The sequence below is a fragment of the Hydractinia symbiolongicarpus genome, chromosome 7 (genome assembly GCF_029227915.1).
Source record: "Hydractinia symbiolongicarpus strain clone_291-10 chromosome 7, HSymV2.1, whole genome shotgun sequence".
In the NCBI taxonomy this organism is placed as follows: domain Eukaryota; kingdom Metazoa; phylum Cnidaria; class Hydrozoa; order Anthoathecata; family Hydractiniidae; genus Hydractinia; species Hydractinia symbiolongicarpus.
In genome coordinates, this window is record NC_079881.1 from 8620172 (window position 1) to 8759258 (window position 139087).

Here is a 139087-nt window from a genome sequence, read left to right on the forward strand (position 1 = left end):
AGTGCAGTGTGGTGGTTGGTGGATCTTCCACCTTCTTTGGTGGTCTGTGTGATGAGTGGCTTTGGCTTTTGTCTCAGTTTATAACGTTTTATGTTTTTCACTATTTCCATTATTAACCAGCTACCATATGGCCATATGAGGACTTGTTTGAGTTCCTAGACAGTATAACAAAGTACTAAGATTAAAGGATTTTCTCTCTGATAAAATCCTTAGCTAGCTAATTATGTAGATAGCCTACTGTCAGACCTTAATTTCTACTTTGAGTTGAATAATATGATCCTTTCAGAAAACTGTTAACAAAAGTGGTATAAAGCACGAGGTTGGGTTGGACAACTCGGTTACACAAAGACCCTTGACTGCACTGTGTGTTTATGGGTGTATTGTCCAGTGATTTTCCATAGATTTAATTCAATTTAAAATTTTATATCTCTTCTGCACCGGTTGGATTATGTATGCCAGCTTGCTCTGTTTATTTTTTTGCACTTTAAAACGAACATAATCAAGGCAGGCTTATGTACAACATTTTTATATTGTTTTTCACTTCCAGAACGAAAATAATCGGGGAAGACCAGCTTTTCTGCAACACTTTTATGTTATTCCTCACTTATAGAACGAACACAATCAGGGCAGGCTGGCTTATGTTTTTATATTATTTCCCACTTCATAGATCGAGGCAGGCTGGCTTATGTGCAACACTTTTGCGTTATTCCTCACTTATAGAACAGACTTAATCGTGGCTGACCGGTTTTTATATCATTCGTCATCACTTCTGACAAGCAAATAGCCCTGGTGGTAAAGTTGTTTTTGTTCTCAAATGAAATTAAATTTCGTAAAAACTTTTTGGGATTCGCAAGTTTAATAACTTTTCACCAAAATTCCCGCAAAACAAATAATTTAGGTCATCCACAGAATTCAATTCCTGCGAAAAATAAAAATTAGCCAACCCATCCGCAAAATCTAGTTCCGTGAAATTTAGTTTCTTCAAAGTATATTATGTTGAAATGTACTCAGAAGAGGAGTTTATACTAAGAATTACGTTGAGACTATTTTTTCGCTATGCTTAGCTTCATTGGTGTTTTATCCTGGAGAGAAAAATTACGTTGAGGCTTTTTTTTTTGCCATGCCTAGTTTTCAATGGTGTTCTATCTTGCAGAGAAATATTATGTGGAGAATTTTTTTCTTTCACCATGCCTAGTTTTTAATGGTGTTCCATAACAGCCTACTTGGCCAGCCATTATATTAGCGTTCATAATCCGGTCACCACGGCATAAATAATCAGGGCAAAAAACATAATCTGGCCATGCCTACATAATCCGGATGTTCTGTTTATAAATAAACCGTTTTTGCAATCTGAGCAAAACAACCTTGGTAGATAATTCCAGGCTACAAAAAAAAAAAATGTTTAAACTATAGAATTACCTAAGTACTTCTAAACCCTTGTAGCAGCATTATATATTTGCCTATCCTATTTCCATTTTATAAAAAACATAGCAACATTTATTATATACTATATCTTAAAATGTTTTATCATTGTAAAAAACTTAAACACATGTTCGCCCACAGGAAAGTCAGAAATTTGATTGCAGCTGTTGTGATATTGACTAAAGTGGCTAAATCATATGACCAATCACATTTGCAGTACATCTGCCATTTTTAAAACAGGCTGTATGAAAACAAAATTGGTTGTTAAGAATTAGGAAATGGACTGATAAAAATATATCTATAAATAAAGAGCTTAGCTATGTCTTTGACTCTAACCAAGCTTGACTTTTCTTCTATAAAAAATATTTGGTCAACAGTTAGCATATAGACAGATTAATATGGAAAAATAGTTTATTTTAAATTTAAAGTCGCCAGCCAGCCCCAATAATGGCCCAAAACAAAAATCTATGTGCAAAGTAAGGGGTGTTTTTAATTCGAAATTTACCCTGAAACAGAAGGGCATGATACATTAAAAAAAGACACTTTCTGTAATAACTTAATTACCTATGAATTGTAATGTAGAATACCTCACAGTAGATTTTATTAGATCAGAACAGAAAATAAAAAAAGACAACAGTACAACAAGACAGTTGTTGCTCATCTGGGAACTCACTCCATGTACAGGACTGTAAATGTGCACACATCTGTGACTAGCATCAATTTGTTTTATGATTATTGTTTGTGGTTAAAACAATGGTAATCTTATTGTGGTGTATATTATTTCCAAAAATGAATGACACTACTATCTTGAACTTAAATTTTTATGAAATCCCTATAATCTAGAAAATAACTTTCTTTATAAGTTAAAACTCACAACACAGCTTTATTATATTACATTTCTTAAATTTCTCTTTTTCGGATTTTATCTAAAAATCAGGACAAATTGGATTTTCAGGGACATTTTTGTCATCTTTCCATATGAATCAACGTAACAATCACAAAATATTTTTAAAACATTTTATATAGCTGTTAGAAAGTTTAAACAGAATGTTAAATCCGTTTTAGAACTAAATTATCGTCAAATTTTAGGCAGATAGTGATTATATGGACAAATATTAAGCTTGCAATGACATCACAGAAAAAGTGCTGACATCACCAAAAATTTATTGTTGTCATTTTTTTCCTTAAATGACATATTAAACTTTAAAAAAGCCTCACAAAAGTTGTGAAAGGGAACACCCACCCCCTCCCTGGTTGTAATGTGTTTAAAAAAAACCAGACAGAATGGGGTTAAACATAATATCCAACTTCTGACACCCTTAAGTATAGTTGTTAAGACCTTAAGATTGTTTGTATTAAAACTAAGATAAAAATAAGACAACAATAACAGCTAGACATCTTCTTGCTCATCTAGGAACACACTTCATACAGGTCTGTAATTTATAGACATCCCTAATATTTTTATGCATGGGCCACCCATTATATGTAATAAAAAGTACGCAGTAGTCATTAAATGGAGGTTTCTTAGCTAAAATTCATCCTGAATTTCCCAATCATTTTAACAAGTAACCATATTTTGTGCACTCCTAAAAATGAGGCCTACTTATTTCATACAACTTCTAAAGGAGCGAGATTTTATTAATTCCTCAAATCACCTTTACTAAATTCCTATTTGGAATTTAACAGCCCCTATTTTAGATTTCTGGATGACATCCTGATGGTAACAACTTTGGGTGTATTTGTTTAGATATTACATTATTAAATTTAAAGCGGTGCCTTGTAGACATCTGAAGATGGAGGAAGCTATCTTACGTGGACAATTTCAGTTGCTACCAGCATGTAAAACAACGTTAAATGTTAGTCTGACAAGGAAGAACATTATGTTTCGACAAGAAGCAAACAACAAGCCACAAAAAAACTTTACATCTATCCTTATTGAAAATATCATTGGATCAAAGATGTTTGAGAATAAAATTGCGAATGATACTTCATCTTTTTTTCAAATCATAACACTGACTAAAAATAAAAAGGGCTTTCGACAGAAAGTAGTGTATACATTTCGTGTCAGTGAATCAGAAGATAAGCAGGAAAATAGAACTATTTGTGAAACCTGGGCACGGACTATAGCATGGCTGTTGTGGGATAAAGAAATAAATATGACTGAATTAGAAGGTAAGCATAATAAAATTTATAGTTTAGTACTGCTTAATTTATTTGCAAATCATGCTAAATCAAAGTCGTTCAATTTTTAAAGTAGCTCTTGAAGGAGACATCACAGTTTCTTCAATTTAAAGTCAAAAGTTAAAAAGAAAAAAACAATATTTCCTGTATAACTGATGTTTAAATACTGGTGTTTCAGTTGTTGTTGTTGTTGTTCTTGGCATCCACTTAAATTTGTGTTGTCAAATAACAATAGAGAATTCTTGTAAAGGTCATTTATCTATGCACACACGATGATATATTCCTAAAATACTCTTTCTGTCTTAATGTATAAAAAATGTTGTGAACAATACCAAACTTGTACTTCTTTGTTTCAGAGAAAGAAACTTTTCCTCCTCGAAAGAGGTTTTTTATTCTCATTAATCCAAAAAGTGGACCTGGAAAAAGCTTGCAACACTTCAAGAGAACCATTGAGCCACTTCTGATGCTAGCAAATGTTTCCTATAAAGCTGTTGTGACAGGTATGGATGATTGTTGTTTACTTCTAGGGTCCATAAATTGGATAAAACACTGAGTCGTCAAGCTTTTGCGAAATACTAAACAAACTAACTGAAATAAAGACAAAATTTAGCTTATATAAATTATTTAGAATTTCTCAAAAAATCCTAGGGACAAGCAAATGCTGGTGATGTATTTAGGTATATGTTGGGGATGTTGAATTAGTAGAATAAGATTACAAACAAAGAAGGTACAGCAATCACGTTGTTGCTATTAATAAATATTGATGGATTTTTTATCAGCATGTTACTTGTTTTTGCATTAAAGTTTACTGTTCTTCCACTTTTCATTTAAAGCCAAAATTTGGCCTACAAACCAATTTTTGATGTATCAAAAGTTATGCTTTCTAGTATTCTATGAGTAAATTAAATATCTTCAGAAATACCAATTCAATGTTTAGAATATGCTGGGCATTGTACAAAAGTTGCTATGGAATTGGATATTAATGCCTGGGATGGAGTTATTATTTGTTCTGGTGATGGTCTTACTTATGAGGTATATACAAACTTCTCCTTTATTTTTTTTGGCTGAGTGAAATAAATGCAAGGTCTGGCTAAACTTTTCAAAATTACTAAAACGAAGTAAAATAATCAGGTTTTTGAAGGTATATAGGATGGTGAAATGTTATACCTGAAATGGTTAACGCGTTTTTGTCAGGTTTTCTAGCTTGTCTAAACAAAATCACGATTGACACTAATAGTGATATCAATAGGAATGTTCACTTAAGAATAATAATAGAAATTAAAAAATAGCGTGCAAATTTCAAGCATTTTTAAACTATTGCTTTACTTTTTAGTATTTAAATGGTATATTGAAACGAGACGATTGGAATGAAGCAATTAAACTTCCTGTTGGGACTTTACCCACCGGATCTGGCAACGCATTATCTGCATCAATATTGTTTTCTGCAAAGTATGTTTGTCTCCCTACAAATCACAGAGAAAGAAAGAAAAATCCTTTTCCCTTTTCTACAAATACCAAATAATTTATTTAGTTATGCCCATGCTTATGATTAGACGTCAGGTAGCACCAACAATAATTTTTCCAGTAATAAAATACAGGAATCAAATATAAAAAAAAGGTGTCGCGACTTGAAGATTCATGCCATAAGTAACGAAATTGTGAGATAATTAATATGATGCTATAGCTGTTGGAAAAGTTCAATTTTTGCCCTAGTTTGAAGAAAAAATATACTGGAAGTGAGAATAGAATATTTTTTTTTACAAGAAAAAAACTTTTTATGTTTACTATGGCAACTTTTGTCAGATAGAAACCAGTTTTATTATTTTGACCAATTTTGGAACAGATGATAAAACAAAATTTTAATGCCATTCCTTTTTATTTAATAGAAACCAGTTTTATTTTTTTGACCAGTTTTGGAACAGATGATAAGTCAATATTTTAATGACATGCCTTTTTGTTTAATGCGCCAAATTTTAATAAAAACAAAGTATATTTAATTTTTAGACAAATTTTGGCCTAAAAATAGAATTCAGGTGACAAAAAACAAAATTTTATTGTCGTCTTCATATTCAGCATTTTTTTTTAAATTTACTTATGCCAAATTATTATGTTAAAAAAAGGCATTTGTATCTTTTGACCAATTTTGGCTTATAACATTATCAATGTGACGAAAAATCAATATTTCATTCCCTGGATTTAGAAATAAATAGCTTTGCTTTCCTTGTTCCCATTCACTAAAGTTTATGCGCTTATCAGTAAAAGTAATGTCTCTCCATTTTTAAATCAGCTTTAATTGATTTTTATTCTTCTTCCTTATGTCCTTATTATGAAATCTCTGTTGTTTTTTTAGAGAAGCTAATTCACTGGTCAACGCTTTATACGTTGTGTTGAAGGGTACTTCACATCCAATGGATTTGTTTGCTGTGACGAGTGAGACTGAAACATTTTACGGATTTCTTAGTGTAACATGGGGCTTCATGTCTGATGTTGATATAGAATCTGAAAAATACAGAGCCTTAGGTGGTTTTCGATTTACGCTCACATCTTTGCAGCGTATACTTGGCTTACGACATTATCGAGGAAGATTTTCGTATCTACCTGCGCCTTCTATTGCGGAAGAAGGAGACGTAATTGACATGATAGAAGGATGTGCTAAATTATGTTTAAATTCAGATATGAACACCTCAAACCAAGAACATCACACGGAAAATACAGCTGGCACGACATCTTCATCACAGCGACCGCCATTTCCGTCACTCGACGCGGAAATCCCGTCAAGTTGGGAAAGCATCGACGGCGACTTTGTCACTGTAGGTGTGTCTTCGCTCAGTCATTTAGGAGACAATATGTACAGTTCGCCATGTTCTTTCTTCGACGACGGGCTGTTAAACGTGCAATTCATACGTCGAGGTATAACTAAGAAGAGACTGTTAGATGTCTTTACAGCTTTTGAATACGGAAAGCATCTTCAATTTGATGCAGTGGAAGAATTGTTCGTGACAGAATTTCGCTTGGAGCCGTCAAAAGAGGTAACTGGCAATATGGCAGTTGACGGTGAAAAAGTGAAGTACGGTAATATCCACGGCAAAGTGCTACCATCTTTAGCGAACATTATTATGATGCCTAAAGTAACCACGTGAATTTGTTTGCCGTGTTTTAAAGCCATTGCTTAAAAGCTTCCAAACTGTTGATTCACCTTAAAAACTTAGAAGAACAACTTTTATGTCAATCCAAACAGACATAACGACCTGTTTCTAAGGGACAAATTAATCACGTAATTGATTGATGACTCTTTAGTGGCACCAATACTATTGAAGATATATAAAATAAAATGAGTATGAGAGTTAGGTCCCACTGATTGTTTGTTCCATATGTTATTTTTCTTATGTTCTTGTTATGAGTTTTTTTGAACGGTTAAGTGGCTGTTGTTTTCTTAGATCTTAAAAGATTTAATTGCATAGCCTAATGTCTTGAACTTCTCAATATTTTTATTTTTTTTAGCACAAATATTTCGGTGTTTGTCGATAAAAGTGGGGAAAATTTAAAAATTATATACTGTAATGCTTCGAATAAAATCTTCATTCACTTTAACACCCTACCCTCTTAGATAACGCCCTATCTCTCAGATAACGCCCTACCCTTTTGTATTGCTAAACATATGATATACCGGCTCGAACAGTTGTTTAAAAAAAATAGAGAAATAAAAAAATGACCAGCCTGGTTAAAATTTTATTATTCTTTATAAAAAAGGGTGTAAACATACTTCTCGATCTGGCAAAAAGAACCAGAGTTAAGCGCACCCATAAAAGAAGATGCAGTTGTTGCCATCATTTAGAATTTGTAAAGACCTAAGTTATATTGTTTTGTTTTTTATTATATAAATTGTGAAATATTTTTATGTTATTTTTTTTAACGTAGCGTTTAAATTTTCAGGATAATAAATATATAGTAATAATATAGTAATCTTAGCTATATATCTGAGTGAATACAAAATAAATAATATTGAAAAACGATGTATATTCTATATTGAAAGGTCAGTTTATATCTGAATAAAGAAGATACCCTAAAGGCTGGTTTTCATTAGAACCAGTATTATTATTATTATTATTATTATTATTATTATTATTATTATTATTATTATTATTATTATTATTATTATTATTCCGAATATTTATACAGGATATAGCCACTTCAGTGTTTGAAACACTGTTATCAATGTGGGTCCTGTGTTTGGAATGTATACGTTAAGTGTACACCGGCATTGCCTACCCAATTTCCCTCACATGGCATGGGTTGACCCGTAGCTGTGGTAAAGACACTTGCTAAACATGCCTGCGCTGTAGACCGAACCACAGACCTTGTGATTGCAAAGCGAACTCCATAACCACAAGGCCACGTGGAATAGTGTAGAGGTAAAACAAATTCTATTTCTATACCATTTGTGGTACAACATCTCTTGTTTGACTTTTGTTGTACAACACGAGTTTCCGTTAATTTGTTAACTATTAACGGCGACTATTGTAAAACTGATGTGCGACTGTTGTACAACTGTTATGCAACTCTTGTACAACTGTTGTGCGACTGTTGTACAACTGTTGTGCGGCTATTGTACAACTGTTGTGCGACTCTTGTACAACTGCTGTGCGACTATTGCAAAACTGTTGTGCGGCTATTGTACAACTGTTGTGCAACTCTTGTAACTGTTGTGCGACTGTACCCCTACTAACAATTCTAACGTCATGAAAAAAAAAGTCGGTAAAAAATTTAGTCGGTAAAAATTTTAGGGAAAAATTTAATCACCAAGGAAATTTTAGTCACTTTTCCCCGACCAATTTTTTTTAAATTAGTCATTTTTCCTGGACTAAATATTTTCAATATAATAAGAATAAATATAAATATGAAAATAAATATGAAACATAAAGAATAAAATGAGGTTACACATGTCAAAAATTCGATAAAAAAGATCGGGAAATAATTTTTTTGTTTGGGTGTAGAAAAGTCAGGGAATCCGTATTTTTTTATTCCCAAGTCTATCCAAATGAGCAGGCAAACATTTATGGCACGTTCTATGACCATACGATGATTCCTTCATTCATTTTCTTTAGCGCCCCTCCCCTTCTCAAGGAAATGCGTTTTCAGCGCTTCTCCAAATCTTAGCTAGACTCAAATAGTAAAAAAGACTTGGTGAATGAGGTCATTGCTTTACTGGACCAGGATCTTATTTAGCCTCGTTGTCTGGTTGATTCATCCAAAATGTTGGATAAGCCCAGCTCTGTAGTATCATATTGTGGATATTGCTTCTCCCAAGTTGGTATCTTATATTATTTTTATTTCCATCCACGTTTAAACTATTGCTAAGCAACAACAGAATTTTTTTTATCGAAGTAACTCCTTAGGGATGTGTATAATACAGTTAAAGTCACGTAAATTCTTTACTTAAAAAAAAATTGCGGCTCAAAATTAACCTCGGCCCATTACATTTTATCTTCTATTTCTTTTTAAATGGGACAAAGAAACTAAATAGTTTTGAGGACAAAGTTGACTTCAAATAACAAGATAATAACCTTTAGAATGTTACTTTTTTTCGTTCACTGACAAGATTTGGAAAAAATGTAGCTTCTTTTTTATGACACAGAGTTCCTTATTTCATTGAAAGAACGTTTGAGGATTTAATTATTTAAAATTAAAGGCAATATTTTGAATAAATACGCAATTTTCTGGCCAGATTATAAAAAGCATATAACCATAGTTATCTGATCTAAAAATACCATCAATAAAAAAGATCAATTATCGCTTGTGTCAAATTTAATTACCATACCTGAGATTCTTAAGTTTAGACCCCAGTGCAATATATGCATGTGCACTAAAGGTAAGATTGAGAAAGCGAGTTTCTTTTAAGTGTTACGCGCATGCGCAGATAATCTAGCATCGTGTGACAATATAAAAGAAATACACTGGGAATCAAAACATTTAACGTAATATAATTAATAGCTGCCTAATTATTACCTTGTATGATAATTCACAAAAAAATTAACTAAAAAAATTATAATTCGTAGATACAATGAAGTCCAGAGACTTAATTTTTTTCCACAATTATTACTATACAACTGTTAAATAATTGTAAAAAAGAAACAGAAAAAAAATACTTCAGTATTAAAAAGTAAGAATAGAAAAAAGTTAAAAATTATCAGTGGGATAAGATTTGATTGGTATTGTTTTGTCGCTAAATTATCCGTACTTAACATTTCGCAAAAGTCATCAGAAGTATTATCAAAACGATACACCGCTATTACTTTCATAACCTAACTAGCAGACAGCTATGATGAAGTTTTTTTGGTTATTGTATTCCTGTCTCACTGCAGCGTCAGCGATAGATGTTTGTATAAATGACAATCAACAGTTAAGAAAAGACATGTACACATTTTGTTGCTGTAGAAACATACGTCTTAACGTGACGACAATGAACGTCAGTGTCGAAAAAAGTTCAATCTTTGTACCAGTGTCTACGACAGATACTAAAGGGAAATTGTATAACAGTACAGACATGGTGTGTATCACTCCCAACATCTCAGCGGCTATAAATTGTACGACATCAGCTTGTTTTAATAACGTCACGTCGGAAATTATAACGACAAACAAAACGGCTGTCGACAGTGAAGAATGTCATTGTTCGAATAATTACGACACTTTGGAAGCACATCGGGTGAATGCCGGATACGGTTTTACATGTCCTCCAGCAAAATTTTATATTGGTGGGTTTTTTGATATGTTGAAATTTCAGGACCGTCAAAACATGATTGGTGCGCAAATGGCAGTGAAAGAAATCAATGCCAACCCGGCGTATTTTCCAGAATATGAGATGGTGTTGAGTAATGAGAATACAACCAAGCAAACTGTAAGTAGATCTCGTAAGGCCCGGTGACAAGGCTGTTTTCTCAGTAAAATCAACACTAATCACTAGGCTTCTTTTCTTGTCATCATCATGATTAAGAATGTGTTTGCATCGCCTCAGCTGCTTATCAAGAATTAGTAAAATAATCCGTGCCTGCTCCATTCTTGTTCAAAAATGTTAAGGAATCTTGAAGCTGCCATTTTAGCTTTGTCCTAAATCTCTTTTAAACATCTCAAATAAATGAATGAAATTCAGGTCTGTTTGAAGCTATGTTATGTTTTAAACAAAAAAAGTGATCTTACGACCTTCTTCAGCCAAGAAATCACCTTCGTCCCCAGGGTTTTTTAACCTGCATGCTAAGAAATCTAAAGCCTGGTTACCTTTTTTCCAGATTTTTGAATAAAAGTTTGATGGGAACGTCATTAAAACCATGAGTATTTCCCAAACAAATACAACTTTTTATTGGAAAATTTATTTTTTCAAAATGATGATCGTCAATTTTAGTATTGCGCTACTGCTGCAATAAAGTCCACTCACTCTCGCCTAATAAAGGTTTACAACGCTTTGTAACAATGACTGTTTCACTGGAACCAGACCTACAAGAATTACCTGATAGGTGCTATTTATAAATCTTTCGATTGCTTCTTTTATTGTTCGTGTACGTGTTTCTTTAGTGAAAATATAAACACTTTAAATTCAAATCTTATATACAACACGAGAGTTTAGTGTACGTGCCGAATTTCAGATTTGCTTGAAACAGATTTAGTTTAGTAAGGTTGTGTTTTTATTAGCGGGTCAAATGCCCTCAAAAAGAAGCCGTGTTTGTATCTTATTTTTTACACAAACTGCACTTAAAAAAGTAGTCCTATTACTTACCGTGTAAGAAATGTCTGCTTACTTCTCCTCCTGTCTTCCGTCATTTCTCTAATTTAACGCGGCCGATAAAATAATTGCTTATAAGGGTCGCGGTAATAATTATATAGAGAAAATAAATTCAGTAAATTTTAAAAAAAGCCCATTTTGCGTTAATTAGAGGACGCGTTAAATTATAGAGAAATGACCCCTGTGGAAAAAACCAAAAGAAGTACAGCAAACAAATTAAAGACCCTGGGGCATAGTGTCGTGCACCGTACGAATGGAAGCAATGATGGCGTCTAAGTAGCGACGGACATCTGCTTTACAGAGAAATTCACAGGGATTGGGTGTTTTTTTAAATTTATTTTGACCCCTTTTTTATTATTTTTCGTTTAGTGTCATACTGAGACTACCCAATGTTACTACAGTAACTGACAAAGTCACTAGTGATGCTGAAAAGAGTTTTTTGTATCTCGCTATTAAATCTGTCTTTTAAAATATGAGGCCTGGGTTTGTCTTGTGACATCATCATTATCATCATCATTCTCGGCTTAACGTCCGTTTTCCATGCAAGCATGGGTTGGATGGGGTATATTAATGACCCTCTTCTAATCTGATCAATTTTGAAACAATTTTCGTAAATATCTACAATTTTCCTTAGTGTTTTTGTTCTTGTAAAATGCCGTTACATTTTATCGAACGACTTCTTTAACGATTTCTTTAAGTTTCGTTTGTTATCTGTGTTAGATCTAAACTCAACTTCTTCTGTATCAAGTCTGTCCTTATAACTTCTGCCAAGTCTTTCTCGGTCTGCCTCTAGGCTTGCCCCAGGAACTATCAAGTCTCTACACTTTCTTACCCAATTATCACCCACTCCATTCTTTCCAAGTACCCCAGCCAATTCAATCTTCTTATCTGGATAACATCTTTAACAAACAAAAAGAGGTCGTCAAGCTTAGGTGATTTTGTCTGGTAAAATTAACCCACCCCTGCTTCGTGTGTGAAAATCAGTGTCTTATTCCCTCTCGCTTTCCCCATCGTACATTGAACAATCAAATTGGTTTAGTTTAAGTTTGTTCGAGCGAACATGTTGTTGTAGTTTGCTCGGCTAAACTTTAGAATATCCCCTTCAAATAGTAAATTAAATTTAATACAACCAACGACCAACTTTTGTAAAATCATTAACCAAAATAACGCTATATGCAACGTCTTCAACACTATCACGTTAGCGCCTACGCGTCTTTTAATTCGTTGCTTCGCGCAATGTCACGACATCGTATCCGACGTTAAAAATAACGACCGTTTATTAAAAAAGTCATTCTTGTAACAAACGGCTTCGCGTATCTATCGCCCATATCTTTTATAATGTATTCTTCAAAATCAATTATTAATTCACAACCTGAAGAAGTTTGGGCCGAATTAAACTCAAGATTTATTAATCATGACGTCAAGTATGAAAACGTTCTATCCGAACAATTGTTTACATACCTTAACAATAAAGCAACAGCTGCAGGTACAAACATTGGATATGTTCTTGCTTCCGTAATAACTACAGCTAATTACTTGACCTCTAAAAATCACGGTTCGATCGAAATAAGAAATGGTTATAGCATTAACCTTAACACATTTTTCTTGTTTGTTGGGCAGCCGTCTACAGGAAAGTCGCCCGCTATTAAGATGGCAGTTAATCAACCATTAAAGGCTATTCAAGAAGATACAGACATTATATCTAACACCACCACATCTGGCTTGACAAAGTGCCTCTGTACAAGAAAATGTACATACATTGTTAATGCCGAAATACAGGAGTACTTGTACAAAATATTGAAAAAAAACGATGAGAATTACACTGGGGATATGGAGATTCTATCGAAGATTTTTAGTGGAGAAAATGTGTCTATTCAATTCAGTACTGAAAATAACAGATATATACCTGAAAATTGCGCATTGTGCATATTAGGTAATTATTTTTTATTTATTCTTTTCTCTTTCCTCCTTATGCAACGCATACCGTAAATGACGGATTAAGCGCCCCGTGCTCAATACGCCCCCTGTCGAATAAGTGTCCCGGGGTTAGGGAAATATTTGTAAGTAAGCGCCCCGGAACCTTAATCCGTTATTTACGGTATACGCAGATGCGGTTAGTTGGTTCGTAATCTAACTTTTTAGCTCCTTCCAAAAAGTGAAGCAAAAATATACACCATAAAGGCTGATGAATATACGTTTAAACAAAATCAATTCTTGTGATTACAAAAAGGTTTTTAAAAATATGCACACGTATTAAATTCTTTATTTTTTAAGGTGCTACACAAATAAAAAGCATGGCTTTTATTTTGTCTTTAATGGATAAAGGTAATGGATTTTTGGACCGATTTTTAATTATAACGCCTCGTTCATACCGTCCGATGCCCAAGGAACAACAAATCGCCCAACAATCCTCAACAACAATCGATATTAAGGATATTTATGCCAACTATGTACACATAGATAATACAATATTCTATTTTGACGAAAATGCGTTAAAGTAAGAAGATTTTTAATAATTTTAAACTTTATACATGACATGATAAATAATCTCTTCTTCCTTTTCTTCAATTCTATTTCCCCCTCTTTATTTTTTTTTTTACCAATTTGTATAGATTGTACGACAACATGGAGACACAGTTTTTGACCGATCTAAACAACGATCTTTTGCACGGCAGACCAACCAGCAAGTCTAAAAAACCAGAGTTAATTCCAAAAGTTGCTGTCGCTCTACACACAGTGGAATACTTTTATAATGCCCTTTTTAATGAAGTTGAATTTACATGTCTACCAGAAGCTATTTCCTTGCAAACATTGGAACGTGCCATAATGTATGTTGAATCAATTGATGAACAGAAAGAATTATTTTACACAGTTAGTCTTTTAAATATTTTATAATTAAGTTACAGCAAATTTGCATTTATTATCTTTTCATAGACATTTATTCATCTCATTTATGACAATATTTTTCGTTTTAGTATATCACAGAATTGGTTAGTACCAGCAAAACACCATCAGTTAAACGTGCCCCAACTTCTGATGAATATAAAAAAGCTGTTTTAATGACACCGGGTGCCTTCGTCACATACAGATCTTTCAAACAAAGTACATCAAAAAGATTTCGCGGTTTACTATCCCAAGAATTTGTTAAGTTTATAGAAAACTTTGTTAACAAAGACATTGGTCGTTTGGTTAGTGTAAGAGCAGTTGGGTCGTCAAAATCATCAAAAGTATTTGTTAAAAAAGAATTTAGGGACTTGCCATCCGAAATAAAAAATTGGTTACAAGAAAGTGAATATGAAACAAAAAGGCTCGCCAAACATCCTGTTTGTATTACGGATCGGATTATCGAGTCTATTAATCTTGAAATTCATTAGCAAAAATTTTTCAAATAATCCTTTTTCTATATCCATAGAATAAGTCGTTCTTACTTATAAAAAAGTTTACAAATTTATCAACACCAAAATATATAGGTTAGCTATAACAAAGTTAATCGGGTTTAAAATTGTAAATTTTAATAAAACTTATTTTACTCGATTGACAAATTGTATACAGATATGCCGAGGCAAAAAATGCTCGAAAAATAACAACAGTTTCTTATAAAAAATTGCTTGTACATGAAAAAGTATAAACACTGTTCGGAAAGTTGCGTAACATTTGAGTTGTGTTCAGCATGTTTTTACTATTATTTGTATTGCTTAAATTTAATCACGTTTTCTTATTTTCTGTATGATTAATATGAGTAATTGTAAAAAAAGTTTCTGAAGACAAGTCATGTGTTTTTGATGAATCTTTTAACACTGCAAGAGTAGCTAAAATTATGCAATGTAGGGAATTCATTAACGTCCCGTTATCTGACATAAGCTTTTCTGTGTATCGCGAATGACAAATACTCTGCCTGAGAAATTACAGTAAGGGACCATAGTAAGTACATTTTCTATTATTTTATAATTATATTACAATTTAACGATTCATTATTCGTTTTTCAAATCTACAAATATTCTTTGATACAATAATTTCAATAACTTGCAAAGAAGTTGATTAATTTCTGATTAAATCATAGCATGGATTACCCACCGTTAAAAAGATTAAGAAGCCGGGGGACACAATGTGGTGTCAATAGTGTTAGTCATGACAAGTCTACGCAATTTGGACCTTCTCATAACAGTTATGATCGTTTTATCCGCTCATCCGATAAAACAGCATTTACAACACACAAATACTTAATCACAAACATCACGAATACCAAAGAGAATGCCTTATCGTGGTGTTTTGATAACAATTTGTTAATCAAACAAAGAAAATGCGATAAATGTAACAATGACATGATCTTGTCTAAGTGCAAAAGTTCAGATGGAATTAGATGGCGTTGCCAAAAGAATGGTCATTTTGTTGAAACGTCAATTCGCAAAGGTAGCTGGTTTGAAAAGTCTAATTTGACGATAGAAGAGGTGATTGAAATGACGTATTGGTGGACCACTGGTATCGATCAAAATCAAATAGCCAAACAAATGTGCATATCAAGTTCTACTGCTGTTGACTGGGATATGTTTTGCCGAGAAACGTGTGAAGTATTACTCTTCCAAAATTCATCAAAGATTGGCGGTAAAGGTGTACGAGTTCAAATTGACGAAAGTAAGTTTGGAAAGCGTAAATACCACAGGGGCCATCGTGTAGATGGACAGTGGGTTTTTGGTGGTATAGAAGAAGAATCGCGAAAGAACTTTCTTGTAGCGGTAGAAAAGAGAGACAGAGAGACGCTGATACCTATAATAAAAAATTGGATCCTGCCTGGTACAACTATAGTTTCAGATTTTTGGAAACCATATGATATTTTAAGTGAATTAGATTTTGAACATTTAAAAGTTAACCACTCAGTTGAATTTGTTAACTGTAACGGAGATCATACAAATAAAATTGAAGGACACTGGAGGCAAGTTAAATCAACATTACCATCATTTGGAGTAAAAAAATCCCACTTTTCATCTTACATGGCGGAATTTATGTGGAGATATGCTAACAAGGATCAAGATTTATTTTCGAAATTCATTTGCGACTTATCTTCTGTGTATTTGTCGGATGAAATTTTCGCATTTTCATAATTTATTTTCGGATTTTTTCAATGGATTCCTAATTTCAATTACAAGATAAAAAGTTTTTCAAAAATTTTGTTGCAATTTTAAAAAAAGCCTTTTTCTTCGTTCTTATTATTTAACTTTAAAGATTTCCATTTGAGTTTAGATACATTTCCACTCAAGAACAGACGGATAGAAGAATTGAAATTTTTCGTTCTGTACAAACTGATATTTGAAATCAATTCGACTGTCCTTGCAGATATATTTTAATCTTGAATTTGACAAGAACAAAAAATATTAACTATAAATTCTATGCGGGAATCCTTTTAAACAATTTATCACCAGGCTATTATTGTGTATTTAATTTGCAGTAAATATGAAATTTTAAAATTTTAAAATGTTTTATCCACCTACTAGGATTTATAGATTTATATAATTATCGTTGGTCGTTGGCCGTTGGCTCGTAACCATTTGTTGCTCGTAACCGTTTCGTTGGTAGTTGGTCGTTGGACCATAACAAATACTTTTTCCTAATTGTCATCGTTGGTCGTTGGTCGTTGGCCGTTGGATGATAACAAATACTTTTTCCTGATTGTCATCGTTGGTCGTTGGTCGTTGGCCGTTGGATGATAACAAATACTTTTTCCTGATTGTCATCGTTGGTCGTTGGTCGTTGGCCATTGGATGATAACAATTACTTTTTCTTGATTGTCATCGTTGGTCGTTGGTCGTTGGCCATTGGATGATAACAAATACTTTTTCTTGATTGTCGTCGTTGGTCGTTGAATGATAACAAATACTTAGATAAATAATTTTAAATAATATGATAGTTGGTCGTTGGTTATTTGCATTACTGTCTTCTGCTGTAAAGGGGAAATTCTAAAACCGCTCCGTTTGCTCTGGTTATCTACCAATATATAAGTGTTGATATTGGCAATTTGTGTTTCGTTCTTAAAAAACTAACTGAATAATGAGATCATCAGTTGATTTCTACCGTCATTGGAGTTTTTGGCCCCGTCCTAGCACGGACTAATCAATAACTCCTCGTGATAGTGGGCCATACCTTGGTTTAGGTATTCTCATCAGTTAGTAAAAACAGTTTTATTTTTTCAACTTACCGTTCTTATTGTCGTGCAACGGAAACAAATTTAAAGGATCGTTTTGATTCATGATCCGTATGTATATCGTGCGTGTGTATATCTTGCGTATGTATGTCTTGCTACGACAACTACTCCAGTGAAAAGAGGTCGATTATAAGACATGTGTAGCCGTATATAGTTAAAGGGCGGTTTAAACGGGCCGTTGTCGACTGTTGTTCGTGTTTTTCAAAAATGCGCAATGTGAGTATTATTTGTTGCCATAGCGATATGGGTTATAATCAATTTAAGAGACCGGTTAAAATTTTGTACTCAGGTCTCTTTTATAAGTTAAACACAATTTAGGATTTTAGTACGGCTAATTTCAGAGTTGGACTTGGGTAAAGGTGTCCATGCGCTACGTTTTGTTGAAGATTTGTGTAAACAGGCTGTTCTACAGTATAAATTTGTTTGATATTTTGAGGCACAATGTAGGTGCATATTGTTGCTATGGTAATATGAATTTTAGTTGGTTTGAAAAACTGTTTAGGTGTCAAGTGTCGTTTAGAAGTTGATTTAGGCACATAATTACTTGTCTCTATGTTGTTGGATGACCGTGGTAACAGACTGTTATTAAACGCCGTTCAATTCGACGAATTGTAAATATTTTTTCATATCACGAGTACAATGGGTTGCTATGGTGATGTGGATTTCTCTTCTTCTTGAGAGAGTTGGTATATTGTGCTCATGTCACGATGTTGTTGTATTTTGTGTTTGAGAATAAACGGTACCTTTGTTCGTTACACTTCTTCATTAAATGACGGAACAAGTTAGTTCCCAGTATCTTTTCATTGAAGGTATTGTGATGTTGTGTTTTATAACGGCGCATATCCAGTTTCCCTGTTATAACAGAGTGGGTAATGGGGGAAGAGAGTTGCTGTTATATAAAGAAAGTTACGCTTATAAAAAATCTATTTATAGGTGGAACTGGCTGGTCAGTCAGAGGGATGATTTCCTTTGTTTACATTTTGTGTAAATTTCTCTTTTTTCCTGTAGCTATATATAGCTATAGCATCATCTGCATGGCAGAAAAAATAGCGAATGTTGGTTAAAGCGTTATTTTCAGTCCATTACTTTAGTGAATTCAAATGAATTAAAAGGCATCGATTTACACTTAACAGCCTTTCTAATCCACGTCCTGCACAAGGCAAAATGCCGAGGGGGGAATGTCGAGGTGATTTGAAAAATACAAGCTCACATCGGCAAAATTTTGCTGAATAGAGTATTTATAGAATCCTTCAATTGCATTGATTCTATCGTAAATATATAGAAAGTATAGATATAGAAAGGCAATAGAAAATATTCCTTACATGTAGGAATTAATGAAGATCATAAAAAGGTTGCTGAGCATTTTGCTTATTTAACCTAAATAAAATTAGAGTAGTTTAAATGTGAACAAGCTGGTGTGGAAAAGGAAAGTTTGAATTTAAAAGGTAATTTGCTGATTTCAGACAAAAAGTTGAAAAAAAATGTCACTGTTTTTGTCAACATGAAATTAGATAGATAGATAGATATGTATATTTTACATGGTCAGCCTCATAAATATTAAGGGATATACCCTGTCAATTATTTCCAGGAAGGTCCATGGCTTAGATAAAGAGTCCTAGAGTATTTAATGCTCATTTTGAGCTACGCAGACCCAATTAGGGCCCGTAACAGACAACTCTTAGCAAAATCCAACGGCCCAATTTCCCTCACGTGGCTTGAGTTAACCCGGGGCTATAGTAACATCCAGCCCATGTTGAATTATGGTCAAGAGGAATTAAACCCCAGTCTCCCTCACAGAGTACGAGAGCTATATTACTCTACGGCATCACAAAGTGGATTGCTAAGGCGAATCATAAAAACAAAAATTCACATTTTTTGCTGACGTGAAATGCAGGCCTCGCCAGGAATGACGTGCGATCGCACGCGCACACGCCCACACGCCATGTTTAAATGTTCCTGTGCAATCTTTGCACGCCAAAAAAACACTAAATACCTCAGGCGTGCGCTAATCGCACACCAAAATAAATAATGTTCTGTTCAATGAAGGAGCACAGGAATAATATAAAGTGCCGATCGCGAGTAAAGCTACACATCTTTGAGAGTACGAGTACAAATAAATGTGAGTAAAATAATTCAGAGTGAGAGTACAATGCGAGTGCGAGTAAAATAAATAAGAGTAATCAATAATTAAACTACTCGCAAGTAAATCTTTAAAAAAATATATCATGTTACTCGCGAGTTATACTAAAGAAAAAAAAAGACATTAATTTTAATTCACTATTTTTTTTTTAATTTAGTTGCTCTTTTGAAATTAATAAATAAACTTTAAAGTTCAACTTTTCCGTCTTTTACTTCTTTAAATGCTTTCGCTACTTTCGTTATATGAAATCACTTCCAGCAGGTTATTTCGCAGAAATCACTTCCAGCATGTTCTTTCGCAAGCACAGAGTCAACATGATATCTAATTATAGTTATGGTGATCAATCGCCACATGCAGACTTTGCTTTCTGAATATTTTTCAACAATCATTGCTTTACAACTCAGACAACAATCTGTATAGTTAAAACATCGCCATAGAAACAGGACGTCACAAAGCTTGTTATTGTTTTGTTTAGGGGGGAATGTTTTAAGATCGAAGCAACAATAATAACATGAGGGATTTTTTTATAAAAAAACAGTTTATATTTAATGATATATTTTTTTGAAAAATATAAAAATAAAAAATATTTACAAAAAAGTTATTAACTGAAACAGTTTTATGACTGTAACTTGCATGTTTTATAATTTTTCTTCGTTCTGTTGCTACGTTGTATACTTTTTTTTTCAAAAATAATGAATAATGAACGCATCGCACATTTTAGTTTCGTCGCAACAAAATTACCTGCTTTTTTAAAACATGGCAAAATTAGTGTTGCTGTATGCGAGTTCTATGATTATTCGAAAAAAAAAATGGAACAAAAATGAGCACACGCCATCGCACGCCATTGAAAATTATGCCGTGCGAACAACGCACGCCTCAAAATTATTAAGAAGTATCATGACGTGCGAAGCTCGCACGCCGGCATTTTTCTTCCTGACGAGGCATGAAATGGGTAAGTACCGACACAAAAAAGTATAATAAAGATTTGAGTTGGCAGAAAATTGTCAATGTGAAAAAAAATTAATTAGAAAGGCTGCTCAATAATAGTTCAGAACTCAAACGATGAATGCTGTTAAAAGAAATCAACAGGAAAAGACCTCTCTTTAGTAAGGCGGACTTCACAAATTATGTGGTGTTAGAGTCACCTGACTGAGTTGAGCGAACTTGAATGACAAAAAACATTCTATATGCTTGTTGTATCTGCTCAGCCAGTATCCCCCATTATTATTGTACTTCGCTTTAAAATTGTGAGTGCCAAGGGTCCTGAGAACTAGTTTAAAATAGCATGCAAAAGCTGCAATAAACTAGGTGCACAAGATCTCATTATATAAATGTTGGTGTAATGGTGGGCATTTATGTCTGGATAGTTTGACACAATATTTTTCAAATTTTGAGTTTTCATTCACCAATCAACAGACCAATCCTATTTTAAAGGTTACCTCCCGTGAAAAATCAAGTTGAGCTCATATGAAAGAGCTTGAAAGGTTGTAACCTTTAAATGACTTTAACACCATGTATTTTTGATACCCGTCTAAGCTGTTTTGTATAATACCCCTTGTGGAACAACTTAATCTGTACCAACTTTCTTACCAAGAAAGTTATTTCCTGGTTTTTTTTTCCAAAAGAAAATAAAGTATTTGAGAAAGTCCTTACATTCACTTCTTAGGGGTCATCTACAAATTTCGTATGACATTTTATACGAGTATATACGAATTTAATTGCTTATAATTTGTATAAAAATCGTATACAATTCATATAGTGTTAATTAGTTATACGATTTTTTAAAATTCCTATACGAATTTTTACGATTTTCATACGAATTATTAAGATTTTCCAATACGAATTGTGATACGAATTTTTAAACGAATGGTCATACGAATTTAATTTTCAATATAATTTCTTCAAAGAAATCTAACTTTTCGCTATGCAACTAGCCTTTATATAAACATTAACAATTTCTAAACGCCGTTCTTATTACTTCAAATGATTAGAACTTACAAACAACCATCTTTAAATGCTGTTCGTGTGAATTTCGAAGGATTGGTACTTTAAACAAAATGATTTAAACTTGAAATGCGAAATTAAATAATTATCTCTCGCCGCTTTTCGTTCTTAAACTTTAAAAACATGATCTAACGAAGCATTTCTATCGCCATTCTTCGTTTTTAAATTTCTAAAACGTGATTTAAAAAAGTATTTCTATCGCTGCTTTTCGTTCTTAAACTTTTAAAACATGATCTAACGAAGCATTTCTATTGCCGCTATTCGTTTTTAAATTTTTAAAACGCGATCTAAAAAAGCATTTCTTTCGCCACTTTTCATTCTTAAATAAATCAAGAATCTTTTGTTTATTACGCACAAGTTAACGACTTAAACTCAAAAGATAATAAATAAAAAAAAAATAAACAAGAGAAAAAAAAACTCTTATACGAATTTAATAAAATCTCGAACAAATTTTTTTTGAAAAAACAAACATACACATCTAAATAAAAACTTACGAATTTTTGTTTTAATTTAAATCTGATACGAATTTAACTCATATGAATTTTTTTAAACTCATACGAATTTAATTTAAAACTCATACAAATTTTTTTAAAAAAACTCGTACGTATTTAATTTAGAACTCGTACGAATTTTATATGATTTTAGAAAACTTTCATACGAATTTAATTACTGTATGGCAAAAGAAAATTCGTATAGCATATACAAATTTTTTTAATACGAATTGCTACGAATTTTGTAGATGACCCCTTAAAATATTTAAAGGAATGGAACATAAAAAACTAATAGAAATTCAAAATTTTTACTTCTAACCTGATGGATTTTGCTATCGTGTATACCACTTACTGGGTGCAATTGTGACAAGAGCCGTGATTGCGGAATTCCAAGTTTAGCTGTTTTCCCTGACTGTCAAAAGGAGCTCAAAAATAAACAAGTAACATCATAGCGACATCAGGAATTTATATATCATGCTTTATCCCTAACTGACTTTAGTTTTTTTGCTGTGCTTAATCTTATTTTGGTAAATTTAAAGAGTTATTCTAAAATTGTGGAAATAATCATGAAATTTTTTAATAAGGGTGTTCCTGGAAATATCCTTGATTTACATCCTCCTGGTGCCCTCTTACACCTTATGAATCTGGGAAAAATACAGACCATTTCTATATCACAAACAAATATGGCTGGCTTTTTTGTTTTGAATACATTGTTGTCATATACGTTTAAAAGGTGTTAGTCAGACAAAAGAACCAGAGGAAATCCTAATTTACTGTTTGTATTTGGTACCACCAAACAAGGGATATAAAACCCTAAAAATCTATAGTTATACTGTATGTATTATCTGTTTTTGCTTACTCTATATGCTTATCACTTCAAGCAATATATAAGTTCTAACCTTTGTCTAGTTAGACTTGTAGTGCACTCCCGTCTGCACATGTCATATCTGCTATTTATAGTGATATAATATACTACCTGATCTTTTTCAGTGTTAGAGATATAAATAAAAATGTCATCAGATACAACTTTTGATGCAGATTTGAAGAAAGCTTTTCAAGAGCTTCAAGCTAAAGTTATAACAACAACACAACAAGTAAAATTAGCAGAAGCGCAGATGGCTCAACTGAGTAGGAACATAACTCATGCAAAGTTGACAGATCAGGAACTCTCTTCTTTGCCTGAAAATACAAGGACATACCAAGCTGTAGGACGCATGTTTTTGTTAGAACCCATTGATCAAGTACGTTCTGATTTAAAAAAGAAAATTGGAGATGGTGAAGCAAAAATAAAAACAATTGAACAAAATAAAGAGTACTTGCAAAAGAGTGTAAAAGATCATGAAAATAGCATCCGAGAAATGTTATCAGCAAGACGTTGAAAAACTTGAAATATATATTTCACAAGAATAAATCATATATGAAAAGTTGTAAATGCATGTTGTTTTCTTTTTTTACACTACCTAAGAATTTTGTATATTTCCAATTTTTATTTACAATTTTCAAGAAGCGCGCATCTGAAATAATGTCTGGCATACACAAAGAAATTAGCCACAAGAATAATTATGCCTTCTCCACCTATACTGCAAATTGGCCATTCATCGAGCAGGAGACCCAGCATAATTTTCCTTACCAGCATGAAATCAGAATAGTTAAGGTGGGAAAAATTACGTTTGGACTCAAACAATTTTTCTGCGGTCAGAATACTGACAGCGCTTTTTCATTGGTTAATTCTATTGTTCTTTGCTCACATAGTCAATCCTTTGTTAACAAATATATTTATTTCTAAGATGTGACCATGTCGACTTAATGCTTATTGGTTGATTGTAATTTGGGGTTTGCTATGAGGTTGATTTGGATTTCAGGGTTTTTCTCTGACATTTGTTTGCGTCTAAGCTTTTCTTTTGGAGAAATTAAATTAGATATCCTTGAAGAAAGCTTAGTTTACTAGGCTACCCTTCATCCCAAGCTTCATGTGCAACAAGATTTAAAAAAATTCTTTACTTTTCGATTTTCTTTTCTACATTTACTATACAAAATTTTAAAATTATTATTATTATCATTATTCTACTGTTTTCAAATTTTGTTGAAAATGAATGTTCAATGATCACTTTCACAGGCCTTCATCCATGGCTATTACCTTTAGGTAGGATTGTTCTTTTACTAAAAATGTTTCATAATATATGCTTTATGCATGCAAAAAATAACATTAACAACATCGACTGTAATAAATTTGCTTATTTGTAGTTATAAAATACTCCTTAAGGTGGAAGTGACCCTTTTTAGCTGTCCATACAACTGCATTATTTACTTAGTAACTCTTAGTAACTAATTAGTGATTTTATTATTAATTTGAAAAAAGAGTTACTGCTACTGTAAAAAACTTTGCAAGAGCCTTTTAAACAGAACTGTTTTAAGAAATTAAAATGTGTGCATAGCCCTATCTGCCAAATTATTTTTTACTTTTTTACCGAAGCTTGTGTTTCTCAGAGTTTCGAGTTTCTTATAATTTTTGTATATGTTACAGTGCATAGCTTCTTTCCTGGGTTTTGATGTAATCTTACAAAATGAAATGTATAATCCTTGGAAATTTATTCTTCTTAAAATATTTTTGTTTTCTGATTTTATAGAGTCTTCATCACTATGGAAGTTCAATGTTGCTTGATTATTTATATCATGCAAGACCTAGAAAAGTCATGTTTCTCGGTCCATCTGATAACGTTCTGGCGCGAACTATTGCAGCGATATCTGGTTTAAAACGCTTTAACGTCATGCAGGTACAGTTAATTATAAGCAAGATAAAAAATTTATGCCTTGGTCAATTACTATTCTTACACAGTTTACATTTTTTATATAGTATTTATGTAGTATTACACAAGAATTTGTTTTTATATAGCATTTTAAAATTATATGTGAGAAAATATTAGTACCAACAAATGAAAAACGGGATGGATGTTAGCCAGATTAAACAAAACATAATTCTTCTGGAAAAAAAACAAATAATCTGTTTGATACACATTTCTTGAGAAGAAGAGTCATTTATTGTTGCTCACATGCAAATGTTTTTAGTGAATCTGAGTCAGGATATATGCCGAAACAGCATGTAGTGCTAGATTGATATTTGATGTGAATACACTTGTCCTTCTTAGCAAGAATTATATATACCATTGTGGTATTTTTTTAAAGGGGGGGATGGATTTTTTGTTTTAGTTCTTGTGTGTAACATGGGCCTTAAAAACCTTTTTTAATTAATTCTCTGTCACTCTGGTTTTCTGGTTTTCTGTCACATGGTTTTGGTATAATAATAAAAAGGAAGTTCTTCAGGTTGATCCTTTCAGTAAATTAATTTTAAATATACAAAAAATTAACCATCAAAATGACTTATTCACCAATTTGACATTAGCGCCTAATTTTGAATTCAGTGTGCAGTTAAGGGTCAAGTACAAAGTTAGTGTACACAGGAATCTGTGTTGCTGGAAAGTGATTTTGATGTAACACTTTGGTTTATTTTGTGATTGCATACAGGATGGGACACAATGTGCTGTTGTTAAATGTTTTAATATTAAGAAACTTGACTAGTTGTTGAGTTCAGAATGTGATGTACATTTTTGGAAAAAAGAGTTCCCCACTATTTTAGTTGTATTGTTTTTCTAAACCTAAATTATACCAAGATCGAAGACAGACAACACTAACATAAGCTTTCTGATAAATACAAGTCAAATGTTTTAAGATAAGCCTTGTAAAACAGTAATTTACACAAATTTATTGAATTGTGTAATTGAGTGTAGATCAATAGCCAGCTTAAACTAAAATGCAGCACCTTTAGATTTCATCTGGGACTGATGACTCAGCTTTAATCACTGAAAGAAACATATATCCCAACTTCTTCCGATCAAATGAAGGTTTCTTCGATTTCAATAATGCAAGAGCTCAAGCTATTAAAGAGTTTAAGTGGACTGAGGTTGGACTGCTCTACAGCACGGAACCTTTTTATTGGCAGGTAAGGTACAACTTAAACATTTTTACAAATTTGAAGTTTTTTTGCACTTCAGCTTACCATTCCTCAAAAGATGTAAAACTTTCATCTTTATTATTTATTATTTAATTTTTATTTGCATGTACAATACTTTATTAAAAGCAGCCCTGAAAATTTTACAAACTTAAAATTCTTTATTTCCTCTTTAACTTTTGCAGAGAATTTTTCATTGATATATATTTATTTATTCTTTCCCAGGTTTATAAAGACAAATAATTAACTTATAGATTATCTTGTATTTGTTCCCTCATAATTACTGCTATCCAAAGTTGATGTAAACAATTTTAGGTTTCTGTAATTTATTTAATTAGTAACAATGACAAAGCATTTCTGTAAAATATGAGATTTTCAGGCCAAAAACAGGCCTTAACATTAAATGGAATGTTTTACTCTTTATTTAACTATTAAATTTATTTTGTTTTTTACTACATTATTTTTTTCAGAAAGGCATTCTCAAGCTAATAAACTTGAATAATGAAGAAACTCTACACAGAAAACCAAATTAACTTATTTTTTTATGTCGTGATAATTTGTTGGTATGCCAATGATTTTTCAAATTAAAAGTGATAAACATATAATCTAAATTAATCAAGTTATATTTCTTTTACCAATCTGTATTTTTAGAGATGCATGTTGTCATGTTTACATTGTAGTGCCTTTAAAATTCTTCAATATATAAGGTATCAAAAAAACCTTTGCACAGGCCACTTTTATCAAAAGCAACTTTCTTGTATCTTTTGAATATACAATCTAAAGTTGCATTGTTGTACTACCACCAGTATAATTAATACCCAATTTATTTTATAGTTAAATCAGATGTTAAAACGAAGACTAATTCTTCTTGGTGTTAGAATTATTGCAGAGGAGCCGTTTATGACAAGTGCAAAAGGTGCTGTCACTAGCTTAAAGGTAACTTCGCCATGTTTAAATGAATGTAAAACAGGATTTTGACCGTATTTCACTGGAAATGTTTACCAAGAAAGCTTCCTTAAAACAATTTAAAATTGTTTGTTGTTTGTACATTTTAGCGGCAGGGCGCCCATGTTATCATTGGTACATTTCCTGCGTGGTTTTCTTCAGACATTTTTTGCGAGGTATGTGCAGTTATTTTAATTTCAATTTATATATATGCAATGTCTTATACCAAGGGGTGCTGCACAAATCAGAATTATTGGTGCTAAAAAAATCAGTTTTTTATGGATTTTTAGGAATAGTGAAATTAAAAAAAGCTTACACAAAACAGTTAAAATTGGTAATAAACAATCAAAAACACAATAAAATATCTCCTTCCATGCTATTAGTTTCTATTAAATGCGTGGCATATATGCGGACACTTTCGAACTTATGTTATAATCTACCCACCATGTTTTTGTATTATTATGCTCGAAAGAATATAAAATATAACCTAGTCAGCTTAAAAAAAATTGAGTAAGTAAAGGATTGGGGTGCTGTTCATTTGTAGTTGTTTGTGGAAGTTATGATATTTTTCTATGGATGCTAAGAGAAGCAGATAAGGAGAGGGTTTGAACCCTGTCTTTAAAAAAACTCTAAGCTACATTAAAAAAACAATTTTTGCAACACCCCTTAGATGTTCTGAAAGTTTCAATATTTTCTAAATATTTTTATTTTATAGTAAAAATAATATGGTGCAGCTGAAATTCAAAAAAAATCTAAGGTTAAACCCTGATCTTTAGATCTATTGCCAGAAAATGTTTTCACCAAGGTATGTGTGGTTGATGCTGCATGGATTTGGAGTGTCTAGCACAAGTATATGCACAGCTCAACAAGTTGCTTGTGCTAGACGGGACTCATTTTTTTTTGGTTTGGAACATTTGTATTCGGCTACAACAATATCTGGAAAGGTAAGATTATTAATTTACCAAGCTTTGTTTAAGTTTAATGAAAGTACTACAATGGATATCACCGGCAAGTTTAAGGTATTTTCAGGGACTTTCTGTTTTACTTAGGTATTTTTGATGTGCTTTTTTATGTTGAAAACTATAAAGTCCATGGCAATGAGAAGCTTAATTAGCTCTTTAACCTTTATATAGACCTTCCTCGATTGTGTTATTTTAAAGTTAAGAATTGTAAACATTTTTTATTTTTTTGGAACATCAAATTTATTTTTGTGTAAATTTTATCGCTGGAGGTTAATGAAGTACTGTTTTGGTGATATTCAAGCCCTTTTAATTTGCATCCTTAGACATACATTACACCACATAGCATTTTGTTATTAATTTGTGATTACACACAAAAATGGTCACACATGCTAGACAATTGTTTAGCATGTGTCCTTTTATCCAACCAAGGGGCTTATTCCACATGTTAGTAAATATAAAAACAAGCTAAATCAAAAACAGCATTCACATAAACAATTTTAAGAGTGCGAACATATATTAAGAAGACTCCCTTCTATATGGTCAGGTTTATATTGCAAAATCGGACTAGTAAAGACTAGTTAAATAACCCTTGGAAAAATCCACTTAATTTAGGAAAAAGGGGTAGAGAAATAAAACTTTAATGATGTCAGGCTTATTCAAGGTTTTGCTGCCAAATTGTTAAAGAGATATTGGAGTTTAAGGTTTTTTGATGATGTCCTAAACCTGTTTGTTCCTGTTGGTTGACCCAGCTTGACGTCAATGCACTTTATTGAATTTAGGAGGTAATGTCAAAATAACTAATTTGTTGTTTAGCAATTAAAATAGTTTCTCATTATTTTTAAAGGAAAGAAAGCGTATTTCACCATTGTCCCTCACTAACACACTAAATTTATTAATTATTAATATAAGAGATCAGAACATAGACAAAAAGCCAGAAAGCAGTAAATTTCATTTTTATTTCAAACAACAAACTATAGCTTGTCCTGGTCCTGTACCACGATTTTTGAATTTTTTTTTTCTTAACATCACCAATTGTATAATTTTCTTAACAGGTGCTTGCATCATTTGAAACTGATTTTAAAACCTACACTAACAATGACACAGCGTACTTATCTTCTGCTGCTAACGTGTATGATTCAGTTTATATCATTGCTGATGCAATCCGACGTGCTTATCCTAAATTAAAGACATGGAAAAAAAACTTAGATCAACTGATGTATGGTGATGCTGTGGTGGCTAGTCTTTTGAAAAATATGCTGATGTCAACAAACTTTTTTGGATTGACAGGTCGAATTGTGTTTAACTTCAATGGAAATCGCCATTACCCTGTTGATATATTTCAGTACTCCGGCATTGACTATAATCTTGTTGGTCGATATGATAATTGGTATAATTGGCATTATTTTACATTGGCAAAAGTAGCATGGCTTGGTGGCAAACATTATCAACCAATGACAGTGGAAAATACTTGGAGATATGTGACGTATGGATTATATATAGCTATGTGTGTTTTAGCACTATTGGGTTTAATCTTCGCAGTTATCTTACTGGTGTACTTAATAGTTAAAAGAAAGACCAGTATAATCCGAAACTCTTTTTGGACATTCAATATTATCATCATTGTTGGCGCGATATTGTTGTATATATCAGTGTTCACATTTGGTTTCGACTCTAATTTGGAAACATCAGTTGACCTTAGTTTGATATGTATTTTACGAAAATATTTAGTTTGTTTGGGCTTAATACTGCTTGTTGCTCCATTGCTTGCCAAACTCATTTTTGCACATCATGTGTACATGAAAAGACAGGTCGTTTTTAATAAACGAGCCAAAATATTTATGTTTGTCTTTGTTTTGGTTTTGTTCCTAATAACATTGCTGATACTGATAATATGGCATGTGCTCAATCCATTGGAAAAACGTGTGAAAACAATAAATATGCAAGAAGATTTTGATTGCAGCGACGAAGTATGATTTTTATTAGATTTAATTACATTTATTAGTTAGTACAGACAAAGATTTCATATGAACTAATATTTTGGTTTTGTGTTGAGAACAATAGACATAGCATGCATTTTGGTAGGTGGAAAATTATAAACAACAGAATAGATTATTAAGGCAAATTTAGTCCAAAAATAAATATTTGTAAGACTGTTTTTTAAAAAAGAGAAGTAAAAAGATAATTCCATTGCTTTTTGGATCTTTTGTTTGTAAAAAATCCATTAATAGCCATTTTACGCCATATAGTCATGCTTTTTTACCAAAGCGAATGTGATGTAAAAGTGAGTGAACTTTTTTAAATATTGGTCTGGTCATCTATTCAGTTGTAAAAAGGGCACGTGAAGCTCTTAACAAAAAATATATCAACAGATTCGGAAGACACGAAGATAAGTAAGAAAACTTCTGGGTATAAATTTATAGATTTACTGACTTAAATATTAATGTTACTGCTCTAAGATTTTAAGTCCAAATTTACTTGAAACAGCTGCTTAATTTTTTTTTTTTTTAGAATATCCCATTTGATCCTTTTGTGCAAAAATGGCACTACTTGGAAATTTGTGATTGTGAAAACAACATTATATGGTTGCTGATCATCAGTATATTTTTCGTTTTGTTACTACTGGCTGCACTTTATTTTGCTTTGACCACACGCAAGTTATTTATTTACCCCATGAATGATACATGGAATTGTGGGATATGCATATACGTTATTCTTTGTTTTGGAATCTACTGTTTGCTTGTTGGCTTCCTGGCAGCTGATTATCCAGATCTATTTTTTGGTTTAATTGCAGCTGGGATTATAACTTGTGTTACTGCAGTACTTATAATATTGTTTTTGCATAAGGTAAGAATGTATAACCCTGTTTTAATACTTATATATTATAACCTTTGATTATTGTTTATTTTTTAACTTTGTAGGTCAATCCATTTACATCATAGATAAAAAACAACTCAAGCAGTATATCTTTAATGTTTGCAATTCATATGCTATTTTTGTTGTTGGTTCATTTATGAGCTAATTCTTATGCCAATTATTAAAAATGTTGTGTACATAGTCGAAAATGTTGGGACATTTAAACAAGTATTGCTGAGCAAAAACAAAAGAATTTATTTAAATTTCTACAAACACGTAAATCTTTGCACATTTGAATTTTCGGAATCATATGTAAGAATTTCGGCATAGCATTAATGTGATTTATATTGGTGTGATCCAAATTAGGCAAGATAATGTGTTTAATTTGTTTATAATAATATTTTGTACTAGGTTTTGAGTATATGTGGTTGTGTTGGAAGACCTAATTGCTGTACTAGATGTATTAATGTAATATGTTGTGGACGGTGCAGCTCGAACGACTCTAAATCTGAAGCAGAAGATATTGCAATGTACAATAGCTACTTCAAAACGCAATCCACGGGTACAGCAGTCAACGATTCAGGTCTCACTCTGATATCACCTGTTGCTGATCTGTCAGATATTTCTTTGAGTAGTTTTGATAACAACAACTCTGACAACAAGGTAATTACTATACTTTTTGGATTGTAATTTAAACTTTTTTAAAGATGGCTTTCAGTTGATTTTAAATGTTAGGTATAAGCTAATTTTTAAAGAAAATATGAAAGCATTTGTTTGATAGGTAAGAATTTCTTTTCATTAATAAGCGCAACTCTTCAAACTTCTAGATGTGGTTAATGTACTCACATAACAAAAAGGTTTATTGTGATTCCTTTAGAAAAAAAGATGTTGTGGAGGAAAACAAGGAGGCTGCTGTAAAGGTTGTTGTGGAAATTTATGCTTTGGTGCCCCAGAATCTCGAAAAGTTGGAAAGCCTGGAGATGAACAAAAGTTTGTGGTCCATGGAGATAAACATGTTCGGGTACTTATTTCCACAATATTTTGTAAATGCACTTGCTGTGAAGTGTTTAAAGACAAATTTTGACTTAATATAATTTGGATATTTAGTTTCAGTTGGTTCCAATTGTAAAGAAAAAATCCCAACCAGTGCAAACAATGGTAAGTGGTGGCTAACTATGGGTTTAAAATATTTCGAGTACATCTATTAACTTTGACGTTTAGATAGAATATTACCTTTCCTTGATCTGTAGGATAAAATTTCACGTTTTTTTAAGTTATTTTTGCAAAATAAACCAACAAGGTTTAAGTATTCGCTAGATAAGTTTTTACTTAAAAAATACAATTTTACCTATTAGAATTTTTTTGTTTAATCTTATTTTCAAACAAAAGGAAATAATAAACAATATAAAGCAAGCGTGCATATAACTTTCTGTAAAAAACTATTATATTCTTGTTTAGCCAGCTAAACCAGACATTGTAGTTAGCCAACATTTATCCAAGCCTAAAGACGGTGATTTTGATAAAGGCGATGGGCTGGTCAGTAAGAAACGCGATTGGACATTTGTGAAACAAGTACTGAAAAACAATGGTATGGAGTTTTGCATTATTTAGAGTTCTCCATGGAAAATTCCTTGTCAATTTGATTGGACATTAAAGGGAATATTTAAGACAGGTACTTTCCAGACAGGTACAATCATACTGTTCAAAGCTTCGGAATAGCAGTACTAGTAAATAAAAAGATTTTCTATTCTAAGGGATCATGCAATTTGAAGTTGTCAACGTTAACAGCGGATTTACTACTTAAGCACTTTAGAACTAAAAGCCTAATCTATGCATCTGCAAACCTTGCCCTTCTGAGGACTCCAAATTTTGAATATTTTACCATATTCTTGCTTGTCTGTCAAACTGGAATAACTTTTATAACTGAAGCAACATTATTCTACAAGTTCCTTCCTTTTTCATTTTTTACATGGTTCACGATAAAACTTTTTATGTTTTTTTTGATAAATACACTTATACTTTGCCTTTATATATATACATAAAGGCAAAGTATAAGTGTATTTATCTGAATAAACACAAGTTTTAATTTAACTATTTCTTTAGGCTACTTGCAAGTGGAAAGTCCGACTGCGTATGGATATGGACCAGACAAGAAAGCACCATTAAAGATATTCAACAAAAAACCAGATTGGTCTCATGTTGTTTCAACTTTGCAATCGAAGGGTATGTTTTAAGTAAAATAACTTCTGCTCATATTGTGTTTTATGGCTATAAGAAATCCATATTTTATCATAACTGAAGCAAAGTGATGTGATGTAACATTCCAGTGTGCTACTGAAGTTGTATACACATTAACATTTTTGCAGGTTTGATTTCATCACCACGAAAAAGTATAGTATATCTGAACCCAGATGCTTTACAGCAAGAACTTAAAGACACCAAAGCTAATGGTGCTACAGTGGAAGCAGCAAAAACTCTAGCACCAGACACCAAAGGTGGAAGAAGATCATCTACCAACAAAGCCAACAATTCAATCACACCCACCACTAACAAATCACCAAGATTATCAATAACAGGCAAGGATATATTTCTATGATCATTTGATGAATTATATAGGATGGGAACAGGCTTATATTAATCAGCTCAGGGTGGAAAGTGGAAAATCCATGAAATTGTTTAGAATGTATGTATGAGGGGAGGGAATTGTCAAAGTATATGCGTATGCATCTATGTCTATAAAAATGATAATTAAATATTTTTTGCTCTTGTCCTTGATCTTATTGTAACATTGTGTTTCAATGAAGAAATAGGAAAAAAAAAGCACTCCACTCCACTACCTGAACTACTATACTGACCACTGTAATAAATAGTGATGCTTTTAGCTGGCCATTTTGTGGTCTGCTTAATAGGTTTGATGTCTGACGCTGTTAGAAAAAAATGGTGGTAAATTTTGAAAATTTTTCAACATGCAAAATTATTCGTGCAATGGATAGATACTGATTTGTTATTTTTAGGCAAGAACAGTAGACGAGGAAGCAATGTTTCAGGGACTGAAGAGTCAGTTAGAAAAGTTTCCCGTCGTGTGGTAAATGGCCCTGGATCTCACAATACTCCAAAACAGCCAATGAATTCCTTTTTAAGACGCAACACTGTTAATGTGGTGACTACAACCGCTGGAGCGGCACCCCGAAGAAATACGGCTACCACTATAACAACGCTAAGAAATTCCGGATCAGTATTTTAAATTGATCTCTAAAGGGATGAAACTTTTATGGTACATTTTGGCCATAGCTTATAAATAATAACAACTCAATTTCTTTTTAATGTTTTTCTCTTTGTTTACACATTGTAGTAAGTCATGCATATTATCAATACTTCAAGTTATGTACTGCTTATGCATGTACTAAAAAGGTTTCCCAACTTGTGAAAGTATTGGTATTTTTGTATGATGGGAGTTTTATGTGGAATAGAATTGCTGTTTCTCTTATCAGGATCCTCTATTACGTATATATTTTATTTTGTAAGTCTTCAGCCATAAATGAGTATCAATAATCAATAAGACACTTTGTTAAAAAACAATTTATTTTCACGAAGTTTTTCGTAATCTAAGTTACATTATCAAGTATATATTTTAAATATATAACAATGAGTTGTTTTTAACTGACATATCTGTATGCTATTTTTTGCATCCTCAACAAAAACAAAGAGAAGTTTTGTGTGGTGTTAAGATGTATAAAATTTTCATTTTTTTTTACATAATTAAATCTATATTAAATGCTACCAAATCTTTTGTTCAGTTTATCCGGGCTTTAAATTCACCAAACTTAGTTACCTTGTTACTGTAATGCTTCGAATAAACGCCCGGGACGTTTATTAATTTTTTTGACATTATTTGCGGGCGTCTATTCGAGGGGGGCGGTTAAAAAAGGGGTCGTTTATTAATTTCTTTACACTTCGTCTCGTTTGCAATTTTTAAGGATACCTATAATATATATATTCACAACAGAAAAAAAAAGATATTCACATGTTTTAGTGAATAAACTTCAAATCAAAAAACTAAATTTCCAACCTTAAATCTAAGATTTAGGAAGAAAGAAAGTAAGTATACTTTTACTATCTCTTTGAATAAACGCCCCTTTGACGGAAGGGCGTCTATTCGAGGGGGCGTCTATTAGAGGGGGGCGTTTATTTAAAAAATGACTGAAAAGGAGGAACGTTTATCTGAAAGGGGGGAGCGTTTAATAGAAGGGGGCTTTTTATTCGAAGCATTACGGTAGCTGTACAACATGTTTTAAATGAGTTAGTTTTACTTGTTTATAAAATTCATTTTTAATAAAAATATGATTTATCAATTGGCTTCTGACGTATAACATCATATCTGACGATATTAATGATAAATATATTTCAGCTTTTTCTAATTAACGTCTGCAATCAAAAATTGCTGTGGCATATGACATTGTGTATTATGGCGGCAATTTTTAGCTAATGTAATTAATATGAATTGGAGCGGCTGTATTGAATTCCCATGCATGGTTCAGGATTAATAAAATTTCACTGTTTTACAAAAATTTTTACCATTTGTTGGGTGTTAATATCATCTGTGTTTTGGTATAGCTAGACGAACTCTATGTAGTGTAGATAAAGATACGCAGTAAACATGAGCAATGATCTTTTACTTGTAAGTATGCTTGGAAAGAAATGTATATATATTTAACAATTTATTTATGCTTGAATTTGTATTTTTTTGATATATTTTGTATATAAATAAAAACTGCATGTAGCTGAGTGTGTGTTTATGGTTTGATGAAAATGTGTCATTGACATTAATATATTGATACAATAATGTTGCGTTTGATGCTAGTGAATAATAAAGAAGTTGTATAGTGATAGTTCTGTTAATTATTTGTCGGAGTTACATAAAATGTTTTGGAAATCCACGCAAGAAAAGTTAAAAGTGAGCCTAAAAATTGCAATATATCTATTGTACGGTTTACACTTTGACATCTATTAAATTTTTTACATATGGTATGCTTATATGCAATCTATTCTTCTTGCAAGAAGACTTTATAGATAAATATTTATCTCTGTTTTGATTTTTTACTATTCACGTTTGCATTTAAGCCTTTCCTCTATAAGGTAACAATCTACTCCATTTTTTATCACATTAACAATAACGATGGAGGGCATGTGAGTTCTTTTAAGGCACACAGTTAAAAAGAAAGATTTTCTTATCAAATTCAGTCAGGATTGTTTTTGCATATTATACTTGTCAAGATAGCTATATCCTTTTATTATATCACTGAATTAAAAGCCTTATCTTGTAGAAGGTATAAAGTAGCAATGGATCCACAAATGCAGTACCAAAGTCAACTGACATCTCGTTATGCTAGCAAAGAAATGGGTTACAATTTTTCGAACCATAAAAAATTTTCAACATGGAGGAAGCTGTGGTGGATTCTTGCTGTGGTGGATTCTTGCTAAAGCTGAACAGGTACTTATTTTTCTTTCTTTCTTTCTTTCTTTCTTTCTTTCTTTCTTTCTTTCTTTCTTTCTTTCTTTCTTTCTTTCTTTCTTTCTTTCTTTCTTTCTTTCTTTCTTTCTTTCTTTCTTTCTTTCTTTCTTTCTTTCTTTCTTTCTTTCTTTCTTTCTTTCTTTCTTTCTTTCTTTCTTTCTTTCTTTCTTTCTTTCTTTCTTTCTTTCTTTCTTTCTTTCTTTCTTTCTTTCTTTCTTTCTTTCTTTCTTTCTTTCTTTCTTTCTTTCTTTCTTTCTTTCTTTCTTTCTTTCTTTCTTTCTTTCTTTCTTTCTTTCTTTCTTTCTTTCTTTCTTTCTTTCTTTCTTTCTTTCTTTCTTTCTTTCTTTCTTTCTTTCTTTCTTTCTTTCTTTCTATTTCTTTTTATATTTTTATTCCCTTTTTTTAGTTCGCTCATCCGTCAACAAAATGTACAATTTTATTGTTTTTTTACTAAGCAGTCCTTTACACAAGCCTGTAGTAGTCCAAGGAAGGGGGAAGGGGTGGCGACAAGGGTATTACTACGGCCTTCTTCCACATGAACTAAGTTATCCATCAGCAAGATAGCAATAGGATTCGAAATATGTCCTAAGAAGTGAGGACACTCACATACATATATATATATATATATATATATATATATATTATATGTATATATATATATATATATATATATATATATATGTATATATATATGTATATATATATGTATATATATATATGTATATATGTATATATATATATATATATATATATATATATGTATATATGTATATATATATATATATATATATATATATATATATATATATATATATATATATGTATATATATATGTATATATATATGTATATATATATATATATAATATTGGTAAGGTTAAAAAGTAAATACGACTTGTATACAACTTAAAGTTTCACGCATCATGCGATCATCAGGTATACATATAAAGTATACAAGTTAAATATATGGTATATATATATATATATATGTATATTCAATTTCTTGAATTTGAATTTCTTTTTGGAGAGTCTGATTAGTTGCAGTTTTTCATTTTGAAGAAAATAATTGGTTGTTGTTTTGTGTGAGAAAACCAAAAAGTTGAACTTAAGTTCATCCTGACTGTTTAGTGCAAGCAACAATAAACTTTTGACAACTTTTCTGCAAAAGATATAAAAAAAATCCTGTGAGGAATATCTTTTCATCTGATAGAAGTTATTTTAGTCTCCCTTTTTCCAAAAGAACAGGAGTTGAGTGTGCAGCCCCTTATGGAAAAAATTTGCAAAGCAGGACAACGGTTTTTTGTTGCTGGCGAAAAAAAGCACTCTAATCAGAGCACCATTTTGTGTAGCCAGCTTTCTTGATAGCTAGTGAAAGTCAGCACCAATCAAAAAGAGATCAAAATCAGCACCAAGAAATTGGGATAGCTAGCTAGCTTAGCCAGCACACTATTCTTACTTACATATCAAATAATTCTTACCTGATAAAATACATGGATTTTAAAAATTTAGTGGTGAGAGTAACAAAAACGCATAGCTATTATAGACACAACAAAAGATAAGCATAAACAACTCACTTTAACGTAATTGCACAACTATCCTTCTTTGATTTCACACAGGCAGGAAGGTATACTCTCCATAGGAATTTCTTAAGTAAGTTGTTTTTGCAACACGTCAGAACATGCAAAACCAGAATTATATTTAACCTTTTTAATTAATTTAGCTTAAATTTGAGGTAGCTCATCAAAATCCTCACTAACTTCACACGCTCTCGCAAGCCATGTTGAGAACGGAAAGAGTCTTTCACATGCCCTACTGATATTTATACTAAAATTCCTACAAGCCTTATCAATACATAGAAACTATTTTGACAGGTTTGTTCAAAAAATTCTGACTTATAAGTCAAGCCTACATAGGTTAATTCTAGTCCACAGTAAAAGCCTCACGGGATAACCTAGAGCCAAGACTGGCTAACACAGGTCAGGTCAACAAAAGTTGATCCATTTCGCGTTATGAGAAAACAAGGCGGAATATTTCGATCTTCACATTCCGGGTAAATTCGACAGATTTCGATTTTGATCCTCGGCATTTTTTACTAGGTTGCGTGACAGGGTTGACCTAGTTTAAATCCGCCCCTGTGGTTTGTGTAATACAAGCCTGCCTCCAAATTGTTACCTGAATGTGGGCTAAAAAAATTCATATGTGAATGCCAACATATTTTAGGTTAATCGTAAAATGTAATTTTTTCCCAGAAACTAGGTATTACAATCACAGATAAACAACTGGATGAGATGGAGAAGAACATTGACAACATCGATTATGAAATGGCTGCAGCTGAAGAAAAATCACGTCGCCACGATGTTATGGCTCATGTGTACACATTTGGAGTGGCGGCACCGAAAGCGGCTCCGATTATTCATCTAGGTTGCACCTCCTGTTATGTTGGTGATAATGCAGTGAGTGAGTTTTTGCATAAACATTAAAATGCGGTAGTGAATGCAATGATACGAGAAATCAAGTTTTAAATAAGAGTAATGAACAAAAGGAAGGGGCGTGGTCAATGGAGGGGGGGATGGTTCGTAGTTGCAATTTCGAAAAAAAATGTGCTCAGTAGACTCCAACTATGGCCTTTTAGTCACTAGAAAATTTTAAAACCTTGCCTCCCTAACTGAAAATCTGTGAAAACCACTTTGAGATGTGTATTAATTAAAAGATGTTGCATCAATTTTTATGGTTTAACTGTTTAATACCTTTGAGCTTTTTAATTGAATCGCATTTTTTAAAAAGTTATCTTTTCTGACTTAACAAAGCTTAGTGTTGTTTTCTAAAGATTAGTAAGGTTTGTGGCAAACTTAAGACTTTTAATTTTTGTGAAAAAAAACAAATATAAGGTAGTTTTGATTAAGTGTATGAGTATGAAGGGAATTCTGTTACAAAATAAGCGTTTTTATTTACTGAGGTGTAATACACCGTTACCTATTTACTGTATATGAATTATACATGCAGGATTTTTTCGTAAAATTTATTAAAAAATAATGAAATTATTAAGAAGTCTTTTTTACAAACTTTGGTTCGCATCTTTAACATCCCCTAGAAATAATTTGCTAAATTTTGGTCTTAAATATGTGCATTCTTAGGGTTAAATGTATGCATTCTTTTCCTTGAGTAGGTGCATTCTTGGCTTTACGTATGTGCATTCTTGTCCTTAAATGTATGCATTCTTAGCCTCGAATATATGCATTCTTGTTCTTATATATACATCCTTGTCTTTATATTTGTACATTCTTGTCCTTATATACGTACATTCTGGGGCTTTAATATGTGCATTCTAATTTTAGGGTCTACTTTCTTTGACTGGATATTTTTTTTATCTTAAATTTTGTTTGCTTGTATTTTTTTTGTTTTGATCTTATTGGTTTTAATATAACTATATACTATACTGCATAGAAAAGAGGATGTATTTATATCCTGCTTTCAGCTATTTTACCCTTTTATCTTATCCTTTCTTACAAGCTGTTTTTTAGCCTAATTGAAGGCAGGAAGGTGACAATATATATATATATATTAGGGGAAATTTTTGAAATAGAAAAATATTAATATTCTACTTAATTTAACGTAAAATATTTTTCCATTTTGGTGATTTCTGCTATGAGTGGTGTGTTTTTTTGTGCCACTAGTGGTGTTTTAACGTGCATTATCTTTTTAATTGATAGTAATCATTACACTCAACATTTCTAGGATCTTATAATCATACGAGATGCTATCAACATTATCTTGCCGAAGGTAGGAAATATCTGCTTCAAAAGTCTTGAGTTCAGCTTACCATCGACCACCTTCTAAAAAGCAATTTAAAAACAAACCTCCCAACCCAGATTGTTACAATCAGGAGTAAATCCAATTAGTTGTAGCTGTTTCGCGAAACGAAGTCCACACAATTAACAGCCTGCCTTCTGTAATCATTACCTAAAGTGCAGCAACTACTAACAAGAAAATCGCCTAAGGCATCTCTACTAATTTCTTTTTGAATGTTTACCAGAAAGTGTTAGGTTTTCATAGCTATATGACCATTTCTATGTATACTTCCAATGTAAATTACCTCGATATGATAGCCGTTGTCCGTTTGCTGTATGTAACGGTGTTATCTACGCACGAAATCTTGATGCAACAAATAACAAATGCGATATAGTTTTATTGGCTTGCTGTGACAGGCAAACTCCTGTGAAATTTCAACAGGCTAACGACTAGTTATCAATATTAAAGAATATACTGTTGTTGTTATGTTTTAGCTTGCGCGATGCATAGACCGCTTGTCAAAGTTTGCTTTGCATCACAAAGACCTTCCTTGTCTTGGATTTACACATTTCCAGTGGGTAAAAGTTTCACCTTAGTATTCACGGTTGTAAAAGCTAGTTTACCGTTTCTGTTTTTCTTGTGCTTTTTTCTACACAATTAACCATGCATAGCAGTATCGCTAGATATTAGTCCCTAAGTTTTTTTTCAATGTTCATAATAGCTTCAGTCTTGCCTTCCTTTGCTCCATATAAAGGTTTCTATTTCAGCACTCTATACGTCCGTTCACCGATCTGCTTAGACTAGGATGGTAGCGTAGACAATATATTTTAGCAATGATAAAAATCAGGTATTTTGACTTTAAATGCACGTTTTTATTTGTCTTGTTTATTCAACTTCCTTTTATTAGGCCTGCTCAGTTAACAACGGTAGGAAAGAGAGCGTGCTTGTGGATATCAGACTTGATGATGGACCTAGAAAGTCTATCGAAATTAAAGAATGAGATGAAGTTTCGCGGTGTAAAAGGTACCACTGGAACTCAGGCTAGTTTCCTCACTTTATTCGATGGCGACCACGATAAGGTATGTAGTATTGTTTAACTAACTCTTTCTTCTTTCTATCTTTGTTTCTGTAATTCCTGATTGCTGCCCACGAGTGACTTAAACCTAAATTTCATTTAAATAGCTAAATCATAAAAAATTGCACTGTCAGTAATTTTGAAAGGCCGCAAAAGTAAAAGATACAAAAATTTTGATGCGATAGTACTAAAATGTGTTTAAGTTTTATTAAACCTTTTGCGCTTAACTCGCAATTTGGGCAAATTATTTTGCAATTTCTCATCTACAATTTGATTTTGTGATGTTCTGACAGCTTTAGAATATCTATATTTTAGCGTGCGCCTCAAAAACACCATGTACCTATATCATAGTTAAGATTCGATCACTTTTTTCACATCTTCTATATAAACAGTTTCAAATATTGTACACCGGTTCATAATTTTGTGTAAAGAAAAAACGTGATTGTATATTTTAGGTCGAGAAGTTGGATGAATTGGTAACTCAATTTGCTGGATTTACAAAAACTTACACGGTCACTGGTCAAACGTACCCAAGGAAATTCGATTACACTGTTCTCTCAACCCTTGGAGGAATGGGTGCTAGTATTCATAAGGTACGTGTGTTTTGAGTTTGTATTACCCCTTCAACCAGTTCTGCTGAAGGGGCAATACGTTTTGTTGTATGAGTGCTTTGACTTACTAGTAATGTTAACACAATAAACTTGACCTGAAAATAAGTTTGCATCCTTGTTCAGGGTCTTGGGTACCCTTTTTTCTCGCATGACGATACTGGACAGGCTTGACCTAACTTTTAAGTCATCAAAACTGACAGGTGCTAGTTACGACCCTTAATTTAGTACCTCAGGGGAAGTATGAAATATTCTTCTTTGCAGATGATTATCTTTTGCTTTTAGATCTGCACTGACATCCGCCTTCTTGCGAGCATGAAAGAAATCGAGGAACCTTTTGAAAAAAATCAAATCGGATCAAGTGCCATGGCTTATAAACGCAATCCGATGAGAAGCGAGAGATGTTGTGGTTTATCGAGACATTTGATGACATTAGTGGCGGACGCACAAAACACAGCAGCTGTTCAGTGGTTGGAAAGAACGCTTGATGACAGTTCCAATAGGTATGTAATTTTTGTAGTTCTGGATCTTTTTGGTGCGTTGTGGGCTAGCCCTGTGAAAGTAAGCAGTCATTTAAAAAGCGATTTTCGATGAAGAAGAAGGTTCAAGAAATTCGTTATAAAATCAAGACATCTTGTTTCGAAAAAAACCCAAGATAATACCTTTTAAATCTTCGCTGTTACTTCTATTGCATTAACATTTTTGCAACGCCTTCTTAAATTAACGCCCATGTGAAAACATCAACGCCCATGTGTAAAAATCAACGCCCTAGCCGTTTATCTGGGTTTCTGCTGTAATCATTTTATAAAAGATATAATGATTTTTAATCTAAAGTATTACGCTTATTGTGAAGTTTAAAATATTTTTTAACGTAGTAGAAGCATTGTATCGTAGTTAAATACCCGCATACAGCTACATCGCCTTGATTTTTACGTTGCTTTTATTTCAGGCGATTGTGTATTTCTGAAGCGTTTTTAACGGCTGATGTCATCTTAAATACTTTGCAAAATATCACTGAAGGTTTAGTGGTTTATCCCTGTGTAATTGGTCGTCATGTCAACCAAGAGTTGCCGTTTATGGCTACGGAGAATGTCATCATGGAAATGGTGAAAGCAGGTGGCAATAGACAGGTAGGATCTTCTTTGTAATGATGTAACCTTACTGATAGAGCGAGTGAATAATTTATTCAGTCGACTCACATTTTGTATGGCAATACGATATACGTATGAGAATTTAGCTGCCAAATACTTTGTTGTTTTGAAGATAACCACTGAAATTTCTTTTACATCAAAACCTCCGATCCTATCCTTTCCATATGGGTATATTTTACCAATTGTAAAGTCTTACAAGTGCATTAATTATTAGAGTTATGGTCAAGTAATGTGTGCCTTTACGAAATATAATCTGTTTATAATGTCAGGTTGTAAAATGCACCATTTCCGTAGATTTTTTTTGCATCGTTTGTTATTTCTTGTTGTGATTGGTCATTTAAACATCTTTGTATATTTAAAAAAAGTAACTGTTTTAAATCTTATGTTTCGTCTCAGCGTCCAAAATTACGTTAATCCTATAATAAGATGGTTACTCTTTCATTCTTCTTTATTTTTATTACAATCCAGTTAGTTTTGAGGAAAACCATAGGTCTTGCTCAACAGTAAACGGTTTATTGCGCACACATCGTACTGGTGAAATCCTGAGCAGGATATAGCGTAAATCCAAACAGTCGCAGAATGCTTATTTATTTAGCGTAAAACCATGTGCTTTAATTGGCAAAGTCGACAACCAATTAAATGCTCCTTTCTCCAAAGAATCTTCAAGAGCTCTGAGTCTAGTGGCATCACACTTCAGCTCTTCTTTTACTTCATGCAGTCTCTTTAAGTAGCGGTTACTTTTGCTGTCCTTGATGGTATTGAGCACCCGTTTTTGTTTCTGTGCGGTTGCGCAAACTTTCTCTACCATGTCAGCAGTAAACAAACGAGAATTTTCATACTCAATTGAGCATCGTTCTGTAGGAATAAAAAATTCCTATCCCTCTCAATTTTGCTGGAAGGAAAAACACTTACATTCCAAATCATTGCAGACGTAGCCGTTAAACAAAGCCGGCAGTAATAATTGTCGGATAGGATCTTCGAAAGGTATAAACAGATCTGATGTGTTGTCAATTATTCTCATGATGTATGTAAATTTATGTTGTAAATGATGGAGAAAGGCTGCATATGCATATTCTGGATAAATTTTTGCAATCGTGGACAAAACACGTATTTCTTCCACCCAAGCTTTTACTTTCTTCTCAACGTAGTTCACCCACCCGCAATTGCACCCACCTTTCGACTGTTACGGTAATTTCACTGTCCGCAAATAACAGCTTTGCTTGTTCAAAATACATAGGTTTGACAATCATAAAACTTTTCTAAGCATCAGGATAGTAGCCGATGAAAGGACCATGTGTGTTTATTTTTTGCCACTCAAATTTTATCTCTTTCAAAGTCCCACTTTAATTGCATTTTAATTAACGCTTTTTTTTACACAAGCACGCTAAGCTACTGTTTTTATTGCTCTTGCTTTTCGATTAATTCTTCACTTACACAAGTATTTCTGGTAATGTTTTTTTACACGGCCATGGTAGCGCCGAAACTACCAGTCCGTACACATGTAGTAAGACGCTGGTTTTTACTGCTAGTTCTATATACACATTTTTGATAATCCCCATTGCAAGTATTGTAATTCTCATTTTACTTTTTTTTTTATCTCTAACTGCTTGTAAGGTGTTTCCTGAAAGTGGTCGCTCCAACCCTTCTAAAGATGTTAAAAAAGACAGCGAACGCGGTTTTAATCAATTTCGCTTAATTTTTTCGAAATTCGAAAAACTTCCGACGATCACCTGATTGATGAAATGTATAGTTTTGTTCGTATGTATTTTAATGAAGAACTGTTATAAGCGAGACACCATATATGAGACACCATGAGGACGAATATCACAAATATAAGATGACGGCGGTTTAGGTTAGGTTTAAACGGATACTGACCGGTTTTGATAGAAACGCATGTTCTATTTTTATACTTTTGGAATTTAAGACCGTTCGATTTTAAACATTTTAAGTTCACAAAACAAATTCGAATCATTGTTTATATGAATTGAAACGAAAAGATGGTTTTAGGTGGGCTACTTTTATATTTTTTGTGTGCATGGAAATGTTTTTATTTATTTACGTTTTTATGTTACCATTTTAATAATGGCTTCCCAAACCGGTAGTATGGCTTCATACAAAGCCCTGTTTTAATAAGTTGTAAACCAATCAAATTATCGAATTTTTTTATATTCATTTATTTATAAAATTAACGAACCAACGTGTGTCAGAAGTAAAAACAAGTAGCTACAAATAATTTACTTTGCCAATCCGAGATAAAGAAAAATTTTACTTTTTAACTAAATATTTAAGTGAAAAAATAATTGTACGGCGTTTTTTCAATTGCCCAATTGCTCCAAAAACATACATTGTGCATCTCTTTTATATGATACTCTATAGAAACATTATTGTGTTTTGTACCTTTACAGTATATGACGTCAAATTACCAATCATTGACATTAGCTTCTTAATTTTGACGTTAAATCCTCATGACATACGTACATCTTTATTCTAGCGAAAATTTATTTCCTAAAGGGAAATATTTTTTAAAGTAAGAAAATATTTGAGTTTGCGCATCCGTTAACACCTGCAAAAATGTTTAAATGGTTTAGAAGTGAGCATCTTAGTGTTAGTAACAACTACACATGCACAAATTCGAACTCGCAAAAAATCGGAAATATGTTCGAATACACAGATGTTCGAATTAAGCAGCAGTAAACAAAAGAGTCTTGTAAAGGATGGGACGATTTTCAAATTAACGCCATTCGAATTTGTACTGTACTTGAAATTTCGTATATATGTGTAGATTTTTGTATTAACAATACCCCAACCTTATATACCTTAAAGAATTTGCATAATTTCCAATTCCTTATATGTCATGTAACAAATGTACTGTTTCTATGGTTTTTGTAGAAAAAGCAAATTTTAAAATAAAAAATAATGTGAAGCTAATATGTTGTTATCATATTGAATTTTTTTTTAAATACATTTATTTTGTATTTCACTTCAGGATTGTCACGAAGAGATCCGCAAATTGTCCCAACTTGCATCGAAAGAAGTAAAGGAGTATGGGCGCGACAACAATTTGGTTGAATTAATCAAGTCATGTGATTATTTTCAGCCAATCCATGCTGATCTTGACAAGCTATTAGACGCTAAAACGTTCATTGGTCGAGCACCGCAACAGGTGATATTTCTTTTGTTTTGTTAAAATTTTAACGCATGCGCAATAGGGTCACTATAACTTCGTACAAGGGGTACAATATTATAATGTCGGTGATTTTTGCGAAATGCATGAATTGACATCTTATTTTTTTCCGTTTTTTTTTTCGAATGTAAATCAGGGTTGCCAGCGTCCTGGAAAGTCCAGGAAAGTGAAATTTGTTCTGGAAAATTCTGAAATTTTAGTCTTAACCTCCATTAGTTATTTTAGGGAGTTATATTGTCAATTTTGATCTCATCATTTAAATTGTTAATTCATAATTTCACCCATTCGTTTAGCTTATAATGTTGAGGGTTTGTTCTTCTTCTTGTCTGGAAATATTTGGAAGGTCTAACTCTAGGAAATTTTAGCTTAAGTAGCTATCATAGAACGACCCGGAATTCTTATGTTATAAATCCTAGTAGTACTGTATAAATGTCCTGGAAAGTTCTGGAATTTCAGTGTTTATCTGACAAATTCTTGTGAGATTTATATTGGCTGGCTAAGTTCATGTTTTTTTTCAGGTGATCATCTTTAAAAAGCATGTTTTGTTCAAAGTTTGTCCTAATTCATCTTAATCTGTTTCTATTTGAAAAGCTCGAGTTTTCTTTGCTTACAGAAAAAGTAATCGCGAAAATAAATCCCCGCGAAATATCTGGAGTTGATTAAGCTGCAAATGGAAGTTTTGCGCATGACGCGATGCGCGAAAAGTTCTGGCATTAATATAAGTAAATGTTTCAATTTTTCTATGTAAATATTTCCCCTGAAAAAGGTATTAAACAGCCATGAGTTATAAAATTATAAGATGTTGACTTTTCAACTCGATCACAAATTTCACTTTCGGATCATATTTACACCAGATTACATGTCTATTTTTTTAGAAGCAGCTAAATGTTAATTCTTTCAGATCATAGTGTTGCTTGACTAAAACAAGTCAGTGTAAAAAGTGCTTTAAACTACAATGAATAAGAACTCTGACGATGATAAAGAGTGTAGCTGAGCTCTATGTTGCTATGTAGTTGGTATTTGCCTGGTGTTGCTCTTAAATGCGTTTCTTATAAAAAAACGTGTACGCGAAGGTTGTGCTGGAAAGGTCCATTGGTTCTTTCTGGAAACCATTTTAAGTTCAAAAAACCCTGTCTTTTAGCTTAAAAATCATGTACACAACATGAACCAGGGGTAGATGAATGTATTAACCTCAACTGAAATGTATAGAATTAAAGACAAAGAAAAGGGAGATTAACGGCTAATTTTTATAATTGATTGTCTTATCTACTCGTGCCGGTCAAAATATTTATATTTGCCCGCATGTTAAATTTTAAAGTAATCAATTTGCACTGCTATAAATTCCTTGCATTGATTGCAACGTACTATATTTATTGCATAAAAAGTTTTAATACAAAGAATAGCATTTTATTTAGCGATTTTCTGTAGAACTATCAACACACACAGCTTTTTTTAAGCGAAAATATCTTCCTCGGACCGGACTCGCTGGATAACGTACTGAAAAAATTGTGTTGATTGATACAAGACTGTTCAACATAATATGTTGCTATGGGCCCCCCTTTATTTAAAAAAAAGTAAGCAACGACCTTTGTTTTTTAGGTAATTAAATTCATTAAGAATGATGTCGCATATGCTTTGGCTGACTATAAAGAACAGCTGGAGGGAACAGCCGAGGTGAACGTTTGAAATGGAAAATTACTTGTGATCAAAATACGCTCTTCCACCTTCATTTGTAGATGTTTACTCGAGACTGCAAATATCTACACGGTGAGAACAAAAAACAAACAAAATATAGCAAATAAATAAACCCTATGAATTAGAAATATTTTTCCAGAATATATAGATTTATAATACTCTTCTAGTCCTGTTTTGTTTTTAGGAAAAAAAGTTACGTCATGTTTTATTTTGGGCTGTTTGCAAGAAAGGTTGTAGCTGAGAACACATGCTTTCACCTAACTAACCAGTTAACTAAACGGAAGCCTATGATTTCTCCGGGTTCTCAAATCTCAAATTTAACTTCCCCGCTCCTTTAATTTCACAAAAAACAAAAACAATAAAGTTTGCAAAAGAGTGTGAATTAGAATTTTGTATTCCGGGTAGTAAACATCTGGCTGTCAGACGCATTTCATTATTTTGTCAGTCTTATGAGGATCCGTGCATGCGTAAATTAAATTTTCTGCGAACGAAGTGAAAAATAAAACTCGTATCCCGTTTTCATGTTTTTTCTATGACTAAACTATTTCATCTACTTGATGATATCGTGTGAGACCGGTATCAGAATTTTGTGTTGCTTCTGTGCCATGCTCGAAATAATCTGAAGCGTTTGGTAGGTTTCCTAGAAACAACAAAACAAAAATGATTTAGGCAGGGAAATTCATGTTTAAAAGGAACAAATCGCACATCCTAAAAGACTCTTTAATAATAGCCGTATTCTGTTCACTATGGTTGCGCGTAGGTTTTCAGAAAATTCCTTCAGAACCCGAATTTACGGACTTTGCTTTGATTGTCCTTGTTTCTTCCAAATACTTAATAGAGGATTATTTATATCTGGATGTTTTTACATGCTAATATAAATATATCGAAGCAGCATAAATAAGGGTAGAGCTAGTCTTTTTATTTCTATTCTGGTAAAGTTTTTATTTAGTTGGTACATTATTATTTTTATGTTAAGGTTGTAGCTATCTAGCTAGCTAGATAGGCTAAAAAGTAAAAATAGCCAAATGCAGTTTGACCACAACACAAAATTCTTGTTTATGTAGCTACACATTTTCTTACTGTCATTAAAACTTATTCTGCAAAATAACTGCTGAGTAATTTTTTCAGCTGTACAGGCTAACGCCTGGCTGTTTCCTGTGTTTTTATTTAAACCGAAGCTGGGAGAGAGTTTTTTTTTGAAAAGGGTATTAGGCTATACGACACGATTCGGCTGTACTAAGTGCTTAGGCCGTTGTTAACAACCGGCATTTCCGATGTTCGCAATAAAATCGGAAATAAAGTTTGTTTCGGCTCTTTGAAGGAGGGTTATGGTGTGGGTGCGTAGTAGGGTGAAGGCGGGATATAAACGCGGTTTTTCTGGTAACACAACATCGCTGCTACATGGTATGATACTAAACGAAGAAAGAGAAAGATGAAGAGAAAGAGGACGACAAAACAAAGACATAAGACAATAGAATAGATTTGCCTAATAAAGATTCTCAGTATATTTAATATCGAAGTTTTTCCGACAGAAAAATAGCTGCAAAAACAGCATTCCGTTTTGGTGTGAGAAAAACAGTTTTTTTTTTGAAAAATATATTACACCTGAAACACTAATGTTGCGTGCGCTTCACTCGATTTACGACACACTATTAAAGCGCTCCACCTGGATGTGTGGCACTTTTTAGAGCTTTATTAAGCGATCCACTAACCGTTCAACGAACGGATACAGTTGCGTCTGGTTTCCCCAAAAAGTTGTCCCACGCAAACACGAAAAGCGATATATAATTTTTTTCCGTGGTTTTGCAAAAGCTTTGTTTAATTTAAAAATTTTTATACTAAAGTCATGTGTAGTTAGCTTTTATTTTTCCCTTGATGTAATTTCCTTGTTATGACTACGTGCACGGTCAAAGTCACAGACAATTGCGTTGTATATTTCGTTCAAAAGTTTTAATTATTCGCGCCTTTTTAAAGAAATTAACAAGATTTCTGATAACGAAGAAGAGAACAATAAATATTAAGAAGATTTTGTAAGTAAATTTTTGTTTGTTATAAACATGAATTTAAAATTTATTTAATAAATTTTGATTCATCTTTCATATTTAACCATTTACAATAAATAAATTTTGTCTGAAGCTGGATGTGCGTATATTTCTGGTAAAAATATTCTGATTATGTTTCCAACTCAACAAAAAGTCTAAGAAAATGTCAAATTCAACTTTTTATTTAAGAGGAGCTCCTTTTGTAACCCCAATCTATCAGTTAAAATGCGCGAATTTTTGTTAAATATATAAATGTCACGAGAAAGCGGCGTACCACTACTTCCAATGTATAGTTTGTACTTCTTCCGTGCCCGAAAGTATACTTTTCCAGGGACCTACCTACTGCAGACAGGTTAGCGAAATAACGGCGCGTGAAATAATTACGACGGCGCATTTCCTTTGTTTGGTTCACGACCTAGTGACTAGCCCATAATAACAAGGCTTTTTCAATAATTTGATATCAAGCATTTGCATTTGATAGGCAAGCGATGTTTTCCGATTTCTCAGATTTCAGAAAACAAAATTTCTACTCGGATTTCATACTCCTAGGGAGTGCCCAAAATTACGCGCATGCCTTGTTAGTAGCGTGTCTATAATATTTCTAACAGTTTTTTACTGCTGTTATCGTTGACTCGGATTTTAGTCAGGTGGAAATCTTAATCTTTAATAAAAAAAGTAGTTTTTTATATGTTTATCAAAGTGATGTGAAAAGAAATATTTCCTCGGTTTATCATATTAATAAAAAAGGAGTGACAGTACTGGTGAGAGATTTGGAATCTGTTCTTCAAGTTATATAAGCTGGAAACGAAGTTAGAAAAATTTATATATCTACAATCTGGGACAAATTAATTAGAAGTGTCAGAAAAAATTTCTTCAAGGTTCTACTAGCCCAGTTTTAACTCTGACAGCCTGTCTACTGGTCTACGGTACCGCGCAAAATTTAAAATCTTAGGATAGGGCTAAAACAGGGTATGGCAGTAATACCTGTCCGCGCAGAGACGGACAAAATACGGCTACTATTAAAGAGAAGAAGAGAAAATAGTTGTTAACCCGTGAAAAAATCCACGGGGCCCCACGTCAGCATTTTATCTACTCCGCGGAGGACCTGGAATGAAGCTGTGTGCAGCCAATTTGAACACACAGAGTACGGCTATAATTAAATGAATACCAAAACACCTACCAAGCAATACTGCTTTCATCGCACTGCGTGGATAGTTAAGTGACGGCATACTACTCCAAGAACAACTTGTGAAGTCAAGTTTCTCAATTTCGGAAATTGTTGAATGACCAGTGTAGCCTCCAATAACATACAACGTTTTCCCGATGATACACGTCGCAAAATTGCTTCTACAGTTTATCATAGCCGGTCCATCCGTCCATTCGTTCTCTTCGGGATCATAAAATTCCGTTGTATTTACTCGTGACGTTCCGTTATACCCACCTAAAACAAGAATTTTATTTTGTTCCGGTACTGAAATTGCAGTTGCTCCACTTCTCTTGCAGTTCATTTGCATAATATAACTCCAGGTATCTGTTTCTTGATTGTAAATTTCGCAGCTACATAAACTGTCTCCTCCATAACCGCCAAATATGTAAATACGACCGTCATGAACGACCGACGCCGCGTCACTTCTTGGAGTATTTAACGGCTGCAATAAAGTCCATTGATTTTGTTTGTGTGAATATTTTTCGACAGACGTCAGTCTTCTGTTGCCATCGAAACCAGATATAGCGTACAGTTCATCATTTAATGCAACTACGGCTATAAAACAACGTCTTATGTGCATATTGGCGACTTCTGACCACTCTCGTGTTAATGGGTTGTAACGTCTGACGGTATTTAAGTAATGTCTGCCGTCATATCCACCTAAACAAGAACAAAGGATATCCAAGAAGAACTACCACAGATGTTATATGTTTTGTGGAAGATGCGTACTGACCAAAGCACTATACATCATGGCAGTACAGCGCTGTTGAGAAGCAAATAGGCCTAGGAATGAGGTTGTAAAGAATATCTTTATTTAAAGATAGTTTGGAAGGTCAATTTCCACAAAATTACAACAGTAGCGACAAAGCCCATTCTTTCTATTTTTCATACTTAACTCAAAATATACTACTTAACAATTTTATGTTTACTTTGTGACTTGGGCTTTGTTTATGGTAAGACGAGCCCATAATATATTAAATTACCCTGAGAATTCAAACGAGTTAAAAATCAATTGCAATTAAGTTACTGCCTGCGACGCTGGACTTTACCCAAATAACTAATCTCGTTCCCAGGGTTTCTTACCTTAAGGTCTTTGGCATGATCAAAAAAAAATAGTATCCAGAAGATGAAGGGACCTACCTACAATGTATACATAATTTTGAATGATCTCCAAACCAAAATAACACCTTCCACCAGCTGGATCACGTACATGGTCAGTTATATACCATTTTTGTGACTTATTATTAAAGCATTCTGCGATATCGAGAGTGCGGCCACGATTCCATCCTCCAATACAAAATATGAGCTGAGCCGGGATGCGATGCTGCGGCTTCCACCACCTAAGATCGCGCTGTTGGATTAAATCGGTCACCATGTAATTAGAACAATCGCGGCAAACGCTGCTTACCAGTCTCCCAAAATGTTGTATTTGCTTATGTCTCAGTATCGGATGGCTATTGAATGTGTGTTCTATGTTTCTCTCATGCATGATATTATAACGAAGGCATTTCAGCAAATCGACTAAAAATTCATCTCTAACTTTTCTGTCGTGACTTACCCATTTGAAGATAGCATCAAACAAAGCCTCCTCTCGGTCTACGTTCAACTCATCGTGCTTTAGAAGTTCTAATAACTCCAGGATAGTCAATTCTAAGAAATCTTGAGAATTGGAAAAATCGGTAAACATCTGTAGCATGAACCTTGTCGACGCTTCTACCAAGTCGTGATGACAATATCGGTCTCCTAATCGTCTGACTCCTGCAGCATTTAAAATGTCTGGTTGTTATTGTTGTTTGTTGCAATTTCAAATTTACAATATATGTAGACCAACAATAACAATAAATGGGTTCTTTAATAGTGAAGGTGAGGATATGAGTGCTTGAAACCAATTATAACACTGGTAGTAATAAAGAAATAAAAGAATTATAACCTCAATAAGGTCTTAATCATAAGTACGCCCTACCTGAGCAATTATTTACATCAATTCGATCCAAGATATAAACTTTACAAAGATAAATCAAAGAAGAAAGTTCCAATCTATCTGCTACAGCAAACAGTTCCATCACATTTTCGTTGTTTAACTCGATAACTCCAGTATAAATAAACTCTAGTATCTGCTCCATCATATCTTCATCAACATCAGGAATTGTTATAACCTATTGACAGATAAATAAAAGGTATGTTTATTCAAATATGCTTCGATCAAGGTAATAAAAAAATTCGCATGAAGGATATATAAAATTTTGTGAATCCGCGCAAGTGTTAAAGAACATAAAGTTGTTAAAATTATCGTAAATAATTTTAAAAGCAAGGTTTGAAAGAATAGCACCTAATGTAAAGAAACACATTTTTCGAAAGCGTGAACAGAAGGCTTAACAACAATTCTCACTAAGGTACAAAATGCAGGCATTTTTTTCATTTTAAATGCTATAACTAAAAGGAGATTACCGTTCTCTGTACTTCCATGATTTTATTAAATTTATTAGCATTTGAAGATGATGAGATTGAAAAAAAAGAGCCCAGGGAGCCAGGACGCCGTCACCCCAACTTTTTTGACAACAATTTTTGTGTCTGCTAAGCCCCCCAGAACATTGTTAACGCAATGCAGAGAGCAGGATTCGATCTTGTTTGTCTAAGGTGAGAAGTATGGGAACCCACTACGCCACCTGCATCCACGTGATAGGGTGGCGCATTCTTGCAATTTTCTTCTGAATGTAGTGCATATTAGTTAGGAAGTAATACTTCTTATGCGTGTTGACATTTGAGAGGCGAGCGTAACCGGTACGACCTCAACGATACTACCTCAAATAAACAATTAACGTCATATGCGGCAGTACTCCATTTGGTGCCGAATAAAAGCGGTGGGAGAGGCGGAGATAAATGAGGGCGCTGGAAAATGTGTTGAAAAGTAATAATTAGGGTGTAAAATAGAAAGTATAGATATTTCAAAAAAACGCCTTTATAGTAGCTTTACTTAGCAATAAAGCATGTCAGTGCAATGCAGCATTATTGCTTCTGAGGTTATTGGCATTCAGATTATACTGTTTCAACGTATAACCAGGCAAAATTTAACAGGTAATTGAGTTTAATACTTTGCTCATCTAAATAAAGAATACCGGGCAAAAACGAACACAAGAGATTAATTTTTTATCAATAAAGGCTGAGGATGGGAAGAAACAATGATGACAGCGGCGACAACTACGACTACAACGACAATAACGGCGACGACAACGGCCACGACGACAACAACAGTCACGACGACAACAATGGCCACGACGACTACAACGACGATAACGACGATAACGACGACTACAACTACGATAACGACGACGACAACTACGATAACGACGACAACAACTACGGCGACTGCAACCACAACTTTATACTGTATTGTTTTCTACCTTACTTGTACACATAAAAAACACAAAAAAAGCTTATTTAGAGACGGGGAAGTCATTATTCAGTATTAAATGAAGAAATATTATTGAATTTGGATAGGTAGGTTTTGGCGTTAGAACTGAGTTGGATGGTTCTCCTCATTCGCCACTAACACAAGTTTACCTTTGAGTGAAACTCCTTGAATTCGCGTGTCACCATCACTTTAAACACTGGACTAGCCGCCGCCAAGATAACACTATGAGCATCATGATCCACGTTATTCATTGATCGTACAACGATGTCGCACATGTCCTTGGAGTGACGCATTGCTTGCAGCGATGACACGAGATAATCAAGCATGTTTGTTGTTTGATCCTCAACGAAGGCCATGACATAATTATCGACGTATTGATGCAATCTTTCGTTGATATGTCATGTTGAATGAACCATCGCGCCTGTGTTCTCTTAGGTCAATAAGAAATGTAATTTGACGTCACTTGACGTACGCTGAATATACTGTAATGGCGTCAAATGACGTAAATATTGAAAACGCAACAAAAATTTATTTTAACTATTCTTCGTACCACGCCATTAATAGAGAGAGGTAAAATCATCTTGGTAAGGATGTGTAATCTGTTGAAGACAATTTGTTTGGAGCACAAAGCTATGCCACTACGACAGCGTTAAAAATATTGAAGAAACAAATAGAACTTGTGTATTTTTCAGAGACGGTGGAAAATCTTATTCCTTTTCAGGAATGAATATGTTTGTATAATTTTTTTCCCACTCAGTAATGACGCAAATAATCATAATGATAAAATATATCTATCTTGCATTTGAGATTACACGCTTTTTGTTGGAATGATGTTTTTTTGTTTGAACATAAATATTTTTAACTTCTAGGCAAAAATTATCCTGTTGTATTCTTTTTCTTGAAATGAAATGCAGCAGTTCCGCTGGTACACATTCTTTCTGTTTTATGCAAATCCAACATAGCAACAAGCAAACTATTGCAACGTACTTTGTCGCAAATATACCGCCACGGTTTTACCACTAAACTTTATAAAATATTTTTAAGAACACACCCAAATTTTAAATTTAAAGTTTTTTTCCAATTTGACTTCATTCTCCGGTATAGCGCAAAAAGCTCACGTGTTTTCATGTTAGCACGTGCGCACTTTGACAAAATAAGAGTGGGGCAATATTTTCTATTCTTATTAATATTTTAAAAAATACAAATTTAGTTGCTATCATTATAAGCTTGTTTAAATTTGTGATGAAGTTACTCAAATGTGAACGCTAATCAAAGTTATTATCAGACAAGAGTGACATGCTTTTTTAGAAAATACCTTGAACTAGCTTAAACTCTGTAAGATTCCCTTAGCTAAATCAACTGAACATTATGCTCACCTAGTGCGAAATGTTTATGCTTTTAACAAAGGTTAGAATGATGAACAAGCTACAACCCTGAAACAAATATTTGGGAAATTGTCTGTTCAGCTCTTTCTCCAAATGGGCAAATGGCATCAATTGGACAGTGCTCTGCAACCGGTATGCTACAGCAGTCATACTTTGCCAGGGGTTTTGGCCGAGTAACCATCGTCAAAAATGCGCTAGCTGCACTTTACACAACGCGCACATTATAAAATAAGTCGCGCCATAATTCAGAAAGCCCGAAATACGTTGGAATTGAGGTATTCTGACGTCAGCCCAAATTGGCTTACCTCTCACTTAAAAACAAGTTGACTTCATATAAAAGAGCTTGGAAAATTGAATAGGATCTTTTTTTTCTCTCGGAAAAAACATATATTGATTCTGAAGATTTTGGATTTAGAAGTTCCACTAACTACGCAAGCTTAACTTTTTAAAAATATTTTGGTTTATTTTTAAGCAATGAGCGTAAAAATGCTTAAAGAACAACAATGCAACACTTTTCTAAACACCCTGTGGGGCTAGCAAATCATTAGAGCTGTAGATTTGACATACGCGTGCACAAAAGTGGTTATGTTGCAGTCAGTCGGCTACAAAGTATTGAAAATTTGACGCTTTTGTCCATATTTGAAAATTGAGTAAACTCAACAATTCTACAAAGGATTGTATTCATAACTTTAATAACGGATGGTTGTGGCACGTTGTGTGAAGGGCGTTTTCAGAGAGAGAAATTGAGTTGCAAAATCACCATTTGGTTTATATTACCAGAGTTGCATTATGATTTATTCTCCTCTAAACAAGAATTTATTCTCCTATAATTGAACAATACAACAGAAATCCCAAACTTTAACCACCACAGCTTACCCCTGGTTTTTGCAAAAATATTTTAAATCAATCAGAAAAGATCACTTCTTAAATAAGAAGTAGGATGAGGGGGTAGAGGCTAAAGCCCCCTCCCCTCTCACTCCAGCTCGATCTGTCTGTTATGATTAAATACGAACGGCTTAAGTTAGTCTACAAGGGAGTTTATGACTTCCTTTTTACCAATAATGATTTTAGTATGGCTGCGCTCTAGTTTTGTGTTCCTACAACGATAAGAATATTGTTTTATTTCCGTTTCTTTCCAAAATAATTTGTAAAACATGATACAAATTTTTATTTTATGACTTCCAACTATTTAAGACTGGTTTATAAAGATAGAATAAAAATATAAAAAATGTTATATACTAGCTACTTACTACGAAATTGATTTAAATTATGTTATCAAAAAAACTTAATACTTCTATGCTCCTTTCAAATTATTCATAACATACTAATATCGAACAAAATAGCATTCGTTTAGCAAATATGTATGGCAAAAACTGAAAATTAACCTTTTTCTGACTTTGGTCATTCTTCTTTGCCATATTGAAGTGGTCTTTCAGAATTATTTGGATTTGATCTGACTTTGACGTCGTTTCGTTGCTCTGGAAACTCCTTTTGAAACTTCGATCATTTAAAGAAGAGCCAGAACGTCTTATAGCCTTAAGGTACACTAGACTGTTTTTTTTTACTGAACAAAAATTCATCTGTAGACCAGGGTATTTGAAAGAAGAACATCAATTTGGATTATTGAATTGGAGGAAAACAGTCACATATTTTCCTTGTATTTATTTTAGTAAGATACGCAGGTTTTACTCAGAACGAGTGATTAAAAACGCAAGGGTATTCTTCTTAGATTTTTGGCGGCGTTTCCAGATATTCTATCCTTTTTTAAAAAATGTTTTTAAGAAAAGCGCAGCGAAACATCAAAGACAATAAATTTAGGATTAAATTTAGTGCCGCATTCAATGATTTGCCAAGTTTACGTCAAATTTAGGGATCTTCCATGGTATTCAAAAGCCAAAGCTATATTGCAAGAATGTTAGAGGTCTTAATTTTCTTCAAAGAACAGTACATATCCTGATTTACTTCTTATTGAAGAAAGAGGAAGCAACTTAAAGATAATTCAAGATAATAGATTTTTCAGTAACAGTGTCATTTGTTATAATTTCTAATATAAACTACAATAAACAAAATTTCTATTCGGAATTTAAAAAACAAACCATCAAAGAATCATTATCAATTTTTACATGATTTGAACACATCATCATTATTGTACCAATCACACTAATTTTCTGAGACCTTACAAAGTATTTAATTAAAAAAGTATATAAAAAATCAATAAGAATTGTGGAAATCTTATACTATAACAAAATAAAGGTTGCATTTAACCATTAGACTCGAAAGGAAGCAAATCGGCGTCGCAGCAAGGAAAAGATGCTGACATGCCACATACTAGCCATAGCGTGATGATTTAATTTTGAGATATCAAGATACGAAAGAAAATCAAACTTTCTCTCCGTTAATGCTTACGTTCACCAACGTAGAGGGAACAGGTAGTCAAAAAAAAGCTACGGAGTCTAATGGGTTAAGATGCACAAGATGTTTTATATCAATCAGTTAAATACCCTGTAAAACACTTCCAACTCTGTCAGTTGATCTCTACTTGGAATACTTTCAGTTACATTAAAGCTTTTACCCAAATTACGTTTAAAGTAATTGATTTTAGTTGCATCGTCATAGTAAGTTCCATAGATGGATTTCTTAGTTCCGACTCTTAATTCGTCCCGTCCAAAACAGGGTCCGTAGCTGCGGGAATAGCAAATCGATTGTGATCCACTTTTGATCAGAGTTTTCTTCGTCTGGAGACTTAAACTGAAGAGGAAAGCTTTTGAGCTGGTTAGGGAAGTTGAAGAAGCTGGAATAAAAAACAATAGAAATAAAAACTATTATTAATATATATTACTAGGTAGAAAAAAGTGGGACATTGAACCAAATTTAGTACGTATTTAAAGTTTATTCGAATAGGAAGTAGTGTTCAAAACTATCAGTGTTTGTTCTTATAACCTATATCTTTTTTCACAGAAAAAGGAAAGTTTTGGGGTTGTTCAAGTGTTAAGCTAACTCAAAGAGAGAGTTAGCTGTCCTCACAACTTTAACATTTTGTAAAAACTTTTTCTCTTTTCGGTTACAATGGTCTTTAAAAGCCACAGTGCTTTTTTTATATTTTAACGGCTACATATGTATTTATTTTTCATCGTAGAAACATAAGGGCAAGCTACCTTGCATTTAATATTTGAGACACTTACAGCTCCATGCAATGTCGGAATATCCTCCAAAGATTTTCCACCCGTTAGAGTAATTAAAGATGGTAACGGTATGCGATTTGTAATCACAAAGAGTATGAAACGTGGAGGCTTTCCAGTTATCTCTTGTTCCCTTCCAACACAACGCATATTTGCCAAACGCCTCTTCCTCCTTCAGCCATCCTGCAAGAACTTCTGACTGCTTCTTTGTTAAAATCGAAGAAGGTACTGGTAAAATATAAAATTCTAGTTATGTAGTTATGACCTATACATTCTGAAAGTTTGGTTTAGCTATGAGTCCTGTGTTAGTATATTTGGAACTTAGAAAGTAAAGAATATTGCAGCTACGTATTATGTTTATAACATTCAGGAATTAATCACCGTAAATATAGCAAACATGATGCCTAAGAACTATTTCAAAGTTTGTTATAAGCACTTACACGTAAAGAATTTGATGCTGAAACTGCTTTCAATGATCTGTTCAAATTCTTGAATAACGCACTTATAAATGCCAGGTTTCGTAATTTCTGCAGTCAGCGTAAAGGAAGTCTCGGTTGTGGATACGGTGACTGGAATTTCTTTCTTGTCATCAAGAAGCATGACTTTGCCAGACATGTTTTTCGGTGTACCCAAAGCAGAACAATTAATAACTTTTGATGAAGTGACTACTTCGGAAAGGAATGCTGGCTTTTTGGTGAATTGCAATGGTCTCGATTTTAACTGTATGCTTTGTATGGCTTTACCTGTGATAGCGCAATTACAGGATTCAAAAAGTAAAGAGACATACTAACGATAAAAAAATGCCAACCACACAAGAATGTAAAATGACAAATTATTACGATTAACCCTCTCTCACCCCTATGTACTTTTTTTATAACGTTTTATGTGCTTATTTGCAAATTTAATAATATTTAATTTGACCAGGCTGTTACTGCATATTTGGGCAACACTTGTCTGGAGTTACGCCAATAAAGCCCTGGAGTTACGCTATTCCAGCATTAGGGAGCCCCAAGTAGCCAAGCAGAAACAGACTTAGCAACCATTAGCATGTGACACAAAAGCATTGGTTGAAACTAAGATACAAATACAACTTTCAGTTCATACCTAAATAATTTTCTGCTTCGCAAACGTAATAGCCTTCATCTTCAACACGCACATTGAAAATTTCTAGCAAACCTTCGTCTGTCTGATGTCGTCCAGCAGGTAGTTTTCCATATCCTCGTTTCCATGTTATTTTAGATTGTGGGTTTGAAACTACTTTACATTCAGGAAATTTAAAGTTGGAGCGAAGATTTGCATAAATTGGACCATTTGGTAGATGTATAATAGGAGCAGCTGTAAAAGAGTAACAAGTTGAAAAATTTTAAATACACTCGTAAATGTCTTGAAGTGCAGTTTTGATGACAACAATTTTGTTATAAAAAGAAATTTGTACAACACTTACCATGCACAGTAAGGTAACCAGTAGCATTTGCATCTCCTAAGATACTCTCAGCGATACAGGTGACGTTGCCACGATCATCCCACGTGATGTTTTTGACATGTAAATATGATGAAATAAACGATTCGTGAGGATCAGTCTCAATGGTCACATTTGTGTTTGTGAAATGGTGCTCCCATCTTACAGCCGGTATAGGGTTTCCAAAGAATTGACATTTTAGAATTTTGTCATCACTTTCATTGGCTACAGGATACAAATCTTTTTCTTGGAGTCTTGGAAAAAACAAGCCAAGTCCTCTTTCTCCTTCTTTACCTGGTGGTCCTGGAGGACCTGGTGGACCTGACGGACCCTAAAAATCAATCCGTTGTTAAGTCTTGGAATATGATACATTGCAAAAATAAATTGAATTATACATTATCCAAATACTGTACCAAGGCATTTTGTTACTAATTTGCATGTTTCTTCTTCAGTTGCTGCAATGAGCTGTGTTATGATTTGGCATAGACAGGCAAAGCGCATAAAATTTGTATGAGGTTATTTTTAAAGTTATTGTCATTTAAATCTCTTGTACTAAAGATTACGATTTTGTTTTTGTATTGGTTAATATGTCACCTCTTTTTTCCTCTATCTTACTCATGTTTCGCATCCTTACAAAAATGTATATGAATAAACTCTAATTTTGAGCAATGTTTCATCTTTTTAAAATTCGCTTCATGTTCATGAAGTGGCATTAAAATCTCTCGAAGTAATTTGATAAAAACTATGTGAAGACAATGTATAAAATTACCATCGGTCCAGGTTGGCTTGTGCCTATAAGAAAGAAAATACAACGTTAAAACAACGAGGACGTTGATATTTTAATGCACTTTAAATGCACACTAATCATTTAAATGCACATTAGCAAAATTTAGCATAAGTTAAGTAAGCCACGTCACACAAAATCTCTTACTTCATTCAAGCTGCAGAGCTATAATTTTAGCTTTTATCAGCATCAGCATGTTAAACAATTTTAAGGCGGGTTTAAACTATCTTACTAGCACAGAGACTTAACCCTTAGAGTAGCTATGTACCTATTTTTAAAAAGATCTATCTAGAAAAAGATCTATCTAGAAAAATAACTAACTTTCCACAATTGCAATATTTGGACAAGGAAAAGACTTAAACGGTTCATATGTTTGGAACAGTTGTGTAGACCAATTTAACCTCTCTCTAAAACATGTGGAGCACTTTCAATAATAACGTAACTTTTGGAAGGCAATATTACATGTCGCCTAGATTTTAATATGCGCTTTGGACAGGTATTCGTTTGTAAGAATCACACTTTCTAATTTTCCTAGAAAATTACACACGTAACATGCAATTTTTTAAACAACCAACTTTTTTATTAAAACGGCAATTGATTTTATTGGTATTCTCGTTTTTACTGTCTTTTGTTATTTTACTTCCTCAAGTTGCTGTAGTAGACATATCGCACTATAAAGTGGGGAAGCCTTCTTTTTAAGATTTGTTGTGATTGGGTAATCTACACGAAATATATGCTATATTTTGGTTTCTACCAAGAAACGAGTATAATTTTTACTTATTTTTCAATTTTACAGTGCAAAAAGCTCATATTTTTTCCCTGATTGGTTAAAAACTCGCTGAGTAAAGTTTATTGTTTTCTTGAAAAACGAGAACTTGTCGGTAAATTTGTTCCATAATTTTCTCCTTATAAAAAAACAAAAGTTATTTTTACAAAACAAACTAACAATCAATCATAAATATTTACAGTTCAATTATCCTTTTGTTTTAACATCGGCATTAAAGAGAAGTGCGCTCTTAACCGTACATATTTTTTGTTTAACTATGACTTTAGGTTAGTGAGGTTATATGTATAGCGCGTTGAAGGAGTTTTTTGTTTAATTCGATTGTTTAACTCAACTTCAATTAATTTGTATTGATTAAACATAAATATTTTACTTTAAAATTTATTTCCATTTAATTTCAATAAGGCGTGACATAAACAAACTTTTTCTTTTTTACTGATACTAAGATGAGTTTTGGTTGTAACAGAACAAGAAAGGTTTTTAGTTAAAATAAATGCATATATCTTGACTTACAGTTACATTTCGCCACAGTCTTGCATATTTGTTCCTCTGGAAGCGCAAGAAAGATGTTTTGTACGATCTTGGTTAGTTCTTCATAGATTGAGTCTATATTTTCTTTTCTCTTGATCATACCAAACAGATTTTCAAGATCAGAAGCACCTGTTGCATTGACATCTCGTCGCCTTCTCAGCTTTCCATATCCATTGCTTTCAGCGTCTGCTGTCAAATAGAAAAGATTATATAAATAGGTCAGTAAGTTCTTTCATCCCTGAAGATTCAATCCTAACGGCTGTCTATTCTTCTCCTCCGACGGTAACTATGCCAACATTACCCGCTCAAAAGACGTAAAGCATTGCTTTAACTTATTTAACATTCACTTGCCACACAAGCCAATTGGGGTCAGTAGATGGCTCTAATAGGGCAGACAGCATTACATTTAAGATGCGCCAGAATGGAAACTGGAACCTAAAGCCTTTGCCCCAAGCTTAAACTTTTAGGATTATAAGTTAAATGTGCTACCAATACACCATCTCTACCGCTAGACTGAATAAAAATCTATAAAAAAAACTAAAATTACTTTTATCTCTGCTATGGTTCTGTTGCCGGCTTATTAGTTCTAATTCAACTTATCATAATGGTGGAAATGCTTTGCAAAGGCTAGGATAAATTGCAGGATAAAAGAAATGTTAAGGTTGCCTTTATGTTTAAGAAGATTACAGCATTATTGCAGTTTTTAAGCTAGACAAACTTTTACAACGTTTGGGTATTTAAAGCACAGGAAAAATATCTTTGTTGTCAAATGTTGCAGAGAATTAAAGTTAAATAATATGCAAAATAATAAAATAACCAACTTTAGTGTACAACACGTAAAAAAGGTGCTAGTTGCTCTTTTAGCGATTTTTACTTATTGAAAAAACGTTATATTGCACGTTGAAATTATTCGTGGTTCGTTAAGTACTCTAAGCTAAAACGAGAAACAAGCGAGCAACTAGAAAGAGGACCCAGTTTTTTTACCACTTAAATATTGGAATAGATAACGTGGGGGAAATTTACGCAACTGTATTTTCTGCGATTAGAATATTGGCCGCACTTTTTGACTGATTACGTCTTTTGTTGTTTGGTCATTATTAGAAAATCATTTCTTCTTTATTGTTTTGTGGGTGAAAAGTCTCACTTACCCGAACAGATATTTAGAATATTGCTAAATAAGTAAAAATAGTATATTATTTACAAAGCTTAGTGTGTTGTTTTTTTATGACAATGATACTTGTCAAACCGGAAGAACACCCTCCTTTTTTAACAATAACTTTACCCTTTGTTTAACTTTCTTTCAAGTGATTTGACAAAGGTTTTAATTTAGTATAACGAAATTATAAAATTATACTTATTATATATAACTCTAAGTGAAATTCTTTTTATATCTAATTTTGGTCTAAAATATTACTTTGACTTTAAAATATTTTTAGAGTCATCTTTCTTGAAGCTAGTAACATAGCATTTTTTAACAAATACAGCTCCCAGTGTTGTCTCTGTTCCTTCCTAGCAAATTCATCATAAAAACGTAATTATTTATAAGCAGGTTGTCTAGACGTCTATGTGGTTCTAAAATGTGTATAATTTCTTGCACCTTGACCTTTTGAGTGGTCCGTTTAATACACGCAATTCTGCGGAAATTGCGGGGATTTTGATTATTGAATCGTTTCGTAGCCCCTTTAACAGGTTGTCTATCGTCTTGTAATTAAGTGATATAATTTCTAGTACCTTGACCTTGTTGATCGGTCAGGTTATTACACAATGTTATTTTAATGCGTGAGGATGGAGAGTAACATCAATGGCGGAGATCTTTCTTGTACCGCTTTGTAGCTCCTTTAAAAAACGGATGAACTGCTTGTAATTTAAAATTATGGGGTTCCTTATACAAATTGACGTGTAGAGTTATGGTTTACCGTCTGGATTAGAAAAGGTATTCGTATTATGATTGTACCTGCTACGCACAAAATGTTCCAACGAAGTATTATATTCATTATAGTAAATATTTTCACGAACGCGAACGCATATTTTGACCAATAACAGAAGTAAATTTACGGAGCAAAGCTCCCTAATTTTGTCTGTCATGGCGACAATGCTCGGGTTAGCTTTCCCTCGAGAACTGTTAGTTGAAAAAATATAAAGGTTTAACAGCTAACATGACACTTTTATGAACCCGGTAATCTTAATTTTTTGATACTTCTATTTAAAATAATTTTGTGTAAAAAAAAAAAAAATATGTATCAAATAATCTCTATCCACCTAAGGGTCCATGTCAGTAAAATATACTTTATCAAGCGACAGGGCCATGAACGTCGGATATCAGTAAACAAGTTATTGATATAAAATCCATTTCTTTCCAAACAATATTTTATATTGTTTAAAAGAAAAAATTTAAAAAAACTAAATAAAGTATATTCCTACCCAAATTTCCATGACTTTTTGAATCCTCAAATCGAACGCAGTTTAAAGTTGATAAACAATTTGTCAAGAAAATGAACGCATAAATTAAACCTTGAATTTTTATCTCCATGTTGAGATATGAACTTGTCTTTCTCGCCAAGAGAATGACAATCAGGAAAGTAGACCTATTTATATTTTGCTCATCTGGACAATTGAAAAGAATTCTTAGAAATGTTTTGTTTTTAAAAAAAGATGTTTGTTTACCTTTCATGACGTTGAGTTTTTTATAAGCATTGACTAACCTTCAGTAACTTATTGAAGCGATTGTAAACAAACTGATTCTTCGCCTTACTGGTTGTTTTACTCGTGATAGCCGTAGAAGAAGTAATACCTTACATAATGATGTCATTACCAAAGACGAGAGACTTAGCTGACTTGCATGACCGCTTTTTAGCTTGTAATGTATAAATTCTATCTCGGTTAGGTGTATTGGGTATAACAATATAAACATTAAACAACGCAGAACACTGAAGAATTTCATGACAAAAAAATACAATTCGAGAGCATTAAAAAACCCACCTCGCCTAGGTTAGGAGTGCTTGGTAGAATGTGTTGAATGTAAAAAATCATTCTGCATTGCCGGGATTCCAGCAAATTTTATTGACTTATCGGCAAAGGTGAGCTGGCTCGCTTTTGGTACAAACACGTTCCGTTTTTATTTGAAATTTAATAGAGTAGCTAAAATGTCGGCTAGCCGAGCCAGCCCCGTGCATTGCTTTTGATTAAACATTCGGGGTTTGCAGCCATTGTCCTTTACGTTAGGGAAGCGTTTTCTTATCAGAGATTTTAAATTTGTAAATGAGTCTTGTTTAAACCGAATTTGAAAAAAATATAGACAAGTTTCGACGTAATACAATATATTTATTTGCTTTTAGAATTATCCATTTGCATGTACATACATTGGACCAATAATTACGCTCTTTATTAGCCGGCAATGGCTTTTTGGGCCACTATAATCATGGCTAAAAATATTAATTATCTGAGCAGTAGTTTAGAATCTTGTATCGACCAAGGAAATGTTTTACTTAGAGAGTTATTAAGAATACGTAACATTCACTCCAAATTCTATAACTTGTGCATTTACTGTTTGTGTGTGTATTCTGGTGTATTTAAAAGGCGTGTAATGTCACTCAGCAAAAGCGAAAAACTTGACTCCTTAGATAATCTTCGGGTTAATATCACTTTCTGGTGTGCCGATTTTGATGATTATTGCAAAAAATAATTTTAAATTAGTTCGAGTTTTAATTGTTCAGATGCTATGGTTTGATCTACTCTATCTTATTGGTAAAAAATCGGCAACAAGTGACCAAATTTTGGCTGAGTGACTATGATTTTACGCCGACCAACAATTTTTATCTCTACCTAAAACACGTGGAAAATAAAAACTGTAAAAAAAAGAAGACAACATTTTGTGAAGAACATTATTTCGCGTTTCTCTAAATATTATCTAGTTGCACATCATCGGTTGTGTAGGTTCTAAAGAAAGTTTTTAAATAATGTTTCACGTTAGCGTAGCAGAGAAAAACAGAGCCGAGGCAAAAGTTGAAGATCAAAGCAGAAAAATTTTTAAATGAAATAAAAATAAATTTTTCATTGTCCTCTTGTGTTTTAATAAAAGAAAAAAGGATAGAAAATAAAAACTTTTGTGGTCATTTTCGATCTGGAAATTAGTCGGCAAAAAGTTACTAAATTTTTTGCCGACTTTTATTTTTTGGTTTCTTTTTATCCTATTTTTTACCGTTTTTTTAGAATTTCTTTTGTTGCATGTACATTATCTGCAATCAGTTTATTCTGTCCATCCTTTGTTCGTAATTACCGCCATTTTGATGTTATGAATATGTTATTTTCATACCTACAAAATCAGTTTTAAGTTTTATACTTGATTTACGATGGCCCTGAGGCATCACTTCTCTTATTGACATATAGTTGACATCAGACATGTTTTTGATGTAAACGTGCACCTAGTTTCTTCCACAAGAGATCATTTTAAGGTTTTGTCACTTCTCTTTCTTAAAGATTCTTTAAAGAATACCAACAACATTTAATTTCACTTTAACGTTTTGTAGTTTTCATTCACCACATTTATTCCTTCTTTTATGACCGTTTTCCATAATAGATTCAACAGTATCGAAATCTTTGACAACACAAAACAGTGTTGTGGGGGTTACGGTTACGTCAATTCCTTTTGTTAAATTTACACGTTCCCACTTAACATGTACATTTATAAGTTTTCCTTCCCATCCTTTGTTGTATCGGAGCCACTTGTGTGAATACGTTTCAACAGACACCCAGGTTAAGATTCTATTTGCTTTTTTCTTTCTCTGGTGTTTTTTTTTTATGTAGTTCGTATTGAAAATATCTTTTAACGATTCTTTCCATCGTATGATTATGTAATCCATTTATCCATTTTATGGTTATGTAAATCTTGGTAAAAAGAAAAGAGAGCAGCAATTGAAGCTAGCTAGCTACTTATCTGAACCAGGGTATAAAATTATACAACGTTATATTTTTATAATTTTTAGCAACTACAGGCAGTTGTGTATACTTTTAATAGATGACTTGCCAATGCTCTCAAAAACGTAAAAAGTTTGCGGTTTTTTGCACATGCGCAGGTATTTTTGTAGGGGGAAAATATAAACAACAGACCACGGTAATCATACAAATCTATCAAAAATAATTAATTCCAATTTCTTTTTTTATATTATGTTTCCAAAAAAATCTTTAAACTCCTTTAAAAACCATTTTGCTTTAACCTACAAAAAAGTATGCAGATGCCCATTGTTCTTAAACATTTCAATATATTCAACGTTTTTCAATTGTATAGAATAAAATAAAAATAGAATAAAATTTGAGATAATATATTTTTTGATATGATTACAACAAAACAGTCATTTAGCCCCATGTAAACATAAAGTACATAAAGTAGTAAAATTCAACAAATTCAAAATTTATTAGGTTCGTTTCATACTTTTAATAGAAAAAATTAAGAAACTAAAGTTTTCTTTTAAAAATTTTGATAAAAATTCAGACTCTTTTAAAACTAAAAAATGTTGGCGCCGTTTATGATACAAATGTGTTCAAAAAGTTGTTCCCATAAAGAGAAAACAGCCAGGTTCAGTCTGAATGAATACAAATTCTTATATTTTCCCAATCAATCTTCGATGATTGTTCTGGGTGCTTATTTTAACTTTTGTTTTTATTTAACTTTCTGTCCCCTTATTAAGTTAAAAATATATTGTATAAAGCGAGTAAGTTCATCTTTTGTGTGCGTATGTAGACGTTTTTCTCTGCCTGCAATGTTTTCTTTTCGCGCTTGGTTGACATTTTTAATATGACCCAATCATCTTCTCTTCTTTTGTGTCGCCTTTTTACCTAAAATGGTATCGAAACAGACCGTTTCCAAATCTTTCTTTATACGTAGGTGGGTATTTTAAACGCGAGCTCGTTAGGCTCAAATACAATACACAAATAAGTTTAAGGTAATAATAATAGGTAATAATAGCTAGTTTCGAAAAGTTTAAAAAAGCATTCAGTAATAAACAAACTTAGAGAAACGCATAGCAGCTCTTTTTATACATGCAAGAAAATACAATTATTTTCTGTTAGGGTTAATTGGATTGACTTAATTTTCTTTGAATTGCTGAAGTGTCATTTATTTTAGTTGCACGGCTTTATAACAAACTTATCTTGTTGTGTTGTTACTCATAGTAAAATATATAACCCATTTATGACTTATGGAATTAAAACTTAGCATAATGCTTTGAAGAAATTAAACAGTTAAGGTTTCTTTCAGTCTATACCTTTGAGCTATACGTAATCTTTAAGTTTCTGCTTTGAACTTCTTTACGTCATTATTGATGTGCGGCCCAACATAAAACGAATCCACTAAAGTAAAAAAATTCTTCGGGGCAAAACACTAAGTTCACAATGAAAAGACAACATTCAGGAACTAACTTTTGCGTGATTTTATACACTAGGTTAAGCAAATATAAAAAAATTTTGGAGTTAACTTTTTCTGCAATTGTACAAAATTGCGTATAATATATATTGCAGCAGTAGAAACACCAAAAACCAAACTTTGCTATTCTGCTTTTTTCTTTCTCTTCTCTTCTTTCTTCCTCTCTTAAAATCTCTTTTCTTCTAAGCACTCTTACTCAAGACAACCCTCTGTTACCAAATGTAGCTGCAGAAAATATATATGACAAAATAAATTAATTCTTGTTTTACTGTCACATTTGCGTATACTACTCGTGTTCAAAAACCTTTTAAACTATTTATACAACATTACCGTATATGAACTAAAAGTTAAAGAAGATTCTAGATGGATAATATATTGCATAAATAAAAAAATATAAATACAAAACAAAAAGAAAAATACATTCTTCTTCAATTAGAATGATCACATAGTTTTTAAGGACGTTAAAAAACGAGTATATATGAAAAGAACTATGAAAGAGGCTATTATATATGTGAAACAAAGGGTAAATTAATATATCAATAGAAAAATTGTAGGAAGTTTAAAAATCATAAGCTTTGAAAAAGGCATATAGAGTAATGCCGTTGTAAAGCAAAACGAGAGAAACATATCATCGAAAGTAGTGTGAAGACTAAGAAGTAAACATGACTAGTTTTATTCCGTTGCTTTTTTGTATATTGCTGGAAGTTTCAAATGGTTTGGAGTATGAAGTAGTAAGGTCAAACATTAATACTGATGAAATCACTGATAAAATCACTTTTAAAACAAACAATGAGGATATCTGTATCAAACATGGGGCAATTAATTTAACAAAAACAGATGACAGAGTGACTTGCGCGTGCCCACGGAAGACGACATTTTATAGCATGCATACCGAGTCACCTGCTTGTCATCCAACCAATGCACATAATTTAGGAGGTAATATCTATTAACGGGCATTTGCAAATGCCTTCCTACAGTCAACAATCAATAAAACGGTTTTTAGCATGTGGTTAGTAGTATCTTTATTAAGAGGTAATTTTCCCAGGTGTGTTTTACTATACCAAAAGCCCAAAAATGTTGTGTGCCATAAGTCATAAATTCCGATTTACTTATGCTTATGTGGTGAAGCACCGCTGTACAAAGCCCTTCCACAAACTACCAGAAGCCCATAAATGTTGTTGTTCATCCCACCCTCAAAAAAAAGAAAAAAAAAATTTCACAATATCTCAGGAGCCTACCACATGCGCAACAAAAGTTATGACTGGCTGAAATAGCCGCAGGCGCCGGTATGGAATTTAACCCTATTCGGGCTGGAGTGGGAGTAAAAGTGCCTCTTACTCTCATTTTATTAGTGACTAAAGGGAGTAAATAAAGTATATCATAAAGTACCCAGTTGTATGAATTAAATGAATTCATTTAGTTTAAAATTAGTTGAAGGATCTTTTGTACAACGTCTTGTCTGTTGTTATAATAACTTATCAAATAGCCGGTGATAAAGAGAATATCGAACAAAGCATTTTCTTAGTCACATATCCTTATTAAAATTTTTGGCATTTTAGAGCCTTCCAGATACTCAGCTTGTCAAAACACTAAATACTACAAGAAGTTTTGGTCAAAAAACGAATATATTTTATTATAAAAGATGATATTTTTAGGTTGTGGCTGTATTGGAAAGTGCATGTCTTTTATCACAGCTGAGCTGTCAATGAAAAGAGTATTTTTGGAACCAGTAGCGTCGTGTAGCATAAACACACCAAGATATACAATAAGAAAATGGACAATGAATGGTTGGGAAGTATTTAATAGACCAAATGATTTACTAATCAGATATTCCGTAGAGGATAACAAAGGAGTAATGAGATTTCACGTGAGTAAATTATGGTTTTATTATGTTTATTCACGAATTTTCTTATAAAAAACGAATGTAGTTTTTTTAGAAAAAAATATAGCAAAGCATTGCTGAACCGATTGCCAAATATTACGCAAGAAATATATAAAACGGAGGGAAGTTATGGACGTTTTAGTGAAAAAAAAAACTGTAGATTTATGACTACCTGAAAAAAAATAATTAAATTTCATATTTATATTATCTTATACACAATTTAATTTTGCTTTGATATCTAACATTTAAGGATTATTGAATATACTGAATATTTGTCTAAAACATTACAGTATCCTTAATTAATTAATTAAAGCGCGTTTAAGACTAATATTCAGGTTAATCCTAAATTCGCCTTAGCTTTAACAATAATACGGCCACCAGAAAATATAAAGCAACATGCAAATCTCTCACAAGAAATTAATATAAAAACGACAGGAAGTCGCGTTATTTCTTTGATGTTTGCTTTCATATTCTTCAAAAACGCGGAAAAAACCACCTGTTGCTGTAATAATAGCACTAATGTGACCGTCACACAAGTTTCTCTTTGGTGAATATCCTGAAGTAAACATGAAGATCTTTATGACGTCAAACATACTGTCCTTTTTCTTTTCTTTTTATTTTAGTGGAAAGTTGATGGATTTCAAGTTATACCACACTACAGTGGAAACATATTTTTCATTACTGGATTCTGTGGTGTAAAGAAACATTGTTTCTTAGCAAGCTCTCCGGGCACCAAAAAGTGTGAGTACACTCAATTTTTTCCTTTCAAATTTTGTTTAAAAATTTTGTTTGTTTAAAAAAAACGAAACAGTGTTTCTTTTAAATAGTTCCTTCATAATTTCTGTCAGAGAAATGATAAGCTTTCAGTGATAAGGCGCAACCGAAAGCAAAAGTTCCCAGGGGAATTATATTGGATTTATATTCGCTTATAAAAGTGTTGTCCTAGAAAGCGATTCCCTGCGGTTTGAACAAAGAAAATGTGTGGGTTATTTAAACGTCTAGATTTAAAAATACATAAATAAATATATATTGTCATGGTCTGTCTGTAAATGTTCTTTAAAAGTTTTCCCTTTCTTGTCTTAGTCCTGTATTAAAAAAATCCAAAAGACGAGTTTTATATACCAGCCACGCGATAACAGTAAAATATTACCCTGCTTTGATTAAAAAAGCAATTTTGTTAACTGAAATGAAGAAATTAATAAAAATAACAACGCTTGCTAGTGTAAATTTTTTGCGGTATAGAAGATGAGAGAGATGTAAAATCTACAGTAATAGATCTACAACCTTGATCAAAATATGTCAAGACAAGGCAGCTAATTTCGCAGTTTGCCATCACAAGTAACTGTTTTAATTTTTTCCTTGACATACCCAATCTTTTAATAGTATAGGAAGAGGCAAGAGTAACAAAATTGGTTTGTATGTGCTTGCAAAGACAAAAATGCACCTTTTTATAAACATCAAAAAATCTTTGGTAGCCTTATCGTAACCCTTCTTAATAAACACGTTCAATGTAATTGGAACTGGGCTTTCAGTTACTGATATCTTTCTTATCCGGTTATTGATTAATGGTTTTATTTTTTGCCTGACAGTCATCAATCCTAGGGTTCCATTTACGCCTAGTTCATGCTCGTAAAAAACCAGACAGGCAGGGTTTTTTGCTCACCGTCATTATTTCTTACATTTTAGACAACACTCTTGAACAAACTACAACGACAACAACTAGCTCAAATACAATAAAACCATCAACAGCACCAACTACAAGAATCGCCATCACAAGTAACACTCTTAAGTTATTCCTTGACAAACCAAGCTTTTTATTATTATAGGAGGAGGCATGAGTAACAAAATTGGTTTGTGTGTGCTTGCAAAGACAAAAATGCGCCTATTTTATAAACATAAATAAATCTTTGGTAGCCTTATCGTAACCCTTGTGATTAAACACGTTCCATGTAATTGGAACTGGGCTTTCAGTTACTGATATCTTTCTTATCCGGTTATCAATTACTGGTTTTTTATTTTTTGCGTGGTAGCCATAATCCTTGGGTTACGCTACGCCTAATTCATGTTCATAAAAAATCAGACTGACAGGCTTTTTCGCTCACCGTCATTATTTCTTACATTTTTAGACAACACTCTTGAACAAACTACAACGACAACAACTAACTTAAAAACAATAAAAAAATCAACGGTAACAACTACAAAAATCGTACATACGACTAAACATTCAAACGCAACAAAAAAGGATTCAGAAGAAAAATCATCAAATTTAGTGACGATTGTGATTATTTTCACTGTTTTGTTTTTAATAATAATCCTTTTAATTGCGGGGGTGTTAATTTACAGGTAAGATGGTTTGTTCAAACACATTTCCGAATTGTGTGTTTAGATGGATACACACTACAAGTTTTGAATGAAATAATTACGATCAAACACCATCAATCTTTTCAAATTAAAATTTTTTAATCTGCTATAGAGATCCTAATTTGCTTTTCTGAAAGCCAGACTGACGATAGACAAGTACTCTTAAAATCTTTTTAAATTCCATAAGGATTATGTTTGTCTGTCGTATGGGTAGTCCCAATGACTGTCTAACATTCCCTCTTGAAAATGTCAACATTAATGGACAACGGAATGCATTTTCCTGACTGAAGAAAATTCAATCTCTCTTTTCAAACTAAAAAAGGTGGTCCCCTTACTCGTCTATTGCATCTCAAATACGACTTATAAAAGTATATGCTTACGTTTATTTTAAACATATCAAAAACACTGTCCTAATTCGGTTGTGGACTAGGAAATCCCATATCCAAGAAAATATAACTTTGTGGCTTATTATTTCAAGTGATTTTTAGGAGAAAACCACAAAGCAGTACCAACCACACAACTACTGTTGCTCAAATGCAAAAAACGGCTGCTGCATGTGATATGTATTTTCAGTCAAATCCATCTACGCCCGTATCATCTCAACACACAGATGACCATTATTCACACATTTATTCGCCATCCCAAAACAGCAATGATCATTATTCATATATTTCTTCGAGACCAATAAGCCAACTTCCAACGAGAGAACAAGTAATAAGAAGCAAACTGCATGCGCAAAACCAGGAAGGTTCTAAAAATTATGTTACCCCCAACATTACATTAGTTGGTCAAAATTTTTTGTATGAGGTGGACGAAATCAATGCATCAATGCAATATGACAATGCATTTATGAATACATCAAGTGGTTAAAGAGCGTTAGATGGATTACTTACGATGTGGGTCGGTCAAGTCGTTTTATGATAATGCTGACGTTTAAAGTATTATATATTTAATGTTTAAGATATTAATTTTTAGTTGATAGCTATTAAGCCATTGTTCATTTACGGTACAGAAGTGTTTTAGTAGTAGCAGGGGGTCCCAATAAACAGGTTTTGACCTTTCGATGGTCAAACCCCCACTAAAAACGCTCCTTCGATACCCCCTTCAAGTCACACCCCGAATCGGTAAATCCGACGGCATCCGAAAACAATTCCGTAAATAATCAGAAACCAATAAATCTAGCCCATGCGCAATCGCGCGAGTGGGGAAAGGCCCAATCATGCCGACATTGAGGGAATCGCAATTGAGTAGGGGATTTCCCTATAATCTCGACCGTGCTATTTGAAGTTAAAAGCTGTTTATAATAAAGATGAGTTGGTTCAGGAACGCAATCAGCAAACTATATGACACCGTGTCGGCACCAGTAGGAGCAACTCGCGACGCTCTTGCAGATCGACTACGGAGTGTTCGGGATACCATTGGCTTCTACTATAACAAGGCGAGAGAGCAAATTTCGAGAGCAATGTCGCTTCACGACGAGGTCGAACGGGAAGCACGGGAGAACGAATATCAGGGAATCGAACACCTCAAACACATGTTCGGGAGGGAGAAGAAGCAAGCCACGAACCCGGAGGGAATCGAAGATATCCAGCACATATTTGATGAGAATGACACGCAATTTTTGGAAGACGGAAATTGCATCAAGACATGGCGGTTCAACAAGAACCTTAACCAACCACTGACAGATGCTATAATGCGGAAGATCACGCCCCACGTAGACATGGGCGTCAAGGTAGTCTACAGTTTCAGCTGTGATATCTACCGAGGTGGTGGCGACGTGTCTGATTACCACAAAACAAGAGCTCCAGGTCACTATCAAGCGTGGCGGAAATCGAAGCTTTTATCGAAGAATGCAAGATAAAGCGCCTCGATCTGGAAGATCAAGAGTTCTGGACCAAGGCCTACCTACCACCCGACAGAACCATCGAGACCCCCGCAGCATACGAAGGTAAAGTTGTCTTCAAACATGTGCGGGTCAAGATCATCTCTACGAGGAAGCCCTTACTCGGGTGCGGACCACTTCCAGACTGGTTGAGGAAGAAGAGGTGCATCTACGCCATGGACGGTGAAGATGCCAGAGCCGACAACCTATGCTTTTGGAGATGCTTGGCTGTAAGGGAGAGGGACGACGTAAAAAGGGGAACAGAGTTCCTAACAAGGCCAGCCCTCAAACCAGCAGGCGAGTACTACGAGAACTCTAAGCTAAAGCGAGGAGATGTACGTGCCACGAAGCTCGTAGACTTCGAGGGCATAGCGAAACTCTTTGAGATCAACATCAGAGTCTTTGAGCCCAAGACGAGCTCTGAAAAGGCACCATGGCGGCTCGTCTACGGTCAGAATCAGTACAAAGAGGGGTTAGACACAATCAACCTTGGCATGCTGGATGGGCACTGTTTCTTCATCAAGGATTTAGACGTACTAGCGCGACAGAAATGGAAATGCAAGGCCTGCAACCAAATGTTTACGAAAAGCAACCACCTCACGCGGTATAAAAAGAACGAGTGCGAGGGTGTTAAGACGACAATCCTTTGCAAAGCCAAGAAGGTAGAGCGCATGCCGAGCAAGTCGGAGAAGGTCTTTCACGACGAGGGTTTTAGTTACGCGGCGTGTCAATGGATAAAGGCAATGTCGGAGCGAACCGGAAGGCACATACACCACGCGCTCTGTGGGAAAGGCGGAGAACGCGTGATTTACTACGGGAAAAGAGACAATAAGTTCTACAGGGTAGACGGCTACGACCCTCAGACCCAAGTTGTCTACGAGTACCACGGCTGCAAGTGGCACGGATGCCCTTGTTAACAGAAAAGAACCGCGGCGGATAAGAATCGGTATACCGCAACCCTGAACAAGGAGGAAGGCATTCGAAAACTCGGCTACGGCCTCGTCACGGCCTGGGAGTGTGAGAGCCCTCAAAAAATCAAGAGGTACTTCAAGAAAGATTTTCGACCCTACCTCCACTATATCGTGTTTGACTTTGAAACCCTCCTAGCACCTTTACACCAGCGGCAAACATCTGATCTAACATATCTCTCGGAGCATATCCCTGTAAGTGTCGCCATTCACGATAGTCTGAATAAAAACCTAAAGTTCATCATCGTGCACGAGGATCCCAAGGTCTTTGTTAAGCAGTTTGTCAAAGAGCTGGAGAAAAGACAAGCCCTCATCGTCGAAGAAGTCGAGAGGATGTACCCGAGACCAGACGACTTCAACATGCTCCCCAACAAGACTCGAGCAGCTTGGGACGAGTGGGTGAACCAAGTGGCGGTGTTCGGCTTTAACAGCGGAAAGTACGGCATTAACCTGATCAAGCGGTACTTTGTCGAGCGAATTGCTGAAAACGAGAAAATCAACGTGGTGAAGAAGGAAAACGACTATATGTTCCTCACGACCTCGAGGTTCAAATTTCTCGACATCAAAAACTTCCTCGCGCCTGGAATGAGCTACGACAGCTGGTGCAAGTCTCTGGAATCTGGGCTCGAAAAGCTCGTGTTTCCTTACGAATGGCTGTTAAGCTACGACAAGCTGAACCATGTTGGCCCCGTGGAGCACGAGGCCTTCTATAGCAGTCTTGTTGGGAAAAACCCCCTATCTCCAGAAGGGTACGAACAGTTTCGCGCGGGATTTTACGAGCGAGGCTGCGTCACCATGATGGATTGGCTGCGTGAGTACAACCTAGCCGATGTGGAACCCTTCGTTGAAGCCGTCGACAGGACGAGGCTGCAGTACTACGACGATGAGATCGACATTCTGAAGGATGCTGTTAGCATTCCAGGCGTGTCGATGCGCTACGTCTTGAACAAGTCTCTACGTTTAAACCCCGAGCTAGAGCTCTACGCTCCAGGGAAGCCTTGCAAGCACAAATGCGAAGAAGAATGCTTCAACAGCCGGTGCAAAGCCTGCAAAGAGGTTCAAAAAGCCTTCGTGGAGTGCACGAGAAATGAGGCCTATGAGCTATGCGGACGGGGATGGTCGGTGGCCCAGCGATTGTCTTCTGTAGGTACCACGAGAGGGATGTGACAGCTATCAAATCACAAGTGTACAGCGAACCCCGCAAATGCAAGTCGATGTCGAGGTACCTCCGAGCTTTATGACAAATTCAGCGAAATGTCTCCGCTGTTTGTTGTTAAAGAGATACACGATAATCAAATTCCGAGCACATGCACGAGTACTTGACAAATGCGGGGCGCAAGCCTGATACTGGTACGTGCAAGCTCCTAGGGGTGATGAAAGCTGAAAAGATCCTGTTGTACACACCCGTGCTAAAATGGTACATCGATCACGGGCTGAAAGTCACAGCTTTTTACCAGTTCCTCAAGTACGCCCGAGGTAAGCCATTCGCGTGGTTCCCGGAAGAGATTACTGATGCGCGACGACAAGCAGATAAAGACCCTGGCAATTCCATAGCGATACGGCCAAGTTGAAGGGCAACTCGTTCTACCGGAAGATGATCGAAGATCTGGCTAGGCATTCTAACACCACATTTACCAGAGACGAGAAGGAGGTCGATGCGGCGATGAGATCCCCGTACCTCGAAGAGATTGGAGACGCGTACAAGATCAGAAAGGGTAGGCACGGGGTCAGAATCGATAGAGCCTACCAGTGCGGTGTCGCCGTCTACCAGCTGGCCAAGTTGCGCATGCTCGAATTCTACTACGACTTCCTGGACAAGTACGTAGACCGTGCTGAGGGTCTGAGGCGAGATACCGAGGCAGTCCTTATCATCAAGGACTCCATGCCGATTTGGGAATCCTCGTGTACTCAGCCTTTGGAAAATTCCTAGCTCCGCTGTCAGTCGCTGCGCACACGATCAATCACATTCAGCTTTCACATGTGTCCAAGAGCGGTGAAAATACGGATGATGAACAGCGAGAGAAAGATGAGCAGCGCGTGTAGTATTATCATCAACCAACAGCAACCCTAGACCGTGGAAAAATTGTTGAGGTGCACAAAAAGCACCCGGGAAGAGTCGTGGCAGGTAAGAGACTTGACGAATGGAACCGTCAACAGGGAAAGCTTTGAAAAGCCCCGCCAAAGAAAAAACCCATGACGTTTAGAGAGTTTTTGAGATACTTCGATAGAGATTTAAACACTCCCGAAGCCATACCCACAGGGATAAAAGAGACCATGGAGATCCTTGAGGACCAGGGCCTATCTCTCCATATTGATGTGAAAAAGAAGTGATTTCTTCAAGTCTCGTGACTTAACGAAATGAGTGAAGAACAGACACAAGAAGAGAGAGTTATTACGCGTTCAGTAAAGCATCCGGGGAGAGTCGCGCAGGGCCACAATTTGGCGGCACTGATGAAGAAGAGGAAAGAGGAACTGAAACAACAAGAGGGCACTGTAGAATCTACAGTCAAAACCTCTTCTGGAGTCAGCTCTGGAGTCAATTCTGTACAGTCATGTGCCGTATACCTTGGCGGAGGTCTCGCTGCCGTACTCGCCTGCGTTGCAGTGGTCTATTACATTTTCCCTCAGCAGGGCGCAACCAAGCAGCAGCCTGCCGAAATCCCGGAGCCACGCGCGCCTCAGCCCACGCCCCAGCCTGATATTGACATTTTTTGCATGCGCCAAGCCCCATAATAAATGAGTTCCAACGTAACGCTTCAGTAAAAAGAAGTACTCGACATGTTGTACGAGACCGTAGTCGATCTCGGTTTCACCTTCACCTATGCGATGACAGGGAAAAGGTTCCTAGGCATCACGAGTCCCTCCACCAAGATGGATACCAGCGATGCTCTGAAGATGGTAGCTTACTTCTCAGCGGGAGGGGCCAGTCGTGATATGGCTGTATCCAAAGGTTGGATCCCTGCAAGTATCGTGCCAAAGCCAAAATAGTTGACCACGCTCGTGTTTCCCTCAAAGGAAAAAAACACGAGTTAACATGGAAGGAACCAAGACATGCACAAAGTGTAAAATAAGTCTTTCGCCAGATACATTCAAGGCGATGAAAAATGATCAATTGACAAAACAGTGTATCAAATGCCTGGATAAAAAGAAGGCGCCACGTGAACGTAACAAATGCCACCATTAAAAAAGGAAATCCATGTGCAAGGAATGCGATATCCCCGGGTATCAGTATAACCTTATTCTAGCTAGGATTTGCGATGCTCTAAGGTATGATACGGAGATAGCATTTACTGAGTACCTAGGGTGTGATATTGTTACATTTATGAAGCACGTCCAGGCCCAATTTAATGGTGGAATGAACTGGGGAAACCAAAGGCAGTGGCAGTTTGATCACAAGGTGCGACTAAAGTATAGGGAGAATGGAGAATATGCTAGCGAAGAGGTTCAATTAGCGAGGCTTCACTATACAAACATGCAGCCCATGTGGGTTGCGGATAACCAAACGAAGGGCCATCAATATATCTCTGAGTAAACAAGCTTATGTGTATCCCAGAATGAATAGAATGAATGCTAGACATCGTAAAAGAGCCACATACAGCGATTGTCACGGGACCCACCTCGTGTGGCAAGACGCAGCGTGTCCTGGACCTCCTGGAGAATGAATTCAGGTACCATTTCGACAACATTGTCATTCTCTACCCTACAATACAGTGGAATAGCACCTACCTAGAGCGATCCTCGCTCTGGAAAGACCCCTACGTGTTTCTGATAGACCCCAAAGATCAGCTCTTCAAATAGATTCAGAAACTGTCGTCGTTGCTAGCGGGAGAAGGGCTGTTGTTCATCGTCGACGATCTTATAGCCGATGAAAGCCTTGACAAAAAGCGTCAATCCTTACTTGAGCTTGCCATCAGTGAGAGGCATAGAAAGCATAGCCTATGGTTATTAACGCAGTCGTACACCGCCTTGCCCAAGAATCTTCGCCGACAAAAGAAGCAGCTCTTCATGTGGTACCCGCACGAAAGGAGTGAAATGAAGCTTATCGACGAGGAAACCAATATCATCAACGACTGGGAAAATATCAAGACTCAATTGAAAAAGTCCAAGCATAGTTGCTTGTACGTGAAGGTGGAGTACCCTATGTCCTGGAAAATCCTCGAATGAACAGGAAACAGGGTGTAGTCACTAACTACACCCTGTCAGGTCCCCTAGGAGGTAGAGAACACACGCTATTACTGATCTCCAGGGTGTGGACACAGTGTCCACACCCAGCCAAACACAGTTCTACTGACGGAACCAGGCCTTTATTGCTTCCCCCTTAGATGTGAACAGACATCCAGACATAGTCCTACCAAGTCCGAAATAGTGGATCCTTGGTGAGTTCCAGGGCTAAAAGAAAATGTCTTGCCTCGTCGCGGTTAAATTTAACAATACCAAGTTACATACCGTAACCATCAACGGTCGCCCTTGGACTCGTGCAAAAGAAGTAGTACAAGACCCGTTGTAGTACAAAAAAGACACATCTGATACCGCAACCACTGTAGTCGTGAAAATTACGCTCACAACTGGCAACTGAGTGGTTGAGGATGATCTCGAAGGCAGGAACCAACAACTCGCGGTGCTGGAGGACGACCTCGAAGACAGAGATCGAAAACTCGCGGTACAAGGCGAGGAAAACGCGAGGCTTCGAAAAAGGTTCGTCCCACACGCGCAAGATCCAGGTAAAAACAGCGTCATTACCAGTCATCGCAAGCACAGCGCACGGGACGATGACGAGTATCATCATCTCCCCTATTATTGCACGCGTGTTCAGAGGCGCAACATTAAAACCAAGAGATGGTGGTTCAAGGAGAACTACCCAAACGCTGAGGAGATCGTTGTAATAGACAACGCCAACAACGTACACGCTTTCAACAGGTTCGAAGAGGAAGGGCACGTGGAGCGGTACAAACACCACTTCAGGCTTATTGACCTCAGTCGAGACGACCTCTACGATCTTGGTGTTCCAGCACTAGAGGACTAAGTCGCAGTTTTGTAGCCCTGTACGAGCTACAAAAACACGCATGATAGATGCTGCTTGGCCAATACGCTCGCAATCGAAAAGGGATTTAAATGTCAAAAACAAAATGGAAGCCTATGTACGAGAGAATCAATTTACGATGAACTCTGCATCAAGGCGGAGTCTGGGTATTGCCCTACCTGCCTGGAAAATTTCAGATATCGAAGTGGGCCATACTACGAGGGGGTTGAATATCTGGATGATGACGAGCTTCTAGACAGAGTAGCATCCGGTGAAAAGACGTGGGCAACATTCCCGAGATGTGAGGACGATGAGGAGCTAGAGGATGATATTGAACACCTGGGTCTGTATATTGTTGTGGCCGGGTGGAACAAGTGGGGTATGCTCTGCTACGAAGTTATCAAGGACCCCGATCTAAAGCTCCCCGATCTTGCAGACCTAAAGAAAATTGGCGACATACTCAAAATTCACATCAAGGACAGACGATTGGTTGACATCATCGACCTAGATAGCGAGCCAAATGTCATCAAGGGCATCGTCTATGGGTACCCGTTCTACACCCTGCATCCTTTGGACTATGTACATACATACATAGTAAGTGGAACGTCGTCTAGCTTGATCGCCTTCGAAGGTTTCATCCCGATCATCGGGGTCTTGGTACTATTGTGACTTTTCACGATAGTGTAGAGGTGTTTGACCCAAGTGGTACTTTGCTCGTTAGAGACCAACTCTTGCGCATCCTGAGGCTTGAAAAGTCTCTCAGCGAGCACCTTGTTGTACGACTCGACAAAGGCTGTAAAAGTGTGGTGGTACTTGGTAGTTGCCCTCTTGATCTCGACCCCTTTGCCCTCTAACAGCTTCGTCAAGCCAGACTTAAACTCGGAGCCGTTGTCGCACTGAAAGGTCTTTGGGCAACGTAGAGGTCCAGCCTTGTAAATGTCCTTTATCATGTCAGCAACCTCGCTGGCCCTTTTGGTACGCAAGGGTCTGGTTACCTTGTACCGGGAGGCCACGTCGATGCCGGTGAGAATGTATTTGTACACGTTGCCTCGAGATTTGTCGTGTGGTATATACAGGAGATCAAACTGGTGCGTTTCGTTAGGCTTCGTGATGGTGAAATGCAGTTAGTTGACTCGCTTAGGGCCTTTGATATGTCGGAGCCAGAGCAGTTGTCTCATCAGCGTAACCCTCTTCTTGGAGAGACCGCTCTGGTCCTGCAGTAATTTGATAGCTTTGCGTCCAGTCCAGAGATGCTCCGGAATATTGTAAGTACTGCTCAATTTCCCCGCTTCTTCCTCTGTAACGATATGTTTTGACATGTTTATTACATGTCAAAAACTTTACGCGTATTTGTACACGGCAAAACGGAGTAGAGCCAGGGAGCCCACCATAAAGCTGAGCTCGCCATCTTGTTGCTGCTTGAAAGGTACGTAGAAATCGGAGAGTTTAGGAGCTTTTTCGATCGTCGCGAAATGGTACTCTTGCATGCCTTCGTCGAGCTCCTTCAAGCTTTCTCCAGCTTGACGCTTAAGTTCTCGTTGCTTATTGCACCAGTCTATTTTGCCCTGGCGATCCCGGATCCATTGTGCCTGAGCAGCTTGAAGTTGCTCGAGCGCTTTGTCGTGCCTTTTCCGTTCTTCTTGTTGTATTCTCTGCATCAAAATCTTGGCAACTTGGTTGTGCTGTAGTAGTTGGTGGAGAATATTGTGTTTCTCGATCATATTTTTGATTTTCAACGTGCTGTTGTTAACATAAGAAAGCTGCTTGCGGTTGTATTCACCTGACGTATTGTGATAATTGCTTTCAAAGCTACTACAGCCACCGCAACACAGATGGAACCGTAAAGCTCTCAACGTGAGAAGAAAGGATTTTCATAAAGCAGAATTGAGCGATTTCGTTAAATTTATGGAGGAAGAAATGACGTTTGAAAGTGACCCACTGTATTCCAAAGATGCAGTGAACGACCTGAAACACAAAAGAGAGCCAGATACAAAAGGCAAAAAGGATCCACCCAAACTCAAGATAAATTTAACTGGAGTCCAGAAAGAATGTGCGTATTGCTCCAATAAGCACAATCTAGAGGACAGTCAAAAGATAATGAAGCTTGCCATTGCAGATCGAAACAAAATTCCCGTTTCAGGACCTGTAAAAAGAAGCATTCTACATGAATTTGTTAAGAAAAAACTCGATAACAAAGATGAAAATGATGCGTGAAATCCTTAACTCTTTCACAAAAGCAGAAGAAAGGATTTCTTGCAAAACGGAAAGCAATACAGTGCTATCTGTAATTTTATCCCATCCACAAGCAACGCACCCCTTAAAAGTGTGTGCAATGTTGGATAAATGCAGCCGAGGAACATTTGTAACTGACGAAATTTTACACCGAATGAAAGTATCAGGAATATCGTCATAAATTTTGGTGAAAACACTAACGGGTGAAAGTCGAGAGAACTGTCAATTCATATCTAGTTTTATTGTGAAACCAATAAAAAAGAAATACAATGTAAAATTACCATACTGCTACAGTAGAGAAACACTGTCTGTTGATTTGCAAGAAATATCAACATCAGACAAAATTTGACTAAGAACAATGCATAGAAGACTCGTTTCAGGAATATGACCCAAATATTTCTATCGGTTTTCTCAATGGAGCTAACTGTACGCTGGCATTAGAACCGTTAAATATGGGGCCAGCTAAAAGCAATGGCCCGTATGCATTCCAAACGAGACTTGGATGAAACCACGTTGGACCTGTTCAATTAAATGGAAAGAATAAAGACTTTTTTAGAATGCAACAGAATTGCTGTAAGAGACACCGCGTCAAACAAGATCGCAGCACATCATTTCGTAAAGCGAAACGAATTAAAAGGCATCATAATAAAGGAAATACTAATAAGAATGGGCAACAACGACTTCTCAGAAATGACCGTGATGAATAACAAAAAGTGCGATCAAGTATCTATTCATGATCAACTACACTAATGGAGAAAGAAATCAAATTTGTAGATGGAAATTACCAACTCTCACTTCCATTCAAAGACGGATGTAAATTCCCAAACAACAAAGTACAAGCAATTGCAAGATTAAAACGGATAAAGCGAAAGATGGAATTAGACAAAAAATTCAAAAATGAATCTTATATATTAATTCCCTTGCGTGACTAAAACTGTGAGTCCACGACACGGAAATCACGGGTTACTTTCTTATGACGTGGCTGTACGCTAAAATTTAACTAAAAAGATTAGGGATGTACTTCATAGAAATCGCACATAAGGTGTAAATATATACCCGCTGCTAATAACGATATAAATATATATACCCTTATGCCAAAAAACTCTATGTTAGCATATATATATAGGTATCGCTACATATGAAACGGTATTAGATATTCACAAAGCATACGGACTGTTAAATGAAGTTCCTAGCATAAAACGGAAATTGTGTTTACGAAAAAGATGGCTGTTCTTTTTGAGTATTCTCTACTCTTTCATTCAAAATAAATCTTTAAAAAAACATTTAAAGAAGAGCATGGTTTTACAAATTAATCATAGCAAGGTTCTGTAAGGTTTTTTCATGTTTTATTTTCAGTTTTGATTATATTATTGTTGCCGGACATGTTTTATAGCTAGCATCATAAAAAGCCAACCACCACCAACAACTAGCTAGCTAGCTAGGAATATATATATATATATATGTAGCCATGTTCTTTATACCTAGCTAAGTCTCCAGTTTATATTTAAGTGACTAGCTATTAGCTGCTGTAGCTAGCTAATGCTAGCTTTAAACTAAAGATTCCCAGTATATATATTCCCACAAAACACATCAAACGTTATTAACCCTGAAAATTTTAAACATTTTCCTGGGTTTTTTTGGTTTGCGAAGTTCTTTTCCTCCAAATATTCTGAAAATAAAGTTCAGAAATTACTTATTTTTAAAATGTAAATTTAATTTGTTTCAAATTGTGGGCAAAAACCTTAATCAGCATGCTAAAAGAACTGACTTTTCTTAATTTAGAATTATATACTAAACACAACCATTTTCTTACATTTAGTGTAAACTTTTGTGCGTATGGCTTATATTTAATACACCAAAAGAGCTACTTTGTTGATTTCAATTTTATACTCTTTGTAAGCTATTTTTTTCTTTTTAAACCTGATCTTAGTTGTTTTTAATTTACAGGCTGTGTCTGTGAAACTTTAAGGGGAACATTTGGTGGAAGACAATGGCATGACATATACTGATAGAACTGATTTTTGTTGTGTTAGATGTTATATTTGAACCTTTTTGACATTTTATGTTAATTTTGCGAGGAAGGACCATATATATATACACAGAAGAAGAATTCAATTTTACACCTTGCAAGCTTTGTTTTTCTATATTTTGTATAAATTCTTACTGGGGAGGACTCCGTGCAATATATCGAAATGACTGATCCTTCTCGATTTAAATTTGATGTGTTCTAAATCGTATATAGTTTTGGAAATTTTGTGTAAGATTTAATGGGTAAGGGCTAGATGCAATATGTCAAAAAAACTTTTTTTGTTGAATCAGAAGCACTCCCTACAACTATTCTTTTTTTTACAGTTTGTGAAGCTTTTGTGAGGAAAGAGTGTATGCAATATTATCGAAATAACTAATAATAGTTTTGTTGCAAACTGTTTTTCTTTGGCATTTTGGATTAAAATATTGTTTTAGAGGGCATATGCAGTAGATATATGTACTGAAATAGTTAAATTTTGCAAACTTTGATTTTGTCGTTACCTCTCATTTTTTACATTTTGATTAAACTTTTGTGGGAGACCGTCGGTATGCGAAGGACCAAAATAAGAGATTTTAGTATTATTTAGAATTTGTGTTTTGTGTTGCAAAATTGGTGCAAAAATTGACATAAAATGAACTTATATACAGATTGATTGCTGTTGTTTAACATGACTCATTATGACTTATATATATATATTATGAAAATTTGTGACAGAATACTATGTGAGATTTGAAATTTTGTTTACTTTATTGATGGTAAAACAGCATGCAAGTTGCTAAAAGGACTTCATTAATTTTAGATTTAAACACCGTTATTTTGTTGGCATTTTGTCTAAAGTTTAGTGAGGAAGGACCGTATGCAATATATCAAATAATGTTTTATAGCATTTTAATTTATCCTTGCAAATCCCTTTTTAACACCTTAGATAAAAATTTCAACTTAGGCAAAATTTATTGTTTATTTTTCACATTTTGTGTCAACCTTTGGCAGGGTTTGCAATAAACTAACTGATTTTAACATATACAATGAGAGGGATTTGTGTTTGACATTGATCAGCTTTTTTGTATATATGTGGCGTTTTGAGTGATTTAAATTTTATGGGTGAGATGTATGTTGAAATGCTTTTAAAAACTTTTTTCCGAATAATTTTCGCATTTGTCAGATGGTCAGAGCAAGTAATTTTAGTAGATTTAGATTTTAAATGTCACATAAATACTACAGTTGTTAAAAACCTTTATTTTTTTGGTCATTTTTATAATAATGCAGATGTAAGATGCGCACTGCTGTATTGTTTGTTTTTTGATGGACATATATCTGCTACATAAATTAAATGGAATACAGTGGATTCTTCCACGGGAAACAGCTAGTATGTTATATTTATGAATAATTTGACATCTAAAGGATTTTCAAGAAAAGTTCCTAAGGATGAGCTAGCAGAAAAGACTGGTAGTGTATGGTACATACCACATCAAGATGTATGTGTTCGTACAAAGGTGTATCACGAAATTATGAACCAATGCAGGGTTCTGATATGACAAATCTGCTTGTTAGAATACTGTGTAGATTTAGGCGTGGTGGCCAGATGGCCATACAATAAAAGATCTGACTGAGTGCCAATTGACCGTGCATATATTTGGTAAAGATTTTTCTCCGAGCTGCTTGAACTATGCATTAGAAGGAAGTGGCGTCTATAATGAGAGTGAATTCGAAAAAGATGCTGTACAAATCGTGTTGAAAAACGTTTATGTCAACGACTTGTTAAAGGATGATCCAAGTGTCGACGAAGCCAAAAAATTATCAAATCAACAACACAGATTTGCAGAAATAGTGGTTTTAGACTGACGAAGTTTACTTCGAATAACAGAGATGCTATCAAATGAGTTCCGGTAGAAGACAGAGCAAAACACGTGAGATCTCTGGATCTGTTTAAAAAAGAGTTTCCTGTAGAAAAAGCCCATGGTCAACTAAGAATAACATGATTGCGGATACCGCATTATACTCAAGATAAACCATTAACTAGGAGAGACATATTATCTACTATCAGCTTGATACATGAACTACTCGGACGAGCTGCTCCGCTCTTCCTTAAAGGTGAAAGAATTATACAAAATTTGTGTAAAAAAAGGCATTATGGGACGACAATGTTTCTGAAATGGTCAAGAAGGTATGGGAACAATTGAGAACAGAGATTTTCGAATTGGAAAAACCCGAAGTTGACAGGTGCATAAAGCGCATCGAATAAAGTAAAAAAATTGTTCAGAGCAAAACAGAAGCTAGTTTATGATGAAAACACGTTTTTTTATAGACTAGCTATCTCAAATATCAAAAAACAAAACTTTGGAGTTAACTTTCCCTGCAGTTGCACAAAATTGCGTATAATATATTACAGCAGTGGAAACATCAAACAACAAACTTTGCAATTCTTATTTTTTCTCTTCTCTTCTCTTCTTTCTTCTTCTCTTAAATTCTCTTTGTAATTTTACTTACTTAAAACAACCCTCTGTTACGAAATGTAGCTGCAGAAAATATATGTAAAAAGATAAATTAAGTCCTTTCTCACTGTCATATTTGCGTATATTATTTGATTTCAAAAGCCTTTTAAACTATTTATACAACATTGCCGTATATGAACTAAAAATGAAAGAAGATGTTAGATTGATAATAGATTGCATAAATAAGAAAATATATATACAAAACAAAAAGAACAATACATTTTTGCTCAATTGGAATGATTGGTAATTTTTAAAGGACGTTTTGAGTATATCCATTTTCTAGTGACTTACTCATATCGCGTTTCTCATAAAGGAGATTACGATAACACACTATGATTAAGGCTATTATATATGCGAAACAAAAAGTAAATTAAAAAATCACTAGAAAAAAAAAGAAAGTTTAACAATCATAAGCTTTGTAAAAGGCATATAAAGAGATTCAGTTGTAAAGCAAAACGAGAGAAACATATCATAGAAAGAAGGGTAAAGGCTAAGAAGTAAACATGACTAGTTTCATTCCGTTGCTTTTTTGTATATTGCTGGAAGTTTCAAATGGTTTGGAGTACGAATTAGTAAGGTCAAACATTAATCCTGATGAAATCACTGATAAAATCGCTTTTAAAACAGACAATGAGGATATCTGTATCAAATATGGCGCAATCAATTTAACAAAAACAGAGAATAGAGTGACTTGCGCGTGCCCAAAGAAAACGACATTCTATAGCATGCATACCGAGCCACCTGCTTGTCATTCAACCGATGCACAAAGTTTAGGAGGTAATATTTATTAATGCGCACTTACAAACGCCTTCTTGCGGTCAACAATCAACTTTATGTTGTTAGTAGTATCTTTATTAGGAGGTAATATTTCTAGATGTGTTTTAGTATATAATTAACGTTTTAGGTATTATTTATTCTTTGTAGCCCTGGGGGAAGGATGGTGGTGGGGGGTAGCGTGTGGTTAGTCATAAATTCCGATTTACTTATGCTTATGTGATGAAACACAGCTGTAGAAAGTCCTTCCACAAACTACAAAGTGCACAAATATGTAGTTGTTCATCTCACCCTCAAAAAAGAAAAAAGAGAAATGTTACAACATCTCAGGAGCCTATCACATGCCCACTAAAAGGTTTGACTGGCTGAAGTAGCCCCAGGCGCCGGTATGAACTTTAACCCTATTCGGCTGGAACGGGAGTAAAAATATTTCTTACTCTCATTTTACAAGTGACTTTAAGCATTTTTAGTTATTTTCTTCTTCATTGCATTCAATCAAATAAAACTTCATTTATTAACTTTAAATAACTTTCGTATATGCGATACAAAGGAAGGTAATCAAGTGTATCTTGAAATACCCGGTTATATGACTTCAATAAATTCATTTGGTTTAAAAAAAATTGAAGAATATTTTGTACGGCGTCTTGTCTGTTGTCATGATAACTTACGAAATAGCCGGTGATAAATAGAATATCGAACAAAACATTTTCTTAGTCAGATATCCTTATTAACAGTTGCAAAATCACTCCAGCCTCTGTGGCATTTAACAGCCTCCCAGATGCTCAGCTAGTCGAAACATTAAATACTTCAAAAATTTTTCGCCAAAAAGAAATACATTTTAAAACATGATATTTTCAGGTTGTGGCTGTATTGGAAAGTGTATGTCTTTTATCACAGCTGAGCTGTCAATGAAAAGAGTATTTTTGGAACCAGTAGCGTCGTGTAGCATATACACACCAAGATATACAATAAGAAAATGGACAATGAATGGTTGGGAAGAAATTTTTAGACCAAATGATTTACTAATCAAATATTCCGTAGAGGATAACAAAGGAGTATTGAGATTCCATGTAAGTAAATTATTTTTTTAATTATATTTTCACTAATCTTTATTAAAAAAAATTAGCTAACAAAGCGCCTTTTTAAAGAAAATGTGGCAAAGCATTGCTGCTATAGAACCGTTGAACTGATTTAGAAATATTAGGCAATTAAAAAATTATTGAAGTTATTGGCGTTTTAATGAAAAACAAAAAATGTAGATTTAAAAAAAAATTTTATATTTATATTATCGTAAAAAAAACAAAAAACGAGAACGTTTGGGAAGTAATGAATATACTTAAATGTTGCTGAACCAATACAGTATCATTAATGAAAGCACAGATTAGTCCTAAATGCGTTTTAGCAATAATACGGCCACCAGAAAATATGACAAAAACATGCAAATTTCTTAACAAAAGATGTAAAGAAACGAAAGTGTAGGATGCCACCTGTACCTGAAATATATAATGTGACCGCAAAACAAGTCTTTCTTCGGTAAATAATTTCAAGCCAACATACAGATCTTTATGACGTCAAACATATTCTCCTTTTTCTTTTCTTTATATTTTAGTGGAAAGTTGATGGATTTCAAGTTATATCACACTATAGTGGAAACATATTTTTCATTACTGCCTTCTGTGGTGTAAAGAAACATTGTTTTTTAGCAAGCTCCCCAGGGACAAAAAAGTGTGAGTAATATTAACTTTTTCCCTTTCAAATTTTGTTTAAAGAAAACGAAACCGTGTTTTTTTTTTTAATAGTTTCTTTACGTAATACTTATTGCTGTTGCAGAAATAATAAGCTTTCAGTGATAAGGCGAAACCGAAAGCAAAAGTTCCCCAAAAAAGTGTATTGTATTTTATATATCAGCATGATTCGATGAGTTCAAATATTACGTTTTATCCGCTTATAACAGTGTCGTCATAGAAACCAATTCCCAGCCGGTTTAAACAAAGAAAATGTGTGGGTTATTTAAACGTCTAAATTTAAAAATATATAAATAAATAAATACCGTAAATGTCTGTCTGTAAATGTTCTTTAAAAAGTTATCTGTTTCTTGTCTTAGTACTTTGTCCCATTTGTGGCTAACTCCGAAATAGGGGATTTATGTATCGGCTACGTGATAACAGCAAAGAATAACCCTGTTTTGATAAAATAAGCAGTTCTATTAACTGTAATCAAGAAATTAGTGAAAATAACAACGCTTACTAGTGTAAATTGTTTGCGGTATAAAAGATGAGTAATAGATCTACAATCTTGATCAAAATATGTTGAGACAAGACGGCTAACTTCGCAGTTACCATCACAAGTAACTGTCTTAAGTTTTTTCCTTGACCAACCCAGCCTTTTAACATGATAGGAAGAGGCAAGAGATCCTGGTAACAAGATTAGTTTTTATGTGCTTGCAAAGACAAAAATGCGTCTTTTTTAATAAAAATCAAAAAAAGTCTTTGGTAGCTTCATCGTAACCCTTCTTTTTAAACACGGTTAACGTAATTGGAACTGGGATTTATGTTATTAATATCTTTCTTATCCGGCTATTGAATAATGGTTTTACTTATTGCCTGATAGCCAACAATCCTACGGTTCCACTTACGCCTAGCTATGTTCATAAAAGAACCCAATAGATGATTTTTACATTTTTAGACAACACGCTTGAACAAACTACAACGACAACAACTAACTTAAAAACAATAAAAAAATCAACGGTAACAACTACAAAAATCGTACATACGACTAAACATTCAAACACAACAAAAAAGGATTCAGAAGAAAAATCATCAAATTTAGTGACGATTGTTATTATTTTCATTGTTTTGTTTTTAATCATAATCATTTTAATTGTGGGGGTGTTAATTTACAGGTAAGATGCTTTGTTCAAACAAATTTCTGTATAGTTTTCCTAGATAGATACACACTACAAGTTTTGAATAAATTAATAAAGATCAAACACCATCTATCTTTTCAAATTCAACATTTCAATCGGTTAAAGAGATCCTAACTTGGTTTTCTCGAAGCTAGGCAATATGCTGACGGTAGATTTAAGTACTCTTAAAATCTCATCAAATGCCATAAGGATCATGTTTGTCTGTCGTACGAGTAGTCTCGATGAATGTTAAACATTCTTTATTGAAAATGTGAACATCAATGGACAATGAAATGCATTTTATTGACTGGAGGAATTAAAATCTCTCTTTTCAAACTAAAAAAGTTGACTCCTTACTCGTCTATTGCATCTCAAATACGACTTATGTAGATGCATATTGTTATTTTAAACATATCAGATATACTGTCCTAATTCGGTTATAAAATAGGAAATCCCATGTCAAAAAATGTACATATAAATTTGTGGCTTAATACTTCCAGTGGTTTTTAGGAGAAAATCAAAAAGCAGTACCAAACACACAACTACTGATGCTCAAATGCAAAAAACAGCTGCTGCACGTGACAGTCAAATCCATCTACGCCCGTATCATCTCAACACACAGATGACCATTATTCACACATTTATTCGCCATCCCAAAACAATAATGACCATTATTCATATATTTCGTCGAGACCAATAAACCAACTCCCAACGAGAGAACAAGTAATAAGAAGCAAACTGCAGGCACAAAACCAGGAAGGTTCTAAAAATTATGTTACCCCCAACATTACCTTAGTTGGTCAAAGTATGTTGTATGAGGTGGACGAAGTCAATGCATCAATGCAATATGACATTGCATTTATAAATACACCAAGTGGTTAAAGAGCGTTAGATGGATTACTTACGATGTGGGTCGGTCAAGTCGTTTTATGATAATGCTGAGCGAGCAACGTTGTAGAAAATTGCGAGAAAATTAAAGTTTTCATGTTAACGACATTTTCACTTGATAACTATTGAGCCATTGTTCATTTTCAGTAAAGAAATGCTTTTTGGCACGTTACTTTATTAAATTTGTTTTTCTAATTTTTTTAATGCAAATAAACAATATAGGACTCGTTACTCTTCCATTATGCTTTATATAGCCTTAAAAGACAAATGTTTTTAATCAAAGCACATAAAAGCATTAAATTACCCATCAAATTTGCTTTTTTTTCTAACACGCAGACAGTACGATGAATCAAGGGCAGGTGATGACTTTATTCGTTGTAGCGAAAGGTCTGTACTAAAGTATATCAATATCTAACCCTACTTGCTGCTAGGTAAAACATCTTATTTCTGGTGGAAATCTGTACAAATTCCCAGAAAACCTTCGCTTGAAAATCATGCTTGAAAACTTTAGTACGGTGAACCCTTCTTTTTGACTACAAAAATTTCGTACCACTTCCCTTTAAACAGAGCTTAAAAACATAGAACAAGAAAACCTGTCAATTTGGATTTATATGAACCACAATAACACCCTATAATGGATAGAACAATCGGTAGCCAGTGCATTCACGGGTTTGAGCGAACTTTATATCGCATTTCATGTTTACGTAACCGAATTAAACTTTGCGTTATAAATAATAAATTTGAAACGAAGACTTTTTCTTTAAATTTATATTTTTCTGCATTGGGTATTGTTTCATGATATTACGGACATTTAAAATGACCATATAAAACTTTCTTGTTTTTTGAAAGGCACCAACGTAAAACATATCACTAATGAAATTCGAAATACAACACTTGTAATGGACGAACTTTCAAATGTGGTGAAAAGGTAAAAGTTATAGAAAAGCAAAATTTTACCACATAAAAGGTTAAGCAGCACTGTGTAAGAACTACTCAGACAGGATTATTCTTGTTATGGATTTTGAGGGCTACTAAACGGGTAGTTGATTTTTAACTCACCTGACTCACACCATAGTTGAGCTTATGGCGGTGAAAATTTTATATGCACTAAAGACAATGGAAACATCTAATATCACCTTAAATATCACATTAAACACCCAAATGTATCTGCCAACGACATAAAAATGTAGCTACAATAAAGTGAGTGCAATGTCCGATATCTTGACTTTCTGAGTGATCTGGTTATTTCCCAATGTTATTCAGAATGTGCGAGGAAGGACAGTGCGACAATAATCAAATTGTGACTTTAGTCGATTTTTTGTCTCTTTTGTACCATTTGCGTACATTTACACAAGCAGAACATATAAACTATAGATCAAATCGATTATTAAAAAAAAAACAGTTAAAAAACAGCTATGCTGTGACAAAACTTGTTAAAAGTAAAGAATATTTAAAAAAATAATCACACAGCCTTGTATCCTTAAGGTTATGTGATTAAATATATTAATTCACGCATAAAACTTCACAGAGAAAAATAAATACGAGAAGTTTTATTAATGAGATTTTATTTTTAACGGATACTTCGTCTTGTTACTACAAGACATTATTAACGTATAAATTGTTACATTTGTCTCACAAGTTTATATAATATAATATACAACTAACACTACAGGACGTATAATGAAATACTTAACAAAACCTATAACACATAACACCAAACCCCCAAAGTGTATATATACTCGCAGTCTATATACCGTGGGTAAGGGTGGCATAGACCACTCGGAGCACTTTTATTTCAAAACAATTTCAATGGAACAGATAATTCCTGTACATTAACCGTGGGGCTGCTATCACGAATATACATTGCCTCAGCTATCTTTCTCTTTTTATGTCAGCGAATATTATCTATTAAAATACTAAAGTTCTTTTTAGTCAGCATTTGGGTGTTTCTCGGTGAATGAATGTCTTAGGATGTGAGAGCTTTTATCGCGCTTTTAGTAATCTATCATTCTTACATTTGGGCTCTTAGTTGTTTCATGTAGCAACACATGATTTCACTGAACAAGTATATTTGTTCACAACACCATGTTGCGTTCGTCCTTAGTTATATCTTTCACTGAAATTAGCGAAGATAATTTTCGACATTAATAAGCAATGCGTGACTTAGCATTTGCAGGTACAAACCACTTGAAAGTGTTATTTACACGCTTTACAAAGCAGTTACCACAATCTCCTTTTTATGGTAAAACTATGAACCATGAATCTTCTTTATTGGTGCCTTCATCAGAAACAGTGTCAGCATTTTGGATGCTAAAGTTTTGCCGTGTGTTATTGTTTCTCGATAAACATTGATTTTTATCAACACTTTTGTTAAATGATTTAGTTCGTATTTAAGATCTTTGTGGTGAAGAGCATTAATTACACTCTCCCAACGCCAATGATTTAACCCTTCCAACTTTCCATGGGGGTGGCGCAAATGAATCCCATTGCATGTATATTTCGATAAATGGATGTGTTAAAGGAATCATCATTCTTATATTTCACTTTTACATCAAGAAAGGCTATGTAATTATCATTTCAAACTTTATATGTAAACTGGATATTTAAATGGTAACTGTTAAGTGTGTTTATTTGGCTTTCCTTAACAAAACATACAGTATCATCTACATATCGTTTCCAAAATTTTACTGAATTTTCTAATTTTGGGGATATTTTAATCTCTAACTCAACCATAAAAATATTTGCTAGGACTGGTCCTAAAGGCGAGCCTATCGTTACACCATCAAACTGAATATACAGTTGGTTGTTGAAACTGAAATGAACATGTTTTTCACATAAAATTTTTGTTTCTATAACTTTTTTAACATATATCTTTTTCAATATTGTGTCCATCGTTTGTTCCAAAGGGACGTTGGTAAACTAGTGACGTCAAAAGATACTGGTTTCAATTATGAGGTATCTTTCTCCGTTCAATGATGATACAAAATCTGAAGAGCTTTTAGTGGTATATGTTGACTTTGTCAGTGGTATTATAAATTTTGCAAGGTACTTTGATGTGTTATAAGGAGCAAATCCGATATTCGATATGATAGGTCGTAATGGTAAATCATCAGCTACCGTAGAGCTAGATGGTATATTGTGAACATTGATGATACCAAAAACTGAGCAGGGATGAAACCTTTAGGGCGAGAGAATCTTTTCGCAACGAGTTTGGTTCTCGCGGGTATACAAAATCTGAAGTTTATCATTCTTCTTTCATGAGGTGACGACCATTTCTTCGATTTAATTCTGATGACATTTCGTAACCGATATCTTAGCGATTCAAAAATTATATTGGAAGCCAAACTTCTTCTTAACGTTCCGATTGATTTACGTAGTTGTCTCTTAGCATTTCTTTGTCGGTGTTTACTCTGCATCTCTGTTTAGATAATGATATTGGCGATTTTTAGTTTCACCTTCTTTGTCGTGTATATACTAAGTTTTGGTCGAGCAAACATCGGAATTAACTATTCCGTTTTACAAGCAAGTAAGACCTGTAAATCGCAATTAATTTTACCAAGTTCTACATCAAGCTTTTCATATCTTTGTACTAAACGTAAAGCATCATGCCCATACTTATCTTGAATTATGTTAAATATATTAATTCGGGCATATAACTTCACAGCAAAAATAAATACGAGAAGTTTTGTTGATGACATTTTATTTTGAATGGATACTTCGTCTTATTATTACAAGACATTATCAACGTATGAATTGTTACAGTTGTATCACAAGTTTATATAATATAGTTTACAACTAACACTACACATAGGACACAAAAGACCTACAAAAAGAAACCAACACTGACACATGCATGCACTGTAATTCATTTGCACCACCCCCATGGAAAGTTGGAACGGCTGAATCGTTGGTGTTAAGAGAGTTTAATGTATGCCCTTTACCACAAGATCTTAAAAACGAACTAAATTATATAAAAAAGTGTTTATGGTTATCCAGAAACAGTTGTATTTAATTTTATTGTAAACACACGGCGACACTTCAACATCCAAATGCTGACACTGTTCATGTTCTGATGAAGGCTCCAATGTACATTCAATAATACCTTTCATGGTTCCACCATACAAAAGAGATCGTCCGTGTAAATAAAACTTTCAAAGAGTTTCTACCGGCCAATGTCAAGTACGCATTGTTTTTAACTGTCGAAAGTTATCTGCGCTATATTCTGTGAAAGATAGAGCCAAATATGAACACAAACATGGTGTTGTGTACAAATATACCTGTCAGGTGGAATCGTGTGAAGCTACATATACGGTGAATTTATAGACAACAAGGGGAGGGGTGCATTTGTAGTCCGAGCGGTCTACGTTACCCATACCAACTAAAAACCATAAGCTCGTATCTGCTAACGCACCGTAAACAAAGTAATTAACTAATTTTAGTAACTGTATTTCTTTTATCAAAGTTCCATAATGAACATAAGGCAGACGTGAAAAAGGTATAACAAACTAATTCAATAATTAATTATAAAATTGTGCAACTTTATTAGGGTTTAGAATAAGAATTTCATCCCACGTTGCAATTTCTTTCTGTTCCACACTTTTACACCTCTGCGCTTATCAATTCAATCACTCATCATTATCGTTTAAAAATGACAGTGAGAGTGTTCTAACGACATGACAGGAAGTCAATGCTAGAAAAGTAATTACATTTTACGTCATTACAAATCACTACATGAAAGTAAAGGACTGGATTTCTTCTGTACTTCACCCTTCATGCTTGGTTTATGCAACGTTTAACCACAACTTGCTTTTCATGCAAAAAAAAAAAAAAAAGAGATGAAAAGTAAAACAAAATGATAATCAAATATTGAGTTATTTTAAAAACAATTTGATTTTTACATTGTTTAGTTTAAACTTTTGAATTCCAGTCTATATAAATTTTTGTCCTACACATTCACACCTCTGCTTTTTATCATTATTATTTCTTTGTGTATCCATGTCAATGCAGAGGAAGGGATTAAATATTGCGACAGTTAAGAGTCAAAAGAACTTTTTGTGTAATTTGGGTAGATTGCCAATTATTCTTTTTTGGCAAATACTGTCCTTGTCTACATAAAGGGATTCATTTATTTTGAAATACACACACACTCTATTACTGAGAAAACTGCAAATTCAGAATTTAAATTTCTGAATTAATTTATACGATAAAAAAAGTGACATATTAGTAAGAAAATCAAAAATCTACATCCTTATTGAAGACCTCCTTAGAAACATTGCACAATAACAAATCTATTTAAATCATGTATTTCTAATTTTGATGAAAAGAGGGTGGTATCATAAGAATGGCCGACATATTGAGATACTTGCTGTCAACATTACAAAATGTGTAAATCGAAGTTTCTTCTTTACACGAGGAAAACTCTCAAAGAGTTATATATAAAATTTAATTACTAACAACTTGCAGCGTGTAGTCTTCTTTCGATGCAAACAAAGTTGAATTTATGAAAATGACCTAGTCGTAAGTGAAATCAATAAAAAAAGGCAGATGGATTAATTGTTCGCTACTATTGCGCCCACGTAGACCAGGTAGAAAGCATTTTCTTGCGCGCCTGCACAACGAAATAATCCACATCGAAGTCAATAAAGTCTGTGAAATTCGAGAGAAATAGGCTTTGCCGAAGTCAGCAACAAATACAGAGTTTCAAGAATGGATTTAACCAAATTATCAATGAACATTGGCAAGCTCAAAATAGGCGATTATCATATAAACATAACTAATGTAATCACTGGTGGCGGCGAAATTGAGAATTAGCTGCCATGTTTCATTTTGTCCATAATTGCAGTTAAAAAAAGGGAATGTCCGGGTAGGGATGAAACTATAATATTGGACGCTAGTAATTTGAGCCAGCAATGTTGTCAGTATCTAAAGGTAGCTAACAATGTTTTGTTTATTCAGTAATTATAAAAGAAAGAAGATAATTGACTTACCCCGCATTCTAATTAACATTGACTTTAATTGCTGTCATAGAGTGATGTCACGATCCTTAAATAATGTATTTTGTCATATCCCTATAAAAACTTGGATGAATACATATAAAATAAGAGGGGTACTTCGGACGTTTACCCCTCTTATTGCTATCTAAAAACTTCGGTAGACAGAAGCCCGTCGTCCTCGTTTCAGATGTTTGTACATACTAACTCAGTTCCTTCAGTGGTCATTTTAATTGAAGCTTAGCTTAATTCGTGATAGCTATTTAAACATCTTGTTGATTTGTTTTATCAAGAACCATAACTTGTATTCCATTCATAAAATCGGTTTAATCGTTTCAAAACCACAAACATTTATTTCCTATTACACCAATTGCTGCGATTTTATCTGAATAAACAAGGTATAGAGACATGTCTTACATGACTATATCTAAAAAATAAAGTACATGCGTTGACGTAAAGACTGCAGTGGCTCTAACGTTTTTACTTCTGCAACAGAAATCTCTTAATTGGGCGATGTGACGACACGCGACCTAATAGGGGAAAAAAAGTATTGAAAATTGTTTTTTGAAAGTGAATTCTCAAACAGTCTGATCCAATGCTGACTAATTATTTTTGTTTCCGTGTAAAGCGCTCAGTATGTAATAATTCATCCCCATGCTGACCTAAACAAAAACGAAACCTGAATTGACAATGCTGTTTCATTATTATCTCTTTCATAGCTTTTCTTTAACTTTATATTACCTTAAAGAACTGTTAAAAATCACCGCAAAATTTTGCAATATGTAGCTTAAACTCATTTCGATATAAAATTAAACATCATAACGATATTGACTAATTATATGTCGACGATATGTTTATCATCGTGTTATCCAATAACTGTGATTCCGTAATTTGAATGTGAACTAATGAAACGTAACTAATGAGAAAGGAAGCAGTTAAGAAGGTCCTATAAATGAAATCTCATCAGAAATTATCAAGCACACGAAGTGATTGGAGATCAAGTGATTCAATAGCTAAGTTAGCTAATAAGACTAATTTAGAAAAGAAGAAGAAAAAATATTGCTTAGAAACATGATACTTTTAATCTTCGTGTTTTTTGATTTACTGAAAATGGCAATCTGTATGGAATATGAAGTAGAACGTTCAACATATTACGACGACAAAATTATATTTAAAACGGATAGAGTTGATATTTGTTCGATGCATGGTGCTATATATTACAAAAAAACAGAAAATACAGTAACATGTACTTGTCCTTTAGGGACAACTTTTCACAGCCTACCCTCGCAAAGACCTGCTTGCATTTCGTCGACTGCACAACACCTAGGTAAAGCATTATACCTCTGTCTGGAATATAGAATTATAGCTAAGTAATAATAAAAATAAGATTCTGGCAGACAGAGTAAACAGTAAAAACCCTTCCTCTTAAGACAGTCATATTTTATAACAGTATTTTTTTATTAACTCAATCGCCCTCCATTACCTCTTTTTTACTTCACAATGAAATAAACTTAAAATATAAAATGGCTAAACATTAAAGTACTATTTTTTTTCTAATTTTGCCGAGTAAAAGTAATTTAAAGTAATTGAAAAATTTTAAAATTTTGGAAAAATTGCTGATATAAACAAACACTCAGCATTACTTTTAATGATCAACAAGAAAACAATTGTTAACAATTAAATATACTTATATATATTTTTAGGTTGTATATGTTCAGGAACGAATTGTGCGTCGCACATCACACCTAATCTATCAATTCTTAGAATACTGGGTTCGAAAGTCCAATGGTGCAGCAATGTTACTATGCCCGCATACACAATCCGAGTTTGGACACCAAGTGGTTGGAAGCCATTTTCCAGACCAGATGACATGGTCGTTAGATTTAGTGTAGAGGGTAATGTCGGAAAAATTAGAATTCAGGTAGGAATATACAGATAGTTTTTTGAAGCAACTTGGCTATACCTGGTATTTCAGTTATTAAACAAATGCTTTACAATTGGTTAGTTGTTTAGGAGAAGATGAAATAAAATGTTATCTTATAAAATTATGAAGCCTTACCGAAAATTTACAAGCAAATATTTCATTTCATGTCAACTTTTTACCTGAATGCACAGATTACCTATGATTTGTTAAAAATAACAACCAAAGTATTAAGTATAAAAAATAAAAAATGAGTTTGCAGAAGTTAAAATATTTATCAGTTAAGCCTTGTCTACACTAAGTACATCATCAGGCTTTAAAGAGCTCTTGTTTAGTTGTTTATAGTCTGATAATGCACTTAGTGTACGAAAAGCTTAACTAATAAATATTTTTACTTCTGCAAACTCGTTTTTTATTTTTTCCTCTTAATAAATATGATTTAAAAACTGTAAAAAGGGAATTGTTCCAAAACCGAGTATGAGCGATTTTAGGTGACATATATTAATGTAGGTCCCATAATCCTTTTTTTAAAACCGTATTCCAAAAATAGTTTGTTGCTTGTGCTCAATAATGATTATATTAATGTTGCTTAGAAATCCTACTAATTTTTACGAAGTACTATGTCTGATATAATAAGATGCACCATTCTGCATTTTTTACACACTTCATAATTTTAAATTTTAGTGGAAAGTTGATGGATTTAATGTTATATCACACTACAGCGGGAACCTATTTTTAATTACTGTATCTTGTAATGGTGGAAATACAGAGCAATGTTTTTTGGCACAATCTGCAGGAAGGATAAAATGTAAGTGCAATTTTATTACAATCTTTTTATCTGACCGCCATTTGACGTTGAAAACTCGGCGAAATCTTAGTAACTACCTTTTGCATTTGGCGGTTTTTTATGGGAAATATGTGGATATTTGCACATGTGGAAAAGGGGCTGTTACTGTAAAAACAAATATTTTATCACAGATTATTTATGCCATTGCTTAAGTGTCTATGCAATTGGGAAAATGTAGAAACATCGATATGGTTTTTGACTGATTAAACGCCCTGGGCGTCTATTTAAAAATCAACTTAATATGGGCGTTTATTTGAAATGATTATCATAACATTTAGGCTATAAAATTTAATTTTTTTGTTAAGAATCAGTGGAAATATCATTAAACTTTAAACATCATTGGACTAATCAGTGAATAGCAACTTATCCTTTTAAGTAAACGCCTATGGCCGCCTATTAATTCAACATACAGCAAGCCACGGCGTTTACTTGAGTATGACTAATTATTTCGAAATGGCGGTTGGTAGTCATTAATTAGGCTTTAATCAGTCAAATACAGTAATTTTAATTTGTTTTTTTATCTTTATTATTACTACGTCTATCTAAAACGAATCTTTAAGTAAATTTTTTATCGATTTTCTTAGATAATGAGATAAAGCCGACTTTACAGACGACCATGCGTGCCTCAGAAATCTCAGCAATGCAATCAACGCAAACAGAAGCCCCTGCAAAAACAGTCAGTTTACTTTGGATTGGTAGCATATCTGGTGCTGTTTTTTTTATCATAATTCTAATAATCTTGGCAACGATTATATGCAGGTGTGTAAATTTGAGGTTACTCGTTTCTTTAAAAGTACGCAATATTCCACACTGCCAATGTAGATCTGAAAAAATTCGGGTTATTCTCTCATACAGTGTCAAGGCGTCTACGAAATTTATTTAAAACTTCGTCTGTGTCTATGGTTTACTCCCAGTTTATTCAGTTTACCAGGGTGTAATTCATAAAACACGCCCTGGTAACTGATCATAAAATAAACAATAAATAACTTTTGCTTACAGGGTAGTTAATCTGAAAACGCTAGTATAAATAATATGTAGAAAGGAAAATTCAATACTAATTTTATTTGCAGGAGAAAATCATCTGACCGGGACACAAAAAATACCCCCTTTAATCAGGCACCACGAGCAATTGTAACTCAAAGTGAACGCTCTCAGGCACGTCTACCTGGCGTCATATCGGCTTCAAGTATGAGTAACCAAAATCGACATCCGCATTTATATCCAAGACCAATACCTTCACCAAGAAAAAGGGAACAAGATCTGCCATATTATATCACTCCAAATACCACATCAGATGGTGATATACCTCATCTGTCGAATCCAACTGATGTTGTATCATCTCAGAATGCAAATAACCAATATGCGCATGTCTATTTAACTGCAACAAGACCAATACCTTCTCCAATAGAGCAGGAGGTCGACTCCACATATTACATTACTCCAATCAGTTCATCATATGATGAATCAGACTTATACTCAGTTATCCAGAATTAAGAAAAAAAATGATGAAGATATAGATCAATTTTTTAATTTATTAATTTATAAATACAACAGCATTGAAATAAACATATTGTTTCATAAAATATGTAATTGACACGCACAATTATGGTTATTGTAGCTTGAATTTCCGTCTTAAGTGATACCTCAAATCGACTTGCTATGTAATTAACTATTCTAATAAATGTATTTATTTTAAAAATGATAGAATGAAAATGTACAAATATAAATAAGAAGATTCCAGTATCTCGTACTTTTCTACACAACATAAAACTCTCTTCAATGTGGGTTATTTTTAAACACATAATTATGTCTTAAACGAATCAAGACTGACGCAAATTACATTATGTTAGGTGCTTTTTCCCTTTAACTTGCAGAGGTAGCCAGCATTATTTTTTTTCAATATTTACAAGTAACTACTGACTTCTTCACATGGCGTTTTGATAAAAGAGATTCGTTATTAAGCTTTATCAACATTGTTCATACGAATTTTTTATTATAAATGACTAGTCATCTCGTCTGATTATGGCAAAATTTAGGATTGTTAAATATAGAATTAAGTAATTAGTAACTTCCTTACACTGGACATAATTAACGAATGACTAACAAACGATTTTAAAACTGGCATAAACAGTAATTCAGCAAATTTATATAAAAATCTAAATGTTTTGTACGCTAGTATATTTACGAATAATAGCATACAATTTATTTGGTCCTTGGCACATTATTTTTTTTTGATTGTAAATAATTTTAACATAATAAGTAAGTACGTTACAACTTTTTCTCTTTGGTTCAAATACAATTGTGTCACGTTTAATTGTCAACTGTAGATACTGCATTATGCTGTGTCTATAACTGGAATGGTATGTTTTTGTTTGTTGATACTATACACTAATCTCGATACTTTCTATATCTAGATTATTAACACTAAACTTATAGTGGCAACAGGCGTTCATAGAAACGTCAATAAATTGCATCCCACATTAACGATATCCTTTGACACACAATAGCCATCCCACCCATCGACCACTAAACCTTTATCTTTCCAACTACGTTTTTAAAAGAACAGTGAAGATAAATTTAATGGCATAATTGAGTGAAAAGCTTATCTACAGATGGTTGTATTCTTTCTTATTACGTCATTTTGTGTCTTATTAAAAGAACAAGTTTTTATTGATTTAATACACTGAGAATTTGGCTTCATTTATCAATATGTTGATTACATTCCCTAAAATGCTTAAAAATATGATATCCCACATAAACTGTATCGGTTGATTATTAGAAAATCGCCCACTAACTCCTACATCAGCGTTTATGATTTGAAATAATTCTCACTGTTTTGAAAAATTAATGATTTTAATGAGGTTTATGGAGCCAAAGTGATTAAAACTTTTATTGCTGACCATACAAGTAAAAGACTAATGAAATCTAATTACAGCATTATTTACATTGTTTATTTGCAGGTACCAAGGTAAAGCAATCTTTACGACTAGTAAATAATAACAATTAACAGGCAATTTTCACTGAAAATCCTTGCTCTTTTCTTAACCGAACCCCTTTGGTTCCATTCATACAAACATGTTTTCAAAACTGCTTTTTTACATAAATGTAATAGGATATGGTGTAGTGGTAGCAAATTCGGTTTTTAATCATACGGTTTTAGGTTCAAGTCCCCACTCCGGCGCACTTTAAATGTAGTGGCTTAATTTATTACAGGAATTGTTTGGTCATTCGATAGGTAACCACGCCTGATTAAGGTAGTTGTCTACATAAATGGTTCACAAAATTTACCGTGAATGCCCGGTACGGATGGGAAGAGTCAATGTCTGTACAGGTAAAGTTGATTGCAATGACAAAGCATCCGCTATAAAAATACAAGTCTTTTCTATACATTTTTAATTGGCGAAAAACAAGAAGTCATGCGATAGAATTTCATTTATTATTGTAAACAGAAGAAATCCGAAATGGTAATGCTAGTTTTGATGATTCCTTCGATTAGCCAAATATAACAAGCAGATGATTACTTTTTACGCAAAAAAACGTTTGTGGTTAACCGGCTACAGTCCCACACACCCTCCCCTTATTTTTTTTTGAATAACTTTCGAGGCATACTGTTATATGGGTTGAAATATGATGACTTTATAGTTAGCTTCCAAAACATTTACTGCTAAGATGTTACGTCTGACATGCTAACTAATTGGTGCAAAGTTAGTCAGGCAAAAAAATCAAACAAAGCTTTTTCTTTCTTTAAATGTGTCCTTAGTAACAATACAGTTCCAAAGTCATATCTTGTTCTTCTATGCTTTTATCAAGTAATCTTCACATCCAAATCGTTTCCAATTCTTTAAGTTAATGCTCCACTGCTTTGGTTTATTTTAAGGTTTAGAATTATCTGATGACTACAATCTTGCACGTGCGTCAGTCTAGATAATTTAAAGAACCATAGCTAAGACTTTTTAATTATTATGTCAGGTTTTAATTTTTGAATTATTGCCACAAATCATCTTTGCTGCGCTATATTGAGTCAAAAGTAGATCGTTTTTACATTGATTTTACCTACTCATTAAGGTAAAGGTCAATGTTAGTGTTTTTTCTTTGTTTTCTGTGATATAACGAGCAGAAAATTGTCCAAGAAGGCAGGCAGATAAAACTCAAATGGTTGACACAACAACACCGAAATGCGCTGACGTACGCATTAATTTACAAGCAGTAAAAAAAAAGCAATGATGATAGTCCAATGTTTTTACTATCACACACTCTTTTATTTTGTTGCTGTTACTGAGATTTACATTAAAAAATATCAGCAAGATACTAAAATAACGGAGTGATATGTACGTGACTTTTTTAATGTTATTAAATAGACAAAAAATGTTTCATTAATGGTTGCTATCCGTTTCACCAACGGTTTATCTGATTATCGCGGTTTTTTTATTTTAACGTAATTGTCTAGATACGTCGGATGATAAGGAAAAGTGATAAGGAAGTCAAGAAGACAGAATCTGCTGATAAACACACAATTACTTCAAATCTTGCTTAGTTAACCAACTTTATCAAGTTGTTAGCTGATATATGATAGCTGATAAAGTTAGAACCTTACTGTGACGTAATTTTAAGGAAACGAAGAAGAAAAACAATGAAAAATACGACAACTTTTCTGTCAGCAGTTCTTACAGCGCTAAAAATTTCATGCGTCTTGGAATGCGAAGTAACATGGCCAAGATCGAAATTTCACAAAATTGTTTTTAAAACAAACAGGGCGGGAATTTGTGTAACCCAAGATGCAATAGAGCGCAATAAGATAGAATAAATAGTCACATGTCACAACTTTTACAGCTTACATTTCCAAGCACCTTCGTGTCTTTCTTAACCCGCAAATTTATCTATTTATTTATACAATGAAGGGTTGCACAGTTACTTGTCGCTTAATCCAGCAACACCAAGTTTAATACCGGGTCCCGTGGCTAGCTGTCATTTGTCTGTTTGTTCAAAAGGGTTACGTTGCAGCTTTAATTAAGAAAATCCCAGCAGAACCCCCCAAAAAGAAGCGTGCTTCGAAGACCAGTTTCGTTTGGATGTGATGGTCCCTTGAGTTCCTTTTCCACAAAATACCACTATAGTCAGGGAGGAGACAGCAAAATAAATTGGACAAGTGATGGACGTCGTAATTTTTTTTAATATGTGCTATGTTATATGCAGATTCGTAAAACATTAGTCGGCTTTAACTATGATTGGGCCAATCCTTTTTTAGCCCATTATGTGGATGACGTCATCCAAAAATCATCTAAAATTAAAAATTAAAACATCATTCAATAAAAAAAAAGTAAATGGAGAATGTAACATTTTTACCAAATATAACTTATTATTTGGAAAAATATCATTAGTGATAGTCAGCTATGACATCATAATAGTTAGAAAGATAAAAACAAATATATACATTATACAATTTTACAATTATACCGTTTTGTAGCACTAAAAATCACTGTCACTGTCGTCACTGCTGTTATCTGAGAAATTATTTTTACCAAGTTTATTGTTACAATTATCACTACATCTACAAAGATCAGTACATGACAACCCATGTGATTTGCACACACAGTTCGAGGTAGCACATTTTTTCTTCAATTAATTCACAGCTTACACCATTTTCGTCGCCAGAGCTCAGTTTATCTCAAAGAAGTTATGGGTCCAGAAAGAGCTTACACATGATTTAGCATTGTATAGGAAGCACACAAACCGTTCAATCGTTGAAAAAAGATTCGCATCAAATGCTAACGTATACTTGATACGCTTCACGTTTTTTAAAGTGTTAAATGCTTTGACTTTACCAATACTATTCAAGATGTGTGGAATGCGCCCATACGTAAAACACAGAAGTTATATAGATCAACACTAACAAGATTGATTAATATCTTCACTACATTTTGCGTAAATAGGTTGATCCATTATAGTATCAGTTTCAGTAAGGCCAAGTTATTCAGCTTTGGCTCTGGATTACTTCAATAGTTCAAGTACAGTGTCAAGATGCGTGGGAGATTTGTCTAACGCATGAAGAAAAGCAACTTCTTGAAAATTTGTTTCCATTTATTTAGTTATCAGGTAGCTGAATCCTGTCCAATTCGGAACAGAACTTCGTGTTGGCATTGATCGAAGTAGTGACCAAATAATATGCATTTAATGCATTTAAAGGCGCTTAAATTTTCTTTACTGGAATTCTTTGGTCCTTTTAATGGACTGGGATCGCTTTTCTTTTGATAATATAGATCCAGTTGATTTTCAAGTCATTTGAAAGATTTGTTTTTTGGCATTTGATGATGCTGATGATTTCAATTGAAGTACAAAAGGAAGTGCTACGAATAATTGAATAATGATACCGTTGGTGCAATGTATCGATATACCAGACAGTGTTTCGAGACTTATATTATTATGGACCATATAAATGTCACAAATGGAAGCTAAACTGTGTTCTCTATATCTACTCCTTTGGTTATCTTACTTCCGCGAGAGGACGGGCGCTTATTTGAACATGCGGTTAATCGAGGGTAAGGGGCAAAGAGAGGGGAAAAACGAAGCCTTACGGTATACATCTAGATTAATCCTTTCTCCTATCGAACATTCTTTGCTCCGTTTCTGCGATGGTAGGAATAATATCTTTATCTTTTTCTGCATTATGTTGGGCGTAATTCGATATCGTTTTACTGCGATTCCGCTCTCTCTCCGAAGGAAATAAATTGAAATTACCTTGCATTTTGTAATTTGTACTTTTTTCCACGAATTTTCTGTAAACTTGTGTAATTTTTCCCCACTTTCAGTTCTACTATCATAAACTAATCAACACGAAGATTTTTGCTTTTTCCTTGACGTAAGATTAAACTTTTTAAAATCCATTTTTAAAAGAAAAAGAACCTTTCTCTCCTTACACTCGACGTAAGTCACTTAATTTCCCGCGCATGGTTTCGTGATGTTGAACCCATGTAATTCGAATTCTCAAGGGACCGAGAATTTTGTTCGAATTACATGAGTTTCGGACTAGATGAGTTTTCATATTTTTGACCTAATTCGATGAAAGTCTTTCCCAGGTTTACTTTCGAACTATTTTTTGTATTTTCGAGTTAGTATAATGAAATACTAAATTCATAATTTTTCGAAAAAGTCTTTGATTGTTGATTGTTTCATTTTCTGCTCTCGTTTCTTGGAAATCTCTTCGGAGATCTTCTGAATCTCTGGCGTTTTAGTGACGAGTTTTTGAAAGCAAGGAAGATCTTCTCTTTATTGTTCTTCCATGTTGACAAGGTGCTGCTTGGAACGGAGTACTTGATGGAAGCGTCTTTATTGGACATACCATCGTCCAAGTAACGGAGAGCTTCATATTTTGTTTTTAAAGTGAGTTCTTTATGCTTTCTTTTCCCCATCTTGTCTTGATAAGAAATGGAAGCCAAAAGCAGAGGACGAGCTCCAATCGAATGTAAAAAAAAAACATTCGATTGCAAATTATCGAGTTGGTAAGCTTCAAAAACTCAAAAAATTCAAAAAATTCGAATTACATGATTAAAATTTCTTGATGGGACCGGAAAATCTGTTCGATTTACATGATTTTTCGAATTACATGGGTTCGAATTTCTTGTAAGGTTTTCAAGGTAAATTCTGAGGGGACCACAGAATCTGTTCGAATTAACCCTATTCGGTCCGGGGTTTTTCGAACATACTATGACCGGGGGGGGGGGGGGGGGCGGATTCCGCCCCCCCCCCCCCCCTTAATAACTTTTTATAGGATTGTTCAAATTGAATCAAACTTGGCACACTTATAGTACGTCATAAAAGGAACAAAATGGAAGCAATAAATTTTTGCTTGCGTGAGCACATTTTCTGTGACGTCATCAGAAGCTTGAAAATTGTTAAAAATGCCACTATCTGCTTAAAATATAATTACTTTTGTTCTAGAGCGAATTTTTACATTCTGTTTGAAGTTTCTGAAAGCTAAATAAAATTTTTTTAACATATCTTCCGGTTTTTACATGGATCGAATAAAAAATTGCCAAAAATTGCCCGAAAATCCGCTTTTTTCCGATTTTCGGGTAAAATCCGACAAAATCGTGAAATTGGATTAGTCACGTGTCAAAATTATTCAAAATGATTCTTCTTGATGAAACAAAGTTGTGTTGCAAGTTTCAAGTTCTAAGGATAATCCTAACAGGAGTTATTATATTTTCTCCATTATAAGGATTTCATAGAGATTTTAGGGGTAGTTTCGAGTAATGGCCAATATCAAAGCCTCTGAAAGGTATGGGACCTAAAAATTTAGCATGCAGGTGTCTAATAGATAAATGTTGAAATTCAGTAAGTATCATAGCCATATAAGAAAGCAATCAGAAGTTATTAAAAAAAAACCGTCAGGGGGGGCGGAACCCGCCCCCCCTGACCGAATAGGGTTAAGTGAGTTTTCGAATTATAGGAGTTCGAATTACATGAGTTCAACTGTATTCCATTTACTTGATATTTACAAGATAATATTTTTAGGGCGGAATGCTTTTTGTAAATAATATGAGTTTCTTAAATATCTTTTGTTATTATTATGGGAATTTTATTGCTTCTAAAATATTATAAATAATGCAAAAATAATTGAATAACTTATCCAAAATTTAAGAAATAAATATTTGGATAATCGTGTAAGCTTTGTTCTTTATACCCCCGACCAAATCCCGTATTCTAAATTCGAATGTTATTATTGGAGATCGCGTAAAGAAGAAATGTGATAAAGGTGACGTCAAATCAAGTTGGAAAGTGTTCGTAATAAATAAATAAGAAACAAGTTACTTATATACTAAGTCCAATAAAATATGTAGCCGACCAACAAAAAATGTTTTTATAATGCTTTTGACGTGTTTTTATAATGTCCCTGCACACTGTCGCAGTTTTTATTGCTGCCTGCTCCCTGACTACTAGCTTCAAACGATAAAGTTTGTTATTATGAGATGGCGCCAAATGTGAATAACTATACAGATTGGAAATATTTAACAACAAATCGAACGCTTCAACCTCATTCACGAATCTTTACTTTCTTTATCTTTATTAACAAATTAAATATCAATTTGTTCTGTACGTTCAGTAGTTTAAAATAATAAAAATGGTCTTCACATGTTGTTCAACATTTTTTGCTATTTTGATCTTAAACTTTTTTTGATTCATTATTTTGTGCGTATTGACACGTGACATCACAATAACAGAAATAGGAGAAATATACCCCATTGTTTTTTTAATTTAGCCACCTGTTTGGCAAATTTGTAAAAATACTGAATTATAAAAAATTTAGCACTCACAAAGATGTAAACAAAACTGGTATTTTTAAAGACTGTTTTATATTTTGGGTTTAGTGTAATGTCGTTCTGCAAAGTTTTGGTGAAAATTTACCGTTTTTATGTGAAAAAAAAACCCTACGAATATTATCAATATAAAACATTCTTAGTCTTTTTTAAGACGTTTTTTGTTGTGATGGCTGAGACATGAGATTTATTATAAGGCTGACTATGCCAGTCGGTCTGGTTTTTGAAATCAACACAATTATTGTGAACATTATTTCCGCAGCCGTGCGTGCGCGGTTCGCCTCTCCTGTAACCCTATTTCGTCTTAACGGTTTTTTTTAATAACACCTTAATGCTACGTTGCATGACTACGATACTTACTAAGTTTCAATATTTATCTATTAGACACCTGCATGCCAAATTGTTAGGTCCCATACCGTTTAGAGTCTTTGATATTGGCTATTACTCGAAACTACCCCTAAATATCTTTATGAAACCCTTATAATGGGGGAAAATATAATAACTCCTATTAGGATTTTCGTTAGAAGTTGAAACTTACAACACAACTTTATTTCATCAAGAAGAATCATTTTGAATGTTTTTGACACGTGATTAATCCGATTTCCCCATTTATTTGGATTTTACCCGAAGGTCGGGAAAAACGGATTTCCGGGTAATTTGTGACAGTTTTTATTGCGATATGTTTAAAAACCGGAAACAGACAAACAGGCACTAAAGTAATTGAATTTTAAGCAGATAGTGACATTTTGAACAAATTTCAAGCTTTTGATGACGTCACAAAAAATGTGCTGACTCAAGCAAAAATTTTTTCCTGCCATTTTGTTCCTTTTGTGACGTACTATAAGTGTGCTAAGTTTGATTCAGTTTGGACAAGCCTATGGAAAGTTATTGAGGGAGGGGGGGGGGGGGCATATTATGTTCGAAAAACACCGGAGCGAATAGGGTTAAGATGAATATATCATTATATTTTCTAGCAAAGTCCTAAACAAACCAATTTCGGGCCTCTAAAGATCTCTGAATTTTCTTCAACATTGCTAAGTGGTGTCCATCATTTCATCTGTTGTTTTTGCAGCTGGTGTAAATTATTCTATAATATTTATAAGTGCTGTAGTTTTTACTACATGTATGATACACCAGAGAATGACTAGAAAGTCACTAAGGGTTGTATCTATTTTGGAATTGTACAGTGTATAGCTAGGTACCTCAAACTACAAAAACCCAGCAAAAGACTTTACAAATTCACGCCACTAAAATACCATCTTTGATTGAAACGTCACGCATACATTAATTTTCTCTGCATGCTTAATTTTAAGTTTGTTGTACCAGGGCCTCGTACGCGTTTCGTTCTCATATCAAAAAACGCTACAGGCCCTGGGATTGAGGTTGTCATTATAATAGAAAAAAAATCACAGACATAAATTTTGGCTTAAAAATGTACTTTAAACCAGGGCAAGGATTTAACAAATTTGTTGTCAAAACTCTTGAATCGTTTTATCACTTCCATGTAAAGGTTAAAAACTGTACCAAAAAGTACTGCAGCTGAAAACAATTTTTTTTCTTTTAAAAAACAACCACTTTATTTAAAAATAAAAATGTAAAAAATTGTAAACTTTTTGTAACAATTTTACATTATCACTTGAGAATGTAACACTGTTACGAAAAGTTTCGTACATTTTTAATATTTAAATAAAAAGTTTTTTTTTTTGAAAATATGTAAGGAATTTTTAGCTGATTTTATAGTAAGAAAACAAATTTATTGCACAACTTGTTTTCGCAACTAACCTTTATCCGCCGTTATGTTTTATCATCAAAAATACACCCGAAAAAAAAAGAATAGACTGCGTTATATAAAAAAAAAAAATTCCCGCCAAGCGTTTGTTTCAAATCCGTTTGTGATTCTGTATTGCTTTTGCAACTAACCAATGAGATTGAAGAGTTCAAGCGTGAATATTTCTGCCGCTATAAATTACGCGTTTGTAGTGGTAATGCGAAAAGTTTATATCAATTAAGAAAAAAATACTGATTCACCCCGCCATCGCTTAAATAACCACAATTAGTAATTTGTCTCAAAATGAAATAGTAATGCGATTTCTGAGTAATTTAGTACATACATGAGAAGGAAACGGATGTATGAGTTTTATCGCCTACTCAAGGCGTATCATAGCTCAGGCCCGGTGGAGCGGATGTTTTTTTTATAAGGTTGATGTGTTATAATCAATTATTAATTGATCAATATATGCATATGCTCCGTATGAGATCAACAATATTTCGAGCTCGTTTCAATTTCCACGAAGATAGGACTGACAAACTAGACCTTATCAACATTGCCAACGCATTTGTTACATCGTACGACAACAGAAAGCGAGTATTCGAAAAATGTACAAAGAAGGACTGGTAGTTCTCATATGCTATAGCCTATCTCCGCATTATCTTTATTTTGCTTCGATGTTACTTTTGCTTGTTTTGAAAATATATCTTACATAAAATATGGCGTTTCTGTATTTCTATATATAATCTCCTTCATTTTGTGAAGGCTTTCAGCGCAATATTTCGGATTTTGAAGTATGTTTTAGCCAATCTAAGGGGGACAAAAGTTAAAAAATCTTCTTAGCCCATCAACTCCAACCATTCTTTGACACTAAATAATTTAGCCCCTCCACTTTCTAAATAGCTCCGCCAGGTTTGTAGCTACAGCTTTGTTGGAAAGACATTTATTTGGCAGATAGGATTTAGGAACATATATTGTTGCATAATAGGTTGAGAAGACACAACTTTATCATCTGTTTCCTTGAGTACTAACCTTCCCCACCCTAAATTATTTGACTGCTTTGAGACCATCTATTGGATCTCATAAGCAGAACCATCGAATCTTATTTAAAAAACCTCTTATTCAGTTAACAGTTAGCAGGACTAGACCTTCGATGTATAAACATATTTAAAGTTTAATATTGATACAATATCAACTGTTTTGTCTATCTATACCGAGAAATATTACCCGAGGTCGATACGCTGACCGAGGGTAATAGCTATTTTGTTTGAGGTTGTAGAAACCAGGATAATTACTTGTGAAAAGGTTGTAAAGCGTTTGATTTGAATTTCATTGTATTAATTTTTCAAAGACATGTACAAAAAGAAAACAAAACATCCGAATATCCATGTATAAAATTTTTTTAACGTTTTTGGAACTAAAATTATTCTTCCTCAGAAGAAGAGTCTATCACACAAATTCGACGCCCTTTTGCTTGAAAAGCAGCATGTAAGAATTTTCAGCCTGCATATTAAAGAAGACGAATGCTACTATCATATTTAACGCCCAATTATATAGAGCCCGCATGCCTCACATCGTGTTAATACATGGTAAAAAATTCTTTATTAATTAAAATAATGATTTAGTATATTATACCTTAAACTAAATGGGCAGGTAAACCCTGTTAAAACAAAGGTATAAATTAGTGTTCCCTAGTGTTCCCAATAATGATTTCCGGTGCGAAGGAGTAAATTACCACAGCCTAACAAACAGACCTTTATTCAAGATCCTTAGTGGTTAAGAAGTGATTGTGTTGGATATTGCGTAACTTAAAATAGATGTTGAAGTTCAGTCACGTTCGAAGATAGTCAAATGAATCTAAAATTATTGTTACATCAAATGTATTTTTGAGCAAGAGGAGATAGATTGCATGAGCGTATATGTAACAACAATAAGAGAAAATTATTGAAGAACATGGCTATTTTATATCTAGTGTTTTTTATCTTACTAAAATATTCAACTGGTTTGAAATATGAAGTAACACGATCAGCATATGTACTTGACAGAATTGTGCTTAAAACGAACAGACTTAATATCTGCGCAACATATCGTGCAACGAATTACGGAAGAATTGATAATAAAGTGACATGCACTTGTCCCCCAGGGACTACTTTTCATAGCGTGAACACTGAAGTACCAGCATGTCTTTCTTCCACAGCAGCACACCTAGGTAAAGTCCCGTATTCGATAATTATATTGTATTTGCATATCGAGACCGATTTATCCGTCAATTAATCAAATTTCATCCGTAACAATTTAAGACTATGATGCACCAAAACCAATTCATTTTCTTTAAAAATTTTAATAAAGGCAAAATGAAGTCCAACTTATCTATATTAAAATACCCGTATACGTCTGTCTGTCTGTCACGCAAAATGGTAGTTTAGCTGCGCAAGTAGCGAGACGCACGCAATGTGGTATAAAAAGGACGGGCGAACCCATGGATTTTTTCACGGGCTAACGACTAGCTTTTATAAAATGTGACTATGACAACAAGCCAATATGATATATTTTTTAAGGATCCTTTTAGGATCTGACTTAACGTGCTGTAAAACCATAAATTTAATATTTTTAGGTTGTGACTGTTTTGGAGAGAATTGCGCGTCATCAATCACGCCAAATCTATCAATGCTTAGAAAGCTTCAGTCAAAAAAGACATGGTGCAATAATGCTACTAAACCTAGTTACACAATTAAAGTGTGGACACCAACTGGATGGAAGAATTTTTCAAGATCCGATGATATGGTCGTCAGATTTTACGTAAAGGATGATATTGGCAATTTGAAATTTCAGGTGGGAAATAGCATTAGCTGGATTGCTCACCAGTGAGAATCAAAACAATATTTTTAGGAATCCTCGTTAAATATGTTTTAAACATGCCAAATTTTTATGTTTCTTTAAAACTTTTAATTTTCTTCTCATAACATTTAAATTCAGCATGGCTTACATGCGCGTAAATTTTTATATAATTTTAGATTAAAGAAGTCATAATTTGCACAAAAACGCTTATTAATTTTTGAAATAAAATGTAATTGACACAAAAATAAAAAAGTCGAGCCAGTTTTTCGGGCTGGAGCGATCACAATTTTTAGCTGACCTAACCGAGATCTTGGTTCAACGAAGCAAGATCTCAGCCAACTAGGCTGGCTCGTTTCCAATGTGGTCGTATTTGACTTTTTTATGAAAATTTTTTAATAAAACCGGAATTTCCGCAAGTCATATGATCAGTTTCTAAAAAGCTACAGCATTTGTATATTTACAAATTTCAGTGGAAAGTTGATGGATTTAATGTTATATCACACTACAGTGGAAACCTGTTTTTGATAACTGTGTCTTGTAATGGTGGAAATACAAAGCATTGTTTTTTAGCGAAGTCGCCAGGTCTTAAAATGTGTAAGTAAATTTTTTTATCAAAATTATGCTACCTATCTTTGCTTCTATAGTTTAACGGAAATAAATGAAAGAAATACTACTGGTTCTTCGATGTCTTATTAAAGTGGGCTTAATTTAACTACAATAAAATTTACGTCAGCCACAATATTAGTATAACAACCCCCAACGCCCTTTTCTGTATCTCTGTGACTTTTTTGCAATAAGTGAAACGGTCACACATATATCCCACATTACATGCAGAGGGAAGTGTACTTTCATTTGATTTGTTGTTGCATTTTGCCAAAAATAGGTTTGTTCGCGGAATGTTTATGATGATTTTGCCACATAAGATAGCCTGGTAAATTCACAATACGTGTAGAAAGATTTTTTTCACAGTGTTTTAAACATAAATAATAAGGAAAGGCACTTTCATTTAACCCTATTCGGTCCGGGGGGGGGGGGGGGGCGGATTCCGCCCGCCCTGACGGTTTTTTTTTAATAACTCCTGATTGCTTTGTTATATGGCTATGATACTTACTGAGTTTCAACATTTATCTATTAGACACCTGCATGCTAATTTTTTAGGTCCCATACCTTTCAGAGGCTTTGATATTGGCCATTACTCGAAACTACCCCTAAAAATCTCTATGAAATCCTTATAATGGGGAAAATATAATAACTCCTGTTAGGATTATCCTTAGAACTTGAAACTTGCAACACAACTTTGTTTTATCAAGAAGAATCATTTTGAATAATTTGAACACGTGACTAATCCGATTTCCCGATTTTGTCGGATTTTACCCGAAAATCGGAAAAAAAAACGGATTTTCGGGCAATTTTTGGCAATTTTTCATCCGATCCATGTAAAAACCGGAAGATATGTTAAATAACTTTTATTTAGCTTTCAGAAACTTCAAACAGAATGTAAAAATTCGCTCTAGAACAAAAGTAATTATATTTTAAGCAGATAGTGGCATTTTTAACAATTTTCAAGCTTTTGATGACGTCACAGAAAATGTGCTGACGCAAGCAAATTTTTTTTGGCGCCTTTTTGTTCCTTTTATGACGTACTATAAGTATGCCAAGTTTGATTCAATTTGAACAACCCTATGAAAAGTTATTGAGGGGGGGCGGAATCCGCCCCCCCCCCGGTCATAGTATGTTCGAAAAACCCCGGACCGAATAGGGTTAATTTGTTATTATATTTTATCAAAAATAGGTTTGTCTTGCGGAATTTTGTGATGATTTTGTCGCATAGAATTGCCTGATAAATTAAAAATACGTGTAGAAATTTTTGTTTCATAGCGTTAAATTTAAATTTACACTTAAAAAGAAAAATTTTTGCAAAGGTAGAATGATCACACAAAGAGGTGTGCTGACTTGATGGATTTTCTGAAACTATAACTTACAAATTTGAAACAAAACAAAAATTTTAGTTAAGACGTAACTGAGAAATTAGGAGTATTAGACAAAGCTAGAGATACATGTAATAACATCGGATAATTGAAAATCTTAAACTTGCCAAACTTAAATACGTGAATCTCCCTCTTTTATTTATTAGATAATGTAATGCAGGCAACACCAAAGACAGTCGAGCGTACTCCAGAATATATACCAAAGCAATCAAAGAACACAGAAGTCGGCTTAACATCTTCAACTTTAATTTTGATTGGTGTTATAGTCGGGGTGCTTATTCTCATAGTCAACCTTGCAATTTTGGTAATATGTATTTTCAGGTAAGAACAAGTAATAATACATACGTCTTTGCTTTTTTCAGTAATTCTATTTAAAAGCAGTCATTTTCAAAGTTATAATAACGTTGAATGTAAATATAAATCTCTTTAGTAATAGCTGTCGTCTGTCTGTCTGTCCGCGAAGACGCGTCCTGTTACGGAAACACGAAATGCGATATATCAAGGAAAGGCGACCCCGTTGATTTTTCCACGGGTTAACGACTAGTCTATTTAATAATAGTCGTATTCTATGTGTTCACAATGGCTGCTTGCAGCTTCGTTCCGGGGCTCCTGGATTAACGACTAAGTTTATAGTATATAATAGTTGCCGTACGTCTGTGTGTCTGTAAGCCAAAATGGTAGCTGTGGGTAGCGCAGGTCTGTTTAAAAACAAAGAGTATAAGATACCATAACTTATTTATGTCCTTTTTACACAATTTTCTACTTCTGTTTCACTATCTTGTTTAAATTTTTGTTGATATTTACTTCTTTATTTACCTAATACAAATGTTGCTTTAGCTAGCTAGCCATAGGGACCAAGAAGAATTTTCGTTTTATGATCTCAAATTACTCTAGCTGACAAAGTACATTACTAACTTAATTGGTTAATAGAGAAAATGCCTTGATTGATGGTTTTTGATAATATTACTTTTGATTCTGAGAGCATGGCTATGTAGACTTTTAAGTGTTATAGTCTTGACATAGCAATTTAAAAGCATGGGAAAACAGGTCTATTAATTGCAGCACATTGTGCCAAATACATCTAGCTTGACAGCCTGTAATTTTATTTCGTCAAAGTTTCTTTGTAAAATGACAAATGTAAGTGTCAAATGGTGAATACTTGTTTTACCTATTACGGGCCTCAGTAATATTTTTTAAGATTACATTTGGAACATTTCGGAAGGCCTTGATACGCTTCCGAAATGTTCCGAAAACTAAAATTCATGATACATTGCGTTGCCGTTCTGTATTATGAAGGATATTAACCCTAATAAAACCTGGTCGTGGGACGTCCAGATATGTGTCGGGTAGAGCTTAATCAACATTTATCATAAAAAACATAATGACTAGCTTATTTGCTCTAAAATACTTTTGCCATGTGTACAGCCTTTAATCACAGCATTGCTAAAAAAATCGTACCTATTTCTTCATTATTTGGTGAAAAACTTACTTTTTTTGCCCCACCTTTCTTAAAATGCCTATTTTCTGGGACTCAGGAAGTATAGCGTATACATTTTACTATATATTTCACTATTCTGTTGCATTTGTTTGAAAGCGCGCAGAGAACCTTTTAAGTCAAAAATCCTTTGATTGTCAAAATACAGGTCTACATGACTAAATAATGCCAACTACAGTTTAACTGGTGGAATGTTTGTCTGTCTTTTATATATATATATATATATATTTGTTAATCGCTTAAATACAAGTATCTTGCAAGTCTACACCATGCGTTAACGCCGGGTTTCAGCAAATATACATAAAAAACCCAAAACAAGTAAACAAAGCATAAAAAAATCAACCAACATCGAAAGGCGCTTTAAAACTACTACGTTACGAATCACCAAGCAATATTTATGTCATTTATCCGATTTAACAATAAAAAACCTTCTTAGAATATCAAGAAAAAACCAATTAATTACCTCTGTTGTTATTTTTAGGAAAGTATCATCTCATGAAGCCTCCAAGAAATTGAGTCTAAACAGACAGCTTCAACAATTACAGGACAAAGTTTTCATTCTCGATAAAAGTTACCTTACCAAGTATATCATTGTTCCGGACAGAACGAACATAGCGCATTCAAAATATGTTTCTTGTACACTTATCAACGCATAAAATGGAAAAGACTCTGCTTAATGCTGTCCCAAGCTAAAATTAAAATATTGATGATTATCCTAGCATAAGTTTCGAATCCAGTTATGTGTGACCAATATTTGTTTTGTACAGTACTCTCTAACTGATTTCCAGAATAAATAAATACATAAAAAAATATAAACTTTTCGTACTAGATGATCTTCCAATATGTGAAAAGTATGTGAAAAGATACATTTGTAAAAGAAAATAGGCCCTTTCTGAAGTGTTCATTATATCCTCATTATAAAGAGGGTAGTTGTTTCGGGAGATATTTTCCCCGTCGTCTGCGCCAACTGTCGCACTGTTAACTCTCGCGATTCACCTACGCTTTTTTTGGCCAGACTTAACTGCGCCTGTAAAACTATTTTACGCTCTGTTTTTGTTTGTGTTGCATTCATCATTTGCTATTCTTTAAAGTTGTGAATTTGTCTTAAAAACTGAAGGCATCTAAAATGACAAAGCGAATAGTATGATGTTTCTTTTTATTTAATATTGTATATTTTTCTTCTTCTGTATTTTCCCTTTTTTGATTGTTATCCCTCAGTTTCAACCACGCATTATTATTAACTTATGATGTCATTAAGTTTTAAATAATGCTGACATTATAATTGAAAATGAGATCATTCGTAAAATACAAAAATTATGTCAAAATATCATTAAAATCATAAGTCCACACTGCTAAATTTTTTTATATTATATAAGTTTGCAAGATACTTTAAGTGTTAATTTATGCTTACTGATGAAAATCTTTCAGGCCGAATATAAATAAAAAAAACTCAATAAAATTGATAAACAACTTTTTATCTTTTTAAGATACAAAAGTATTAATACAGTGATCCCTTTAAGTAAAAAAAACAAGAGACAAAACAAACGCCCCTCAAAAAACACATAAAAAACAGAATTCGTCATGTGTAACAAGCATAAAACATTTTGCGAGCTATGGCCAATTCAGTTACGTGGTTTAAAGTGAATGTTTTTAATGTTGTAGTACCGCTATTAATTTTATATAACACGTAAGTGACATATATGGCACGTTAATCTTTATTCGTTATGACTAGTGCAGCATAATACATCAGTTATCCTAATCACGCTAGGCAATCTCTTGGTCCTGATAGAAAATATGACGTCTGGCGCCAAAGACCCTTCACACTGAATTGAAAAACAAAATTACCAGCCAGTTTATGACAGAATGTCAAGGATATTTAAATTGTACACGCCAAAATTTTGCAAAAATGTAGCTGTGAAATTAAAACTGTGTTAATGAGATACCTTCAATGTCTTTTGTACAAAATGTGGAACTTATTGTTGACATTAGAACCTCTTATGAAGAAAGTATAGAATTAATGTTAGCATTAGTATACTTCAAAAAATTAAACAAGCGTTCAGGACGCTCAATCCACCATATAGTACTTTGGCTATTTGTCCCCAAAAGTGCATTTTGAACGTTCTCTGTATCAAGGTCTCGCAAGTCATCTTTTTGGCCTTAATAAGAAAATATGTTATGAACCTACAGTAACCACCATGATATTTTTCATTCTATTATACAAAAGGAGTTGCTAAGTATCTTCAGCCAGCAATTAATTTGTGATGAATAAGTTTTTGTTTCAATTCAAAAAGCAGGCTCTACAATTATAAAACTGTTTGGCTACCTATGTTTGTAAATTGTGATTGTATGGTCAAACCATTCTAAATTTGACATGGTAGCCGAAAAAGAATTTTTAGGTAAGTATTGCATCTGATCATTTCTAACAGCAACTATGTAAGCTGATGATTAAAATAACATTTTTTTCATTTTTAATTGAAAACAAATCAAAAAAACAAACAAATCAAATATGTCATTTACTAAAAGTCGGTTTCTATTATCGCATTTCCTCTATTATAAGACCTGTCTTCTATTACTTGAAGATACGTCTGAAAGTATAAGATGGGGTCTATTATTCCTAGAACGAGGTTTAGGAGAGGAAATAATAAAAAAAATAACTCTATTTCTATTTGCTTCAATGTATATGGAAAAATTAAAATCAGGGAAAAACGCGAGAAATAGGACATATTGCCTCGTGTCTGTATATTCTTACTGCTAAGCTAACTTATGAAGATTATGCAGAATGAAATAAAGAAAAAAAACGGTTTCTCATACTTGGAATTAACAATTAAAAAATACTATTTATTAGCCCAATGATTCTGTAATTTATCGTATTGTAGGCAAAATACCTCTTTCCCTTGAGTTATATTGTGTTTTCTACTAGTTCTTTGTAATAGGAAGAGAGCTAGTTTTGAGGTGGTCACTAATTAGAGGAAATACGGTAACATAAAGTGTATAGCAACAGTTGTGCGACAGTCGTACGACAGTCGTACAACTTTTGGAATTACATGTCGTACAACAAAGCAACCCCAAGAGATGTTGCACAACAAATGTTGTAGAGATAGAACGTGGCACAACGTTTATTAACTTTAGTGTTAAAGAAAAGAGCAACTTATAAAACAATAGATGTTCACTATCACCAATTATTTCATCTAAATTGTTGCGCTAAAAAATCTAGCTAAAATTTATTTCTATTTATAGACGACTTGACAAATCTTTCTTCCAACTTCTTGGCGAAACAGGAACCATTAAATGGTGAATTCTTTTGATGCTGGCCTTGAATGATTAAACAAATTAATAGCTAAATATGCGAATATGTTTTTTTATTAGCTATATTTATCATTTTAAACTAGTTGGTGGCCCGTCGAAAAATCCACGGGTTCGCCTGTCCTTGTAATACAGCATTGCGTGCATGTCGCTATTTACAGTACCATTTTGCGTGACGAACAGACGTATACGGGTATTTTAATAGAGACTATTCGTCAATCTGTGATAAAATTCACAGGGTTGCCCGTCCTTTACATATTGCATTTCCGTAACGAGACGCCTTTTCTAGCGGCAGACAGACTAAATACGGCAGACTAAATAATTATATAGATACGTTGCGACTATTTGTACAGTCAATTCGAATTTGGGTCATTCGAGTATTCACTTCGTTGATTAAGATGATCCGATAATAATCACTAGTATTACATTTGAAGAAGGGAATGACCGATACAAAAGAACCACATGATTTCTTAATTACAGTTTAAATATAAGCATTTATATTTTCAGTTGATTTTCCGTGATACTGTAACTTTGGCAGCAAGGTAAAGAACCAGCATCATTCTGGTGCCAAAAACTAAGGTAAGTCGTAAGGGATAGTTGAGTACATGTCAATTTCAATATCAAACGGATCGTTTGGAGTAATATAATACGTAGGCTCTGCGTCAACTCTTCTTTCTGGAGGTGTTGGTTCAACATGTGAAGAATGTGTTGTCTTGTTTTCAAATGGTCTGTCATTAGGTGAATTTGGGCAAGAATGGAACTCTCGTGTTGTGGGTATTGTCGGTGTCGCGTAAGGTGGAACTGCTTGTACTGTTTTATCAGATGATTTTCTCCTGGAAATAACATAAAAGAGTAGTTATTATACTTGTACTTTTATAAACAGGATATAGTTATTTACAATTAAGATAAACTTTGTCGTTAACTAACGATTTCTTTAAAAAGCCATGAATACGAAGCCGAAAATACTTAAAAGGAGTTACTTAGAGTAATACAGGGTATGTTTTTTCGATTTTCGACTGTTCGATCTACCTTATTCATTTTCCAAGGGTCTTGCAGAAAGACTATATAAGTTAAACAAATCACCCTACTTTACAGGAAAATCATAATATCTTACATAAAAACCGATATCGGAGAAAAAACAAAAATGTCTTTTCTAAAGAGGTGTAAACATGCACAAGTTTAGTGTATTTGTGTTGCATGAAGGATGAGGGTTTTCGTCATAGATAGCTAGATAGCCAAAATATTAAAGATAAAAAAAATTGCTTATACATTTTACCTGAACATCAGCTTCACCATAATAGCAAGGTTTATTATCAAAAAGAGTCCAACGATTGTACCAATTAAAATTAAAGTTAAGGATTTTTGTGAGACTTCTGTTCCCGTTGATTTGCCTTGTGAGATGTCTGGAGTATTCTTATCTGTCTCCGCACTTGGTTTCATACTATTATTCTCTCTCATACCAACTAAAAAGGTAATTAGTGATAAACTGCAGAACATATTTTAGAAAATATAATTTACTTTGTCTGTCACAGGCGGACAGAAACAGTTTTTGTATTAATATAAGAGACTAGTTATTAAACACCCGTGAAAGTTTCTACTCAAAAAAACTTCGTTGTGCTTTTTACAAAGCGGTTTTGTTCTTAATTTCATTAAAGAAAACGCAAATAAAATGATTTAAACGAAATAGACAACAACAAAATGTTTAATTGCCAGTGACTTTGCCCGTACATTAATTTATAACAAAAAAAGTACACCCCCTTGGTTTTAAAACTCTCCACGGCACATTAGAATACAACAGCATAATTCTTAGCTAACAAAATTATTTCATTTTTATCACATGATTTGTTCAGCGAAATACAAAAAATAAAAAAACCTTTATAAAATACGGAACCTGATTTTAAGAGATGTTTTATAGGCACTTTTAAAGAACTCTATATTAAGTATAATCGACTTTGCCTGTCACAGACACACACGCAACTTTCGTATTTATATAACAGACTAGTTATTTAAAACTCGTGGAAGTATTCTCTTTAATATTTTATAACTTTATTGTGCTTATTACTAATTTCATTTAAAGGACTGGAATCTGTCATATCACCCGTACATTAATTTATATCAAAGCAATTCATTCCCTTTGGTTTCAAAACCCGTCACGGTAAATTTTAATTAGCACGTAATAAAATTTCCACATAATTAAATTGTTTTGCTTATCACATAATTGGTGTTAGTAACTTAAAAATGTTAACAAAAGTTTTATAAAGTACGAAATATGGCTTTAAAGGAATGTTTTACAGACGTTTTTAGAAAAAATATAATTAGCTTTGCTACTAACAGATGGACAGCGACAGTTTCTATGTTAATATAAGAGATAATAGGGTAGTTAGTTTTTAAATTAGCAGTAATTAACCGTTTTTATGAGCTCGTACCCGTTTTTACAATATGATGTGATGTTTATCATTCCACCCACTTAAATTTGCGTAATTTTTTTTCCTTGTGTATTTTTGGATATTGTGTGTTGCACGCATTAATATCCGTTTTGCTAGGTTCTATAGTGCTAAATAAGAAAAAAAGCTTTGCATAACTTTGGATAATCCATTATGTTTAAGCTATCTCTTCTTTAATCACTTGGTCTAAGAATAACATCAGTATAGTAGTGTTTGAAAAGTCCTGCTTCAACGTTATTTAATGATAAAAAGTCAAATATCCACAATCAACATAAATATGATTTTCTTCTCAGAACCTTTCTGAACAAAAATTACACGATTAGAGAGTATGTTCCCGTTACTGCCAAGGAAGAAGTGGTACTCATTTTACCACATTTACTATTGGGTTTTTTCTACTTAGGAGGCACTTACGTCAATTATTTAAACAGAAAGTTAATTCTTAATTGATTTTTAGTGGGCAATTAAGTAACTGTTCTGCTCAGATTTTGCCCCCTCCACCCCTTACCTCCCATTGTCAGTTTTTTTGCTACGATACTTAATGAGTTTATATATTTGTTTATTAACAGCATGCCAAAATTCTAGGCCCTAAACCTCTTAGAGCCTTTGGTATTGGCCATTACTTGAAACTACCTTTTAAACTTCTATGACATCGTTATAATGGGGATAAACTTTCGTCAAAATCATCTTTAGAACTTCAAATTCGCAACACTTATTTTATCAATTTTAAACACATATTGATCCGATTTCCCAATTTTCTTCGGATTCTGCCAGAAAATCGAGAAGAATCTTAATATAGGGCAATTTTGGCGTTTTCTCGTGCTAATTATATAGATCCAAAAAAAGGTGAGGAGTAACTTTTATTTGGCTGGCAAAAATTTTAAATTAATTTCAAATTTCGTTTTAGAACGAAAGTAATTGAATCTGGAACTTTCGACAAAATTCAAGCTTTTAATGACGTCAAACGTGCTGACAAAGGCATAAATTTCTAGCTGCCATTTTATTTATTTCATGACGCGCTACGAGCATGCCAAGCTTAATTCACTTTAGAAAAAAAGAGTGGACACTATGTTTGAAAAAACCGGACCGAATTGGATAAGATGTAGTGACTGCAATGTCTCTCATTAAGGCAAAAATAAACGCTATTTCAAAATGTTTAAGTGTATGTGAATTTGTTTTTCGTAGATTTTGTAAATTCGGGGATATTATAAATTAAGACGGCTACCAATTTAAGAACGTAGAATACTGGCCTTTTACACGTCATTTAGGGGTTAAAATGCATACAAGGTACTACGTAACACTGATAGCAAAGTGAAACCGTCAGCTGTATCAGGATCGTTTCAAGACTTGGCTAGTAAGTTTGTCAGTGAGCTAACATCAAGAATAAAAAATCAAGCACGTGCATTCCACCTTTTGTAAAAACGTTAACATCTACCTGCTTGACATTGCAATGGCAAGATCTCTTGCGAAAAACTGATTGATATTCCCTCTATCTTTGTGCTAGTTCTTCATATACCTCATTTTATGCCATGTATTAGCTGTGTTTTTTTTCTCTCCTGCTCTCTTTACTTATACCTTTTAATAATATTTTAGCATTATTTCTCGCATATTGTCTAAGCCTGAAGATATAGTTTACTTGCTTACTTACTTATTTACTAAATAGAGTATTTTTTCTCTTACAGAATGAATGAGAGGAAATTAAAATGACCAGCACAGTTTCAGATCATGTTATTAGTCATAATCACTCTCCTTTAACTTCTTTAATTTTTTATAATTGTGGAGGGGTATAATGACTTTAAACGTACATTGATGGAAAGTTTACTCAAAGCGTGTGCCCACTTTTTCTCAATAACAAGGGTTACGTCTATGCCTCTGTAATTATATTGATTATCTATTGTTACATAATTTAATTCTAATTTGCCTATAGAAACATTCGTTGTAATTTATGTGGGAGGTCCTGCAAACATGAAAATGCGGATAAACAGAAAAGCAAAAAACAAACAAAAGAAAACATGAAAAGCGCCAACTTTTCATATTGTATAGTGCTTTATTATGGTATAGAAAATATTGTTTAACTAATGTCCGGAACAAAAAATATAGTACTTACATAGCTTTGTTCCTGGAGATTTTGCCAAAAAACATTGCATTACATTCTCACTATTACAGCCCACGGTGATCAAAAACAGGTTTCCACTATAATGTGATATACCAGAAAATCCATCAATTTTCCACTAAAGTAGAATCTAACAGATTAGTTTCCACACATTTACTTCTTTACTCATTTTTTTCTTAATTGTTAGATATCACAACATCACTAACCTGAAACTTAAGTTTACCAATATCACCTTCTACATTGAATCTAACGACCATGTCATCTGGTCTTGAGAATGTCTTCCATCCATTTGGAGTCCATACTTTAATTCTATATGTAGGTGTAGTTTCATTGTTGCACCAATTTTTTTTTAGTCCTCTAATCATTGATAAATTAGGTGTGATTAACGATGCGCAATTTGATCCGGAGCATTGGCAACCTAGAGTGTAAAATATGTTCATATATTCACTTCTCTTATAGAAAAACATTTTCTTTAGAAAATTCGTTGTTTTTGGCCTGTGCAACAACTTTCAATTATACTAATTTTGCTCAAAATTACATTTAACTTTTTTATTCCTTTTTACGAAAATCTCCAGCAATTCCGCGTTTCATTTACTGTTGTTATCCGAAATTAACCTTACATATTTGTATATAAGTGTAAAAGTCCAAAAGCAACACTTGACATTATTTTTATATATAATTATACACGGTACGATTTCTCGCATAGGAAATATTCATACAACAGAGCCCTTTAAATTTGTAAAAGATATTAAAGAATTAACTACATTCTATCATACGATGCTTTTACACTGTACAATACTGGTTAGTATGATTGCCGTGGCCAAAATACTTCATAACTTTGGTAACATAAGAAAGAGAAAGGTAGCATGGTTTTATACGTGCGTTAATTTTCAAAGACAATGTTGTATTTGAGATTTTTGGTCAACTTTCACCAAAAACAGCACTAGGTGTCGCACAAATGTGTCGCATCACTTAGGGGCACCTTGTGTCAAATCATGGTAGATGAAAATGGAAATATTGATGGAAAGATTAAATACAGAATCAGTAAAAAGTGCTAACCTAAGTTTCTTGCATTGGATGGATAGCAAGCCGGTGATTCAGAATGCAGACTGTAAAAGGATGTGTCTGAAGGACATGTACATATGACTTCCCTTTCTGTTCTATAATACTCCCTTGCACGAAAGGTCTCACAAATATTAGTTTCGTTCGCCTTCCACACAATTCTGTCAACTGTTGATCGCGTAACTTCATATTCCACAGCAGCTGAATAGTTTGTTAAACAAAACACGATTAGACATATAATTTCCATGTTCTTCATGTTCTTATGTTTTTTCTATTTTACTTAAATGATTCAAGTCAGTCTATTTCTCCTTATCCTTCAAGTAATTTCTTTTGCCAAAGATTTGGCGTTATAAATTACTGCAGCTAGTGAGTCAGTTTTACTTAAAATATTACCGCTGTTCAATTTCTTTTCAATTTATGATGATATATCAATATTCAGAACAATCACGTATTGTATTAATAAATTTCAAAGAAGAACTGTTTGTTAAACTTCCTTAGATATCCACCCTTGCATCGGAAGTGGCAATGAATAAAAAAAATTGTTATGCAGCCTACATAATTCTCTTAAAGTGAAGCGTTTGCATATATAAGAAAGATGATCTGAAATATATATATATAAAAAATATTGTAGTGGAATGAGCGTTTACATAGAGTTAAATCATTGTTCGCATGATAATTGTGTTACAATTATTATTCGAACGTTTCCATACCAAAGGTATCCTAAGTTCGAAAACTCTAGTTACAAACCATTATACTACTAACCTTATAGGTAAGGTTAAATTTGGAATTATATTGTAAGCGTCATTTAACTTAAAGTCACCATTCAACTGGAGTAAGCATAACAAACAGTTATTTAAGTTATATTCTATCTAATTGTGCTATAAGACAATACGTATTAGACCCTGGGCGACAGCCCAGAGAGGATTTGTATAGGAATTAACGTGCCTGGACGAAAATTACAAAAAGGCGTTGAATTTTTTTTACTCAAGCTGGATATTCGGCCAAAAACCGTTTTGGTATTGAATTTTAACATGTAAATCTCAAAAGAAGTGGATAATCGTTTTTTGTAGTGTTCCGCTAAATTGTCCCATCTCATAAAGAAGTTGTTTCTGTGACATGATTACTTCCTGTCCTCCAGCTTCGTCTTTTACGTATTTGTATTTGTGGTTACACGAGTTCATAAACAACATTTGGAGAGGCAATATGGGGCAGAGCCTTGCGTAGGCAATAAACCTTCCCGTTTCCGTTTTGAAACCACTTTTTAAGAATGCGTACTTTATCGTTCTATTCCATTACGAAAAAAATGACTAATATTTATCATTGCGGGGTAGACCAATTAATATTATACTTGTTTTGTTATCAAACACGTTTGACGTCATAAATTTTCCTGCTAATTATTTATATCTTGTGGTAAAATGATATCTCAAAAGTGCCTAATAAGCTTTTTGTACAATTAAAGTGATCGATATTCTTTAGAAAGGATTCGGAAGAAAGGTTTCAAAAAAGAGTTATATTATAGACTATAGAATTTTTTTATGTAGAGCTCTCATCTACACTTGTATCTTAAAAAACATCTCCTCTTTTGTGTTTTCCTAGTTCTTACCTATACCCACTTCTAAAAAAATCACAGTAATACTCTGTAAATTACTTATTACACGAAGTTAGACAGTCGGTGATACCAAAAGTTACCAAAGTGAATATTAGAGTTTAACAACATTGAACTAACACGTGTCTTCTCTATGACACGTTGTTTGTATGACAAGAAACATCTTCTAAGCAACACGGGACTAAAATTTAAAAAACATAAGACTAAAAATTTAAAAATCCTATAAAAAAAGGAAAAAATTGGAAGCAACAGACGAGCTGAAATTATTATTATTATTTACGAATAATGACAAAGATAAGCATTTAAAAATAAGTACAATATTTACAAATGTATATACAAATTTCTGTTTTCCAATGGGCCCTCTCTCCATTTTAAAGAAGTAAGTAAGTAAGTTAAAAAGTGAAGTAAGCAAATGGATTAAAGTTCACAAAAGCAATTTCCAGATATGCAATCATATCTTATTGTGCATATACGTCTCCTCCCATGTAAACTCATGGTTGGAATTCTTTTTGTTAAGGTTTTTCATTTTGAATAACATGAGCTGCCCGTTTTTCAAATTTTTCGATTTTTGTGTTGTTTTTAAAATCCACGATAGAGTAATACGTAAAAAAAGAGTAAATAAGAAAAATAAAAAGGACAAATAAGAGGGACTACAAACAAAAACATTCATTTTCGGCACTTGAGCAACAGTGAGTCTTAGCTAAAACTTTGTGTTACTTATAAGGAAGTTGGGTTAAGGCGGTTATAGTCTCATGAATCATTTGTACTCACTATATAGATTTAATGATTCAAGTTTAATTGTCAAGTTAAAGATACCAATAATATGTTCTTGAAATTTACTAAAATGTGGAAAAAGAAATTATGGTTATTATTTAAGTGTTGAGTTTAGTTGTGTTAAAAATTGGGTTTGACTGCACTTAGTCTTGACTTTGAAGAGTGACAACTCCACTTATAACCTCAAAAACAAAAACAAAACAAACAAAAATGAAATAAAACTTTTGTGAACAGAGGGTTGATCATACCTGGTATTGTTATTACCTGAGTCAAACAAAACAGCAAAAAAGCATAGTTGGGGAGAAAATGGTTAATGTTTTTTTCATGAAAAATGAGACGGGAGAAAATGGTTAATGTTTTTTTCATGAAAAATGAGACTGTCTAGTTTCAATTAAACATCGGTACTGAGATTCATAAACATCCGTCGGAACCTACCTACGCGTTATTGAAATTCTGTTTACCTTTTATGTTGAATTCTTTTAAATTATTTTCTTGAAAAGTACATTTTCTTTGGAGAAGTCAAACAATTTAATTTTTTACTTTTAAAAACACTTTGTGAATTATTTTTTAAAAAATTTTAAGCTGGCTAAAAATCAATTCCTGAACACTGACTTCCTCTATTATCACTAGTTTGTTGCAGCTGTCACTAAAACTGATAAAAGCGGAAGCGTAAATGACTAAGATACGTTCGACACAAATATGTTACATTGCGTGAGAATCTGTCCCCTCTTCATTGGTGTTGAAGTGTCATTATCGAAAGGTGAACAACAAGTTGATTTTCGTCTATCACTTTATATGAAAAAGGTTTTAGGAAAGTTGCCTATGGGTATTAATAAATTTCTTTGAAGAAGACTTGATTTTACTGATATTATGCTTAAAAGTTTAGTTAATTATTCGGAAGCATGTCATTACTGATTTACATGCGATTGCGGTATCAGCGATGATCATGACAATAATGAATGTTATTTTGTTTTACTTGTAAATTTATTTTACTATCGAGCTCAATGGCTGAAAACATATTACACATACATAAGCTTTTATAAAGCTATAAAATACAACACTGATTTTATATCCAATTTTTAGAGACATGCTTAATTAATGGACTTTTAAATCCACAATCTTTAGAATTGATCAAGATTTTTCAAAAATTATGTCAATTCCTAGATATCTTTTTAAGTTTCTTTGTATCAACTGTTTGTTCGTGTGGAGTAAGTTTTAACGAGTAACTTTAATTTAATAAAATCAAAAATAGAATTGGCATGCACTACCGATTCATTCAATGAACATTATAAGAATAATTTATCTTATTAATTACTGTAAGGAACAGAACTTAAATTGCTAACTTTGTATGCCAACAAAATTAGTTTGCCTATACACTGTTGTAGCAGCAAATTTTCGTCAAACAATTAACTGAATGAATCATCTAAAGGACATACACATACCTACTTTAGTCAGCGTTTCCATCCTGCACAGAAGAAATAACACTTTTTAGGCATCTTTGCTGACATTATCAAACTTTTAGTTTTGTAAAATAACCATAAAGTCACATTCACATCTATGTATTTTTTATTTTTGCACATAAGATTTTGTACAAAAATAATTTATGTTTGTTTTTGGTCATATTTATATATACTATTGCTCGCATGTCTGAAAATGGCGCCAATAAACATAAGGCATTAGAAAATTCGCTCTAAAAAAATTTATTTCAGTGTTGGCAAACATCTATGAAAACCTTTATCACAACAACATAGTGAATGAACATTCGGCTCCGATGTAGAAAAATCATGGATGTGAATGAAGCTTCATACATTTCTTGTCATGTTTATGTCAACTCATGTAGCATAATTAGGGAAGAGCTTTCCACCATGAAATAAATGTTGTTAGAAATATATTTAGTGAGATATAAATAACAGAATAATAGTTGTAAAACGCAAATATAAACAATCGTGAAAATTGTCGTTATTAAAAAAAAGGCATTAACACTTTATTTAGAGCAGAGCTGATATAATTCAAATATCATTGTCATATTTACAATCCCTTGATATGTGAAGATTAAGAATACTATAATCTACTTTCCTTTAGAAACTGTTTATTATCTTTCCACTAGAGAATTTTTTTAAACTTTCTGAAATAAAAACCGATGAGCACTGGATACAAACAAAGTTTTTTTTTCTGTTCGAACCACATCACCATAATATCAACATTTCATTCGAAAACGAAAAGTACGCATAATTTAAAAAAACCTAATGGATCAAAGCGGATGTAGAGTTCTAAGCGAAACAAAGCGAAATCGTTGTTTTGGCATAAAATAGTGGATACAATGTCCATTTTGCACACGCGCAAAAGATGTAAACAAGGAAATTTCTTTCAGTCCAGTTTAGGGCTCTTAACGAGTCAGTCATCTTACATATTTGCGTGGAGTAGCTCATTTGCCCATTCCAAGAAACTGCTTTTGAGGTTCTGGTGAAGGCTAACGATCTTTGCGCAATAATATGACTGCTCGTATGCAGAAGGTTCGCTTCTTTAGATTTTGTTGTGTTTCGCATTTATGGACATAGTTTCAGATTTCCACTTCAAAAACAATATTATAGATAGCGTAACGCGTGTCAACACTTTAGTTCGGTATAACGAAATGTATATCATTTTCGTCATCCGAAGTGTTAATTGGAGTAATTTATTGTGTGAAATCTTCTTCCGTACTCATTTGTGGAGTTGTTGGTCCTGCTAAAGTTAAATAAACATGCGAATATTGGTTATAAGCATTCTGGAATAATATGACGTCAGTTGGATTTGACAGTGCTGGCATATCACCACCTGATATGGTATTTGGAGTAATATAATACGTGGGATCTTGTTCATTTGTTCTTGGTGGAGGTAGTGGCCTTGCAGCCGTTAAGTAGACATGCGCATATTGGTTATTGGTATTCTTAGATGATATAATGTCAGTTGACCTCGATAGAGCTGGCATATTGTCGGCTGATAGGTTATTTGGAATAATATAATATGTGGGATCTTGTTCCCTTTTTCTTGGTGGAAGTTTTGCTCTTGGATATAAATATCCATGCATGGTTATTTGTATTTTGAGACGATACGACGTCAGCTTGTGTTACAGCTATTTGACGTAGCCTGTCAGACGAACTTTCTTGGGTTTCTTTATCAGATGATATTCTCCTGAATAAAAAAGATGGTAACATATTTTTAAATTTAAACAGAGTTCCGTTAGTCCTTTTACATAGAGTGCAGTTTTTTGAGAAAACAACATCTGTTAGTATGGTTTTTAGTATTAGTGCAGTTTTTTTTTCTTTTTTCGTGTTTAATTTACTTCTTTAATTGTTAAAGGCGCGTAATAACCTATAATTTTTTTGGATTTATCCACAGAACGAGTTTACTATGCGTTCTTTTATTTATGAAAAATATATGGGCAGGGTTATGCAAATTCCAACAGAGAACAGTGTAACATGATAGTTAAAGAACTGTTGAGAAAAAAGAAATTCCAAAAACATGGGCATTCTAAATTTACATATAATACTTTCTCCATAAGAAAGCGACTAATTGTTTGAACCAACGAACACCATTAGTAAGAAAGGAAACAGTGCGACGAAACTGTCTTCGAAAACAACATAAAAGGGAGCTGGGTGTTTGAGTATATAACGTATATGTTATAACGTTTAGTTCATAGAGAACACCACAGAGACTTTTATCGGGCCGCCTTAATAAGCTATAAGTAAGCTATAAGTAAGTAAAAAATAGCAAAGTAAAAAAAAAACAAATGGAAACCAGCAGGCTACAAAAGGACAGAATGTCAGATTTTAGCGCAAATTTCGTTTTTGTTGATTTGTGCACACTGTAGTCTGTATGGCAGGACTAACAAAAAAAGAAAACAAACGTAAAAATTTAGATTAGAAAATATTCGTTCATTATGTGAAATATTACCAGTTTTCTGTTGACAATTATTACCTACAAAATTGTGTGTGAAAGGAACAAAATAGATTATGAGTATTAGCTACCTATGAATTAACGTTGCTACAATCGCGAGGATTATTTATTAAAAAAAGCACACCGAAGATGGCAACAACCAAAAAGATAGTTGATGAATTTGTTTCGAATTCTTTTTTGGAGGAGATTTCGCGAAAAAAGATTTCTGTATTTGTCCTTTGTTGCATGTCATAGGAATTAAAAACAGGTTGTAATGTGATATAACATTAAAACCATTAACTTTTCACTAAAATTTAAAATGCGGTTAAACATCAATAATTTCTTATACAAACTTTTGAGGTTACCTTTACAGTCAGATCATACAACTACCTGAAATTAAAGTTTGCGAACACCATTTTCCACATACAATATAATGGCCATATCATCTGGTCTTGAAAATTTCTTCCAACCAGCCGGTGTCCATACTTGAATTGTCTAACTAGGTGTAGTTTCATTGTTGCACCATGTTGTCCCTAAATGTAGTCTCCTAACCATTGATAGATTAGGTGTGATTGATGATGCGCAATTTGTTCCTGAACAAGAGCAACCTAAAATATAAATATAAATTTTTCCAATTTTTCTTTTTGCTATTTCTAGAAATAAACTTGCTTAAAATTTAGAAAACCAGATCAGTCCCTAAAAACTACAATCTTACTCAAAAACATTAGCCAATCATTCCTCGAAAAACTTCAAATATAAGCAACAGAAAACAACTTCTGACTCTGTTGTTAATGTGAGCATTGACTGAAAAAACGTTTTTATAGAAAGTAAGGTCTTCATAATTATGGGAATTACTTCAAATTGGCCGCTCGATTAACAAATATTATTCCCCACAAAGTAAATATAATTTTTGTGTCACTTTTAGTTATTTTTTGTTGTTATCTTAAACACTCTCTGTCATAAATATGTTCCAAAGTTCAAAATATATTTTGGCCCCTGAACGTCGTTTTGTTCTATAACTCGAACCTTTCCTTCTAAGGCCTATATACATTGACAGATGGAGTGAAAAAAACATACGAGTTTTTGTTATTGCTATTTCAATTTGATTATAAATACAAAAATTCTTGGATCACAAAGAATACGCAGTATACGCGAATACGGTTTTCCAAATACATTTGATGTTAAAAGTGTAACATGTTGAAAAAAAAATTTTTTAAATTATTTGAATGATAATCTCTATCTTACACTGTTTAACACGAATGTTCACTTTCTTGTACAAATCCATGTGATGTTACTTTCAATGAAAACACCTTTCAAATATGTCAATGTTTACTTGTCAATGCTCACAGAAACAACTGAGTTAATCTCAGTAACATTAAACAATGTTAATGCAAAATCCCTGTGATTTTATAGTTATATATATATATGCCTATTCCTACCTATAGATATGTTTGATCCATTTTTTATGCTGTGTAAAGTTATAATGACTTTATGAAGATTGTTATCTTAAATAATCACGAGTAAAGTCTAAATTAGCAAAAGTTGTTCTATATGCAGACCATAAGTAAGAGAACATTCTTACCTAACTGAACAGCATTAAATGGATGACAAGCTGTTACTTCAGAGTTAATACTGTGAAATGTCGTACCTAACGGGCAAGAGCATATCACTGTATTATCCGTTTTCTGCAAAACGCACAAATATCAGTTTTGTGCGTTTTAAAAACGATTCTATCAAGCTCTAATCTTAATCGTGTTACTTCAAATTCTAAACCATATGAAATTTTCAGTAAGGTAAAAAACACTACAAATAAAATCATCATGTTTTCCTTTCTGTTCTTTCGTTTTCTTTATTTTGCTCCAATCAATGGATGTCCTCTTGCTTGTCAGCCAAATTTTTCGTCAACGGATTGGGCAATCAGTCATCGTAATTGACTAATTAATTAACCTTCCTTTCTGCCAAAGAAATAGCTGACACAATTACGTGTTTATCTTGAGATTTTATTGCAAATAAAAGTTTATTTGTTAACTTTACCAATTACGCTTGGATCGGAAATGTTATAGGCAGTTATAATAACACTACGAAACCGCAGTTGCTAAAGTGCGTGGGTAAAACATTAGAAGTGTTTGTTTTCTTCATATTAGCCTACGTAATTACCTTTGTTCAACCTACAAATAATTTTATTATGCTGTTAGAAGCAGTGTCATTAATTATCAAGTTAAATCAGGATAAACATGACAGAATTAATAGTTTGACGTATATCACTTAGTACGTTCCGTTAAGTCTAGGAATTTTTGTAAGGATATCCTTTTACTGCCAAAATGAACATCGGTGAAGTAATTATAGGGTAACGTACACATTATAGAACATTTTATATATCTATATTATTCATACAATTGTTTCAAGTAAGTACCTTTTACCTTCTCGTGCAAGTAAATACCTTTTACCTTCTCGTTATATTTCATCTTTTTTCTTAATTTTAGCAACCTAACCTAGCTAAACTTTCAAAAACTTGGCATATATTACCATCATATGCTTTTTTGAAAGATTACTCTGCATTTTTAAACTTCGTGGGGTCACCTAAATGGCTGTATACAAACCTTGAACATACTAATGCTGAGCTAATGTGGAAGATCGAAGGTAGCTTTATGCAGTATATGGATTTATACATAGGCTGTAAACCTGGTTAACCCACCTTCTTCCTGTTTATCCTTTTATCTCGTGATATGCAGCAGCCAATGGTTTAAGGTCAACGTAACTAACTACCTGTTTATCACATACGGTTCAGATGGATTGTTGATTCTAAAGCAAACAAGTCTTACAAATTTGAAGCATAATCAAAAGGTTTTGAAAATGTTAGGTTTTTGTTCCAAATATGCAAGGTCTTACGGTATCTGTTGCTTCTAAAGCAAAACAAACAAACTATTTGTTTAGTGCCAATTGTCGAAATATCGCAATGTTTGGAAGCTTGCATGACCTTGTTTCATAAATGGTAAATGTTTACTCATGACGGAATGACCAATACAGTTAAGCCATGGGGTCTTCCATTTCAATCTTTTTATGATTGCATCTCAATTAAACACAGGGAACGTCTGCAGTGAATTTAATAGAACAATAATAATAATGATAATAATAAAAAAATGTTATTTTGACATATTATCCTATAAAAAGATATGGTATAATAACATTGAAACGCTCAATATGGAGAATGAAGTACATTGAATTGGAATATTTATTGTAGAAAAGACAATAGGACACAGTACAGTTCATCTATAGCCCTACACCCGGAGTGCGTCTCATAGCAATAGTTATATGGTTCTTCTAAAAATGATGCTCTTTAAGGAATTCAAGAATCTTACTGCCAAATACAAAATAAAGAAAAAAATTCTTCGTTTCCAGTAGATACATTAAAAAAAGGAAAACAAATGTCTACTTCACCTTTTCAACATTATATTCAAGTTGCACAAAATACAAAGGACATATAGGCACTGACATTAGCCTTTATTATCCGTCAGTTCATATTCTTATGTCCAAAATAGTAGTTTTTCCCAAATGGGTTACCTTAGTCTTTTACTGTTAAAGGCCGGAAGAGGCTGTTACAAGAGTTTGAAACTGTTATATGTGATATGGCTCACTTGGTTCATATAAAGGCCTCACACATAGATTGAGGAGTTGGTTGATGGTAATAAACCGTTCATTGTATTAAAGTGTGGGCGAATATGGTGAATTTCTTGATAAATGATCGTTACATTGTTGAATTGCAACAGCCTTTGTGTTTCTAATGAATCTGCTTTATATTTGAGGGCCGCTAATTAACTTCCTTTTCTTCTTTAAGTACCAATTAAGCTCAGCAATAATCTGATGGCTTCTTCTTGGACATCAAAATTTGTCGAGCGTACCACAGTTTAAAAGATATTAGATGATATTAAAGGACATTAGAAGATGTTGTAACATAAGATAATCGTACGGCAAAAGCGCTCAGGGATGTCATTTTGTGGGCATTCAAGTTTTGATGTATGTAATTACATCAATGTATCCTTCCATGTATCCGTCCTGGCATTTGACAGTGTCTCTTCCTTTTCGTCATCGGGGTTTCCCGGTTTGGTTGGACAATATTACCTGTCGGATCTCCTAACAGTAACTGTGGTGAACAAAGAGAAGTCACAAGTAAGGTTACAAGTAACAATAGCTAATGATGAAGGTGTTTATTCTTTGCAAACTAATCATCAGAAAAACTTGGAAGAAACATCTATTTCGCCTTTATTTACTATGCAAAGTTGTCCTCTGTTCTCTTTTAATGAATTTGGTTAACATATTTCATTGATAATCACAGTTAGGTTATTGTTACCGCCTTAAACAACTAAATAGTTCACTTCAATGCGTTTTAACTTTCATAATTTTTTGGTACTCTTTAACTTGCATGATTTTCTAAAAAAAGCTAAGGATCATCAGAACGTTTTGAGATGTCTGGTTTTGCAAAATCCTTTTTTTATCCTTACAACTACGCTCGTGAGTTTTTATCGTTTGGATGCAATGATCACCTGACAGTACCTCAGGTATACTCTCGTCAATTTCAGTCATTCTTTTTCTCAGATTATTTCGAAACGAATGCTCAAACAACATGAGTACAAAAGGGCCGTACGCAACGCATATACAGACAAAAATGAGATTCCTGATCATAGCTGTAGGAATGAGCACATTATTAGACAACAAGAAAACTAAAAAACCCAAAAATACTATAGACAGAATTACTGATATCAATAGTATTTCCTATCAACTTCCAAAAAAATCTTTAACCGCGCTTCAGAAAACGAATATTTAGAAAAAGTGCAAAATGGTATAAGTAAAACGTAACAGAAAGAGAACTTTTATACAATGGAAAGTTTTTAATCAATCTATTCTTTCCATCTAGGCTCGTAAAAAGTTAATTTCTTTAATTGCCGTGATTTTATTGATTGATTCCGATCCTTTAGTTGTCCCTCCAAATAATATAATAGCTAAATATGATATCGATTATTGCCCGTCAAATTGAATTGTAGCTATCGCAACGTGGCGTAGAATAAACCCGCTTTTTCATATAATGGTAATATA

At 33.7% G+C, this 139087-nt stretch overlaps 11 protein-coding genes across 13 annotated transcripts; 9 read left to right on the forward strand and 2 right to left on the reverse strand.

The window, feature by feature from the left end:
* The first annotated feature begins 3147 nt into the window (after positions 1-3147).
* Positions 3148-7616, forward strand: LOC130649117 (sphingosine kinase 2-like). The gene is made up of 5 exons (XM_057455333.1): positions 3148-3594; positions 3960-4103; positions 4541-4635; positions 4937-5052; positions 5954-7616. Exons 1-5 carry the CDS (start codon positions 3216-3218, stop codon positions 6741-6743), a joined length of 1524 nt encoding a protein of 507 aa, XP_057311316.1. The 5' UTR covers positions 3148-3215; the 3' UTR covers positions 6744-7616.
* Positions 7617-11421: 3805 nt separating this feature from the next.
* Positions 11422-14762, forward strand: LOC130649389 (uncharacterized). Its single transcript, XM_057455661.1, has 4 exons — positions 11422-13310; positions 13652-13874; positions 13990-14248; positions 14353-14762. Exons 1-4 carry the CDS (start codon positions 12716-12718, stop codon positions 14749-14751), a joined length of 1476 nt encoding a protein of 491 aa, XP_057311644.1. The 5' UTR covers positions 11422-12715; the 3' UTR covers positions 14752-14762.
* An 8394-nt stretch (positions 14763-23156) lies between these two features.
* Positions 23157-23640, forward strand: LOC130649393 (prefoldin subunit 1-like). Its single transcript, XM_057455664.1, has one exon. The coding sequence runs from the start codon at positions 23219-23221 to the stop codon at positions 23585-23587; it is 369 nt and encodes a 122-aa protein (XP_057311647.1). The 5' UTR covers positions 23157-23218; the 3' UTR covers positions 23588-23640.
* Positions 23641-23890: 250 nt separating this feature from the next.
* On the forward strand, positions 23891-35752 carry LOC130649387 (gamma-aminobutyric acid type B receptor subunit 2-like). The gene is made up of 14 exons (XM_057455657.1): positions 23891-24982; positions 26032-26205; positions 27049-27150; positions 27270-27335; positions 27936-28103; positions 29174-30088; positions 30630-30965; positions 31386-31637; positions 31852-31995; positions 32082-32132; positions 32433-32562; positions 33078-33197; positions 33341-33550; positions 33989-35752. The coding sequence occupies exons 1-14, from the start codon at positions 24860-24862 to the stop codon at positions 34216-34218; spliced, it is 3021 nt and encodes a 1006-aa protein (XP_057311640.1). The 5' UTR covers positions 23891-24859; the 3' UTR covers positions 34219-35752.
* Positions 35753-36272: 520 nt separating this feature from the next.
* LOC130649390 (adenylosuccinate lyase-like) lies at positions 36273-48145 on the forward strand. Its single transcript, XM_057455662.1, is given in 11 exon segments — positions 36273-36425; positions 36427-36465; positions 38735-38938; positions 40221-40265; positions 40769-40848; positions 41182-41353; positions 41805-41942; positions 42243-42460; positions 42907-43087; positions 46095-46271; positions 47892-48145. Coding segments are annotated over 11 exon segments (1452 nt in total). The 5' UTR covers positions 36273-36314; the 3' UTR covers positions 47979-48145.
* Positions 48146-48498: 353 nt separating this feature from the next.
* LOC130648468 (kelch-like protein 10) lies at positions 48499-55359 on the reverse strand. Its single transcript, XM_057454521.1, has 5 exons — positions 54798-55359; positions 53200-53392; positions 52377-53012; positions 51210-51896; positions 48499-48627 (listed from the first exon to the last, which is right to left on the reverse strand). The coding sequence occupies exons 1-5, from the start codon at positions 55002-55004 to the stop codon at positions 48524-48526; spliced, it is 1827 nt and encodes a 608-aa protein (XP_057310504.1). The 5' UTR covers positions 55005-55359; the 3' UTR covers positions 48499-48523.
* A 2672-nt stretch (positions 55360-58031) lies between these two features.
* LOC130649388 (contactin-4-like) lies at positions 58032-69501 on the reverse strand. Of its 3 annotated transcripts, none has more exons than XM_057455660.1 (8): positions 69031-69501; positions 62753-62959; positions 61441-61463; positions 60657-61002; positions 60317-60547; positions 59653-59955; positions 59216-59440; positions 58032-58824 (listed from the first exon to the last, which is right to left on the reverse strand). In XM_057455660.1, the coding sequence occupies exons 2-8, from the start codon at positions 62868-62870 to the stop codon at positions 58523-58525; spliced, it is 1548 nt and encodes a 515-aa protein (XP_057311643.1). In that variant the 5' UTR covers positions 62871-62959; positions 69031-69501; the 3' UTR covers positions 58032-58522. The 3 variants fall into 3 exon arrangements, with proteins under 3 accessions (XP_057311643.1, XP_057311641.1, XP_057311642.1); XM_057455658.1 differs by lacking the exon at positions 69031-69501 and adding an exon at positions 65192-65351; XM_057455659.1 differs by lacking the exon at positions 69031-69501 and adding an exon at positions 65192-65350 and having other exon boundaries at positions 62753-62956.
* Positions 69502-69775: 274 nt separating this feature from the next.
* LOC130649391 (uncharacterized) lies at positions 69776-74412 on the forward strand. Its single transcript, XM_057455663.1, has 6 exons — positions 69776-70124; positions 70844-71055; positions 71694-71811; positions 72757-72846; positions 73197-73413; positions 73920-74412. Exons 1-6 carry the CDS (start codon positions 69851-69853, stop codon positions 74299-74301), a joined length of 1293 nt encoding a protein of 430 aa, XP_057311646.1. The 5' UTR covers positions 69776-69850; the 3' UTR covers positions 74302-74412.
* A 3463-nt stretch (positions 74413-77875) lies between these two features.
* LOC130648469 (uncharacterized) lies at positions 77876-78211 on the forward strand. The gene has a single exon (XM_057454522.1). It carries the CDS (start codon positions 77876-77878, stop codon positions 78209-78211), a length of 336 nt encoding a protein of 111 aa, XP_057310505.1.
* Positions 78212-88449: 10238 nt separating this feature from the next.
* LOC130649383 (uncharacterized) lies at positions 88450-92852 on the forward strand. The gene is made up of 5 exons (XM_057455654.1): positions 88450-88831; positions 89687-89898; positions 90438-90555; positions 91514-91730; positions 92244-92852. Exons 1-5 carry the CDS (start codon positions 88558-88560, stop codon positions 92431-92433), a joined length of 1011 nt encoding a protein of 336 aa, XP_057311637.1. The 5' UTR covers positions 88450-88557; the 3' UTR covers positions 92434-92852.
* A 7424-nt stretch (positions 92853-100276) lies between these two features.
* LOC130649322 (uncharacterized) lies at positions 100277-103357 on the forward strand. The gene is made up of 4 exons (XM_057455579.1): positions 100277-100532; positions 101217-101340; positions 101964-102138; positions 102450-103357. Exons 1-4 carry the CDS (start codon positions 100416-100418, stop codon positions 102871-102873), a joined length of 840 nt encoding a protein of 279 aa, XP_057311562.1. The 5' UTR covers positions 100277-100415; the 3' UTR covers positions 102874-103357.
* Positions 103358-139087: the final 35730 nt, after the last annotated feature.

Coding starts and splice junctions, on each gene's coding strand:
- LOC130649393 (XM_057455664.1), top strand. CDS start 23,219: ATGTCATCAGATACAACTTTTGATGCAGATTTGAAGAAAGCTTTTCAA.
- LOC130649383 (XM_057455654.1), top strand. CDS start 88,558: ATGACTAGTTTCATTCCGTTGCTTTTTTGTATATTGCTGGAAGTTTCA. Junction 90,556..91,513: donor CTCCCCAGGGACAAAAAAGT/GTGAGTAATATT, acceptor TTACATTTTTAG/ACAACACGCTTGAACAAACT. Junction 91,731..92,243: donor GTGGGGGTGTTAATTTACAG/GTAAGATGCTTT, acceptor AGTGGTTTTTAG/GAGAAAATCAAAAAGCAGTA.
- LOC130649391 (XM_057455663.1), top strand. CDS start 69,851: ATGACTAGTTTTATTCCGTTGCTTTTTTGTATATTGCTGGAAGTTTCA. Junction 70,125..70,843: donor CAATGCACATAATTTAGGAG/GTAATATCTATT, acceptor TGATATTTTTAG/GTTGTGGCTGTATTGGAAAG. Junction 73,414..73,919: donor GCGGGGGTGTTAATTTACAG/GTAAGATGGTTT, acceptor AGTGATTTTTAG/GAGAAAACCACAAAGCAGTA.
- LOC130649322 (XM_057455579.1), top strand. CDS start 100,416: ATGCCCGCATACACAATCCGAGTTTGGACACCAAGTGGTTGGAAGCCA. Junction 100,533..101,216: donor TCGGAAAAATTAGAATTCAG/GTAGGAATATAC, acceptor TTTAAATTTTAG/TGGAAAGTTGATGGATTTAA. Junction 102,139..102,449: donor TTGGCAACGATTATATGCAG/GTGTGTAAATTT, acceptor TTTTATTTGCAG/GAGAAAATCATCTGACCGGG.
- LOC130649389 (XM_057455661.1), top strand. CDS start 12,716: ATGTATTCTTCAAAATCAATTATTAATTCACAACCTGAAGAAGTTTGG. Junction 13,311..13,651: donor TTGCGCATTGTGCATATTAG/GTAATTATTTTT, acceptor TTATTTTTTAAG/GTGCTACACAAATAAAAAGC. Junction 13,875..13,989: donor TTTGACGAAAATGCGTTAAA/GTAAGAAGATTT, acceptor CAATTTGTATAG/ATTGTACGACAACATGGAGA.
- LOC130648468 (XM_057454521.1), bottom strand. CDS start 55,004: ATGGCCTTCGTTGAGGATCAAACAACAAACATGCTTGATTATCTCGTG. Junction 51,897..52,376: donor AAATTATGTATACATTGTAG/GTAGGTCCCTTC, acceptor GTTCTTGTTTAG/GTGGATATGACGGCAGACAT. Junction 48,628..51,209: donor GATGAAAGCAGTATTGCTTG/GTAGGTGTTTTG, acceptor TGTTGTTTCTAG/GAAACCTACCAAACGCTTCA.
- LOC130649388 (XM_057455658.1), bottom strand. CDS start 65,300: ATGGAGATAAAAATTCAAGGTTTAATTTATGCGTTCATTTTCTTGACA. Junction 61,003..61,440: donor CAAGCCAACCTGGACCGATG/GTAATTTTATAC, acceptor ATTGATTTTTAG/GGTCCGTCAGGTCCACCAGG. Junction 60,548..60,656: donor TGGTTACCTTACTGTGCATG/GTAAGTGTTGTA, acceptor ACTCTTTTACAG/CTGCTCCTATTATACATCTA.
- LOC130649117 (XM_057455333.1), top strand. CDS start 3,216: ATGGAGGAAGCTATCTTACGTGGACAATTTCAGTTGCTACCAGCATGT. Junction 3,595..3,959: donor AAATATGACTGAATTAGAAG/GTAAGCATAATA, acceptor TCTTTGTTTCAG/AGAAAGAAACTTTTCCTCCT. Junction 4,104..4,540: donor CTATAAAGCTGTTGTGACAG/GTATGGATGATT, acceptor TTCAATGTTTAG/AATATGCTGGGCATTGTACA.
- LOC130648469 (XM_057454522.1), top strand. CDS start 77,876: ATGATCGAAGATCTGGCTAGGCATTCTAACACCACATTTACCAGAGAC.
- LOC130649387 (XM_057455657.1), top strand. CDS start 24,860: ATGTTGCTTGATTATTTATATCATGCAAGACCTAGAAAAGTCATGTTT. Junction 28,104..29,173: donor CTACAACAATATCTGGAAAG/GTAAGATTATTA, acceptor TTTTCTTAACAG/GTGCTTGCATCATTTGAAAC. Junction 30,089..30,629: donor ATTTTGATTGCAGCGACGAA/GTATGATTTTTA, acceptor TTTTTTTTTTAG/AATATCCCATTTGATCCTTT.